The following is a 144,179-nucleotide window of genomic DNA, read 5'->3' as shown; positions in this document are numbered from 1 at the left end:
TGGTCATCGTGGTGTCTCCAGTGCCTGGCATACAGCAGGAGCTCAATAGTTACTTGTTTAATGGGTAAATGAAACAAGCTTAAGATCGTGGGGGTCCAAAGTCTTCATTTTGCAGAAGAGGAAAGCGTGAGGTTCAGGTTAAGATGCCCGATGTCAGTTCACTTGTGCCAGACACCACTGCCGTGAGCTTTCCCACCCTGGTAGCTTCTTCCTTAATTCTCAACGGTCTCTGAAACCAACATATGGAAATGGTCTGCCTTTCTATCTAGAAAGAAGGACTATTTCCTGTTTCTGAAGAGATACAACACCAAAAATATCTGATGTGCACTCCAATAAGCCAGAGGACAGTTTGCTCACTTGGGCTGAAAATGGAAAACACACAGATGCACTATGCGAACACCCTGAAAAGAAATTCAAATAGGCTAACATGGGGGTAAGGAATGATTATATAATATGATGTCATCCTGTTGGGTGTCAGCTAGCCAGGGAAACACCATAACTGCATCATATCTCGTGATGTCGGAGGAGAATTTCCCCTCTAGATTCTGGATGAAGAATAGGGGGCTCATGAAGAGTCATTGTGGATGTGTGGGTTGGTGGCTTTCTCAGAGAGTGACTTGAGGATGGGCTCTGAAGGGGCAAGTGAATGGTGCAGCACACCTGCTCGGTCAGGGCTTGTTCTTTTATCATCCCCAAAGATGGATTATTCTAGCTGAGGACTCACTTGCTTCCGTGTTTCACTGACTCCCACTGGTTTTCTCATACTTATCCCAGGGGAGATGACAGGAGATGACTCATACCACGTAGAAGAATGAGCTATAGCTCTGGTAAAAGGTTATGCAGAGCGGTAAGGAGCAATAATAATGATTATTATAACAGCCGCTACTTTATTTATTTTTAAAATTTATTTATTTAAATTTATTTTTGGCTGCGTTGGGTCTTCGTTGCTGCGCGCGGGATTTTCTCTAGTTGCTGCGAGCGGGGGCTACTCTTCGTTGTGATGCGCGGGCTTCTCACTGCGGTGGCTTCTCTTGTTGCGGAGCACGGGCTCTAGGCCCATGGGCTTCAGTAGTTGTGGCGCACGTACGGGCTTAGCTGCATGTGGGATCTTCCCGGACCGGGGCTCGAACCCATGTTCCCTGCATTGGCAGGCGGATTCTTAACCACTGCACCACCAAGTGTCATTTATGTGACACTTTCTGTGTCCCAGGCAATGTGCTAAGGGCTTAAGTATATTATCTCCTTCAATTGTATAAGGTTGGTACTATGTTTGTCCTGCTTAACACACAGGAAAGAACCACTCAGTCCTTTGAGGAAGGAGCTATTTTTATTCCTATTTTACAAATGAGAAGAAACAAATCTGAGGAGGTCAAGGGACTTGCCCAAGGTTACTCAGCTGGTAAGGGACACAGCCAGAATTCCAACTGTGGCACATGGTCTGAGTGCAAAAGTGATACAGCGGGGGAGGGGCCCCATGGGGTTTGGGGATTAAGAGGAACAAACTACTATGTATAAAATAAATAAGCTACAAGGATATATTGTACAACACAAGGAATATAGTCAACATTTTGTAACTATAAATGGAATATAACCTTCACAAATTGTGAATCACTTTGTTGTACACCCGAAACTTGTATACTGTACATCTGCTATACCTCAATTTAAAAAACAGTGATCTAATGATCTAGGAGGCTGGAGGTGATAGCTAAGGTAAATTAGAGGTGGTAGGGTTTTGGTAACTGGCAGTTGTCCACGCTGTCTCTAGCCTTTTGCTTTTGATATTTGATTGTAACATATATCTACCAAGAATTCACAGGGTGCATTGTTATAAATCAAAGGAAGTAGGTTTAAGACACTATCATGGTTATGTCATTACTGTCATAGTCATGAGGATCCAATGAAGTGAAGTTCCAAGCACCGAGCATTCTGTACTCTCAGCGTAGCTGCCTTGCCCCTAAAATACAGGGATTGCATTTCATTTGTCTTTGTAGTATACATGAAAGCACCTGGTTCAGACCTTGCTCAGTGCAGAATAGGCACTTGATTGACGGATACTGCCTTCTTAACTTTATTTCCCTAACGCCTATCACAGTGCTTAGCACATAGAAGGTGCTTAACACATATTGGTTGTTTGTTGTTGTTTTTGACTAGGACGCACTTATTGCTCAATAAAAATGAGTATGCTAAGCATTTCCAGGCACTATCACTTCTGGCCCTTAAACTCATTTAGTGAGGTCAGTGTGGTTAACCCCTCCATTTAACAATGGAGTTCCTTTAAAAGAAGAGAAAACAGGCTCCCAGAGGTTAAATACTTTGCCCCCAAATGTTGAGCTATCAAGCTGCTAAGTGGCAGAGCCAGGGATTTGAATGAATGGGGTATCAGGCTCTCCTCTCCTGGTTCCCATAGTGACCAAGGAGGATGAATGTCTGCCACTCTCTAAGTGATCCGTGGGCCAAGGCTCAAGAAGGCTGACATTCTTAGAAATCTTATTTCTTTCAAAAAATTCATACCATCTTTTCTTTCTAATACGCCCATGGTTAATTCAACCTAAATTAATGTTTTAAACCATTAACGAGTTTCATGTATTAACCTACCCTCTTTCCCAAACTTCATATGATCTGATGCTTCAGAAAGATGCATCATATTTATTTTGTGACTTCTCACTCTCCTGGCAGACCAGAGGGTGTCTCCAGGGGTGTACACGCTCCACGTTGAACGGAAAGCTGGAGGAACCTGGTAAACTTCCTGGGAGAAGTGAGTTGGGAAGTAGAATTTGACCGGCAGAGGAAAATCTTGTACCTGGATTTTACAGCTCTTCTTCCATTTGTCCCCGACCCCCTACCCCTAAATCCTTCTTCACTTTGTCCCCTGATAGAGCAGAGTGGAGGCCCAATGCAGAGCTCGGAATATACAGTAGGTCCAAAGTGGCAAATGAATGAATGAATGACTGGGCCGATGGGTGAGGTCTGGTCAGTGATGAACAATGTCATTCCTTTGGAAGGGCCAGTGGCCTGAGAGAGTTTAAGGGGGGTTTTCGTACTATAAAGGGGCTCCCCGGAGAAGGAGGCTACAGTCACAAAAGACACGACAGCCTTATCACCTTCATGAGCCCTTCCTAGCCGTTCATAGGCTACTTCGATGCTGCAGTGATCTCTGAATGTCAGTCAGTTTGGGAGCATCTTCTGCCACTAGCACTAGACACTCATCATCAGTTGGGAACATAACTTGGAGGGCTCTAGAACTCTAGTGCATTCTTCCCATTTTACAGATAAGGGAATTGAGGCACAGAGAGGGAAAATGAGTGACCCAAGTTTCCATGGTTTGGTAGAACTGTTCATTGCCTATCTAACGGCTATTTCCTGCTTCCTTCTTAGCTTGGAGTAATTGCAACCAAGAAGGGTCACAGTGAGGACAAATGCCAATGCGCTGTGGATGGATGGCAAGGTGGAATGATGTAAAGTACCTGAGCACAGGATGGTGTTGCTGAGCCACTGGATTAACAAGCCCCGAAACGGTTCTACTTCTGAACCTCTTGTCAAGGGAGACAACAAAATATCCTTATTGTTTAAAAGAGTTGACTTGGATTTTCTGTCATCTGTTGCCCAAACCATCCTTATTGATACACATGGCCAGGTAGGATCTGATTCCCAGTCCTGTGTTTATGTGGCCCCTTGGAGTGGCTGGAGTGATCCTGTGACTCCCAGGAGGCTGAAGGGGGAGTAACGTATTTGGGATTGTCAACTGGGTAGCAGCTGGATTTTGCTCCTGTAGAAAACTGGGGGCTCCCAGGAAGATCGCACTGGCAGATCTGGGATTTGCACTTGAGCCTGTAATCAGTATGATTAGGGTTGGCTTCATGAGACAGGAAACAGAAAAAAATGTTTCCCACCCCCAAGGTTTTATTCTCTCACATAATACTGGTTGTGGTAGTTCCATAAAGTCTTCGGGCACTCAGATTCCTTCCACATCTCTGATCTATCATTCCTAGCGTGTAGCCTTCACCCTGAAGTCCAAGATGGATGCTAGAGATCCATGGTCACATCTGTGTCCCAGACAGCCAAATAGAAACAGCAGGAAGTAGTGTTCCCTCCCCGCTTTAAAGGACGAAATAGGATTTTATTGTTCTTTGTACTGTTCCACCTCATCTCTTCTCTCCTCTTTTCTTTCTCTCTCTTCCCAAATATCAACACAGAGGCTCAGAGTAGATCTGAAAGACTACTATATTTCAAATTTAGTCTTCTGATATAAGTGCTCAATAGATGTTTGTTTCTGATGCTGGGAACACGTGACCCCCTTTGCATTCTAGCTTCTAGGTCAGGGATCACACCCCCCAATGCCCTACAGGGCCAGGTGGGAAATGATGGAATGCATAAAGTAGTTTGGTGTAAGGAAAAGTAGTTTGGTGAGTGGTGGCGATTGTCATAAACTGGAGAACACAACCCGGCAAATTGTTGTCAGGTGGGAGTATAGATTCCATGTTGCCGACTCTTCCGTAATTTGATAGAAGCTGAAAAAAATCTGTATTTTAATGTTGAACATAATTTTTAAATATTACGTCAGTATTATGTGTTTGTTGGGTTGGAAGCCTCTTGAGGTCAAATTTTGTATCTGATTAATTCAGCAGAATCTGGAATATAATGGGTACCCGATGTTTGTGGAATAAGTTAAGTTTTTCCAATGGCTTTCTTCCCCCCAGAAGACTGAATGAAACATCCAGAAGAACTGGTGAAAGACAAAGGCATGTATGTCTTTGTCATTTAAATATTAGTCCCAGTGTTTTGTTTCTCTTTCTGTCTCTGTCCTGAAGGCAGATACCGTGCTATCCATCACATCCGCCTCTTCCTTTTTAAGGAGAGTTCCCCGAAGTTCCACTTGATGCTGCCACTTACATCTCATTGGACAGAACACAGTTACATTGCTGGGAACCTGCAAAATCAAGTCTTTTAGCTGAGTGGCAATTGCTCAGCTGAAAACTGGGGCTCTCATACTAATGAAGAAGTGGGGAAAGGATACTGAGGAGTCACCAGCAGTCTCTTCCACATGCCCCTGAAGAGAAAATTAAGGGGCACTGTAGCTGGCAGTCACCGAATTCTGTGCTATAGTAAGTATCATGAATTATAGGATGTCAGAGTTAGAAGTGGTCATAAAGTCTTCTGGGCTAACTCACTCATTTTACAGGTAAGACATCTGAGGACTGGAGTAGCGAATGGATTTACCCAGGGTCACACGAGAAAAGAAACAGCCCTTCTAATCCTGTCTTGTACCTAGTGTCTTCAGCAGCTGGTATTAATGTCCAGCCTCATTAATTCCTCCCTACCCCTGTGATGCACCCAGGCTCTCATCCTACCACCACCCTCTGAACTCCGCAGCGTTTCACCCTCTTTCCTAATCAAGTCTCCACTGCTGTTTTTTCTTAGTCCCTCCAGCCCAAGGATGGTGCACGGTTTTCATCAGAGGGAAGAAGTGGTGTTGATTGGTAGAGGCTTCCAGGGATGGTCTCCCAAGGAAATTTTGGGGGCTCAGTGGAAAAGATCACTGGGATTGATTAATGAGGTCTGCTGTGATTATTGCTCAAGCAACGGAGACTTTTGTGATAAGAGTCTGTATCTAAGCCCTGGTCTCTTTCTCTTTAGGGGTGTGGAAGAAGCCTTCTTCATGGGCATTTTCATCAGGTGTCTGGCACTCATGAGTGACAGCCCTGTTTCTAAAGCTGGCTGAAACTCCTACCCCATTGCAGCCGTCAGGGAGGGAGGTAGATGGTCATATGACTTCTCACATATCAGAAGGTCAAGGCCATTCATCACCTGGTGCACAGACTCCAACAGGCCACTGGGGCAGGCCCATCTGATCCTGTCTTGCATCAGAAAGATAACACTTATCACTACTCCACAAACTGAGCTTATAAAAATAGATGGGATTAGGTTGTGACCAGTGCCCTGGAGTTACCAAGGCAGTGAGGTCCTACTGACAGCTCTGACACAGGTCAGATGCTAAATATATCTTGCCCGCAGTGACAAGGACAGTGGCAGGGAGCACACCGGCTGCACAATCCTTCCTTCCCAGTCACAAGAGTAGAAACCCCAAACACTCTGCTCTCAGAGTCTATTCCTGAAACATGTTCAGGCCCAGGCTGAGAATAGGTTCCCTGGCTCCTGGCCAACTGTCCCACTTGTGGTCTCCAGATAAGACATCACGTGTCACACACCCTGATGAGCACGTGGGCAGCTGTGGAGGAGGTGGCAGGACTTCTGGGCATGTCTTGGGAGAATTCTTTGGATCAGGGAGGGCACACCTTCTACCTGTCTCATGGACTGTGGGAAAAGGGGGAGGCCCTGGGCTGGAAGGGCTGGAGGGGAAGGGGAGCTGGGGGTGCCCCCGTCCCCCTGCAAATTCACAGCGAGTGCCAATCTGAGTCAGTCCTAAGCAGATCCATGGCTGATGACTTGTATTTGGTCACATGTGCCCATTCTTGCCCTAGCACTTCATTTCTCTGAACAGCATACATCTGTTAGCCAGCTCAGTTAAATTTTAAATTACACCAATACTTCATTATAACATTTTTATTGTAAAAAACTTCAAACAGTACAGAAGTTGGTTGAGAAAAAATGAGAATTTCCCTTTTTCCTTCTCTCTCTCCAATTCTACCTCTGTCCCTAGGAGTAACTGTGGTCAACAGTTTTATATGTATCTTCCATACTTTTTCTATGTGCATACCACACACCACACCAAAAGACCTGCAACACAACACACACACACATTATAGTACAGTATAGTGTAGTATAGTATAGTATATAAGGTTACAAGTAGTCACTCTAAGATTGCCTTTGTTCAGAGAGCTGTACATTATTGGGCAAATTACTTTGCTCTTCTGTGCCTTGGTTTCTTCTTCTTAAAAAAAAGGATAACATTGTTCTCTACTTTAGAGGGTTGTTGTGAGGATTAAATGTTGGTGCTTTTAAAATGGTGACTAACACAGAATAAGGACTTGTCTTATTATAACTTATGTAAATAAGGGGGTCATTATTAGTTATCTATCATGGCATAACAAATTACGCTAAAATTTAGTGGCTTGCAATAACAAACATTTATCATCTCACGGTATCTATGGGTCAGGGATTCAGGAGCAGCTTATCTGGGTGGTTCTAGCTCAGGTCTCTTGTGGGTTTGGATGTTGGCACGGGCTGCAATCATCTGAAGCCTAGACTGTGTGTGTAGGACCTTCTTCCAAGATGGCCCACGCATATGGCTATTGGCAGGAGGCTTCAGTTTCTTGTCACATGGATAACTCCATAGGCTGCTTGAGTGTCCTTATGACTGGCAACTAACTTCCCCCAGAGTGAGCAATCGAAGATAACCTGAGGAGGTGGAAGCCATGGTATTTTTTATAACTTCATCCCTGAAGTCATGTACTACTTCTTCTGCTTCATTCTATTCATTTGAAGTGAATCTTTAAATACAACCCACACTCAAGGGGAGAGGGATTGGAGGGAGTTGTATCACAGCATTTATGGACATATTTTACAGACACCATGGAAGTTATCTGAGATATACATGTTATCATGCTACAGGTGTTGTCTTACAATTTGCTTTTTTTCATCTAACAAAACACCTTGGAGATCTTTCCACATCAGCACATATAGAATTGCATCATTCTCTCTAACTGCCTATGGTATTTCATGGTAAAGATATATTAGTTTTTTTAACCATTCCCATTTGGTGTGAATTTAGGTTCATATTTCTTTCTTTGAAGAGAACAAGTGCCTAAGTAAAGAAAGGGGCACTTAGAGATCCATAGTCTAAGAAGAAGCTTCTAGGTATCTAATTCCAAGGAATTAGCAGTAATAGCAGAGAGAAAAGACACCTCTAGATCCAAGTAATCAGATAGGTTATAAGCCCAGGACACATGTAGACAGTAGTTCACACAAGAACACTAACATACAACATGGTCACCACTGATTCCACAGCAGCTGTTGCTGCTTCTGGCCCTGGTTCCATACTCCCTGCTGAGCAAAGTGTGCCTGGGATCCCAAGGTATGTCTTCAGCCTGATGTACAGCTTGGATGGCCAAGTATTTGTAGCTTTAGACATTAAACTCTGATGGGGTCTCCCCATGTTGGTTTGAGTTTTACTCACTGTGACAGTTTTAGTCAGCTACCTGCCATGCCTCCCCTCTCCCCATATGCCATGGTTTTGTTTAGTTCTTCTGATTACCCTGGTTGTGTTTAGGATGGCAATGGTCTAGTCTCAGAAGTTGAGTCATGATTAGTCAAAGTCCTTCACTGTAGTTCCATTCACCAGATACTCACATTTCCAGTCTCCCTTATAGCTAGGGCTGGTTCAATTAATCATTTTGGCCAATGGAATCTAAGCAAAGATCAGCTGAGGGACTTCCTGGAAAGCCTTTGCATTCTGAATAAAATAATCAGATATGGTTGACTCTACCCTCTCTTTTTGCCTTAAAAATAGGTATAATATCTAGAGTTGTGGCTGCCATCTTGAGACATGGTGATAAACAAAAAGCCACCATGCTGAACATTTGGGGTGGAAGGAAGGGAGCACACAGGGACTTTGATGGTATTGTTGAGCTGCTGAAGACTTTTTTTTGTTTTTTTGTTTTGTTTTTTGCAGTACGCAGCCATGGCTCACAGGCCCAGCCACTCCGCTGAATGTGGGATCTTCCCGGACCGGGGCGTGAACCCATGTCCCCTGCATCGGCAGGCAGACTCTCAACAACTGTGCCACCAGGGAAGCCCCTGAAGACTTTTTTATGGAGAAAAATTACTCTACTTTTTCTTTTTTTTTTTTAATGCGGTACGCGGGCCTCTCACTGTTGTGGCCTCTCTCGTTGCGGAGCACAGGTTCCGGATGTGCAGGCCCAGCAGCCGTGGCTCACGGACCCAGCCGCTCCGCGGCATGTGGGATCTTCCTGGACCGGGGCACGAACCCATGTCCCCTGCATCGGCAGGCGGACTCCCAGCCACTGAGCCACCAGGGAAGCCCAGATCCACTTTTTAAAAAGGTACTGCTTATTGGATTTTCTGTTACTTGTAGCTGAGAATATTCCTGATGCATTCCTCTTTCTCTCTAAGCTCCATAAGTGTATAGACTCTGTCTAATATGCTTCCTATTGAATTACCAGTGCCAAGAACCATGCCTGGAACACAGAAGGCACCTAATGGATAAATACACTGAGTTTATAAGTACCTTCTTAGATAATGGGAGTTTCTCTATAAGGACTTTAGATTTTGGGAGACACCTCTCTCCTAATCCCCTGACCATCCCCACATTTCTGGCTCAGCAGAGGTGGGAGTTTCCTGGACATGCAGTTTTATTCATGTTACTTAGGTCACTGCAGAATGTTTCTGCTATATAATGTCTTTCAACTTGCTTAGTCACAGTTTCATCCCTGGGAAAAAAAAGGACATCAGATCACTCGATAAAAGCTTAGAAATAAACTTTCTTTCCAGCCTTTTCTAACTCAATACTCTTGGATAGAGTTGGAGAGGACCAGTCATATCAAATTCTGCACATCAGCAAATAGTGTTCTATCAGGGGAGAGACCAGGGAAAACTTCCCACTCGGTGATAGCCAAATCAGGGAATGTTGGCTGGTACATTATCCAGGTGGAAGAATGATATCTCCTGGAAAGTGAAGTGGCTCTTTTGTGAAGTGGAGAGAAAATATTTTGAGTTTCATTAACTATTGACGTAAGAAAAGACTGAATTAAAAAAAAAAAAAAGAAAAGCATTCTGAGTTTGTTGAGTGTAATTGGACTCTTGCAGACAATTCTAGAACCAACTTAAATAAAACTGGGACTGGTAGCACTTTTACTTTTCTACTGTGTAATGTTAGAAAGAAGGATATCTGCAGTTCACAAACCTAGTTGGAATCCAGCTTCCAGCCCTTACTCACTGGGTGACTCTGGGCCAGTTACTTGCTCTGAGCCTTGGTTTCTTCCTTTGTATTGGGTTGGTCAAAAAGTTTGTTCAGGTTTTTTCCGTAAGATGTCATGAAAAACCCGAACGAAATTTTTGGCCAGCCCAATAATACTACCAACCTCACAGGGTTGTTATGAAGATTTAAATAAAATCATACATGCAAAATACCTGGCACGAATTATTGCTCTTACTGCCACCAGAACCACGGCTGCTACTATCACCGCCACCACTATTATTTATAACGGACAAGACAAAGCGGGCTCCCATCACTGTTAGTTCTCTTCTGTTCCAGATGGAGTGATTTTTTTTTTTTTTTTTTTTTTTTTTTTTTTGCGGTATGTGGGCCTCTCACTGTTGTGGCCTCTCCCGTTGCGGAGCACAGGCTCGGGACGCGCAGGCTCAGCAGCCATGACTCATGGGCCCAGCCGCTCCGCGGCATGTGGGATCTTCCTGGACCGGGGCATGAACCCGCGTCCCCAGCATCGGCAGGCGGACTCTCAACCAATGCGCCACCAGGAAAGCCCTGGAGTGATATTTTTTTTTAATTTTAACATCTTTATTGGACTATAATTACTTTACAAAGGTGTGTTAGTTTCTGCTTTATAACAAAGTGAATCGGCTACACATATACATATATCCCCATACCTCCTCCCTCTTGCGTCTCCCTCCCACCCCTCTAGGTGGTCACAATGGCTGCTTCCCACTGGCTATCTATTTTACATTTGGTAGTGTATATAAGTCCATGCCACTCTCTCACTTCATCCCAGCTTACCCTTCCCACGCTTGAGAATGTCCTCAAGTCCATTCTCTACGTCTTTATTCCTGTCCTGCCCCTAGGTTCTTCAGAACCTTTTCTTTTTTTTTAGTCTCCGTATATATGTGTTAGCATACTGTATTTGTTTTTCTCTTTCTGACTTCACTCTGTATGACAGACTGTAGGTCCATCCAGCTCACTACCTGATGGAGTGATTTTAAATGAGAAAGACAAACCTACTTTCAATGAACTCAAAGGGAAGAATCATAGAATCAAAGTCCTCTTTCCTCTTGAAAACAGATCACCTGGCAGGTGAATTGGCCCCCTGCTTCCAGCTGAAGGAGACAGGACAGACGCTGCCCGCACGCCCCTGGCCTGGCTCTAGAGTGGAGCTTTGGATTGCTGGCCCTGCAGGAGGCACACCATCTACCTCTGCTGTCCTTCTTTTGGCAGGGCTGCGAGTTTCCGTTTCTATCCTCCAGGAAGAATTTCTGATTTCCTCCCTACTTCCCCCTCCCCTCTGAGTCCCTGAATGCAAGAGGTAGCTCTCCTCACCCACTGCAGGTGCTTTGGGGGTGTCAAAGTCTGCTCACCTGGTGGGTGTGAGGACAGCAATGTGGCCAACGTGGAACCCTGTCCTTTGGGTCCCTCTCCCCCAGCCGCAGGGGGCTTCCTCCACTGATGAGTACAAATTAGAAGCTAATTTGTAAGGAATGCTCTGCCTTTCTTTCTAAAGAAACACTTTTTCCTTTTGTAATGCACCTTCACTATGGAAAATACAGATAAACAAAATGAGGAACGTAAACCTACCCATAATCAGAGTGTACCAGCTTTCACAGACAACGTGTGTGCTTTCAGTTGTTTATATTTTCATTCATCAGTGTGAAATCACCAACAGCTTTCCACACCTTTCAGTACTTGTCTTCAGCATGGTTTTTAATGGCTCACGGAATTCCGTTTTGGGCATACCACCATATACTAGTTTAACTAGTTCCCTGTCGTTGGGCATCTGGGTTATGTACAATTTTTCACTATTACTCACAATGCTGTGGTGATTAATAGCGTCTTCTCCTGAGGGTCGATGCCTAGCAGATGTACTGGGAGGTGTGTCCATATTTTAAAGGTTTAAAAAAATTCACATTACAAAAGGCCTTCCCAGGAAGGCTTTCCACTTGCATTGTGTGTTAGCCCGGCATACTTTTCAAGGTGCTTTCTCAGCAGATCCTCACTACAGTCCTATAGGATAGGCAGGGCAGGTATGATTTTTCCTATTTTGGAAGCTGGGAGAACTCAAGTGCAAAGAGGTTACAAAAGGGACCCCTCCTCCCCCATCCCCCCAAGTTAACTGAATGAAGTGAGTTGCCATAGACAGACACTGCATGGAATAAAACAATGAAATGCTGAGGGACAGTTAATAAAACAAAAAGGCAGTGATAGCTCTCTGAAGCTCCTCTTTTTGATAGTCCTTAGATCTTGGGTACAATGATCTGTTAAGTGTTTGGCAATAAAACCTCGTTATCGCAGCCAGGAGAGAGCTGCCTTTCTGTTTTCTGTCCTCAGAGCAGGCACTTGGAGTCAGGAGCCCAGTTCATCCAAAATCCCAGAGGGGATAAGTGACTTGGCCAAGGCCACTCAGCGAGGCAGTGGCCAAGGCAGACCTGGAAGCCAGGTCTCCGGACTCCCGGACCAGTGGTCTCGGTGACACACGGGGTGCCTCTCCGAGACAGCTGGGATGTCAGCATTGACCAAGTTGCTCGCACTCGTAGAGTTACCTAGACTAGATTAGTGATCTGGGGATCTTGTTAAAATGAGAGTTCTGATCCAGTTGGTCTGGAGTAGGGCCTGAGATTCTGAATTTCTAGCGAGTTCCCAGGCGATGCTTATGGATCCAGACCACTCTTTGAGGGGCAAGCGGCTAGAGAATGGCTCAGCTCAAGACAAAGCAAATGACCTAGATAAAGACAGGGTTTATTGGCAAACAGTACAACATTTCACAGACTGATGACTGGAAAGGGTGTTCTAGTTGTTACAAAAGTCTTAAAATGAGTCTGTCCTTCGTCCATCAGAAACACCCTGACAGGTGACCAACCAGTAGGTCAACGGAAGGCCTGGGGCTGTGGTGGCCAAGGGATGCTCAGACACACCCACCCACCCAAGGCAAGGCCAGCCCTTCTTTGTGCAGAACAAAAGCCTCTTCGTTTAATATTCCAAAGGCGTTCCCAGTGTCTCCGGGAGTCCTGTTAATGCCCTGGAGAACTACCAAGGGGTTCTTGGTGGCATGACAGCCTCCTTCCTCTGCAATTTGCCAACCCTTGTGGCACTGGGATGATGAAAAAGCCGCACTTGATGAGGAGAGAAGAGGAAACGGAGCCCGGGTAAGAAACAGAGGGCTTGGGCTTGTGAGATTTCTCACTCACGGGCACGACTTGCCCTCTCCCTAACAGAGGTAGAAGATGTCAGCGTTGTTGGCAGCTCTGGGCACAGAGCTTTGGAGCTGCAATAATAATGGTTGTCAAGGCCTGGGGAGTGGGCCGGGCCCAGGGACGGTGGCTGTGAGTGCTGGATGTTTCTTTAGATTCCAACCGGGAAGTGCTGGCATCAAAGCTAGATCAACAGAGTCGCAGGAAAGGATCTTAGAGGCTACGTAATCATGGCATTTTAACGTCATGTTCCCTGGAGCGCTAAAAGTTCTACATGAAGTTGGTTCAGGGACTGCCTTTTGCTGAGAGGTCTAAGGGGATGTGGGGCTGGTCCTTCACCCCTTCTTTAGCACCAGTTTGTATCTATTTTATACATTGGGATTCTGACTATGACATTTCTGGAAAGAGTTTTATACTAAAAAATGTTGTTTTCCAACCTCCTCATTTGACAGCTCAGAAAAGGAATGTGGCTTTTCGAGCATTAGAAACTGTTCATGACATAACATTGCGGTATTCACCTCCCCCAGCTGTTGGGGTACCTAGGGTGCTGTAGGTCAAACAGAACCCAAACACCGGGCTGGATTCTTTTCCCTCAGAGTGGCCTATTCATTTTGCTCCATTTCCCCAGTTCCATCCCCACCAAAACCCAAACTAGAGGCCAGATTTACAATATTCCACTTACACCAGGCTCTGGAAAGAGGACTGGCCTGAGGTTTGGTGGGCAAGGTTGCCTGTGGGATGTGACACATGTGGGCCTCAGTCAACCCCCAATAGCTTCCCATCTAACTGAAATTCCCACCATGGGTTAGGCCAGCAGCTTTTAAATAAACTCAGGTGCCAGTGTACCTGGGGAGCCCTGTGAAATATTGACTTAATTCCATCATACAAATGAAAAGCAACTTTACCAGCAGAACAGCTAGCCGTGTTACAAGCATACAGTATAAGATACAGAGACAAACTAGTGGTTGCCAGTGGGCAGGGGCAACATAGGGGTAGGGGAGTTGGAGGTACTAGGTACTGGGCAAAAGATAGACTCAAGGATGTATTGTACAATGTGGGGAATACAGCCTACGTTTTGTAATAATTGTAAGTGGAAAGTAACCTTTAAAAATTGTATAAAAGTTTTTTAAAAAGTTAAGAGTAAATCCAAAGAGTTCTCATCAAAAGGAAAAAAATTTTTTCTTCTTTTACTTTGTGTCTATATGAGATGATGGGTGTTCACTAAACTTGTGATATTCATTTCATGATGTATGTAAGTCAAATCATGATGTGTACACCTTCAACTTATACAGTGCTGTATTTCAATTATCTCTCAATAAACCTGAAAGAAAGAAAAGCACACAGTTTAACAATGTAATCCCACACATTGTGTTAGTTGTTAAGTCTAGTTGCACATATTCTGGTTCTCTTTCCAGGCCCACGGTGAGCTTTTACTTCTCCATTTCTTCTCATAGGCATGGCCGTGTACCGTATTTTGGCCAAATAAATGTGAATGGAAGCGTTTAAAATCAGTGTATGACTCTCCTTATTCCCTATTCTGTGGTGCAGTCTTTGTGGAAGTCCAAGCTAAGATGGAGCCTCTGTTCACCAGGGTCCTGGGGCTGCTATGAGTCGTATGCCTCTGTCAACCTACGGCCAAGGTGGTGTGAACAAGAAATAGATCTTTGTTTGTTTAAGCCATTAATATGTCGGAGTTTCGTTATCACAGCAAAACCTAGCCTATCGTAACTGATAGAGACACTTATCAAAAATAAACCAATAATCTGTTAAGTGAAACATTGCTGATTTCCTCATAACTTTGCTGTTAATCCAACAGTTCATCTCCAACTTTGGAGGTCTAGTACCAAATAGCCATGTGATTGGAGAATTCATATTAGAAGGATTTAGAACTGTACAGGAAAATTATACTAAATGGACAATGATTATAGATTAGCTGATGAGAGCTTATGAATCACCTTATGTTCATTAAAATAGATCATAAAGACAGCACAGCAAATGGCAGAATCATGATATTTGATATTTAATGATATCAAAAACCAAAATCAATGATATGTAATACATGTTAATTTAGCATCAGTGGGGTGTGAACCATTAATTTCCATTTATCATCCCTTATTCAAGAGGACCTTTTCAGTATCACTCTTTTTTTTTTTTTTTTTTTTTTTTCCTGCGGTACGCGGGCCTCTCACTGTTGTGGCCTCTCCTGCTGCAGAGCACAGGCCCCGGACTGCGCAGGCTCAGCGACCATGGCTCACGGGCCCAGCCACTCCGCGGCATGTGGGATCCTCCCAGACCGGGGCACGAACCCGTGTTCCCTGCATCGGCAGGCGGACTCTCAACCGCTGCGCCACCAGGGAAGCCCAGGATCACTCTTCTTAACATGCTAAGAGATTTTTTTCTTGAGTCTGGTTCTCTATTTCAGGCTCCATGCCTTTCTGATTTAATGATAAGTATTGGTTGACATCCGTCTCCCTTAATCCTGCCATGGTACCACAGAGCTAAAATAAATTGGATTTTTGTAATTGAAATTATTCTGTGCACCCGTATTGGATTTCCCTCTCACGCTCTCTTGTTGGTATAAACTCTTAAGTTCTGCTCATGCTAGTGTCACACCAGCTTTTATGTGGCTTTCAAGTAACTTGGTACCAACTTTGGTTTCAATTTCCCATAACTGTATGGCTGCAAATAACCAACTCATCCTTTAAGTCTTAATTCCTAATTCCTGAAAGAGAGAGTCTGATTGGCCCAACTGGAGTCAGGGGTTTACACTTGGTGCAGTTACTTGGAGTTGGGAGAGGATTATGCGGTACATGGGGTTGCATTTTCCTCTGTGAGGAAGACGGAATTCTAAAGAGGAGGGTGAAGAACATTAAGGGCTCTTTAGCACAGAGAAACTTGTACACTTAGCAGGAAATGCTTGTGGTTACCAAAAAAACTTTCAAATTACATATTACAGAATTCCATGTGAGGGATTGGAAGAGGTTATTGTTTCATTTCTTACTTGTTTATTTTGTTGATTGCTAGCATTCACTAGTGGGAAGCAGCATTGGGTACCAAAAATATAAGAAAAATTTACCGAAAAACTTAAATTTAAGTAAAGGTTTATCCACCAATTTGTTTTTTGTACAAATTAGGGAGAGCTTAAAAAAGTTTTTTTTTATTTTAGTGGCCTGGCCTGACATTTTAGGTTGGCTTGTAGAATATCATAGAAGCACTGAGTTAGATAATAAAAGCCCCAAGTGGTCATGAGGGTAGGGATAAAGCAGGGGTTCTGATCCTTTTCTGTCCTTTAGAATCACTGGGGGAACTTAAAAGAATGTAATACCCTCACACACCCAGCGGAATGACCACACAGTAAAACTGATGATACCAAGTATGGGTGAAGATGTGGAACAACTCATACAATTTAGGGAGGGGGGTGTATATTGATAAATCACTTTAGACAATTGTCTCACAGTAACTAAGCTGGACATAGGCATATCCAATGATCCAGCAATTCCATTCTTAAGTATATACTCAAAAGAAATGCACATTCATGTTCACCGAAAGATATGTGCTAGAATGTACATTATTTATAATAGCCCCAAACTGGAAACTACCCAAATGTCCATCAACAGTAGAACGGATCACCACCCGAAGTATATTCACACAATGTAATACTATATTGCATGAGAATGAACAAACTACAACCGTAGCAAGCAATATGGATGAATCTTATAAGCATAATTACGAGCAGAAGAAATCAGACACAAAAAAGAATATTCTGTATATTTCATTTACACAAAATACAAAAGCTGGCAGAAGTCATCTATGTGTTGGAAATCAGGATAGCAATTATCTTTGGTTGGAGTTTTATGTGCTAGAGAGCTTCTGTTTCTTGGTCTGGGGGTCTGGGTTCATGGGTGTTTGTGAAAATTCATTAACACATACATTTATAATTGATTCACTTTTCTTTATATATGTTATACTTTGATAAAAATCTTAAAAAAATTAGTGACTGCTGGACCTCACTCCAGACAAATTAAATCTGATTCCCTGGGGGTGGAGCCTGAGTACAGCCCTTTACACAGCCCTCCAGATGATCTCGTCACGTGGAGTCAGTGGTGAGATCTACTGTTTAGTGGGATGAGCCCTGGCCTGGGGACTGGGAAAGCTGAGTTTAGCTTCTGGTCTTTGGCAAATCATTCTCGCGCTCTGGGCCTTGGTTACCAAGTAGGCTAGTAGGTGACTGTACGGTCCCTTTCAGCCTGTTAATCCTAAGGCATTAGCGTAGCTCTGTAGCAGATGAGTCGACGACGATTTGAACAGAACAGTTTCTGTTCACTGGCTTAGCACAATAGTGTCCAAGGGCAGTGACATCAGAATGTGGCTGTGCTGAGGACATGGGAACCTACCTTCATCTCTCTCCCAATTTTATCTGGAGATGGAACTAAGAAGACACTGAATTTACTTTTTTCAGTTTGACTTCACCATGCCTTTGGAATAGGCAATGAATAATTCAGGAAATTAAGTTTCAAAAAATGTCAACACTTGATGGAATCCTTATAGATCGTCTGATTTGGTCGTTTGCAACCTTTTAAAAATAAGATCTACCCCCCTTTTTTTTTTCAAATAAATGTATGTAGAATCCAAATGTACACCCAGATAACAAAAGTGAATGGATCCCTAAGGCGTTGAGATGTTCATTTTTTAGTGAAAAGCTTTTCTTCAGAAACTCGCGGCACACAGAACAACTCATATGGTTTTATAATGGCCCGTGTTATAATTGGGCGAGTGAGGTCCAGCGAGGAGAAATGACTTGTCCTAAGTCACACATTCACTGGTGACACAGCCAGAGCAAATCCTAGTCTCCTGACTCAGGGTTTTTACTCCTCCGGCAAAGCATCTGCTGAGCGTCTACATGTCCCACCTCCTGCGCCAGGCTCTGGAGAGTTGATGCTGAGCATGCCGCCGTGAGTATGGGGTTGTGGGTCCTTCATCTGGGCCTTGTCATCTGGGGTCTGGGCTGGTGTCTGTCACCTTCATCTCTGGTTATTCCGTGGGCAGAGCCTGGCTCTCCTGTCACTCTTGTGATGGCATCTGTGGCACTTGGCACCATGGGACTCTGAAGAGGCACTCCTCTCTGAGGATGCTCTGGAGGTAGTTCAAAATGAGCTTGGCTGAGGAGGTGATAGTGGCGGGAGCCATGCCACCTTAGTTCGCCCATCACTGATGGGAGTTATGCAGCCCGGGAACCAATGCCAAGAAATGGCAGAGCCTTGGAACACTGGCATCAATTAACCCTTGTGGACGTGCTCATACGGACATTAGCAAGCGGCCTGAGAGGGGCACACAGGAGACTTGTGACCCATTACTCTAGTTGCGCCAGTGGTCTCAACCAAGGACAGGGACCCCCTCTTCTATTCTAGGGGTGGCTGTGGTCCAGGATCCTGTGTTAAAAGCCAAGATTCACAAGAAAGAGGGGACTTAGCCTTAGGGTCTATTTCACCAGACCACATCTCCTATCCTAGCCGTTTTTAAACTGTATGTTACACAGTCCTAGTTATTCCTAGGAGACCCCTCAGGACCAACATAGTGGGTGGGGGGGAAGTACAACACAAGGTCTTGTATTCAAGGCTCAGTGGATCTTGCTGCTGGTTCCCTCCAAACTGCTCATCTTTCTCTAGTCTAAATATTGAGGTTCTGTGTAAGCTTTTATTCTAATAAAGATTTCTGTGACTGAAAATGTTTGACAACCACTGCCCTACCCAGTACCTTTCTTGATGACCAGTGAGAATCAGTTCTTCTTATTATTATATCTTCATGGAATGCAATCTCACAACCTTTCTAGCTAATTTGTGTTAGGAGAGTCTGACTTATATAAAAATTATATTGCTTGTGTGGTAGTTTAGGTCTGCTCTAAGTATCTCTATGACCTTTGCAGTGGAAGATGGGGAGAAGCGGAGGCCAGGGCGAGCCCTGGATGTAGACAGAGTGTGTCTTCCGTGGCCCCAGGCTGCTTTCACGCTCCTTCCTGCTGTCCCCACACTGCCCCCCGCCCCTGACACCGGGGTCCCACCTGACGCAGCCTTTGCTGGGTGACCGTTCTCTCAGGGTCCTCCCTCTTCTCCCACATTGCATCACACCAGCCACCTGCCTCATTGCTGCCGAATGTTGCTGGGGGACACCTTTGCTCATTCCTGGAAAACTATAATCGTAAAAACTGTAATCACATCTCAACCTCTTTTTTTTCCAGTTAGCTGTTCTAGCTCCTCTGTTCTTAGTAGAAGAAAGTCTGATATCCTCCTTTGAAGCTTATCTCCTTCAAAATTAGCCCCAAATCACAGGTGACTATCAATACCGTTTCCAAATCAGGGCAGAGAGAGGCCTGGAGCTCCCTATCATGACATTAGAATCACCAATTTGTCTGTGGATTCCGTCCTTGCTCTCCGATGCTGCCCAGAGCTCCGATCATAGCAGGACAGTGCTCTGGACTCAAGGCCACAGTACTCAGTTCTCTCATGTGCTCAGTGGATGCTTCCAAAGCATAATACGGGTCAGGAAGGCTGGGGCCCGAGGGACCCTGTGTCCTCTGTCTTCATGTGCCACCCTAACTGCTTTAATTCTGTGTTAAACTCAGGACCCCAGCCCAGGGCCCCCTTTACCTTGTGGCAAGTTCCTTCTGGGGCCACCAGTGCCCTTCCCCGCTAGCTGGGCCATAGTCAGGTCTATCTACTTCTACCCTTCTGCTCTGGAAGCAGGGGTGTTGTTGTGGTCCCTTTCCTACCGGAAGGGTTCATTTGGGAATGGCCTCGCATTCTTTCCTGGCCCCAGTGCACCAGGGCTCTACAGACAAAGGGGCGGGGAGGAGAAGCCCTGGCTAGAGCACAGGAAAAACTCCCTCTTCCTCCCTTTCTCTGGACAAGGGCTCACTCAAGTGACTTTCACAAAGTCCGCTCCAAGGTGACTTGCCGGCTCCACGTCTGGATGCAGAAGAGGCAGGCATTGCACCAGCCCATCTAGCCAGCCACCGCCTTACAAATCTGCATTCACTCCGGCAGTGACTGGGCTAGCGCGACTCATGGGCCACTGCCCGTGGCGTTTCTGTCCTAGTCAGACAATTTGCTGTTTCTTAAACATACTCAGAACTTTCCTGTTTGCAGGGCTGTGCTCTATCTCCTTCGTTTTTTCTCTTTCATAAATGCTCTCTATTCAATTTCCACCCACACCTGCTGCCCATCCTTCAGAGGCCTGCTCAGAAGCCCCGCTTGCACCCAGCCTTTCATGGATACCTAAACTGAAGGTCACAAAACAACGAATTCTCCCTCTTCTTTGAGTGTCCATCATCCTCTGCTTTTCTCTTTCTCACTGCACTTTCCTCTTTGGTCTGAATCCTGGCTCACCCTTTTTGCCTGTGTGGCCTTAGGAAACGTACTTAACCTTCCTGGCTCTGGTCTATAAAATGAGGATGGTAAATGATTCTTCCCTCATGGAGTGACTGTGAAGCTTAAGTGGGATCAACCTGGCACATAGAAAGTTAGCTATTCATTCAATAAATATTCTTGTGAGCCTACTATGTGTCAGACCCTGAGGATGCCATGGTGAACAGACCAAGTCTCTGCCTTCATGGAGCTCACATTGTGGGGAAGAAACACAAGAAACAAATAAAAACAATAATAGCTGTCATGTATTAAGCAGTTTCTATGTGCTCTAATATTTTCATTAATTATTATTCCCTTTGGTCCTCACAAAAACCCTCTGTGCTATGTATAATTACTATCTGCTGACAGACAGGAAATAAAGGTCAGGGAGTTAGCAATTTGTCCCAAATCACACACCTAGAAGCCAGACAAGACTTCAAACCTGCACTTAAGTATTAGAAAGAAAATAAAGCCAGCAAAATAAAACAGAACGAGGAAGGGGACTGAGGGTGTGTGTGCGGAGGGGACAAGGGAGATCAGGGAAGCACTCTGAGAAAGTGACTTGGAGCTGGGGGAGGTCGGGATAGGCAGAAGGCAAGGCAAACACAGAGACTCTTGGGTGGAGCTGAGCTGGGCCTGTGCGGACCAGCAAGGCTAGTCTACTGAGCTCTAGTGACTGAGGGGAGGAGGGTGCAAGGTGAGATTGAGCTGCTAATATTGACTATTTTAACTGCTATTAGAATATTTTCAGCCATTATAATTACGGGTCTTGCGACTCACATTAGCCTGTGAGGCAGGGACTGTGTGTCTTGTTCACATTTGCACGTGCCCACAGGCCCAGCTCTATGCCTTATTAAATAGTAGGCACTGAACATTGTTGCTGTTGAATTAGATTTTTAGTCTAATTGGGAAAAACACAGGCTCTGCCAATAATAAGAGCCAGGTTTGCATTCTAACCCGGACACTTACTAGCATTCGTAGGCAGTTCACTCTCTTTCTCTCAATCTGTTCCTTCACTTAAGTGCAGAGAGGTCACATTTCCTTTATGGCATTTTTTCGGGATGAAGAGAGATACTGCATATAAAACAGCTGGTGCATAGCAGATATTTGATAATCGTTACTTCTTTTTTTTAAAAATAAATTTTATTTATTTACTTTTGGCTGCGTTGGGTCTTCATTGATGCACGCGGGCTTTCTCTAGTTGTGGAGAGCTGGGGCTACTCTTCGTTGTGGTGCGCGGGCTTCTCATTGCGGTGGCTTCTCTTGTTGCGGACCACGGGCTCTAGGTGCACGGGCTTCAGTAGTTGTGGCACACAGGCTTAGTTGCTCCGCAGCATGTGGGATCTTCCCAGGCCAGGGCTCGAACCCATGTCCCCTGCATTGGCAGGTGGATTCTTAACCACTGTGCCACCAGGGAAGCCCCTAATCGTTACTTCTTAACCCTTCCCTTCTAATTCTCTGATCGCTTGCTCTTGAAGCCATTCACCAATCACACGCCAAGAAATTTTTCTTTTAATTCTTCGAATGCTTTGGAAAGCTGCCCTATCCTATACCCCAGCCCTATGGTCTGGGCTCCTGGAAGATTGAGGCATCACCCTGGACAACACGTCCTGGCCAGTCCTTGTTCCACATGTCCTCTGTGGGCATCACCTTGACAATGAGCTAAGATTTCATGACTGTGCATTGCCTCGAAGCTCACCCAGGAAGTGGCCCACTCTCAGCTCACTGATGCTGGCCAGTTGGGGATGGCAAGGGCATCTCTGAGACCCACCACTCAGAGGAGAGCTGGGCTGCAGCTGGGACCCTGCCCAAGTGTGTACACTGTGATTGCCTTCTCCCTGTCAACTGGCCCTTTACGAGACTTCGTGGTCTCTCCAGTAGACAAATGGCGCTTGTAGCTTGTGGTGAGGTCCTGGATGGTCACATTACCCAGGACACCACCAAATGGGAGGCTACCCCTTTCACCATTGGTCACTCCTAGCCCTTCAAGGAGCTGAGTTCTTTTGCTTGACTCACCTGTGACCTGAGGCCTAAGACTCCACTCCTTCGTTCCTCCTTCCCCTTTCAACTTCTCTCGTGGTGAATCATCTTAAGAATATGATCCACCCAGAGATAAATTTGACTCCCCTGTGAGGAATTTCAGGGTATATGTGTTATGTAGGAAGGCAATTTACAGCTATGCTCTGAAGTCAAGAGTCCAGGTGGGCCCAGCCGTGTGCAGTCTACTCGCTGCCCTGTCTGGCCAGCATGTTCGCTCAGCCCAGCGCTTGATAAAGCCCGGTCCTTACCGGCTGGACCTCCAGTCCAGCCCTTTTACAGACACTAAGGGCTATTAGTTCTTTCTCCTGGAATCTACACTCACTTGGAAACCTGTAATATTTCTTCCACCTGGGCCCCCAAACTGGGGGAAAGTTTTATTAACATCCAGGATCTCAATCAAACAGTTATCTTTTTTGTAGGCAGGTACCCACTCACTCCCAGGCCTTCCTTTTTCTTTTACTTCCCCTTCACTCAAAGAGGAATTTACATTTACAAAGCAACTCTATGTATATTAGGATTATTATTTGTCTCAACAAAAACAGGGAAGGTCCAAAATGTTTATTGAACCCAACTATTCATCAGGCCATACATTTGTGGAACTGAATTAGTGTTTTGAGGAGCTATATCCTTTTCAGAAATCCAACCCAATCCTTAGTGGGTACGCTCAGCTAAGACGCTTTCAGCCTTACCACGTCTATACTCGTGTAGGATGGTAGGAGATCCTGTTTCATGGTCCTTTCAAATGGAGCAGGTGCTGAAGGGCTGGGGTAAGAAAGATGTTACAGTAATGATCACGGGAAGGCAGAAGCTGGGCTGCAATTTGATCGAAGCTGCAACCTTATCTGTCATCTACCAGATTAACTGTCGTAGAGCTAGCAGGCCTTCTGGCATTACAGCTGTGGGCACAGGTCCTTGGCAACTGTCACACTGACAGTGTGACACAGTACGGTATATTGATAAAATCCAATGGCTTGGTAGGTTCTGGAGGCAGAGGCTGTGGCCCATTTGATGTTGCATCCCTAGTGTCTGGGCCTGGTACATAGCTGGTGCTCAATATATGTTTGCTCGGTAAATGAGTAAATCAAGATATGGACTAAATATAAGCTCTATAGGAATTTTAGAAGAGAGACATTATTTTAGACTTTCTCAGGACCTTGAAAGATGAGATTTGATATGACTGTGTAATAAGTTACTGGGTAGGGGCAATCTAAAAAACAGCTTGGAGTGGGAGGCTGCCAGCATGCCTCCAAGAAGATGGACACGGCTGGCCGCCTTGGTTCACGGAGAGTCCTTCAAATGGCATCTCTCAGTTAAGCAAGTATAAGCAGACCCCTACTGGCCTGAGAGGAAGGTGAAATGGGGACTTGTTTTCTTTTGTGGCTTAATAGCAGCTGCTTCCCCCTTTGGTGTGCAGTGCTCTGAAGAAGGTTGGGTCAGTTGGCATCTGAGGCCCAGGAATCTTCTGGATGGGAAAGGACCAGAGCACCACCTCCTTTTGCAGAGCTTGGAAGTGAGGGGAATCTGATGGGGGTGGCCTGGGGTGGCCAGGACCTTTGACTGACTGGTAGAAAATCACTCCAAGGTCTACAGTGCCTGGCTTTGTGATGGGGGCTCAGCACAGGCGGCTGTGGAAAGCCACTGGTATCCAGCTCTGGGGACATAGCTCAGCAGAGAGGTGTGATCATAGGAGCTATAACCTGTGACCTGGGTTGGGACACACAAATGTTCTAAGATGGTTTAGGGGTGATCCTGCAACTGCATGAAGGGACAAGAAGCAAAGGCGGAAGTGAACAGATTCGATTTTCTAGTTGTTGTTTCATTTGTACTTAGAAAGCTCCTGGGGTTCTTAGACAAGTTTTAGGAGAGTATAAAGAGGGAACTGCAGTTCTAACAGGAACATACAGGACCTCCAGGGGCTTCACTGAACAAAGAAGTGACAACTCTAGGTTAATGAGGTAGATTACACCAGTTATAGGTTGAGAAGCAAAGGAAGTTTGTCAGGTGGGATGTACCCAATGAGCAAAGATGTGGAGATGGAAACAAGTCTGCTGCTGTGTGGTTTGTGGTGTGGTGAGAAGTCTTGTCCCAATAGTGAAAAGGGGTGGGATGCCCAGTGGTCAGATATGAGCCTGTGTGGATAAACGAAGTTAGACGCTGGTTGGGTTACCAGAGTGGCAGCCCAGGAGTGTACACGTTATTCCCACGAGGCCATGACTTTTGGAGCACTTAGGCTCGAGAAGCCATTCTGATGGTGTCTTGAAGGATGGATGGGAGGGGCAGATGCTGGGATGCAGGGAGGCCAGCAGAGGCTTTGGTCCGGGGGAAGGCTCTCTGATGTCTTGAGGGATTGTGTCTTCTGCATCATGGACGCCCAGCAGAGCATCTGGCACACAGGTATCCAGTAAAGATTTATTGAGTTGAATACAGGAATGCTGTCACACGGTGGGAAGCCGTCTCTAGGTGTCAGGCAGAGCTCCTGATTTCCGTAGTCAGGGGAGCCAGCTTCCAAGTTCTGGCACTTCAGGTCAGTGGGACGTGGTGCAACTCACTTCACCTTGTCGGAATTTCAGTTCCTCAGGTCTGATGACCACTCAGCCACTCATTCACCAAGCATTTGCTGAGCACTAGTCACGTACCACTTGTGTCAAGTCTCAAAGAGGAAAGACAGGCACTGTTCCACACCCTTGCGGGCATTGGCTCGTTTAATCCTGTGAGGTATCTACTTGTAGGATCCCCATTTTCTGGAAAGGGAACTGAGGCACAGAGGTTAAGTAACTTGCCCAAGTTTCCACTGTTAGTAAGCGGCAGAGCCAGGACCCAGTCTGATTGTGGGGTTGGAGGTTGAGGTTCATTGGAGGATTCACAGGGATGTGATGTTTGAACCATGCTTGAAAGCTGAGTAGGCACTTGAAAGATGGAAAGGGGCAACTAGCAGAGAGAATAGCACACGCAAAAGCACGGGAGCCTGAAAGACCAGTTGGTTTGCTAGAGAGGAGACTGGTACAGAGACTAGAAAACAGTATGGACCCACAGCATCATGGGCTTTGAATGCTATATGAGGGAATTTGAACTCTATCCAGGAAAGCTTTCCAGCATTTTCCAAAGTATACAAAGGAGTCTAAGTTCTAAGGGACATGTCGAAGTGTGTGTTAGGATTCTCCAGAGAAAAAGAGCTAGTAGTAAATGTTTGTGTATAAAGAGATTTATTATAAGGAATGGGAGGCTGAGAAGTCTCAAGATCTGCAGTCAGCAAGCTGGACACCCAAGAGACAGTATAATTTCCAGTCTGAGAGCCAGCAGGCTCGAGACGCAAGAAGAGATGATGTTTCAGTCTGAGTCCAAAGGAAGGAAAAGACCCACGTCTCAGCTCAGGAAGCCAGGCTGGAGGAGCTCACCTTTTACTCTGCCTTTTCATTCTATTCGGGTCTTCAACAGACTAGATGAGCTCACCTACACTGAGGGGGTGGAGGGAGCAGCCGCTTTACTCAGTCTACCAGCTCACCCAGAAACACCCTCCCAGACACACCCAGAGTAATGTTTGCCCAAACGTCTGGGCACCCTATGGCCCAGTCAAGTGACACAGAGAATGAACCATGACAGGTGTTGGGTGTAAAAGGGGGTCTGCACTTGGAGTAGATGCTGTGGGCGGCCCACCCCTTCTCCTCTGTCTCCTAACGGAGCTCCAGTTTTGTTTAGAGATGCCTTCCGGCTCCCTGCAGCCACCTGTTTCAGGGGAGCTGACCCGCCACCAGCCTGAGGGGGACTGATCAGATGGAAAGGCTGTTCCTTTTGCCAATGGTTGATTCAGGAGTGGACCTGTGACCTAATTCGGGCCAACGAGACCTGAATGGATGCCAGGGTCCTTGTGGGAAAGTTTCTGCTCATGAAGAGATGGTCGTTCTTCCTTCTCTGCCCTGTATCAGGCCTAAATGTGACTCCTGGGACAGCCGTCTCATGATTGCCTGAGGCGGAAGCTGACACACAGGATGCCAGGGTAGAAGAACAAGAGGAAAAGTCTCCAGAGCCTGCTCCACATTTCTAAACAGCTGCTCTGTGAGGCATCAACGTCCTTATTGTTTATCCCAGCTTTGAGTCAGCGTTTCTGTGACTTGCAGCTATGTCCTCCCATCACCAAATAAGACTAGGGATTTAAAGTGAATGAGGTTTTCTTGATTCCAGGACTTCTCAATGCAGCAGCATTCAGTATGCAGATGTGCACTGCAACTATCCCAGAGTAGCATTTCCCAAACATGTGTGACCAGGCAAATCTTTGCAGGGAGGAATCCCATGAGGTTGATGTTCATGGAAACGCTGCTATAGGCAGTGGGGAGACTTGTGAGACCTGAAAGCAGGAAGATGATAACTCAGTCATCACCCCACCCTTTCCTTTTCCAGCTATGTCTCTGGTGACCATGAAATTTAAGGAAACTCAGAAGTAGCTCCCCAGAAAAAAGTTACCAGCTCTGGCTTGCTCTACTGATTTCCTCATCTCCCTGCAGTTCTCAAACTCTGTGGGGCTTGTATAATTTGGTACATTCATCTCTGAGCATTGAACAAAGTTTCCCTTCTTTTTTTAGTCACTTGCCAACAACTGTGAATGAAGTTGAAGTTGGTTATATATATCTATCTATATCTATATCTATATCTATAGCTATGTATGTATATATATATATATATATATATATGCACACATTGTACTCAACCAGTCTTTTTCTGGAGTGAATTATTTAAAGTAACCAACTGAATGAATTCCTGCTCCACGGGTCTCTAAAATTCAGTTTCACTCAGGCTCTGACCACATTTTTCATTTCTCTGGTTTTCTATTTTTTTAGTTCAACAGCCCCAGGGAAACAGCTTGAGGCCACAAAGGACAGTGTTAGAATGTTTTCTCTGCAGTTAGTGACAGGGTAGACGAATGGCATAAAATTGAAGCATCTATTCCATCTCAGATGAGAAAAATTGCTTCTGTGGCTCTCCTTGATCTATGTTAAATTCATCATGGTTTTCAAACTGAAACCGATTTGGCCCCAAAAAGCAAAAGGAGAAAAGAAAAGGAACATCTCTGGCAGATGTCTGCACTAAATGACCGGACGCTGTAAGGATGTGAACTGTGGAACCCTGGGCAGGACAACTACCCTCAGTTTCCTTTTCCACACCATGGGGTGCTGGCCATGAGCTCCCGGGGGATGGCACGACGTCCATGTGAATAAGGGACGTAGCAAACAGCAGAGCCCCCGTGAGGATGAGGTGACGCCGTGTCCCTGCTGTTTTCTGGCCTCATGCGCTGTGATGAAATCACTGCTGAGAACAACCCCGCTCCAGGGTGCAAGCGTGTCTGTGGCAGGAGATGACTTATCATGAGCTGGGAGCCATGGGAAGAAACACTTTCTCTGTCACATCTCTCCTTGTCAGAGCAAAGGCCCTGTCCCTACCCAAAAGCCCAGGACTCAAAGAGCTGCACTGGAAATCCTCTTTAATCCTTAGAGGACCGTACCCCGCCGTGGGGGGGTCTCATGTTGATCCAGGGCTGCCCAACTCAGAAGAAGTCCCTTACTTCTCTGTTGATTAAGGTCAAATCAATATGGGAGCTGCTTTAAGAAGCCCAGCTAGGGCCAGGAAGGCCAGACAGGTGGGCTTTTATTGTGGGGCAAGGATTGCTTTCTTCTAGTGAGGTAATTATCGGTTACAGGACAAGGAGGAAGCCTGATCACCAGTCAACACAGTGAAATTAAAAATTAACATGCTGCTGTTTGCTGAATTGTAATCTTTGAATTAGTCAATAACCAGAGGCTGTGCCAGTTGCTTGATCTGAAGGTGGCCACAGATTCCGCTCACAGACCAGGCCAGGTAAACAGTTACGGCTGAGACCAATTGAGTAAGACCGGGAGTAAGTACTTCTGGGAGGGGGATTCTCACAAAGTGCTTAGGGATTTCTTGTAGGGAGCTGGCATTTGTGGGGCTGGGTATGGGGGGTGGGTATGAGAGGACCCAGAGCCCCTGGCTTTCCTGATGGCATTTATTCCAGCCGTCCCTTTCCAAGGAAAGCCAAGGTTACAGGCAACACCTTTCCCTTTTCTCTGCTCTTGTCTGCCCTTTTCTCACTTCCCAGCCCAATATGGCAGCCAGTCGGATGGAGGTGTGTGAGCAGCAGGCAGGGAGGGAGCTGGTCAGTGCTGGTGGGAGATTGAGGGGTAACTGTGTCCAACCTGGGGGTGACTCGCTCCCACTCCCTTCTTCATTATGGGGGTGAAAATATCTGTGAAGAAGGGGGTGATGGTGGAAAATTTAGTTATAGTTTAGTATTTTAAATATATCTCTGAGCACAGTTCCTAGAACATAGTAAGTAATCAATAAATGTTGGGTGAATGAAGGAAAGAATGAATGTGTGGACTAGCGCCACAGAAGACTGGGGGTCAGTCACAGGAATTGTAATTTACATTCAACCATTTATATATAGTTGTCTATACCGATGTCTGCCCGTCGCTATCCCTGCTCTCTTGCTCTCGCTATCCCTCTAGGTGTACAGAACAGTAGTTCTCAACTAGGGGTGATTTTGCCTCCTCCCTCCCATATTTGGCAATGTCTGGCAATATTATTTGGTCGTCACAACTGAGGGGATGCTACTGGCATCTTCTGGGTAGAGGCCAGATTCGCTGTTGATCACCCTGCAACAAAGAATTGTTTGGCCCCAAATGCCAATAATGCAAGGTTGAAAAGCCCTAGTATAAAAGAATGTTTGCTGCCAAACTGTTAGTAATGGTTACTGGTGGGGAAGGAGGATGGACTTGTGTTTGGGAAAACTTTCTGCTTACTAAGTTTAATCATTTGTGTGTTGTTGGGACTTTATAACAACATGAGTGCTATCACATTTGAAATCAGAATCAATTAGTAAGACATGGCAATATTTACTGTACACTTAGCATATCTCAGGAATTATCTAGACCCTGGGGATAACAGAGATGAGTAAGTAGTAGATGCTGCACTTAATGGGCCCACAGTTCAACAGGGATGATCAAAAAGTATCATTTAGCAAGGTAGAAAGTGCTCACAGCTTGCTGAAAATGACGTCTTTTTTTTTTTTGAAAATTAAGAAGAAAAAGTACTTGGGGTCACCAGGTGTAATGACCGTGCAGCTCGGTTCTCCAAAGCACCTCGAAGGCACTTCCTGCCTGAGGAGGAAGGTGGTGAGGCTTTGCCCAGGCCTGGAGTCCCTAGTCTGGTTCGGGCCTCCAGCGCAGCCTCTCTGATCAGGTTCAGACTCTGCCTCCTGGTATCACCAACTCCCTCCCAGTGCCTCTCAGCCCTGAGGGTGTAGGGAGCAGAGTCCCAGGGGAGTACTGATGTGTGAGGGAGCTCCCGGCACAGAGGGAGTGGCAGGGTTCTCTGACCGAGCCCAGTGTTTGTGCTGGAAGGGGCTGAGGAACATCAGTGCTAAGAGCTCCTCTCCTAACCACCTCAGGGTGCCAGTGTGAGGGTCACGCAGAGACGGAGTGACTGTGTGTGCTCAAGCGTGCACGAGGAACTCGCATCTCCCGGGCAGAAGACCCTGGTCTCTGCGTCTATTCCCTGTGCTTAATCCTGTAGCTCTGCCATTTCTGCCTTCACTTGGGCTTCTCCAATCTGTCCATTTTCTTAGTTCTGGCAGAATTCTCCTCCCTCGAGCCTCCAAACCCAGACCTCCGTTTCTGGGGCAGTGGGGGCGGGAGGCCAGGGTGGGCAGGTCTCCTAGTCATTCTCCTTGTCTCCAGTTTCCTCTGTGCGCCTCAGCTGGACCCCGGCCACACCACTGCCCAAGAGCCTGCATCAGCTGCCGATGGCTGGCGGCCCTCATCGGCCTCAAACTCTTTGCACTGTTCTGTTTTCAAGATCCCCTCCCCCTTCCCAGCCGCCGGGTTTCCTGCTTTTCTCCCGCCAAAGCCACTGGGCTCCCTGGTGAGCCCCCAATAGATTGACTTCATCGCTGTGCTGTACCTCAATTTGCTGCAGTTCTTACGCCTCCTATGTTAGTCTAAAGCCCGCTCTTCTCTCAAGACCTATTCACGCTCTGGAAGCCTCAGAGAGCCTCCCTGGTCACTTCAGCCCACAATGACAACCCCATTCCGCAAATCCTACTGCATATACGGTTCAGAGCACCCACAAGTCTGCTTCTCATTGTTCCTGTCCCCAGCTACATGCAGGCTCTTTTAGGGCATAAACCATGCCTTTCATTTTCTTCTCTCTCTGTCCCAACCCAAGACTGGAATCATTGATTGATTGAAATGGGAGAACGACGGCAAGAGGTCAGAGGAGTCAGAGTGCTTAGATAGCCCAGACTCTTCCACCAAGGTCTTCTTTAGCCATGGCTATGTTCACATGTCTGGATGTGAACCATTTCTACTTTCTCCTCCTCACATGGACATAGCCCAGAGGGATATACAGAGACAGAAAACACCAGAGTGAAAACAGACTTGGGAGCTATTTCCCCTGCTCATTCTGTGATGAGAGAATCGACCACTGATCTTGCTGCTGACCCAGGTTCTTTTTACCCCACGCACAGCAAGCCAAAACCCTGAGACACAGAGGTTGGCAGCAAAAAGTGGGGTTATTCGCAAGGCAGCCAGAGGAGACGACAGGAGAAAAAAAAATCTCAAATCCGCCTCCAGGAAGGCAAGGGGCTAGGGTACTTACAGGATAACGAATAAAGCAGCAGGGCGCTCTGAGGCTTGGGGAAAGCTGATTGGAAAAAGTTGTGGTAATCATTCTGCGTAGGCGTAACTAGGCTCCAGGTTTCACGTTCAGAAGGTCACCTAGCAGACACTCGTGCATGCCCAGTTGGAGGGTCCGTGGTCCCATCCAGTCTTAACCAGCTCAGCTCCAACTAGACACAGCTGATCCCAAGTTCCTGGAAAATAGCTCAGGCAAACATCTTATTGTTTAGGCTACGTCCAGCTTGGAGGACATGCAAGTATTAAAACAACCTTGATTAGTGAAGGCAGGTGAAATGGATTTGACTAATCATTACACGGGGTTTCAGACTGAACCACTGCATCCAATTACAGTGACCAGGAGCTCCCTGGATCTTAAGACCATCCGCTGAATCTCCAATATTTCCGACCGTGGGGACGTCCACCCTTATTCAGAGTGCAAAGCTGCCTGCGATGGGGCAATGTGCTGGTCGTCCTGTCCCTGGCATTTGGAATTTTCCCCTATACTTCCTCTCCATGATGTTGTGGCTTCTCTTTGACAGAATAAGAGGTCAAAGAGGAGGGTGGATTTGAATGAGATTATCAGTAAGGTTCCCTACAATTTAGATTTCTGTTCCAGTTATGATACATATCTTTATTACCTTTGTAATGAGTCAGGAAACTCTGGTTGCAAGTGACAAAAACCCTACAGATGTTTTCTGGTGTCCATGGCATTCCATTAAGTTAAGTTGGTATGATTAATTGATACTGTCAATGAAGTATCAATATGTCTGGTGGAGTTTTGACATTCCCCACAGCCATTCCACTCATCTTCTCCACTGACAAAGCCCCAGTGTGACCAGCCCCAGGGGATAAATCTAAGATCCTGGAAGGTATCTGTGTTGGGGGTCCCAAGACCACCCGCATTTCCTGTGATTTGCTAGGAGGACTCACAGGACTTAGCGCAGAGTTGTACTCACGACTGACGTTGATTACAGGGAAAGGATACAAAGCCAAATCACAAAGGGAAAAGGTACGTGGAGTAAAGTCCAGAGGAACCCAGGCACAAGCATCCAAGATCTTCTCCCAGTGGGGTCACATAGGACATGCTTAATTCATCCAGAAAGTTATGACAATACATGTGAAATGTTGTCTACCAGTGAGGCTCATTAGAGACTCAGTGCCCAGGTTTGTACAGGAGACTGGTCATATAGGCACTCTTTGCCTAGCAGGTACCAATATTCCAGACTCCCAGAAGGAAAGCAGGTGTTCAACATAAACCATATTATTTTCACACAGTGAGGGCAGGTCTCCATGGGGAGGTCCTGAAGCAGAGAGAAAAGAAAGATTCCTCTTGTGCCACTAGGTCTTGGACAGGCCGTAGCTGGTTATGGGCTTTGTCCAGAGACAAGGACCCTCAGGTGGGAATCGAGTGAAAGAAAGTAGTTACCTCTGTGTAGTCTCTGGCTTGTTACTAGGAGAGATGGTCAATTTAGTGAGGGATGCCTGGGGTAAGTTCTTCTAGTCAGAATTCATTTGATCCTACTGATGTGGGGCCTTCTGCGGATACCGTGTGGCCCAAGATTATTGCCTAAGGTATGAGTGAGTCAGAGTAACCACAAACCCAACTCAGAGTAACGTAAGCAAAAAAGAGGACTTTATTAGCTTATGTAACTGGAGGGTCCAGAGCTGCAAGTGGCTTCAGCTGGATCAAGGGGCTCATGAGGGTTTTCTTTCTCCATCTCCCTGTTCATCTAGTTTCTGTGAAGCTTCATTCCTCCGACTGGTTCTCTCTACATGACTGTCAAGGAAGCTGCTGGCACTCCTGCCAAAAGTGGATCCAATTATGAGGAGATAATCAGACAAACCGAAATTCAGGAACATTCTACAAAGCAACTAGCCTATATTTAAGAAAAATCCAACGTCATGAAAGACAAAGACAGGCTAAGGAGCTCTTCAAATTAAATGCAACGCACCAACCTGGATCCTGGATTGGATCTTGGAAAAAGTTGTTATAAAGAAATGTACTGTATATTAAGCAGCAGTATTGTTTCAATGTTAAATTTTCTGAATTTGATCTTTGTATTGTGATTATATAAAAGAATATCCTTGCTCTTAAGAGATAAATGCAAAGTATTTAGGGATAAAGGAGCACGACGTCTGCAACTTACTCTCAAATACTGTAATAATTACAGCGATAACAATATAATATCAGAATAAACTAGACTAGACTAGACTAGAATAGGATATGCAGGGAAGGGGAAGAGAGAAAGAGAATGATAAAACAATGTTGGCAAAATGTTAATCTAGGTGAAGGACAAAGTAAGTTCATTCTACCATTCTTGCTACTTTTCTGGAAGTTTGAATTTTTTGAAAATTTAAATTTAAAAATTAAAAAAAAATGTTGTTATGGCAGACCTCTGTCTCTCAAAGTCCATGTATCAATCTCATAAAAGAGTCTAACTGATTATTAGCCTGTGTCACGTACTCATTTCATGAGGGTCAGACACTGTGACTGACAGCCACGCCAGGGACCTTATGAAATGGGAAGAATTCCGCAAAGAATCCAAAGGAAAGAGCGTGGGAAGGAATGCCGGATGCACAAAAATGAAAACCATCATATCCATCACAGCTCTCTCTCAGTCTTCTCTCTTCTCACAGCTCCCAGTCTCCCAGATCCTCTTTTGTTGGTCTCCTGAGGTCCACATGTGCACATGGCTCCATCTTTCCAGACCATCCCGCCCGTCAAAATGGCAGATTCCTCTCAACAAAAAGGTCCACACTTAGGGCTTTTGGGGATTCCTCTCTCCTCTCATCACATCTATCTGGATCGCATTCCTCTTGGTGCTGCTTTCTCTTAGTTCGACGATAAAGGAGTCTGTGTTCATGTAAAAGTGTTACCAAGGATTAGCTGTGTGCTCTCACTCTCAGCTTACAGATTCACATTTTTGACTGGGCCTTACTTAATCCAGGCAAGAGAAGCCAATGGCAGGAGTTTCAATGAGCACAGAAGCAGTCCAGGGAAGATAAGTAATTTGGGGCAGGTGGGCCTCTGGCTTCTTTTGCACCCCACTGCGTGGGTGGCTTCTGCCTTCATCTCAGGCTAGGATTTCTGACAGGGGACTGACTGCTGTCCCTCGCAGTTGGAGGAAGCCAGGGTAGCCAAATGGAGCCAGGCCAACATCACTTCATCTCCCAACAGGCAATTTTGACAATTGATTTATTGCCAAGCAGGAAAGCCGAATTAGCAAAGAGGTTGCTGGAACTCCATCAGTGCAGTCTTGGCATGGATATCTCTGCGTTCAGCCTTCTTGAGAACAAGGCAGAATTTAGGGAACCCATCTGCTGAGGGTGAAACTAGTAGGAAGAAATGAAGAGAATTCATTCATTCATTTATCATGTATTTATTCACTCACATTCATTTATGAAAGGCTGAGTAGCATAGTGGTAAATGTAGCCCCACATGAACCTTCTTAAATGTTGTGCTATGTTCTGCACAGCTCCAGGGGGCACTGTTCACAAGGATCATATATGGCAACGCTAGGTTAGGGGCAGTTGCACTGGATTGCATCTCCAGGTTTCAAATCTGGCTACATCACCTCCAGCTGTGTCATCTTGGGTAGATTCTTCCCATCTCTGTGACTTAGTGACCTCATGTAAACTAAGGATACCATCTGCCTCAAGGGGTGTTGTGAGGATAAAATGCGTGAATACATTTTTAGTACTCTGAACAGTTTAGACAGCCTCGTAATGACATGTTCCTGAAGGGTTGGTAGAATTCTCTTGGAAAGTTGTCTGGGTCTGGGGCTTTTCTGTGTGTGTGTGTGTGTGTTTTCCCAGATATTTTGAAAGCAAATCCCAGACAGCATATTATTTCACCCATAAATATTGTATGCGTCTGTAACAGAAAAGGACTAAAGCAAAAAACAAACAACAATGACCACCCACCCATATACAATGCCATTATCACATAAACATAGTTAATAATTCCTAAGATCCAGTTCACATTAAAATTTCTCTGATTGTCTCAATTACTTTTTTTTTCTTTTTGTATTATCCAAAATGTGTTTATTAGGATGGTTTCCCCCTCATCCTGCTGCTTTTAGTGCTGCTTCCATCTGAGGGAGCATCCTTCTGTAAGCCTTGCTTCACCTCCTGCAGGCTGGCAGGGACAGTGCAGTAGCCAACACACAAAACTACCATCTGTGCTTGGCTACAGGCCATGGCGATTCGATAGCATCTGGGCATTTTGAATCCGTAAAGTAGGGTTTGAGGCTCTGAACCAGGCACTTCTTGTGTTTCCTCTCCACATCTGGAGAGGGATGAAGAGATGAAGGAGATCCTTTGAGAGGCATGTTCTTAGAGGATGGTTGTTCCTGCAGGAAAGCTCGTAGTTTTTGTAGATGGTTTTCAAATCAGAATCCAAACACAGTTCACAGACAGTATTCATTTGATATTTTACCTGACCTGTGGTATCTGGCTACAAATGCCTCAAACCCCTTGCACACACTGTGTCCTGCGCCTTTCCCTGGACAGTACTGCTGGGCGCCCCTTGTTCCAATTTTCCGTTTTGTGAAGGCTCTGTAGACACTTTTCAAGGTTTCTTGCTTTTCTCCTTCCAGCACCCACGCAGACATGGATGGTGGCCCATTTCCCTTCATTTTCTCAGAACACTACTTGCATATAGCTCTCAGGGGATTCGGAGGTGGGGGGGGCGGATTGGAAACAGCAGTGGTATGGGAGGAGAACTCATTCAATGGTAGCAACACACAGCACAAAACCCACATCCCGGTTCTTAAATGTCCCTGGTCTTTGCTTCTCTCCAGAACCCTGGCCTCTGCCCGTCTCGCTGGGTCCCCTCTCCATTGCGATTGCCACAATGTCTCTCCATCCCTGGGCTTCCTTTGGGATTGCCCATAGTGACCTCAGCTGCTTCTCACATTATCAGGCCCGGCACCAAGTTCCCTCGGTCTAACTCCTCTGCCTCCGCACAAGCCCTAGCGCTTTTTACTACAATGAAAAGGCCCATCAGAGTGTCGTGTTAAACAAAAGTCAGAGTTCTCAGCTTCCCAACTCCCGTCCCTACATCGTCTGAAGCCTCTGGCACTGAGCTAGTCCAGTTGTTCACGTGGACCATCGCGGTAGCCTTTTACCTGGCCTCTGTGACATCATTCTTGGCTCTCTCCGATGCGTACCTTATACTAAAGCTAGAGTGGTCGTTCCAAGACACTAATGTGCTCACATGGCTTAACATACACCAGTGGTGTCCCATTGTGCTTCAGACAACATCTAAATCCTCCGTGTGCTTGCGGTCTCTGCCTGAGTCCAGCCCTGCCCCCTCCCCACGCTCACCTCAGGCCACTCTTCCTCCCACTTTCTCCACCCACTGGTTTTCCTTCAGTTCCTCAAACACCTGCAGTTGTCTCTAGGGGCCAGACCTTGGTCATGCTTCTTTCCTCCACCAGCTCTGCTCTACTCCCTCTTTTCGTCTGGTACCTGCCACTACTCCTTTGAGTATCTGCTTGGAGAGAGAACTTCCCTGGCCTTGAGTTGCACCTGCAACTTACTCTCCCTTTGTCATACTTATACCCTTAGAATCTAACGCCTGCTGTCCCTCCTAGAGTGTGAGTTATGTAAAGGCAGGAGCTATAACTCTCTTGCTCATTACTCCACCAGCAACTCCTAACACAGTGTTAGGCACAGATACTCAACGAATAATTATAAATTCAACTGAACATCTACGAGGATACCACTGGTGCCACGGATGCTAGTGATGAGGGAAAACCCCAGTAACTCCGAAGTGGACTCATCACTCTTTTAAGGAAACCCACAGGGCTGCATTATGCTCATATGCAGGTGCCAAGATTCTGCCATTTCGAAAGGGAAAGAGAAAAAAAAGAAAGTGCATCCGAAGCTGCCTAGCTGGTGCTTACAGAAACGTTGCTCTGCAATTTTTCTTTCTTCACGCAGGGGAGAATATGTTTCAAGCCACGTTTCCAGAATTATACAGTTGCATGTGAAATGCCTCAGCTCCTGCTGATGAAGTGATTTCTGCAGAGAACTGGCTGCCTCCCAAGAGGAAGGACGGGCCCCTGAGATGTCTCTGAAAAAGATGAAAGACTATCCGAAAGAGCAGGTTAATGTTGTGCCACGCATGGGATTTTCAGAGTCACGGCTGGTTGGAAAACCATTTCCGGCTTCAAGCCGTTGACTTACTGTCTCCGTGGCTTGAAGCTCTCAGAGCTTCATTTATTTCCGGGTTACCCAGGGGCGTCTCTCTGCCTTTTTCCTCCCCTGGTCACTCCTTCTTGTTGAGTATTTCCAGTTGTGTGATACTAGCATTTGTCTAAGTGTCCACATAGAATAGAAACTCCATGCAGATGGTACCATATCAGTGCTTTGTCTCTTTGATCCGGCACATAGCTATATCTTAACATGTATTGTTGAGTAAATGAGTCCTCCATCAAAAGGCTGAGTGCCAAACAAAAAAGCATACAGAAGAGAATCCCCTCTCGATATAAAAGAGAACATTGATACCAATCTAAACCCTCAACTTAAACATGCTTACTCATGCCTGTGTCATGCACTGTCCACTTCCTATTGCTGTAAGCCAAATTATCGCAAAACTTACTGGCTCAAAACAGCAGCCATTTTTATTATGCCCACAGGTTCTTTGGGTCAAGAATTTAGACAGAGCACAAAGGGGATGGCTTGTCACTACTCCGTGACATCTGGGACCTCAGCTGGGAAGACTCAAAGCCTGGGGGTGACTCAACAGGGAGCTGTCGACTGAAAAAATGCACAACTTAAAAGCTGAGAATTATATTTTACTTGGTGGACATACTGAGGACTTAAGCCCAGAAGACAGCCTCTCAGATAACTATGAGGGACGGCTTTGAAGAGGTAAGGGAGGAGCCAGGATACATAGGAGTTTTTGCAACAAAACCCCAGGTAGTTGGAACATCAAAAGATTACTGTAAATTAAGGAAAAACAGATATTAATAAATTCATTAATTTAATAAAGTTAAATCAAGTTAATACATTTAGTGCTTTTCTATGTATGGGAAGATGCAATAGTCTGGGCTCATTGAAATCATTCCTTTGTTATGCACCTTAGCTATCTAGGGCCAGTATCCTGCTTTTCTCCATCCTGAATCCCCTGAGGGTGCACAGTCTGGGACAGCTATAGTGGCTGATGACTCGACGACGGCCACAACATCCTTTGTTTACTGAAAGGCAGGCGACATTCTTCGTCCACAGGGCTGGAATCATCTGCAGTTTCCTTCACTTACATGTCTGGTACTGGGCTGATTTGACTTCAAGGCCAGGACTACTGACTGAAGCACCTACATGTGGCATCTGCATGGGGCTTGGGCTTCCTCACAACATGGCCGCCTCAGGGTAGCTGGACTTCTTACATGACTATGAATTTCCAGTGAGCAAAAGGCAGAAGCTGCATCACTTCTTATGACTCAGCCCCAGAAGTCACAGCATTACTTTCCTGCCTCTCAAGGGGAAGGGAAACTGATTCTGCCTCCTAATAACATCTTAGCAAGTCTGCATTGTAGAAAAGAATGTGGGACAGGAGAGATTTTTGCAGCCATCTTTGAAAGATTCGATCTGGTACACTCCCCCAAGCTTCCCCTGCTGAGAGTTGGGGAACCAACTCCCAGGCATTGGGTACTGGCGGAAGAATCTGCAGCCAAGGTAATCTCATGTTCACACCAAATCTTTTCTTTTTTTTGCTGTACGCGGGCCTCTCACTGTTGTGGCCTCTCCCGCTGCGGAGCACAGGCTCCGGACGCGCAGGCTCAGCGGCCACGGCTCACGGGCCCAGCCGCTCCGCGGCACGTGGGATCTTCCCGCACCGGGGCACGAACCCGTGTCCCCCACATCGGCAGGCGGACTCTCAACCACTGCGCCACCGGGGAAGCCTGGGACTTTTTTTTTTTTTTTTTTCCCAAGAAGAGGTCCCTATCTTTGTCTTCTTAATCAGGATTGATTTTTGGCTTACAAAATGATTTTTGTTTAGATGTAAATAGACAGGCAAGATGAGACCAACCGTTCTCAACTGTGTTCTTTACCATGACGTTGATAAGTGTTTGTTGCGGAAAAAGGACTTAAAGTGTGGAAGAAGTTTAAAAATGATTTTACTCTTAGAAATTAATGCACATTAAAGACTGAGAAGCCCTGCCATAAAGAAACCTTTCAAATTTCAATTTGGGCACCTATTAGGTGAACAAGAAAATGTTAATTTGGGGAGACCAGAGTCTTATCCCAGGCTCTGCACTGACTGTCTCATGACCCTGGGGAACTTGCTTCCCTTTTTTTGGGCCTCAACTTATTCCATTTGTAGAATGAGAAAGTTAAATTACATGATAATGAAGGTCTGGTGGTCCCCAGGGGCAGCTATCCATTCCCCAAGCCACCCCCAAATCAACCCACAGCAGTGTGTTCCGTGCACACCAGATTTCAAGATAATCCCCTTTTCAGGTTGCTGACCCAAAGAAATGACAATTTAGAAAACCTAGAGCAGATGCCAAAGGTCCGTCTACTCTTAACCTGCTGGGACAGACTTGCCCCATCAGCCTCATGGGGCTGTTGTGAGATTTGAGTGATAGTGTGTAGCAAAGATGCTGCATATGGTGGACAGATGTTATTCACCATTGTAAATAACATTTATCATAACAGCTCAGAGGCGAGATCAGAGTCCGACCTGACTCGTCTTTAGAGTGACCAAATTGAGGAGCGGGTGGATGATACATACCATTGATTACTTGAAGCTGAACTTGTAAACCATTCGTCAGGAAGAAAGTTTCAGACGAACAGGTTAGAATTCATGGGATGGAGGTGGGGCGAACAGGAGGGGTGTCGAAACCAGTTGAGCAAACACAAGTTCCCACAAAGCCTTGGTGACTTTGGGCAGAAAGGACCCATTTTGGTGGAAAGACCCATCAGAAGGTTGTGGTTGTGGTTGCTCTCACTGTGGCCCCCGAGAGACCCTTGCCCTGTGTCATTACAGGCCATCTGGGATTTGGGTCGGGGAGTGACATGTACCAGTCAGCCTAGGCTGTATGAGCCCACAAGCTGTGACAGTAGCCAGCATTTATTAAGTGTTTAATAAATGCCAGGGCCTGAGCTAATCGTCTTACAAGCTTGTTGCATTTAGTCCTCCCAACAACCCTCTGAGTTGGGTCTTATTATCATTCCCATTTTATGGATGAGGAAACTGAAGTTTAGGAAGGCCACATCCTTTACCAGGATTCAAACCCAGGTCTTCTAATTCCACAGGCATGTCCAAATCCTGCTCTGGCCCTTGGCTTCACAGAGTTTACACTATTTGCTCCTTGAAGGGGAAAAAAAATTCCTATTGAACATCCACAAGGGGGGAAGCACCAAGTACGCAATCTTCAATAAGTCTTCAACAGCCCTGTAAGGGGGGTGTTATCCCCACTTTATAGATGAGACTGTGCAGAGATATTAACATGGACAAAGAGATACAGCAGTAAGTGGGAGGTTTACACCTGATCTGCCCAACTCAGGAGTCCTTGCTCTTCATCCTTCTATGCTCCTGACCCTCCCTGAGCCATCCCGGATCTGCTCACAGATATGATTGTTCCCTTCTTCGGATTCCATGGCTCTGTGATGATTCTCTCCCACAGTACACCCTGCCATGAGCTCTATGGGACCAGTGCATAGAGATCCCATCTCTACCAGGTGGAGAGCTCTGCCAGGGTGGGGCTAGGTCTTACTTCATCTCTGTTTTCTGTGCCCCGATGCCAAGGGAGCAGAGAAGGCGGTCCAGAGCAGGACTGTATAGAAGCTTGGTTGTAGAGTCCTTGGGCAGAGTTTTGGGGGCTGAGACTAGCAGGAAGGATCCTGAGATCTTATAGGCAGGGAGTAGTAAGTTGGGACAAAGGTCCCATTAATGGAGGGCAGAGGGGTGGAGATCCTAAGTTCTTTGGGGATTAAGCACCTGCACAAGGACTTAGGGAGGACTTAGGGAGGAGTAGTAAGTTGGGACAAAGGTCCCATTAATGGAGGGCAGAGGGGTGGAGATCCTAAGTTCTTTGGGGATTAAACACCTGCACAAGGACTTAGGGAGGAGTGGGGAGGTCAGCGAGGGGGTCAGAGATACAAGAGGCTCTGAGAGCTGATGCCAGCCAACAGGCCAGTCCCTAGGGCTTTATAGACACACGTCCCCCACCGCATCCTTGTTGTTTGGAATGCCCTTTAAAAGATGCCAGAGAGACCATTGTGTCGCCCCTGCTGTCACCGCTCTGTCCACACAGTGCTTCGTCCGTGTCCTACAGTCGCTCGTTTAGAGGCATCAGGCAGAGTGAGCAGAGGCGGACTGGGGACAGGGAGACGGTGAGGGCAGCCCCCAACCCCGCCATGTGTCTCAGCTCTGGGCCAACCAGCACTGAGGAACCAGGGTTACCAAACCCTCTTGCATACTGTCTGGGGCAAGGAATGATGCAACCGCGGGCCTTGCTGCAAGTTGACGTGGCTGCCAGAGCTCCAAGAAATCTTGAAAAGAGGAAGAGCGGCTCAGTAAAGGCCGAGCCACCAGGGGAGCAAGGGCAGAGCCCTGCCAGGACTGTGAGGCGATGGGGCAGCTTTCCCCTCCTGCAGCTGCACCCCGAGGGGCTGGATTGGATGGGTGACATTTTCTGCTTAGGATTTTGGAAGCCCTGAGGTTCTGCAAAGAGGCCTCGGGGGAGCTGCAAGACAGAGGCCAGGTGGCCGGAGGCCCGAGTCCCTCACCCCCATGTTACATGAAGCCGCTCTTCTCTTTGGTTTGAGTGCTTGGCTGCAAGCGTCTCTCCCTCCTCCAGCCTGTGCTCTCCAGTGCTCTGCCTTCCTCCCCCGCCTCTGCTGAAGAGCCCATGTGCACATACACATGCACAAGCCATGAAGAAATTCCACTCGGCTCCTTACTGCACGTTCAGAATCCAGAAGGGGGTGAGGAGGTGGCCTCCCCTTAGCGCTGCTCCATACATGCGGGGCCTCGCAGAGCAGGTCCCCGGGCTCCCTCATCTCTGCTCACCGCCCTTCTCTCCTCCTAACCTGGACCCTGGCTCCTTCTAGGGGAGTACAGCCCACTCCCCTAGACAGGGAAGTCTTGAAGCCTCAGGAAGGGAAGGCGATGCTGTGCGGAGTCATTCGACTCCTGGGAGTGGAGGAGGGAGGGAAGGCTGCCAAGGTGGTCGGGGGCCCAGTGGGGTGCGGGGGAAGCCACCTGCCCTTTCTTGCTTTCTGGCACAGCCTGGAGAGTGAAACTGAAAAGCTGACGTGCAAAGGGGGTTACTCTCCTGAGATGACGCACAGAGCTCTGGGGGCCGTATTTGCCGCAAGATCATTCATCTCCTTTCTGAACTTGTGTACAAAGTTCCCAATGCTGTGACTCCGTTCCCTCCTAGGTGGTCTCCGAGCTCTGACCCAGCTTAGGAGGTTTCTGGTCCTGTGGGCTCCGACCTCCCTTAAGGTCAGGCTGCCATACTGGCCACGGTAAGGAGGCAAGAAAGAGGCAGGCCTTTAACAAATCAACCCATAGTGATACAGAAAGGACTTCACCATGGTCCCCAGGCATTTGAACAGAGGAACTCAGAAGGAACGAAATGCCTCCATCGGGAGATAGAGCTCCCTGATGTCTCACATCTGCCCTACATGCCCAAGCCTGCTGTCCTGAGTAGGATTCTAGGTGGAAGACCTAGGCATGGGGTGCTTCCTGCTTATCGACACAGGCTTATAAGCTGTGTGTGTGTGTTGGGGGTGGCAGTGGGAGGGAGAATGGCTCCTTTTCCAGGGCCCTCTCTGTGCTCTTGGGTGGGATAGAAGGACCACCCCTCTGGCACAGAGAACAGCTGGTTGTCTTCCCCCACTGGTGAGTCCTTGAAAACTGGGATCAGTGAGAACAAAACTGTAGGCGGCTCTGGAGGAGACGCTTCAGTGGTAAAAGAATGCTGATCTGGGGTGGACGCTCCAGTTCTTATTCATCTCACCCCCACAGAACAAAGCACGTGTTTCCGGCTTTCAAGGGCCGGAGGAGGGCAGTAGCTGGACACATGTGGTGTGGCGCTGGGATCCAAGTTCCTTGGAGACAAAGCTTGGTGATTTCCTGGGGTCGGGCTTTGCTCACTGGTGGTGACACCCTGGGGGTGTCACACAGAAGCAGCTCTATCCTGCTCACCAACGTTATGTGTCCCCAGCATCCACCACTGCTTGCCCTGTCCTGGTTGGGGGAGGGGATGGTGGCCACATCAATACCAGCAAAGAGTCTGGGAAGAAAATGCCCGGCAGCATTCCCAAGCTGGTTACCAGCTGGGTACCTTTCTGTCTAGATTCCTGCCCCCTTGTGAGCCCTGGGGCAATTGCCGCTGTGTCCTGTGACCTCCTGTCCTGACCCTCTGGGTGGGTCTCAGGCTTTTCTGTGTGCGAGTCTTCCAGCTCACTTGATGTTTGGTAGGTGATAGAAACACCCCTCCCCCTCCACCCAGTGAGGTTTGGAAGCTGCTTCCACTTGTCTGTATTGATAGTCTCACTAGCCAGAACCATCCTGGGATCCGTGAGTCATATCATATTTAGGTCAGTCAAGAAAGTGGCCTGGTTGTAAAACTCCACATTTAAGGAGCCAAAATCTACCCAAGAGATCATCAAGACTGCAGTGTTAACCCAGATGGTGCTGGATTGCAGCAGGGGCAGCCCAGCCATTTGTGACATGTTCATCTCTGGGCTGTTTGAGTGACAAATGCTCCCAGTCACTCCCCATGGTCACCAGTGTCCCAGCCCAAGGTGAAGTGGGGCATGAGTGGGGCCATTACTGCACATCTGGGCTCTGCCAGTCTCTGGAGCCCCACGTTGGGATCCCAGGGAGGACCATGTTCAGTGGTGGACCAGGGGCAGTCAAGTGGCAAGGACATGGCTTCAGGAGTCCCATGGACCTGGCTTGCATCCCAGTACTAGTGCTTACTAGCTGGTGACCTAGCTGTGGGCCCCAGGGTACAATGGGGGGCCCTGGCTTTCAGTGACCTCAGCACTCCTCCCCTCGAGAAAGCTCTAGGATTCTGCCATCAAGAATGGGAACCGGCCTATTTTGCCCAAATGTACTGTTTTCCAAAGGAAATAAACCCTGGTTACTAATTACCTGACCTACATGCCCTGTGATTGCAATGGCTGGGGGCAGAGCTAAGATTTCTAAGGAAGAATTGGAAAGGAGGGAATGGACAGCACTCAGGTGAGGCTGAGGCTCACGTCAGTTGGGCAGAATACTGAAACTCAGGTTGATGCTCCAGAAAAAGCTGTATTTTAGAAGCGCCCGTTAGTCTTTAAACACAAATAAGCACTGTTCTATTTTTTCATAGTTACAAAGGGTAAGATGAGTTTATTATATCTATCATATTATGTAATTATATTATTTATGATATGCTATATGTATTATGTCATATTGTTATATTGATATAATATACAGTAACTATATATTATATACGTAAACTTACGATTTTAAGTACACTATAATATATATACTACATATAACTATAATTAAATGTTACAGACATGATGATTTAGAAAGTGAAAATCTCCTGGAGTTCTATGGCTGCCTCCTTCCTGCTGGCCCCAGTGCCCGGGCGAACACACACAGTTGACAGTTTGGTTTATATTCTTGTGGGTATTTTCTATGTGAAAACAAAACTAAATCTTATGACTTTTATGGAAATTGGATCACACTAAACATGCTGCTCTGAAGGCTGTTTTTCATACTTAACCACCTGTTTTAGATATCTGTCCACATTAACACATGTTGATTTGTTTCATTCCTTTTAACAGGAAGAGGTCTTCTTAATGCATTAGGGAATCTAGAAAAAGGAGGTAACCATGAAGTATATAAAGCTTGTTTTTTTGTTGTTGTTGTTTTTCTTTCATTTTCAGTATTGTTTCTGCTGTATTTAGGAAATGGAGAATATCTGAAATTAGTTTTTAAATACTTCAGTTATAGTTAAAAAAAAAGAACATAGGAACGATAGGGATTGCTGTAGGAAATCAGTGAATAAATGGAAGACGCACTTCCCTATTCTAACCGTTCCTTATTATTTTGTTTTTGTCCATTTTGCCTTCAACTGGACTATTTGGACAATGGAAAACTTCCTGTGGTAGGCAGAATAGTGGCTTCCAAACATGTCCATGTCTTAATCCCAGGAACCTGTGAATTTGTTACCTCACATAACGTAGCAAGTGGGACTTTGCAGATATGATTAAATTAGGGATCTTGAGATGGGCAGATTATCCTGGATTATCTGGGTGGGCCTAATGTAATCACAGGGGCTCTCATAAGTGAAAGAGGAAGCAGGAGGGTCGGAGTGCTACACTGCTGGCTTTGAGGATGAAGAAGGAAGGGGCCACGAGCCAAGGAATGCGGGCAGCCTCTAGCAGCTTAACAAGGTGAGGAAACAAATTCTGCCCTAGAGCCTCCGGAAGGAATGCAGCCCTTTTGACACCTCGGCTTTAGCCTAGTAAGATCCATTTCACACATCTGATCTCCAGAACTGTAAGATGATAAATATGTACTGTTTTGAGCCTCTAAGTTTGTGGTAATTTGTTACAGCAGCAATAGGAAATGAGGACACCTCCATTCATTTGTTTGTCTCTAGCATGCTGACACTGGGTCCTCCCTTGGATCCAAACACAAATGCTGTGTCTTACTTAAATCATGACGCATCTGTGGTTCCAGATGACCAGGAACTAGCCAGTCGGCTTGTGGGAATCATTTTAGGTTATCAAGATAAAAAAGAAAAATGACAGAGGAGAGCCCACTGGCCTCCAGAGAATGCACATGGACCTCCTGGTTTACAAGGCCACCAGAGAGGTAGGGGGACTTAGGATTCTGGCTCCATTTAATAGTTGGATCACGGAGGCTCTGTCACTTGCCCAAGGTCACGGAGTGGGCTAGGGCCTGAGCAGGGCTGAGATGGTCTCTTCCACCTGGTTCTGTGATGGTTCCTGGGCTCCCTAAGGGGAAGGCCAGCTTTGCGCACCACTGAAGGGCGGCAGGAGGAGGGGAGGGCCCACATTTGCCCAGCCAGCCAGGCCCTTCCTCACCCACCTCAGCTGGTAGCCAGCCAGGTTCCCTGCTTGGGGAGGTGCCGTGGTACCCAATCCTGATTCCAGATGACCAGGAGCTAACCCTCAGCCTCCTTGGATGGTCAGGACTTGTGTTTGGCTAGAATTTCCTAATGTTCTCATGTGAAGGGTCAAAGAGGAGTGCTTGGCATCTGTGACCTGCACAGAGAACTGCCCAACTTTTCCTCTGACCACGGGAACCTCAGAAGTGACAGTCAAAAGGGAAAAGTTAGTCACTTGGTACAAAGTGGGGGATTTATTTCTAGGTCTCCAGATTTTTCTCTCGGACCTGAAAGTGATTTGTAGGCCCTCGGTATCTCGGAGGTCAAGGCTGACAGGTCTACACATAAACAAGGGCAGTTGTGTAACCCAGAGGCCATTTTCATCTCCCCCTTTTACTTAATAAATCAGTCCGAGCGGTGATGAGCGGGGCTCCAGTGGGGCTGGTCGTGCTCTCGGAAGAAGCCCATCCAGCTGTGAAAGCTGGAGACGGAAGCCACATTGATCGGGCACCTCCTGTCCAGGCACTTTACAGACATTACTGCTAGGGTTAGGTCCCGTGCTTGCCACTCCGTTCCCTTTAGGGTCCTAGCAGGTGGCGTAAACCAGCGGCTAAATGGAGATCATACTGCCTGCTGTTATCAGGTAACTCCCAAGCACAGGCTCCTTTGGAAAGTCGGTTTGGAGAACGTGCTGAGATCTTGTCTGGTTGCCAGATGCCGCCACACTCGGCTCTCCCTCTTCTTAGGCAGCGGGACCACATTTCTCCGACTCGCTGGCAGTCAGGTGTGGCCATGAGAGGTAGACTGCAGGCCTCCAGAACCACGCCCCCAAGGAAGGCCTTGCTGCCCAGGGCCAGGAAGTATGGTCAGCAGAGAGTCCTGGCTGTCAGCTCCTTCGGGGTTGGCTTCAGCTGCGGAGAGCTGCCTTGCCCCATGTCAAACCCTTCCAAGGGGCTGCCTGATTTGCCTGAGGCCTGACAGAAAGGCTGGCCATTTCGGCCCAAGACGGGACAACTCTGACCAGCAGTATTGGCTCCACTGCTTTGTCAGGACTGTGTTACAGCTTGACCTCTCCCACTGCCCAATTCTGCTTCCTCTCCTTTTCCTTTCACAGGTATTGATTCCCAATAAGCTTCGTGTGCCCCCAAACTTCATGTCAGCACTTGCGTCTGGAGAATCCAGCCTGCGACTGTGTGTGACCGAGCATTCTCCAGGGTGGTGTGAGCAGAGTGGAGGTCAGAGGAGGGGGTGGGTCAGGGACAGAGCAGACCTGGAAGGAGAGCCTGAGTGGGGTGAATGTCTGCTGAGTAGGATCAACGCGCTCCATGGCACACCCCTGCTTATTTGCAACTGCTTACTGTTTCTAATCTAGTGTGTTTTTCCTTTTTACCTGATTAATATTTGCTAGAAGTTTACAGATTTTATCAGCTTTTTCAAGCTCAAATCTCCTTTTGAGTTTATGCCGCAATTATACTGTTTTTATGTTTTCTAATTGAATTATTTATTGATGCTTTTATCTTCTTCTCTTTGTTTTTCTTTGTTCCCTCTCCATTGCCCCTTTCCCTGAAAGTTTATTTGTTGAATTTATTAATTTTAGTAATAAAAATATTTAGAGCTATAAATTTCCTCACGAATACCCTTTGCCTATATCCCAGGTGATCAAATATATAGTGTTGTCACCGTCATGGTTTCCTAAGTAGTCCTTATTATAGACTTAATTTCTTCCTTGACCCAGAGCAAATTCTAATCTGTACTACATTTTAAAATTCTAAGGATATCTATCACTTTTTTGGAAGACAAAAAGGGAAGCAAAAAAATCATTTAAGGTTATACAGCCATTAAGTGTCAGACTCGGGACTAGAGTTCACATTGACTGACTCCTGGTCCGAACAGGGAGAACGTGTTTCATCCATACCTAGCAGAATAGTTCAAGCTTGGGAGTTTCTGGAAAGCCTCACTTAGCTGAGGGAGCCTATGGAATGGGAAATCGTGATGTTTAGAGTCAGAGAGACATGAGTTCAAATTCTGCCTTGGCTCCTTGACGCCTGTGTGACCTTGGGCAAGCTTCTAGGTCTCTCTGAGTTTCAATTCCTTGCCTACAGCATGGTGATGATAACATCAATTTTATGCTGTTGTAAAGATTAAATGAAACGTGAAAGAGTGTACCTCATACACCACAGGTTATCAATAAACATCCATCTCTGCTCCTTCAAGTAATATTCTATAGATGCTTGAGGTACTGGATAACTGTTTAAAAAATTAAACAAAATGGTTTCTTTCCTTATTACAAAGTGCTCATTGCAGAGAAATTAAAAAACACACAACAAACAAGGCAAAAAGACAAAAATAAAATCATGTATAATCCCAGTGATAGCGACTATTAACAAAGTGTGATATGACCTTTCAGAACACACACACATTCATATATATTCACCCTCAGTCACACACGCACCCTCAAAAGTTGGATGATCCCTCAGAGCTATTCTGCAACCACCTTTTTCCCCTTACACAGTTAATGCACGATGGCACCACTGCTCACTGGTTTTGTTTCGTCTGGTGAACGAGCACTTGGTAACTGGAGGTGGGCAGGCTGAGGCTCTGTGTGTTGGGAGTGGAAAGGCCGGCCTAGACTGATGGGAACATGGTCGTAGACGGGGGTTCAGAGGCGTTTCCCTGAGGCTGACACACTGAAGCCTGGACAACCAGGATGACGGCAGGTTTGTAAGAGTCAGGGCAAGAGGCTACAAATGAAAGATGAAACCCAGGCGGGTTTCTGGTTTGCTCCACTGATTTGATGAGTGTTTCACCTGCCCAGTCAAGTCAACAAGTCAGGTAGGATTTTATCTGAGTTGACTGACCCTGCTCCGTGCTAGGTGGGGACGCAGGAAATGCCTCTGTTCTCAAGTTGCTGATACGCACACAATGAACCACAGCAAGTCTGAAAATACTAAGAGCCACCTGAGCAATGAAGACGGGTAGGATGGGTGTGAAAAAGAGGGAGAGACGCCTTCCAGCTAGCTCTTTTGTTTGGGGGTTGGTGGTAGCTCAGGACAAGGTTTGGCAGGGGAGAGAAAATTCTATTCTGGGGACGTTTGGAGTGCAGGAGACCTGAGCACCTCAGAAGCGCGGGGCTGAGGAGTGATGTGACAGTGCAGACCGTGCTCGGGAAACAGTAAAGGAGCGATCCTTTTGGAAGTCAGTACTGGGGAATATGCAAAATGAAAGTGGAACACACGCTAGGCTTGGGAGTTGGGAGGTCAGATAAGCACTTGATACCAAGGTACGTGGTAAGAACAGAATTTTATAAAGATTAACAGTAGAGACCTTAGGATAAATGGGGAAGAGTAAGCCTATAGTCAGAGAAGCCAGTCAGCTATGAAGGATTGAGGGTCTAAACTAAGAAGGGGTCTGTAGGAATGTAGTAGAAAGAAGGGTCAAACCTGAGAAACAGCATAAAGATGAGCCTTGCAGACATGAGGTTAAAGAGAATGAAAAGTCAAAACGAGACCAATGTTTACAAGCCAAGCGAATCAGGAGAATAAGATTGCCAGTGACAGAAATAGACACCTAAGGAAGGCATATTGAAGGCCTCGTAAGCAGAGCTGGTCTATTTGCAGGTGGAAACACAGCACAAGATTACGCTCCTCGAGGAACCCTACTGAAATAAGTCTCTATTTTTTTCTATCACAACGTGTGTGTGTGTGCGCATGTGTGTGCGTACATAGAAAATGTCAAGTTGGGTTGCCAAAAAAATCTAGCAGCTTAACTCAGTGGTGACTAATGCTTCTATGGTATGTATATCAGAGTTGTAATATCTAAATGGCAGGAAAACATTGATTTGTATAATTGTCATGTAAGTCCTGGAGAAATTTTCTTGCTATGATACACATTTTAATGCTTTACAAGGTAAGTATTCAGAACTACATTCGCTTCTTATGTTTGTAAAGAATAAGCAAATGACGTATGGAGCTGAAGATCAGCCTCCAGCTGAAATATAATAGGCACTAAATACACAAATGTCAAATTAACAAATAAATAAACATTGGTGCAAATAATCTACAGAGAACAATGTATTTAAAAGTTGTATGCATTGGATAGGGTAAAAAAAAAAACCAAGGGGCAGGCCTTATAGGCTGAGATGAAAGGGAAGAGGCCATTTACTACTATAAACTTTTATAAATTTTGGGCAACATATAGCTACAAAAATCTTAAAATATAAATGTCCAAGATTAAAAGGAAGGGAAGAAGGGAAGTCATCAGTTATAGGAAATGAGGAAGAAATGAAAAGTCAGAAGAAGTAAGCAGGATTAGGTGACTCACGGGGGTCATGAACTCTCTAATGGATTTTAATGCCCACATGAATTCAACAGATATGCCTTAAGCCTATTCAAGGTAAGGAGCCATAGCTGATTCCACTTCATGAAGCCTAGAATTTAAAAGGGTTACTTCGTCTATGAAAAGGGGATAGAAAAACTTTACTCATAACCCCCAACCTGTACCACTTAGGTGAGGGGGTCCAAATTTACACAAGTGGGGAAGAAACCCTAATCCAAGGAAAAAAAATTGGTGTGGGAAACCCACAGGGCCTTGGTTGAGAACAACACGAAACTACTCTGCTAGGGGCACTTGCGCTATTCAGGGCACAAAATGAAATAAAAAATGCAAAAATAAAAAATTATAAATCACTCAAGGAACCAAATCACTATGAGAGCCAGTGTATGAACAAAACAAGAACTAGTACTTTGAGAACTGAGAAGAGTAAAACAATCTAAAAGAGAGTATCAAATAATTATGCTGAAAATTGTTTTTAAAAAAACACATGAAAGAAAGAACAGTATGTAAAAAGAGCAGGTGGACTTGGAAAGCAACAAAAAGAATTCCTAGAAATAAAAAATACAACCACTGAAATAAACATTGGTTAAACAACAGTTTAGGCACCGAGAGGGATTTAATGGTTGAGTGAGATGGTCCAACCTAGTTTAACAGGAGAGATTAGAGAGAAGAGGGAAGAGCAATATTCAAAGAGGAAATGGCTGAAGAGTTTTCTAAAATTGAAAGAAATTCCTAGTTTCAAGAATCATAACAAATCCTAAGAGGGATAAAAAAATACACAATATACACATTGTCTTTGATGTTTTGCAGTTTCAGGAAAAAAAAAATATCTTAAAAGTAGCCAGAGTAAAAGAGATTATCTACCAAGGAATGACAATTATACGGACAGCTAACTTCCTATCAACAATGAAACTCAAAGACAGTGGATTATACATTAAAAGTCCTAAGAGGGCTTCCCTGGTGGTGCAGTGGTTGAGAGTCCGCCTGCCGATGCAGGGGATGCAGGTTCGTGCCCCGGTCCGGGAAGATCCCACATGCCGCAGAGCGGCTGGGCCCGTGAGCCATGGCCGCCAAGCCTGCGTGTCCGGAGCCTGTGCTCCGCAACGGAAGAGGCCACAACAGTGAGAGGCCCGCTTACCACAAAAAGAAGAAGAAGAAAAAAAAAGGCCTAAGAAAACAATAAGCACCACAATAGAAATGCATGCTTGATGAATCTATCTTTCATGAATAAAGGTGAAATAAAGTCATTTTCAGACAAGTGGAAAAAGAATTTACTACCAACAAACTGTCATTAAAACAGCTTCTAATACATGTAATTTAGGAGGAAAAAAATTGATCCCAGAGGTGGCTGTGAAGAACAATAGAAGAGGGAATGGTGTGCAAAGAAGCTATAAATACGTGGTTAAATCTAAACAAACTATTAATATATAGAATAATATTTTATGGGGTGTATTAAAAATTCATATTATAAAAGATAAAAGTCTGGCCACAACTAGATCTCTGCAATGCATGAGCTATAATAATAAGGTAATAGTAATAATACCAAACGCATAATGCTTATTATAGGTTAGGCATGATATAAGCACTTCTTTATTTATATACATTTATATGTTAAATATGTCTCATATAAGTATATATATGTTTTATGTATAAGCATATATCTATACATCTAATTCATATATATGCACACATTACTTATATTTATATAAAAGATATATACATATATATACACACACATATATACTTCTGTTCTACCTAGGCTTATTTAACAATTCTATGAGCTATGTATTATTATTTTCTTTATTTTACAGACAGGTAAACTGAGGTCAAGAGATGTTAAGTAATTTGTCCAAAGTCACATAGTCATTGACAGATCTGGGATTCAAACTGAAGCAATGTAGCTCATAACCGTTAACAAAGGATCAATGTCCAGAATAAAGAAATAACTCCTGAAAATCAATGAGGAAAAGAATAGAAGTTAGGCAAAAAATATTGAACTGGCCATTCACAGAAGACATCTGAATGGCCTGTAAACATACAAAAATGTGCAACATCATTATCAATTTTGGAAAGACAAATTAAAACACATTGGTCAGATTAGCAAAAAAAAAAAAAAAATCTACTAAAACCTGGTGTTGGGAGAACGTGGAGAATTACAACGCCTATAATGTGGAAATTCATGCTGGAAGCACCACTCTGGAGAGCAGCTGGATGATACCTGGTAGAGCTGAAGATATGCAGCCTGTGATCCCGCCACTCCACACCTGGGCTGCAACCTTGGGGGACTGTGCATGCATACTTAGTATAGGCAAGGTGCTCATCACAGCCTGGGCCACAGTGGAGAAAACATGGAAACATTAATTCTTAGGAGGATGGATCAACAAACTGTGGTATATTCATTTAACAGGATTCTATTCTGCATTAAAATGGGTGAATTAATGTATAATCAGGGATAAATCTAGAAAAGACAATACTGAGTGTAAAAAGTTGTGTGAAGATAGGGAGAGTATGATATATGGTATATGCAACTATAACAATACTATATAGTTGACCCTTGAACAACATGGGTTTGAGCTGTGAGGGTCCACTTATACATGGAGTTTTTCAACAGTAAATACTACAGCACTACATGACCTGCAGTTGGTTGAATCTGAGGATGGCAAATTGTGGATACAGAGGAACCACGTAAGTTATATGCAGATTATGGATTTTTTGACTGCACGATGGTCGTGACCCCAACCCCTGCATTGTTCAAGGGTCAACTGTGTTTAGCGAGACACATGTATAGTACAAATGTAAGACAGTGTGGGAAGGATTCACACCAACTGCAGCTTAATGGGGAAAAGAGTGAGTATATTGGGTTTGGAGTGGAGCACAAAAAGGGGCTGCCACTGCATCTTTAATTTTTAATTTTTTAAAAAAAATCTGGCAGAATGTTAACATTTGTTAGATCTGAGTGTGGGGACGTGGTGTTTTATTAAGTTAATCTCTGAAATTTTTCTCTATATTTGAAATGTTTCATTAAAAATAAACTACTCAAAACTAACACAACATTGTAAAGCAATTATACTTAAAGATGCTAAAAAAATAAACTGCTCATTTAGTTTTGAATTTTAAAATGACATCTTGTTACACATCTGCAAAACAGTATTAAAAGCCCTTGCCTACTGAGACATCTATAAGGATAAATCCTAAAGCATTGTTTCTAGAATAAGAATATTCTCCTAACACAATTTTAATGCCTCAGAAACACTTTGTGTTCTTTAATCTGCGGTCGCGCCTGATGTCTGAGAGTCAAAAACCTCCAGAAGGCTTCAGAAGCAGTGGTTGTAAGATGCAATCCCATTGGCACCACGGTTCCTCTGGCACCACATTATCTGGTTTACTATATGCCAGGCACTGTGTAAGTGCTTTACCCATCTTAATTCATTTGTTCTTCCCTAGAACACTATCGGAGAGATAGATAGGTTTATTATTTCCATTTTATAAATTATTTTCACTTGATAATTGAGGCATGGGCAGATGCCCAAGGAAACACAACTATTGAACAGTAAACTCAAACCCAGGTAGTCTGGCTCCAAAGCACAGTTCTTAACCACTCACTGGACTAAAGGCTGTGTGTGGTCTGGGTGAATTGATCTTGTACCCTCCCCTGTGAAAACTCACCTTAGTCTTCCACCCAGCTACCTTCTTCTTCCATCCATCACCCATGACATTCTCTCCTACTTTCTCATAATCTCCTCTCTTCTTCCATTAAGCATAGAAAATGCGGGAAAAAAGGGCCAAATTAATGGTTTTGGAGGGGAATACTTAAGATCTGAAGTTGTCTGTCGGTGGCCAATGAAATGTCATACTTAGTTCATTTCTAGTGGCCTTGATGGTGGTATAACGTTCATTTGGTGGAATATCTGTGTGATCACGCAGCCATTGGCTATACACTGTTTTGTACTGAAAAATAATGCTAGAAGTTAGTTATATTTGGTGTCAACGACACATATCTTTTGAAGGTGTATGTATTAGCAATTTTCCTAAGCACCAGTTTAAGAGACAGTGTAACAAAGAGAGTAGTTTACATTTATATTTTAAACTTGTGGTTTTAACTCATTGCCTAATGTTCAAAAAATGAACTGAAGCCTGGCTGATTATATAACTTTAATATTTGAAAAAAATGTATCCAGAAATTAACAACGTAATACAATACACATTTGTACAAAAAAGAGGGACTGTTAAAACTTCTGATCGTACAGACAAAAATATGATTAATTAAGGAAAGATTAAAAAAGGACAGGACATTTTGTAAATACTGATAAATACTCTGCAATGCTTTAATTTACTGTGGCAGATACAAAAATCAAGAATTCATTAACGGATTATATATAAAAGAAAGCAACTATATGAATTTTCTAGCTGTTTAAATTAACGAAATGTAACAGTAGTGGTTCTTTTAAAAAATGAGGTATTAATTACACTGTAAACCAAAACCAGAGCATAAATAAATAAAGGCAATGTGTAATTTAGTGATAAATGATTATAAATTTCAACAACAGACAACAAACATTTTCCAGTTATTCATGGACTCTGTCATTTAAAAATTTGGCTTGCTTGTGTACTTCTTATTTAAAAATGACATAGCTATTGATATACAAAGCACATCATTAAACATGCAGACCAAACCAACACAATTTTTCCGTCTCTACCAAATAAAAACTTTGTTTACATTTTATTTAAAACACTTAAATCTGGTTTCTTACACATGATTCTTTTGTGCTTATTAGTTAGTAGTAACCTATGTTAAACATCTTACTTTCTAGTTCAAGCAGTGTAAGAGAGAAGCAGTTTTATTTGCATATGGATTAAAAACAGAGCAAACAAAACAAAACCAACATGCCTTTAAATCTTAGGTGTTCCAAAAATTGTAAGAAGAAAAATCCTTTAAATAGTATGTCCAAGTGGAAAAGCGGAGTCACTTCTGTCTCAAGAGAACAGTAAACTAACTAACTCCTTTTCCTCTAAGATTCACAAGTCGGCTTCAGAAAAGCAGAACAAGCTGATTAGTTCCTCCACCCTAAAAGAATTCTGCTGGTGGGGTGTAGGAAGCATAGCAGTAAGATAGTAGTGTAACTCAGAAAAAAATTTGGGGAAAGTATTATTTGCATGTGAACCATGTGCTGGTACTAAGTGCTGGCTTCATTATTATTGCAAATATATATTCAGAGTTTTCTGAAGAAAAGCTATCAAAGTATAATAGAGAATTCTTGATTTGGAAATATCTATAACATGCTAATAAAACTGCTTCATTTGCTGTAAATTAAAGAGAAAACCATTTACTGTCTGACTTAAAAAATGCAGTTTCCTTTTACATGCTACTTTATTAAGAAACTCCAAAAAGGGTACTTTTGAATTCGCTATATTCAGAATCCAGTGGAAAACAAACATGTCGGCCAAAATGTTGAACTTTATTTTTACACCAAGCTACGTCATTTGGACACAAATATTATTGTATTCACTTTTGTCAAATATCTTATCCTACTTTTTTCCAAAAATTAGTGTTTCAGTACAACTGGTGATCAAAAAATATTAGAAATAAGTCTTGTACATCAATCAAAGTATATATAAAAACAGTTCTCTTTTTTTGTGCTTGTAATTGACTTAGTTTATCAGTGACTAGTCAGTTCTACTTCCTTTCTATATAATATTCTGACCCTTAAGAAGAAATGATTATACAAATATTACAGAGTGCTCAAAGTAACTAGCTTACTGCGCATATGCATGCAGACTAACAATATGTAAAAGAATATAACCTTGAATCCAATTAGTCTGAAAATAGTTACACTCTTGTACAATCATCTTTATTGATTTGTAAAAGCTGTATACACATCTAAAACCCTGAATTTACTTTGTAAAAATAAATCTTTAGCAATAAATGGCACTATCAAAATCCCATTATTCTCAGGCTATTATGTAGTTATTTACACGCTTTTCAGCAATGGTTGAAAAGAATCTTAGAGGACCAAAGCCAGTATATCAAAAAACCCTGTAAATTGCATTTGCAATTATACTGTTGTTTAACCGCTATATGAAAATATGGCTACATGCCTTACATTAACGATAATGTAGCTATCTGTGTTGCTACTGTGTGCTAGCAGCGCACAAGGTGCCACTGGTCTCCACTCTGTCATCTGTGCATTCTCTACTGCACGATGCTTTCCCAGTGGAACACCTGTGACAACTACTTATGCAGAATGATAAAGTGCTATAAAAAAGAGGGACTGGACCCACACCTGTCTCTGCCATCTGGTCTTTTTCTCACTCAAGCAGTGTTGTGTTTTTAGAAAACCATGCCTCTACTGAACATACTTCATATTTGATTTTAAAAAAATCAGTATTTTAAAGTTGGTGAGCTTTGTCAAGGTGTTTTGAGACAGAAACATGAAAAGGTTAAAGGCACAGTAAGAGGGAAGTGAATGCTACATATAAAATATATTTCAAGTCTTCTAGGTTACTCAAGTCCAAAACCTTCTGAATTTGAAATTCCAATAATCAATTTCTGTTTCAGGTCCTTTTTGCTCTTGTAGGGGGGAAGGCAAAGTTGATTGAAGCAGGTGTGGGCCACAGGCAACCTAGAGAAAAAAATTTTTTTTAAAGATACCAAGTCCTAAAACAAACACAGAATGACTGGTAAGCAACTTTCAAAGTACCTGGATACACACATTCAAATTTATTTTACTATAATGAGATGACTCATCCACTCCTTTACTGAACAAATACTTTTGGAGTACCTGCTATGCATTAGGCACCATTCTAGACACCGGGGCTGGGTTTACCAACAAGACAATGTCCCTGCTCTCACAAAACTTATATTCTATAGGCATTATTTTTGGAGTCAGACAAATCTGAATTTGAATACCATCTCCTGCACTTTCTGGCTGGGAGACCTTGTTCAAGCGGCTTCACGTCTCCAAATCTCAGTTGCCTCATCACCAGCATAAGGCAAACTATTTGAATGGGTGGGAAGATGAAAAGAGCTATCTACATAAAACACCCAGCAGAATAGTAGATAATATAACTGTTACTACTTTTTTAGTCGTGACTGTCAAAAAATAATAAAAAGAACATTTCTGGGACACTTGATACCCATGCTTCTCATGTTGCTGCCCTCAAGGTACAAGCAACATTCATCCTCTGAATCTTTTTGTTCAGCTTTCCCAACCCTCTACCCGATGACACTGTTATCTTTATTCAAAATTCCTACAGATTTCTTAGACCCTTTTCCTCAGTCTTTAGGAACTCCACAGCATCAGAACAGCTGTCGGTGCTGGCGGTGAGAAAGGAAAGGACAGATTTCAGTTCTAATTTATGAAAGGAAGAACTGACAAAGCTCAGGGAATATATGGGGCAGGAGAAAAGAAATGATTATAAGCAAAGTAGTGTCTACTCAAATTAGCTTTAGAAATTACAAGGAGATTGGGAAAATAAGTAAGTAGATTAGCATTAACCCATCAACACTATAGAAAATAATTTAAAGCCATCATCGGCATCACTTTCATATGCAAAGAGCACTAGATAAAGAAAACAAGACTAGCACTAGAGGTATTCCAGCACAAGAACTAATTATAACAGCCAAAAAACCTCACCTTAGTATTTTAAATAAAAAACACCTTTAAGTAAAGATGAAGGTTAGATAATCTACTATGAAAAGCAAGCTAGGTTCTGGAAGCAACTACAAAGCAGTTGACTTATCAAAGTAAAAAGCTGGTGCACAGGAATTATTATCAGTTTGTACTGGTGGTTCTCAAAATTCATACAGAACCTTAAGCCATAGTCTCTCTTATTTCAAAGCCATGCTTACTCCCAAGATTTTCCTATGAAAACAACTTCAGAATCAAAGAATCCTCTAATTCCAAACATATTATTATTAGCCAAACCTACAGATTAAAAAAATTACAATTTGGAAATTTACCAGTTAGTAGAAGTTTCATTCTTTGAGATTTTAAAGTTCAAATCAGCCATTCCTCCTACAGGTACTCTGTCACTTCCTGTGGTAAAATGTAGCAACTTTTTTTGAAGATCAAGAGGAAATCCAAGCACAACATCCCAAAAGTATCTGGAGAACACCAAAGGATATTTATATAAAATGTCTTGACAAAAATCCTGAAGATCAGAATAAAGTAATATAAAGTGAGCTCTAGGGAAACAACTTCCCTTAAAGGTACATAATACCCTTAATGTGAAATTGAGGAATGACAGGCTTCTGATATAAATTAGATTTTTGACTAACATCATTATAAAAATAGTCCAACAGTAGAGAGTACAAAAGCCATTTTTCTCCTATATAATTTTCCTTATTTTTCAACACAGTGCTATTAAAAGGCTATTTATAAGCATGGCATCCCTGCAATTCTAGAACCAAAGTAATTAAAAAAAAACAGTCAGATCTCTATACTTTTGTAGAAACTTACTTATATTACTTTCTCCTAAGGGGACTGCTAAGTGATTTCGTATTTAATATTCTCACATTATTTTCAAGAGATAAAACAAAGCAGTGTGGGCTGTACAGTATTTCAGCTGACTTAACTCGATTCAAAGATTGTTAAGTTATGCAAATAAACGAACCACACTCTCTTTCATTCTCTCTTCAGCACCCTCACTCTCAGAAGTAAAAAAGCTCACCGTATAGTCAGGTCGGTTTTCGCATAGCCATCATACTGAGTACTTCTCTGCAGGGCGTGCATATCCAGTTCAGGACTTCCACATACCAGAATTTCAACCTCTTCTGGACGAAGCAGCTGCCAATAATTATTTATCAAAAATGATAAGAAAAAGTGATGATTAAAAAAAGTGAAATTGGAACTATTTTCACTGAACCAAATAACAAAAGTCATGACGTTCTTATGGTAAATCAAGCCATTTTTGCTAAAGAAAAACCTCCATTTATATTTTTCCTACTAAGGTGAGGTATTTTTGCTTCTGAAAGTTTATAAATCTTGTCAAACTGTTAGGTTCCCCCTTTTGCAAATAATAGCAATTAGCAGTTTGCCAGAAAAACAAGCAGATGACTATGCATAAATCCAAATTACAACTCTTCCCTGAAACTCAGCCTGAAACTCTTTCAGCTATCAATACTCTAGCATCTGTTGACATGCCTGGTTCCAATATCCATAAAGCCTCCTGTGTACACTGTAGAGTTTGAGTAGTAGGTTAGTCTGTCTTGTGTTGTTCACTTGATTTTTTTTCACTTACATAGGTTGTCTCCCACCTAAAGAGATTACAATTTAAAAACAGAGACCTGCTATGCTATTTATTTATTTTCCCTCCCTCCACCCCCATAACTATAGTGCGTCACAGACAAAACTCAATTCGAAATCAACAGGTGCTCCGTTTCCAAAGGTACTTTCAATAAACATGTGACAAAGATCACTCTAAAACAAGCTCTCTCCTATGCAAAATAATTCACATTGAAGACCTTGCTCCCAACCCCCCTTATAAAACTGCCTGGAGGTGCAAATGGCTTGATGGAGTGTGCCCAGGGGAGCAGCGGTGAAGAGAAACTACGCTTTTATCTTATGACATTTCCGACATAGTGTTCTCAACAGCAACTGACCCATACTCACAAGGCTAAGAAAAAGTCAAACCAACTGGAGTCCACCATGACTCTGGTGACAAACTACATCCTGTGGGTAAAAGGCAACTCAAGAGTTGCTGGGGGGACCCCTGAAGAGGCAGGAAGCAGTTATAAACCTGTTCCTTAAACAGTAAGAAGGTGTGCCTTTTGCCCTGGAGCTTATTGTTGACTAGTTTCTGTGCTTTGCCCCGCAGTATTAAAGACCTGGAGCCCTTGGGATCTCTTCATCCACTCTGCTTGAGGAAATTTTTTAAAGCCTTAAAAGCCATAGTATAAGACATAGTGTAAGGTGGAGTGGGGTGGGGAGGGAATGGAGTTGACTGGCCTTTTTTCCCTTTAGAAAATTAAGGCTGAAATGAGAGAACTATTTTTATTTCTAGCTCTGACTTTAAAAACTAGAAAACTGACTAGGGACTCTGTTGTGAAGTGCCTGGCGCGAGTCCTCCCCACGCGGCACCCTATGAGCAAGTGAAACAAGACTAAGCACAAAGGAAAAAGAAAAGAAGAAAAGAGTCTTCACAGGCTGGTAGCCGAAGAGGAAGCCAGAGAGTTTCCAAGTACATGTTGCTGCTGGCTTTGAAATGGAGGGGAGCATGTGAGAGAATCGGAGAGAGCTGGGAGTCACCCCATCCAAGTCTTCAAGGAAATGGGAATTTTAGTCCACAACCACAAGGGACTGAATTCTGCCATCAATCTAAATGAGCTTGGAGGTTTGTATCCAGGCTGTGAAGGAAGAAGACAATACAAGTTGATGATCAATGATTTGTCTATAGACTTCAAGCCATATCTGTGGAACTCTTTATATATATATATATATATATATATATATATATATATATATATATTTTTTTTTTTTTTTTTGGCGGTACACAGGCCTCTCACTGTTGTGGCCTCTCCCGTTGGGGAGCACAGGCTCCGGACGCGCAGGCTCAGCGGCCATGGCTCATGGGCCTAGCCACTCTGCAGCATGTGGGATCTTCCCGGACCGGGGCACGAACCCGCGTCCCCTGCATTGGCAGGTGGACTCTCAACCACTGCGCCACCAGGGAAGCCCTGTGGAACTCTTTATAACCATGTGGTTGACAGGGTCTTGGTGCTCCGGTCGGGTATCAGGTCTGAGTCTCTGAGGTGGGAGAGCTGAGCTCAGGACACTGGTCCACCAGAGACCTCCCGGCTCCATGTAATATCAAATGGCAAAAGCTCTCCCAGAGATCTCCATCTCAACGCGAAGACCCAGCTCCACTCAATGACCAGCAAGCTACAGTGCTGGACACCCTATGCCAAACAACTAGCAAGACAGGAACACAACCCCACCCATTAGCAGAGAGGCTGCCTAAAATCATAATAAAGTCACAGACACCCCAAAACACACCACCAGACGTGGTCCTGCCCACCAGAAAGAAGATCCAGCCTCATCCACCAGAACACAGGCACCAGTTCCCTCCACCAGGAAGCCTACACAACCCACTGAACCAAACTCAGCCACTGGGGGCAGACACCAAAAACAATGGGAACTACGAATGTGCAGCCTGAGAAAAGGAGACGCCAAACACAGGAAGTTAAGCAAAATGAGAAGACAAAGAAATACATAGCAGATGAAGGAGAAAGTTAAAAACCCACCAGAAGAGGGTTTAAATGAAGAGGAAATAGGCAGTCTACCTGAAAAAGAATTCAGAGTAATGATAGTAAAGATGATCCAAAATCTTGGAAACAGAATGGAGAAAATACAAGAAATGTTTAACAAGGACCTAGAAGAACTAAAGAGCAAACAAACGACGATGAACAACACAATAAATGAAATTACAAATTCTCTAGAAGGAAGCAACAGGAGAATAACTGAGGCAGAAGAATGGATAAGTGACCTGGAAGATAAAATAGTAGAAATAACTACTGCAGAGCAGAATACAGAAAAAAAGAATGAAAAGAATTGAGGACAGTCTCAGAGACCTCTGGGACAACATTAAATGCACCAACATTTGAATTACAGGGGCCCCAGAAGAGGAAGAGAAAAAGAAAGGATCTGAGAAACTATTTGAAGAGATTATAGTTGAAAACTTCCCTAACATGGGAAAGGAAATAGTCAATCAAATCCAGGAAGCACAAAAAGTCCCATACAGGATAAATCCAAGGAGAAACATGCCAACACACATATTAATCAAACTAACAAAAATTAAATACAAAGAAAAAATATTAAAAGAAGCAAGGGAAAAGCAACAAACAACATACAAGGGAATCCCAATAAGGTTAAGAGCTGATCTTTCAGCAGAAACTCTGCAAGCCAGAAGGGAGTGGCAGGGCATATTTAAAGTGATGAAAGGGAAAAACCTACAACCAAGATTACTCTCTCTACCCAGCAAGGATCTCATTCAGATTTGACAGAGAAATTAAAAGCTTTACAGACAAGCAAAAGCTAAGAGAATTCAGCACCACCAAACCAGCTCAACAACAAATGATAAAGGAACTTCTCTAAGTGGGAAACACAAGAGAAGGAAAAGACCTACAATAACAAACCCAAAACAAATAAGAAAATGGGAATAGGAACATACATATCGATAATTACCTTAAATGTAAATGGATTAAATGCTCCAACCTAAAGACATAGATTGGTTGAATGGATACAAAAACAAGACCTGTATATATGCTGTCTACAAGAGACCCACTTCAGACCTAGAGACACATACAGACTGAAAGTGAGGGGCTGGAAAAAGATATTCCATGCAAATGGAAATCAAATGAAAGCTGGAGTAGCAGTTTTCGTATCAGACAAAATAGACATTAAAATAAAGACTATTACAAGAGACAAAGAAGTACACTACATAACGATCAAGGGATGAATCCAAGGAGAAGATATAACACTTGTAAATATCTATGCACCCAACATAGGAGCACCTCAATACATAAGGCAAATGTTAACAGCCATAAAAGGGAAATCGACAGTAACACAATAATAGTAGGGAACTTTAACACCCCACTTTCACAATGGACAGATCATCCAAAATGAAAATAAATAAGGAAACACAAGCTTTAAATGATACATTAAACAAGATGGTCTTAATTGATATAGTACATTCCATCCAAAAACAACAGAATACACTTTCTTCTCAAGTGCTCATGGAACATTCTCCAGGATAGATCATATCTTGGGTCACAAATCAAGCTTTGGTAAATTTAAGAAAATTGAAATCGTATCAAGTATCTTTTCCGACCACAATGCTATTTATATCAATTACAGGAAAAAAACTGTAAAAAATACAAACACATGGAGGCTAAACAATACACTACTAAATAACCAAGAGATCACTGAAGAAATCAAGGAGGAAATACAAAAATACCTAGAACCAAATGACAATGAAAACACAATGACCCAAAACATATGGGATGCAGCAAAAGCAGTTCTAAGAAGGAAGTTTATAGCAATACAATCCTACGTCAAGAAACAAGAAACATCTCAAATAAACAACCTAACCTTACACCAAAGCAATTAGAGAAAGAAGAACAAAAAAACCCCAAAGTTAGCAGAAGGAAAGAAATCATAAAGATGAGATCAGAAATAAATGAAAAAGAAATGAAGGAAATGATAGCAAAGATCAATAAAACTAAAAGCTGGTTCTTTGAGAAGATAAACAAAATTGATAAACCATTAGCCAGACTAATCAAGAAAAAAGGGGAGAAGACTCAAATCAATAGAATTAGAAATGAAAAAGAAGAAGTAACAACTGACACTGCAGAAATAAAAGGATCATGAGAGATTACTACAAGCAACTATATGCCAATAAAATGGACAACCTGGAAGAAATGGACAAATTCTTAGAAAAGCACAACCTTCCGAGACTGAATGAGGAAGAAGTAGAAAATACAAACAGACCAATCACAAGCAGTGAAATTGAAACTGTGATTAAAAATCTTCCAACAAACAAAAGCCCAGGACCAGATGGCTTCACAGGCGAATTCTATCAAACATTTAGAGAAGAGCTAACACCTATCCCTCTCAAACTCTTCCGTAATACAGCAGAGGGAGGAACACTCCCAAACTCATACTACGAGGCCACCAACACCCTGATACCAAAACTAAACAAAGATATCACAAAAAAAGAAAACTACAGGCCAATATCACTGATGAACATAGATGCAAAAATCCTCAACAAAATACTAGCAAACAGAATCCAACAGCACATTGATAGGATCATACATCATGATCAAGTGGTGTTTATTCTAGGAATGCAAGGATTCCTCAATATATGCAAATCAATCAATGTGATAAACCGTATTAACAAACTGAAGGACAAAAACCATATGATCATCTCAATAGATGCAGAAAAAGCTTTCAACAAATTCAATACTTTTTTTTTTTTTACATTGCAAAATACTTCATGCATTGATTTATTTTAACAGCTTTATGGAGATATAATGCACATACTTTAGAAGGCATCCATTAAGTGTACATTTTAATGGTTTCAGTATATTTGCAGATACACACAATTATCACCACAATTTGTGATGATTTTTGTTACTTGAAAAAGAAACTCCTCTGCCCTTTAGCTATCATTGCTAATCTTCTTATCCTCCTCCAATGCCCCAGCCTAGAAAACCACTACTCTACTTTCTATTTCCATATTCTGCTCTTTCATATTAAAAGAATTATACATGGCCTCTTGAAGGACTTCATTCACTCAGCATAATTTCTTCAAGAGACAACTATGTGTGAATATTTCCTTTGTTTTATGTCAGAATAATATTCTACTGATTGGATAAAACATGTTTATCTATTCACCTGTTAATGGACATTTGGATGTTTCTCCCTTTTGCTTACTATGGATCACGTTATTATAAAATTCATATATAAGTTTTGATCAAACATGTGTTTTCATTTTCTTGAATGTGTACCTAGGTGTGATTGATGGGTCATATGATAATTCTAGGTTTAATATTTGAGGATCTCCCAGAGCTTTATCCAGAGCAGCTTTGCCATTTTATCTTCATTCCACCCCATATGAGAGATCAAATTTCTCCGTGTATCCTCAATAAAACTTATTGCCTCACTTTTTGATTTTAGCCATCCTAATTGTGGTCAAGTGGAATCTCACTGTGGTTTTGATTTCCATCTCCTTGGTGACTAATGATATCCAGAATCTTTTCATATGCCCTTGAACATTTGTGTATTTTACTTGGAAAAATGTGTATTCAGATCCTTTGTCATATTTAAATCGACACCTCTTTATGATAAAAACCCTCCAGAAAGTAGGCATAGAGGGAACTTACCTCAACATACTAAAGGCCATATATGACAAACCCATAGCCAACATCATTCTCAATGGTGAAAAACTGAAACCATTTCCACTAAGATCAGGAACAAGACAAGGTTGCCCACTCTCACCACTATTATTCAACATAGTTTTGGAAGTTTTAGCCACAGCAATCAGGGAAGAAAAAGAAATAAAAGGAACCCAAATCGGAAAAGAAGATGTAAAACTGTCACTGTTTGCAGATGACATGATACTATACATAGAGAATCCTAAAGACGCTACCAGAAAACTACTAGAGCTAATCAATGAATTTGGTAAAGTAGCAGGATACAAAATTAATGCACAGAAGTCTCTTGCATTCCTATACACTAATGATGAAAAAGTCTGAAAGAGAAATTAAGGAAACACTCCCATTTACCACTGCAACAAAAAGAATAAAATACCTAGGAATAAACCTACCTGAGGACACAAAAGACCTGTATGCAGAAAACTATAAGACACTGATGAAAGAAATTAAAGATGATACAAACAGATGGAGAGGTGGAGACATGTTCCTCCATGTTCTTGGATTGGAAGAATCAACATTGTGAAAATGACTATACTCTCCAAAGCAATCTACAGATTCAGTGGAATCCCTATCAAACTACCAATGGCATTTTTTCACAGAACTAGAACAAAAAATTTCACAGTTTGCATGGAAACACAAAAGACCCCGAATAGCCAAAGTAATCTTGAGAAAGAAAAATGGAGCTGGAGGAATCAGGCTCCCTGACTTCAGACTATACTACAAAGCTATAGTAATCAAGACAGTATGGTACTGGCACAAAAACAGAAACATAGATCAATGGACCAGGATAGAAAGACCAGAGATACACCCACGCACATATGGTTGCCTTATCTTTGATAAAGGAGGAAAGAATATATCATGGAGAAAAGACAGCCTCTTCAATAAGTCGTGCTGGGAAAACTGGACAGCTACATGTAAAAGAATGAAATTAGAACACTCCCTAACACCATACACAAAAATAAACTCAAAATGGATTAAAGGACTTCCCTGGTGGCGCAGTGGTTGAGAGTCCGCCTGCCAATGCAGGGGACACGGGTTCGTGCCCCGGTCTGGGAAGATCCCACATGCCGCGGAGCGGCTGGGCCTGTGAGCCATGGCCGCTGAGCCTGCGCGTCTGGAGCCTGTGCTCCCCAACGGGAGAGGCCACAACAGTGAGAGGCCCGCATACCGCAAAAAAAAAAAAAAAAAAAAAAAAAGGATTAAAGACCTAAATGTAAGGCCAGAAACTATCAAACTCTTAGAGGAAAACACAGACAGAACACTCTATGACAAATCACAGCAAGATCCTTTTTGAGCCACCTCCTACAGAAATGGAAATAAAAACAAAAATAAACAATTGGGACCTAATGAAACTTCAAAGCTTTTGCACAGCAAAGGAAACCATAAACAAGACCAAAAGACAACCCTCAGAATGGGAGAAAATATTTGCAAATGAAGCAACTGACAAAGGATTAATCTCCAAAATATACAAGCAGCTCATGCAGCTCAATACCAAAAAAACAAACAACCCCATCCAAAAATGGGCAGGAGAACTAAATAGACATTTCTCCCAAGAAGATATACAGATTGCCAACAAACACATGAAAGGATGCTGAACATCACTAAGCATTAGAGAAATGCAAATCAAAACTACAGTGAAGTATCACCTCACACCAGTCAGAATGGCCATCATCAAAAAATCTACAAACAATAAATGCTGGAGAGGGTGTGGAGAAAATGGAACCCTCTTGCACTGTTGGTGTGAATGTAAATTGATACAGCCACTATGGAGAACAGTATGGAGGGTCCTTAAAAAACTAAAAATAGAACTACCATTTGACCCAGGAATCCCACTACTGGGCATATACCCTGAGAAAACCGTAATTCAAAAAGAGTCATTTACCACAATGTTCATTGCAGCTCTATTTACAATAGTTAGGACATGGAAGCAACCTAAGTGTCCATCGACAGATGAATGGATAAAGAAGATGTGGCACATATATACAATGGAATGTTACTCAGCCATAAAAAGAAACGAAATTGTTATTTGTAGTGAGGTGGATGGACCTACAGACTGTCATACAGAGTGAAGTAAGTCAGAAAGAGAAAAACAAATACCGTATGCTAACACATATATATATGGAATCTAAAAAAAGAAAAGAAAATGGTTCTGAAGAACCTAGAGGCAGGGCAGGAATAAAGACGCAGACGTAGAGAATGGACTCGAGGACGTGGGGAGGGGGAAGGGTAAACTGGGACAAAGAGGGAGTGTGGCGTGGACATATATACACTACCAAACGTAAAATAGATAGCTAGTGGGAAGCAGCAGCATAGCACAGGATCAGCTCGTTGCTTTGTGACCACCTAGAGGGGTGGGATAGGGAGGGTGGGAGGGAGACGCAAGAGGGAGGAGATATGGGGATATATGTATATGTGTAGCTGATTCACTTTGTTATAAAGCAAAAACTAACACACCTTTGTAAAGTAATTATACTCCAATAAAGATGTTAAAAAAACTTTATTATTTTCCTCAAGACAAAAAAAAAACTAGAAACCTTTTTTTTTTTAATTTTAAAAGCCTATCTACTAAAATATTTAAGGAATTATTTGTCAATATCATACTATTACAAAACCTAACTGAAAGCATGAAGTTTTAAACTCACCATTAGGGCATTTGAAGCACACACACTATGAAATCCATAATAAAATGCAGCAAACTGCTTATAGATGGATTTGTTGAGAAGAAAGTCAATATAAAGCTGTACATATTCTGGAAAACAATTTTATATCTGTTAAGTAGTAAAAGTAAATGGCAAATACTAATGCGCTTTAATTAATAAATCGTGTTTTAACTTACCTTTCCTATTTTGATTGGTAACTGCAATTTTATCACCACCTGGCTTTAAATTATAGGACTTAATTATTCCGAATTCTTCTTGAAACACCTGATGGGAGATTCCAACACAGCGTATTTATTGGTATGGCTGATATATTAACAGACTTCAGTGAACAGGTTTGTAAAATTTAAAAAGAAAACTTTTCCCCCCTCTTCTAAATATACAAACTACAGAATGGCTAGGCTTTTGTGATATTTGTATTAAGAATAGAGTCGTGGAAGCATTTTGGGGTAAAAAAGTAGGGACTTAACCCTTTTGAATACAGTTAAATACTTTACTGATGTTAACAAAATTTGCGCGGGCATTTAGGGAAGCACTCAGGTCTTTGGAGCCATGTGGATTACTATAATTCCCACCTCCTGATTATTGTCAGGGGAGTGGAAGTGAGAGAGTTTTGGTCTGGTCGACTAGCTTCTGCTTCTAACTTCTTGCATTGAAGCGACAGAAGGGGCTTGTTGTTAGAAGCTGAAAAGCTCTGAGAAAGTAACTGAGTCAAGGGCATAGGCCAGGTGCCTGGCAGAGTGCCCTCACCCTTGCTGATGTTCTTTAAGCACTTTCCTTGACTGCTCACCTATATGTGTCTGCCTCTTTATCTCTACTTTATCAGGTTAAGATCCTTTAAGATAGGGGGTGGTATGTACTGATCAGTCCTTGTTCATCTTTTCTAATGGTGGGTGTATGGTAACAAAGGGTATTTTTCACATATGAAATACCTGGTTAACGGAAAGCTATTTGCCCTTAAGGATACCTGAAATGTTGAATAGAAATCTTCTTCAACATTGCCTTCATATGACAGGAGTTCACTTAATCCATGGGCCAACTCCTATAAAGAGAAATCCGTTATCTGTGTTTTTAAATCAAATAGTACTACCCAAAATAGTTAAGCAGATCTACTACAGTTCAGTTACATGTGAGATAGAGTAGATAAACGCAGACTTTGAAATAATGATAATATTTGATATATTTTTTTCCAGGGCACAAAATGCTGGTTAATGATTTCTACCATATAAAAGGCTTGGAAAAATTTATTGGAAAAGGTCACATAAAGGAACATACCCAATTATACCCACAGAGGCATAATTCTGGGGTCTATTCTTATTCAGTGAGCTAAGAGCACAGTTTCCATCATAATTCACTGCTATCTGTAACATCACTGTTTATGAATTTGCAGTATTTCTCACTTTCAGTTTATATTCTTAAAAAACTCTGTTAATGTTTTAGGATTCATCTTTTAAACATAAAAATACACAGTTCATACATGTTAAGTGGTTTTTACATTTCAGTTATGGTGCCTTCCTCTCCCAAGAACAACTTGAGAACACTGGAGGAAATATTTTCCTACATTGTAACTCATGATTTCCCTGAACAGAGATTGAAAAATAGAAAAACTAAGCCAGTATTTTTCAAAATTCCAGGTTTTATGAAAAAGTTTTAATTTATTTTAAATATTAGTAGAAAATATAAGGAACAGCATGATTAGAATGATCTTACACACTTTACATATTAAAATTTCCATTCCATTAAAATAAGAAAATTTTAAACAAATCTAGGCTGGCATAGGTTCCGATATGATTTTCATCATTTGTTTCAATTATTAATAAAATTATGGACGCTGAAAATTATAATTGGGAGATCTGCAGTTTTTTAAACAATTCAAGGGACTAGTAGATGAATCTAATGGAAAGTATTTACCATCTTCTTTCAAAGATTAAATTTTTAATGATAAAATACAAAGTCAATTAGGTAGTAAAATTATATACTCAGATCTGCTCTATTCAGGACTGTAGCGCCTTTTATTCCCAGCCTTTGTATTTTCAAAACCCAATTTCTGTTGATTTGTTGTTGTTGTTTATCTGTTCTTAGACTCTTAACTGTAATACGTTCTCTCTAAAATATTAATTACCCATATAGTTCAACATCTTTATAATTTTGTAAATGTAAAATTAAGAGTGTGTGAAGATACAGACTACTGGTTTTACACACTGTTTGAATACCCTGGTATTATTTAATAGAGCATATTTGAGAGTGACTTAAGCAAAATGAAAAGAGCTATTGCAGTTCCTGATTCAAGGTTACTCTTAGCCTCTCCTCCATTCTCAACTAAAACCCTCAAGGGTAATTTTCACAAGGCTGTGTGGGGAAGATTTCTTGCTGCTGCTGGACAGTTCTGATGCTTTGAGTCATGGATCCGTCTCTATAAAACCAATGGAGTTTTCATTAACACGGTCATCGAAAAGCACTGGCCTATTAACACTGTATTTATTGAAGGCTCCACCATTGAATATTTTGCTTACTTTCTGTATTTTTTGTCCTTATTCACAGATACTGTGTTTAAATTAAGAAATGTATCACTATAGGTTTCTCTTTGCTTTCCTGTTTACTCTTCTTAAAACACAGTGTACAAATACAAACGGTAAACAAAGTACTGAATAAAAAAGCACTTAAAACTTTTTTATCGATATATTTTACCATATATGAAATGGGAATTAGGTGTTAATTTTTAATAGATGCCATTAATAAATCGATAATCCATTTTTAAATTAAAAAAAAGTTCCCCACATTCCACTATCCTAACATGGCTGTTTTCTTGCTTCCTTTCAATCTTTATTCATGCATGCATAGAGACTCAGTTTTTTCTACAGTTGATCTCATAGCATATGCACAATCTTGATTCACTATTAAAGAGGCAATATAAGAACATGAAATTAACTCAGTATCACCTTCAGCTCCATGATATAAAACAACGTATTGGTATAGTCATTCATAAAATGTCCATTATTAACTAAAAACACCTGGATCTAAATGAGTCAAATTCAAATAGCTTTAATCATAAAATTAGACAATTTATTGGTAAAAACCAATAATAAAATTAGGAAATTTATTGGTAAAAGATCTGACAAAAACTGCATATATGGGACTAAAAAATCCCAGAAATCTAAATGAGAAGGTAGCTCATCCGTTAGTGTATATATATATATATAATATATATACTAACTAGTATATATATCAGTGTATAGATACAACAATAACTCCCACTGTTACACAAATAAGGAAATTAATTGAATCGTCCAGGGCTCATAGGTAGTGTGTGGCCAAAATACAAGACTATAAAGGGCAAATCTTTCAGTTTCTTAAGTAGTCTGCTCTATACCTTTTGCAATTTTTTCCAACTACTGAGTCTTATAAAAATATAGATTTAGGCTCTTAATCTGAAAGGATCCAGACCAACTTCCAAAAATGTACCTGATATCACATGAAGAATGGTTTTCTAATTAGTCACATGTTCTGGAGAGGTTTCTCAACTTTGATAGGAAGGTTCCAACCCTACACCAAACTCCTTTGACCATCCAGACACAGAGATATTTAAACAGGCCCTTAATCCACATCCAGGTACTTACTAAGAATATTATGGGGAATTCTCTGCTGACCAATGGCTACCAAAACCCAGCTGTAAAAAAGCATTACTGTAGGGGATTTTCAGGATGATGTGTATACTATCCATTCTTCTACTACGTTTTTGCACTGGATTAAACTTGATGATTGGAAATCTAATTTCTGAATTGAGGAATGTTATCAGAGACAGGCCTGTGAAATTCATTAATTTTATTCAGGGATGGTGTTGCAGATGTTGTTAACGATACTGCATAGCGACACGTTAATAAGAATCCACCGTGGCAATCAGGTACTAAGCACTTTATTATCTCATGTAATCTTCCCAGTATGGAAGTTTTACTATCCCATTGTTCACATAAGGAAATTAGAGCTCAGAAACATAAACAACTTATCCAGATTCACAGAGCTAATACGTGGCAGAGGCTGGATTCAAATCTCTGTCCCTGACTCAAAGCCTGTTCTACTAATGTTAGAGGAACTTAGAAGTGCTGCAAAGCGGGTTATGTGTCTCTATAAGGAAGGAGAAAATTAGACAAAAAAGGAGATGGGTTACAAAGGTAGAGGGAAACCATATTTAAACATAAGAATAGCGTTAGGAGGAGAGAGACTGCGGTAGAAGAGAGATGATCTAGAATTACGGGATAAGATGCTAAACGACTTTATACTTACAGGCATAATTTGACACAGGTCATCAGTGGTAACACTGCAGATGCCTACTGGCATGCTTTGGTCATTAGGAACGATGGGAGGGCTCAATAATTTCTTGTAGCAGCACGGGGGGAAACGAATATCCAAAGTAATGCTGTTATAAACAGCTAGTCCCATAAGCTATGCATACTAAATGTTAAGCATTAACATAAAATCCATGACAACAAATGAGTTTTGAATTATGCATCAGTCTATTTCTTGCATACTTCTTTCAGATCTAACACTGACTTTCTAATTAATCCCACATACTTCCTCTTTCCTTTCATTTAATTTCCCTTTATTTTACATAATCTATTGATAATTACCAAAAATCATGTAAAAAGGAGAGGATCAGGTGAGAGTATTTAATGATTTCCCTAGAAGAGTTTATCTAAGATCACAGTAGATAGCAATTTCATACATTTCTATAAAGTATTTAACATATAAGAAAACTTTCTAAAACAAACATGTAGGTGATTTCATAAGCAGCAACAATTTATTCAGAACTCACTGCAGAACACCACCATTGATTCTGGTGATCATTTTGGCTATTTTAAAACTAAATACAGGGCTTCCCTGGTGGCGCAGTGGTCGAGAGTCCGCCTGCCGATGCAGGGGACACGGGTTCGTGTCCCGGTCCGAGAATATCCCACATGCCGCGGAGTGGCTGGGCCCGTGAGCCATGGCCGCTGAGCCTGCGCGTCCGGAGCCTGTGCTCCGCAACGGGAGAGGCCACAGCAGTGAGAGGCCCTCGTACCGCAAGAAAAAAACAACCAAAAAAACCAAAAACCAAAACCAAAAAAAACCCAACTAAATACAGGCTATGCAGAGAGAGCTGTATTAAGTAGTCCTATGGATACACACACCCTGACATCTACATACACATGCACTACTGATATGTTAATAGGACAATTATTCTGCCACAGTAATACCTGAAAGACTTATTACTTGGAGTTTACTTAAAGTGTTAAAGTTAAAAAGCTACAGATGTTATATTTATAAACTTTGCCCGACTGTATTTTGTTTATCAGTTATACAGCAGAATGTAATTTATCCATTTTCTAAAAACGGTGTTTTAGATCAAATTTCATAATATTTCAACTGTCAAATAAACATTATAGTATCAAGTGCTTAAGGAGGTCAAGTTTTATTGACTTAAAAGGAAATCTAAATATATGGGCTGGATAAATCATTGAAAACAATTTAAAAGATTAGAAGACAGCCAATATTTCAATTTGCTAAGGCAGAATGAAGGCTAATAATAATTTAAGGAACAGATATGTGATTTTACAGGTAACCATATCAACAGAGACTGAGCAATGTGTTCTAGGGTAAAATACTGAAATTAAGTTCTAATATATGCCTGTAATTGTGATAATAGCAGTAACAGTAATAAGCATGATACTACTGTAGTTACCATTTATGATCATCTACTATAGTGACAAGTTCTAAGCATTTTTCATTAAAAATTACAAAAAAAAATTATAATCCCGAAGGAAGGTTTTTAACAGATGAGGAAGTAGGTTCATAGGATCTGCTTCAGGGCACTTCCATACCCAGAAGAATCATGCTGCATTTCGCACTAAATCAAGTTGCTCTGGTTGAAGCAGGGGTGGGGATGTGGGAATTCTGCTGGAGCCACTGAAGTGTCATGTGGTGCAAACAGAGCAGACTTTGAAAACCCTGCGCTATATTATGTCGCCCCCTACCCTTAGTTCCAGTGCCCCTTTGGTAATTCTACTCCTAAAAAACTGTTAGATTATGGCTCTTCATGCAATCTTCAAAACATTTTATAATTATTTCTATAGGTTTTACTATAACACTTCTTGTAAACTCCAAGGCCTTAATATTTAAAAATAACTATATTAGAAATACAATACTGTGAGAACTACTAGAACAATAAATCTTTGGTCCTGAAATTTAGAAACTGGAACTATGTATGGAACCAACTCTATTTTCTAAATCATCATACCTGTTACTTCTCAATTTTTTGTTCTCCTCATCTTTGACAGATCTCTCAGCCACTTACGTGATCACAATCCACTGTCATCCCACATGTTTGTATATATTATCATGCTGTCTAGGGCATCGATCTTACTTTCTGTAGTTTCTTTTGTGTGTGTGAGATAAATACACATAATAATGAGATAAGAGTGGCTATAATTTAATTTTAGATTAATTGTTTAACTTGTAATATACAACATGTAGATACACTTAATATGCTCTTTTGGGTAATGATTGAATAGAAACTAATGCCTACTGCAAAAAAAAAAACCACACACAAAAACCAAATTCACAATATTACATATACCACTCTAAAAACGTGGTATAAGAGCTGATACTTTATTACAAATATTAGAAAGTCAAAGTATCAGCCAAATCTAAGCCATGATAAGAATGTAAAGTAATGACAAACATATTTATCAGGAAATTCAAATAGCTCCTAGTGTGGTGAGAAGCATCAATGACTCAGGCCTTCAATGAAGTCGAAATATTCAACAAGTGACTACTGGAGATAAGAGAGTAAAAACAGGAGTCTAATCATTGTTAAACATTCCTTACTGTGGGCTTAGCACTTTGGACCTTTAGATACGACAACACATACAAAATTTCAGATTAAGTTTACCGTCACAAGGTGTGGTTTTCCTCACTACCTTTTCTTCCATCCAGCCTCTCAATTTTCATATACATTCTTCAGGATTTACTCCAACAAATGCAAGAAAGACAGACATTCAAAGCTCTCCATCAGATGGCTCTTAATTCTTATTTTGCCAGCACCTTCCATAACTCTCGGAGCACCCTCTGCTCCCATCAAGTGGACCTCCACATTGCTCTGTAACAGGGCCAGCACAACGCTGACTTGTCCCCAGCCTTTATCCCAGTCTATGTCCTACTCTCTCCAGTCCTGTGTTAATCAAATATATTGGTTCCATTTTAAAATTTGGGAGGAACACACTGAATCATTTCCTTCTCAGAACTCTTCAGCACTTAATGCCAAATGGTCATTTGACTCTGAGAACAGACTACCCTGAATTGGTGGTCATCTGTCTGTCTAGATGGTAAGCTTCTTAAAGGTAGTTTTCTTTTCCTTCTTTTAACCTATGTATCCCTAGTGTTTGCTTATTTATTTATTCTTCCCTCCTTTCTTCCACAATTACATTTTTTAGAATTTAAAAATGAATGCAGAAGTCATCCTGTCCAATCTCCCACCCAATGCAGGAATGCCCTCTCCAACACACCTGATAGGGATCAGAGGATGTCATAGAAATTTATATAATTTTAAAAAACACTATAAAATAATGCCGTATGCTTTAAATGTTCCCATTCCATTCAACTTTTAATTTTTTATGAATGTCCCAGGATTTGAGGCCACGTTAAGAGTTAGACTTAATTTCCGTACTTTCAATTTAGAAAACTGGGTGAAATAAACACAAAGTGAAAGAACTAACAGAAAAATAGTTCACTATGAATAGGAAAGACACTATGACTTTTAAAAAATGTCTTAAATTTCTGATAATTTAGGTTATATATGAAATAGGAAATAATATTTATTTTGAGATAAGGTTTTCAGAGAAAAGTGTGAATAATTCAGTCACTCCTTCCAATTAAGTAAATCTGCTGATATTACATAGCTGTGATATTACAAAATAATAAAGATTACTGAAAAATCTACTAGTAATTTGACAAGAATGTTTAATCTGAATAAAATGCTTATTAACAGTTTTCCAAAATTCAGATAAAATTCTTAAAACTCTCTAGTCTACTAGCACCTCCTAGTGGAAAGTTTAAAGGATACAATTCCAACCAATCGGAATTCAGAATAGTTATCACATTTAAAGCTGCTAAACCAATGGCAGTATGAATCCTTATGATACGTAAACATGCCTGGAAAATAGAAGCATAATTTCATCAATATGATTGATTAAAAAAACCCAGAGCAGTAAACATGTACATGGCATCTCTTCTATTAGAAGCAAAACATTTCAGCAACAGTTCTGTTAGAAACTACCTTTCATGTTAAAATGTATCAAATACACGTCCAACGAATTTGCAAGAGCACTTTATTGTTCACTGGTATCCTGAACCAAGGGTAGAAACAGGGTAAAAAGACAGAAACTAAATTAATCAGTTGATTTATAAAAACTATACTTTTATACTTTACAAGTTATGATCAAAATTAATTTTGAGGATTATCTGGAGATTTCAATTTACCTCTGTCTTCTCTATTTCCCATTACCAGAGAGATGCTGTATATACATATATACCAAATTAAAAAAAATAAAGAATAAGAAAAACACTTAAAACTCTCTTTTGAAGAAAAACATTTAATGATACTAAGGATTATATAGGTGTTTTCTCTAAATAAAATCTAATTAAATTTCAAATGTTTATTTAATGATTCTTATTTATTAAAATGGCTCATATTTTAATGAAAGAGACTTTGAATATTAGTGAAGAGCAAACTGTAGTTCTGTTTTTAAATTTCGAATGTTCTTTTTATCTCAGTGACAAATTTTCATGCATTTGGCTTAGTCAGAAAACATGTGGATGCTTCCTTGCAAAGACATCTTGTGTAGGATTCCCAGTAAGATAATGAATATTATGTTCATCAATTTGGTCAGTTTAAAAAATGTAACTAACAGTCTTTAAAAAATCATTCAACATTTATGGTTGACAAAAAAATCTGTAAAATCATAGGCTAAATTAAAAATAAGAGTGACTACTTGAATCTAATAATTAGGGAGAAAACACTTTCATAAAAATTAACTACTCACCATAATCTGGATGAAAAATTTGGCGAATTAAAAGAAGGAACCATTCTTTAGTCAAGCCGCCCATATCCAAACCAGCTTCCCCTACAAACGTAACTTTCAACTTCTTTTTCAAGTCTGCTCTTTTCCGGGTTAACTATTTGAAGAAATTATAAAGTAGAGGAGAACAAAGGGCAGTAAAAAGGAAATTAATTTTTTAAATTTTGGAATATGTATTATCTTATTTACAATGTCACAAAACTCCATCCATCCATCCGTCTCCCAACACTGTATTAGTCAGGTATGGTAATGTTTGTTGTAGAGATTAAGGAACAGAATTAGAGAGCTCAGGCAGCTTGCCCAAGGTTACTGTCTCCCAGCACCATATTGTCTCCAAGATTTTAATTTAGCAGAATACAGTACAAAGTAGTTCATTGCCTTTTAACTTGCCCTCAACGCTAAACTTTAAAAAAATCACATAACTAAATCAAATATTATCTTAGGGCTTCCCTGGTGGCGCAGTGGTTGAGAGTCCGCCTGCCGATGCAGGGGACACGGGTTCGTGCCCCGGTCCGGGAAGATCCCACATGCCGCGGAGCGGCTAGGCCTGTGAGCCATGGCCGCTGAGCCTGCGTGTCCGGAGCCTGTGCTCCGTAACAGGAGAGGCCACAACAGTGAGAGGCCCGTGTACCACACACACACAAAAGCAAGCACACTACTGGCATACAGAAACAAAAGATAGCTTACTAAGATTTTAGTAGTAAGCCATATTACCAAATTTATTTAAAGCTTTAATCAAATAATACTATTCTGGCATAAATGATCAATACCTCATCTAGAGAATCGCTGACCAGATGTGTCCGCCTTACTTTCATATTTAGAAATAACATATTCATATCAGGTCTCTGTCTTCGAGATACTTTATCCACCAGACTTTGCTAATTAAAAAAGAAAGCAAACATTTTCATTTATGCTTAAACTATAATCTCATTTAAAACATTTAAACACTTTAGTAAAAATCACTTATATTCTTCTCTTTGCCATCTCTCATAAGCAATTTCATAAACTCGATTATACAAATTTTGATTTATGAAAATGCCCTACAATTATTTCATTTGGGGACAATGATAACCAAAGGGGATCCAAAATGGAGGACCTAAAATAATTCATCTTCTTTAGTAAAATAATGTTGCATTACTGTTTCCGTATGTCTCATCTCTTAAATAGCAAAGTTTTCTGTTTAGTAAATACAAACAAAGTGGGAACATTGGAAACAAGGTATATACTTCTGACGATAAACTTGGCTTACGCTTTTTTAGATACTGGATTTACTCTAAAAGCACAACTAGTCTACTTTTAGAAAGTAATTTTCAACATATTTCAGAAACCATTAACAATGCTCATATCCTTTGTCCCAGTAATTCCACTTCTGGGAATTCTAAACACAGAAAATATTTTATACAGTGAGACGTTCATCACAGCATTATCTATAAGAGCAAAACTTTAGAAATATCTCAAGTATGTATCTCTCTAATAGAATATAATACAGCTATCAAAAATGATGTTCATAAAAACTATATAAATAACATGGAAAATGTTTAGGGAATATACAACTGAAAAAAAAGCGGAGAAACAAAATTGTATACACAATATTGTTTAAACCCTGCTGCCTTTTAAAGACAATATAGGTAAAAACTATCAAAAGAAAATTTCCTAAAATGTTAACAATAGTTATGCTTGAGTGATGGAAATATGATTTTAAAAATATAAGGAATATATAAATATCATGCTTGTATATTTACTTTATCTAAATCTTTTTCAGACTACCTCATCCTCTTTGGTAACAAAGAAAATGAATTATTGTACAGATTAAAGATGAACACTTCAGACATTTTAAATACATGCAGCAATTTGCTTACTAGGTAAAATTTTAATACCCCAAATCTATATAAGGCTACTTTCATGATTTTGTAGATTACTATAATAATACACTAATTCAGAGCCCTTCCTCATCTCTCCAATATTCAATTCTAAAGGCTTTTAGTAGTTTTTATTCTTTCTCTGTGTCCTCTCTTTTGTGCTCAAAGAGATCTATATTTCCGGGATAGTATGCTGTGTCATGGACCTGTTTTCCAACCCTTTACTATCTTCTGTTCCCAGTCTAGCTCCTGGGAAGCTGTCACATTGGAAATATCCAACACACAAATTTAAATTAGGATGCTAATAGAAGACAAGGCTTAGTGGCTACTCCTCCCATCAGGAATTCATGTTGAATAGAAAGTGTTTCAAATGAAAGAAAAAACTAACAATGGTAGAATTTTAGACATAGTCTGATGAGGAAGTTATTTTTAGGCTGGGGAATGTCTTTTGCAACTTTAAAGTATACTATATAAGCTCTTGCTTGCATTAACTACTTATAAGGCTGTCCTTGTGCCAAAATAGTTACCAGTCGTTAATTCCAAGTGGTATGGCAGTTTACAAGTTAAAATGCTGGGAAACACCCATAACCGACAATGCTACTTGACACTTCAATTGCTACTCATTTGTGCCCATGCCCTGTGGAAGATAGGCTGGGACACAGTCTACAGCTGTCACTCTCCTTTTAATTGGAAGAAAAATTAAAAGAAGATTATTTAATATTTTAAGTGTGAGTGACACAGCAGAAGACTGCTCAGAGGAACTTAGATAAACTTCTAGCTCTTTGGATTTTTCCCTTATAAATATAAAAAAATCATAACCCAAGGCTAAAAAAAAAAAGCACTAAAAAGGCACATGAAATTGCATAAATGCAACTAACCGAAAACGTCAAAATGACAAGCTATGTAGACTAATCTTTGAGCCAATATCTACCCAAGATTAGGTAATAATTCTGGTGCTAAATATACCTGTTGAAATCTACTTTTCAGCAGGGTAATGTGGCTACGTTACTCCTTTGGTACACACAGGCAATAACATTTCTTGTAATATTCCAATACTCAGTGTAAACTGACTCTGGGATGTCACTAGTCACTCGAATCTTTTGTCCCGCTCTGTGACAGGAAAAAATACTCACCTTCTGGTGAATTACTGAAGAATAAACAATTCTTATTTTTATGGTATTTTGAAGTATTACAAGTTATGCATTAGGATTCTTTTTATATTCTTGGACAAGACACAGAAATCATTTCCTTTTACTCTATGGGTCTGTCTTGGGTCTCTTTATTTTAAGAAGACTACAGCCAAACCTTCCCTCTAAGTTTTAAAGTTGCAAGTAATCATGTCACAAAAGCAGATACTCAAAATATATGAGCATTTAAATGTATAGTCTAGAGCTCTAACCTAAAACAAAAAAGCTCAGTCAATCTGATACATATTAAAGTACCTAACTTTACTGTGCTGTGCTGAAACCATGGTAGGCTGTGGACAGGACAGGCCCAGAGATGAACTTCATCCTACTCCATTAATTTGTCTAAAGCCAGCCTGACTGCTACCCCAGTTTCAATGGGCCTCCATGCATTTTGGTTCCCTAAGGATCATTAAACATCTTTCGCCTTCTTTGGACATATTTTCTCAGTTTTTCAAGACTATACTTTTTGTTACATTTTCTAATTTTTCAGTTGTTTCTATTTGACTGTCATAAAATCTAGAAAATGTGTCAGTGGTTTGAGTAGTTTGCTCTTAAGGACACTCCTTTCCTTGTCCTCACTGTAGTTCTTTCTCACCAGTGCTCTGCTAGTAACCCTGGAGGATGTTATCTACAAAATGATGTCCAACAAGTTCCGAGTACTTTGGATCTGTGAGAGGCATTTAATCTCCATGCTATATTTATAATATAATGAGAAGTTGATAAGGGGTATCTTTTCCCCATATCATGAACAGGTTTAAGTACTTTCTGAGGGAGTATGATATGAATTTTACTTTTAACATTTCCTGATTAATGCTAGAACAATTCACAAGACATTTGACTTATTTGTTAAATTATTTACTATATATTGATTATAGTCAGCATAAATGTTTTCATAGCTGGCTTACCCTTGCGATGCTTATCATCTGTTGCTCTGAGTCTCTTTGAATAATGATTTTTTTTGCAGCTATAGAAATAACGAATGGGTACTGACAGAAGGAAAACCTGCTCAACAAGTGAAAACAGAAAAAGCAAAATGGTGTATTTTTAGCAAAATTATACTAAGGGAATCTAAGGTACCCCTTCTAACAATATTAAACATTACTTTTGTATTGTGTTTTACCATTCACAGAATGATTTTATGTGCATCACTTCTTTGAATCCCCACAGCCCTGTGAAGTATGCTTCATTATTAGATGTTCAGTGCCTTTATTCTCTAGAGGAAGCTACATCTAATGTTCTGAAATATGTGCTAACTGCTTATATTGTTTGTACAAATAATTTCAGTTTAGATAGTCACTTGTATATCATTACCTGGGAAAAATATGGGCAACAGCAGAACCAGGAGGCAGAAGTGTTGATGAAGGATTTAGGACAGAAAATTCATGTGCAGAAATTAATATAAGAATCCATTACTATATGGATATTTCTGATGCGTGAGCTTCAGAAATGAGGAAATCTAGCAATAACTATGGTAGGAAAAGTAGTAAATTTAAGAGCAATAAAATAAAGGTTAGGAAAAGGTGTGTTGCTTTAGCACTGTATTTAATGATGTAGTAAGATGAAATGGTATGTATTTGTAAAAATATAACATATGATCAAAAGTTATGAAAATGACTTCTTTCCTGGGTCAGAGCTCATTCTATGTTATATAAAAGAGCCACAGGGCTTCCCTGGTGGCGCAGTGGTTGAGAGTCCGCCTGCCAATGCAGGGGACATGGGTTCGTGCCCCGGTCTGGGAAGATCCCACGTGCCGCGGAGCGGCTGGGCCCATGAGCCATGGCCGCTGAGCCTGCGCGTCCGGAGCCTGTGCTCCACAAAGGGAGCGGCCACAATAGTGAGAAGCCAGCGTACGCAAAAAAAAAAAAAAAAAAAAAAAAAAGAGCCACAAACCACACAGAGAAATGCACTTAGAGAGAACTAGTATCGTAGCAATGACACTTCAGGAGTTAGACTCCCACCAGAAGTGGCTGTAATGCATCCATCAGTCACAGGTGGAATGCACTGAGGACAGTCAAGCAGTGCATCTGTGACCACTGTGCGATACAGGGATTACGAGGAAAAAGGAGATAGCCCTAGTGTGGACTGAAAATGAAATGGCCTTCCCCTTGGGATGAAACTGTTCAGTATTAATGTGTAATAATTTTGAATCACTAAGTGCTAACTAGAAATTTGGAAATAAAAAGAAGTGCAACGAACTTAGTAGGATAACGTTGGTCTTATGTACTTTAAAACAGTGCATCTCAGCCTTTCCCTAGTCACGGCACGTAGACAAACCATACTATGTGTATGACACACTGAGATAAACAGATGAGGCTGCCCATGGCCAGACATGTGACTTGCCCTGGGGCTCCGGTCCCCCTCTAGGTCCAGGGTGGCTTCCCAAGGGCTGAAGGGATCATAGAATCAAACCTCTGTTAACTCCTTTTTGGTACAACAATGCTATGGCACAGTGTTTAGAGGAGCTCTGCATTAAAAGATGTCACTGAAATATGAAATAACTCTCGCAACTGTATTGTGGTTTTGTCTACAACATTACAATTACATTAAAGTGTAAAGTAAACTTTGTCAAGAAAATATCCATCAGACTGACCAAGGTCCCCACAAACGGAATTCTTAGGTCAGGTGTGGACTGAGATACGTCCAGAAAGCTAGTCTATGTTTTAGGCCAATTCTGGTAGAAAGGGTCCCTGGGAGCTCGAACCAATTTATGAAGTAACCTGACGTTTTAGATTACTTATATCCACATCCTATTTCTTAGTCAGTCTCCTTTAGAATAATGCATTCTGCAGGATATCTTGTGGTCTGGGAATAAATTAAGTCTGGGATAGTCTTGCTGGTTTAATCCAAAATGTAAGTGTGGATATAAGGTGCAGGGTAATAAAGAATTCGGCCAAGTGTTTCCAAAATCTATTATACTACTGTGAAAAATCATTTCTAGTAAAGCCATTTCTCTGTAACATCCATTCTTTTAATACTGTGTATAAAGGACAAACACTTCATCCACAGCAAAAGGGAGAAAAAGAGTGAATGTATGTGTGTATGTGCACACATGTGTGATCATTGTGTTACATCAGGCACCGGCACACTATGGCCCATGGGACGAATACAGCCTACAACCTAGGCTTGTGAATAAAGCTTTTGGGACACAGACATACCCCTTCAATTACATATTTTCTAAGGCTGTTTTTCGTGCTATAATGGTAGACCAGAGACTGTATAGCCCAAAGAGCCAGAAACAGTTATAATCCTGTACTTTGCAGAAAAAGTTTGTCGAACTCTGTGCTAGGTGATGGCACATAGAATAAGAAGATATAAGAAACTGCATACTAAGCTAGAACTTTTCCCTTCTTAAAAAGATGCTACTAATCAAGCCAAAACCATATTAACATAACTATAAATTCAAAATGTAATAGAAAAAGAAAATGCTTTAAGAAATATAATGATATTTCAAGGCTGGATATCTAAACTACATTTATAAGTTTATATGCAAAGGTATGTGTATATTTAAATTTATTTACACAAACTTAAAAGCCAGTCATTATTTTGAATAGCATTTTATTTAGGTGAGTAATCAGATGAGCTTTTGATCATACCTGTGAGAATTTCCAAAGCTCTGCCAGGTGTGGTATTCTTCCATGAGATCAATATGATCCAATGTAGAATTATAGAAATCAGTATAAGGAATAAGGGGAGGAAGAACCAAATTGTTTGCAGTATCTGTAAAGATAAATTCTAACACAATGATCTTTCCTAACATGTACATGATTCATTCTAATAATAAGAAGAACATTTTAATGCCCACCAGAAAGCTTTATCTAGAAATTCCTATTTTAAGCAACTGTAGTGCCAAACGAAAAGGTAGTTTTAAAATTGTGGTCAAAATGCAGCCAATAATTTCTTGCTTTAAAAAAAAAAACTTGAATCGTTGGGATTATAATCGTATAGTAAAGGGAGTACGCAGATGGCCAGCTATGCATCCTATTTCCCCATCAGGGTGTTCTCAGGGTCCGCAGAAATGAATGGAAGTTCTTGTATTCTTAGGAATCACTACTTAGCAGGTACTATGCAGCTGAGAGCCATAAAACAGAATATTGCCCAATAAAATGCATAAAGCTTTTTCATGCTTATACATTAATTGTGAAATCCATTAGCAAAATAGAAAATAAATCACTACAGCTCTTCTCCTCAAAGGAATGGTTTAAGATGTAAGAATGCCTCTATAGTATTTTGAGATCCTTATGGAAATGTCCTTATATTTAACAAAAGAAAAGTAAAGATGATTGAATAACAAAACCTACTAAGTAAAGCCAACACTTTAGATGCTGATGGGATCCACCAGGAACACTTTGATATAGGTGGAAATTCTTCAGGCTTTGCAGGAAACAGGCGTAAAGAAATAAACTGCAGCAATCTCTCTACCAATTGTTTGAACCTCTTCTGGGATAATCTGGTAAAGATTTTGAAATAATTCCAATCAAAATTCACATTTTCTACTTTGGCAATATATTTGTTAGAGATCAAAGTTCATCCTTTATACATAAAATTTTAGACTATTCCCCCAAATTCTATTTCTTAAATTGCCAAAATTTTGAAAAGATGCAAAATCTTACCTCGAATATCATTTCTTAAATAAGAAATAAACACCAAAATTACTATAAAGTTAGCATTAAACATTTCACTTTTAAAGGCTTTTAGTATTCAGTCAGTCCTCATTCGCAGACTTTGTATTTGCAAATTCACCCATTCCCTACAATTTAATTCTAATCCCCAAATCAATAATTGTGGCGCTTTCGTGGTCATTTCATGGCTGTGCAAAGAGTGGCAAAAAATGGGAGTTGCTTATGCCGAGGCTGAACAAGGCCACGCTCTGCCTTCTTGTTTTAGCTCTCATACTGCAAACAAGTGTCCTTTATGCAGTCTACTTAGGGTCATGTTTTTCAAATTCTTGTGCTTTCTGTTAGTGATTCTGCTGTTTTAAAACGGCCCTTAACTATAGTGCTAAAGTTCTGTCTAGTGTTCCTAAGTAAAGAAGGATGTGATGTGCCTTATGGAGAAGGTACTTATGTCAGATAAAATTTGCTCAGACATGAGCTATGGTGCTGTTGGCCGTGAGTTCAATGTTAATAAAACAAAAATTTATATCAAATAGGTGTCTTTAAATAGAAATACAGATAAAGCAAGGTTATGTACTGATTGGTTGATAAAAATGTTGTGACCAAAGGCTCGCAGGAAGCTAACCCTGTATTTCACTGTTCACCAATTCAGTGTTCCCAGTAGCTTTATAGAACATAACTGTTGTTAATAATAAGAATTAACCGTATTTAAAATTAATTTTGGGAATATTTAGCTTCTTTAGCTTTTATTAGTCATGGGGAAATGTAAATGTTAATGTAAGTATTGTTCTGTGGAAAAAAAGTACTGTACTTCTATAAATTGATATTGATGGCTAGTATGTTTTACAATGATGTTTTAGGTAAGGAAAAGGCATTGTGTAAATAATGGTAAAATTTATTGATAGGAAATAAAAAGACACAAATTAAAATAGTAATGTATGAGCAAATCCAGTCACCATCTTTGAGATATATGAAAAATCAACGATAGGAATGTGCTGTATAAAATGCAAAAGCAGTGGACAGAAATCTCAACAACAGCTGGCACAAGCAAAACGATTACTTACATACAAAACAGATCTTTAATGTATCCTCTATGTAGTACTAAAGAATATGCTTATAATTGGCTTCTGAAGCACTGTGAATTATAAGTATCATTTTTCAAGACCTGAAAACATTTAATATATTTTCTTATAAAGTTACTAACAAACTTAAAACTTTAAGATTATAAAAGTTCTTAATATCATAGAATAATTTACTTTTTAAACCAGTGAACTAGGAAATGATGGTCAGCTTCCACTAAGGTAGCTATCTGTCGTAGCAAGTGAGCATAGATGACATATGTAGATGTGTTATTAAATTGAGGATTCTGAAAAAGATATTAAAGATAATTGCGTTAAAATTTTGTTAACATGTAAAAGGAAAGACACTATGCTTAATGAGCTAAGTGGCGAATTCAGAAAACTAAATTTGAGATTATGAAATACTAGGTGAAATCCTTGAAAACAAGAATCTATTTGTTTAATTATTTAGTTAACAGAGACTTGGATTTCCACTACGGTCCAGTGGCTTTGGAATTAAGACAGATCTGGGTCTGAGGGCTAATTCTACCACTTACTACTCTATATGCCCTTAGGAATGTTCCTTAAACTTTGATTCTCAACTTCCTCATCTGAAAAATGGGAATGATAGCATCTGTCTTGGAGGTTGTTTTGCGTATTAAAAAAAACTGTATGTAAAGCACGTAGCTCACTGCCTGGTAAAAATGGTGGCAATCACTACTATCCAACTAAACAAAAACCTGGCTCTTCTTTGATTAAAAAAAAAAAGGGGAGAGAGAATGCTAGAAAAATAAAAGCTGGTAATGAAACGTTTGCCATTGTGAAATGAGTTATTTGCATATTTCACAAAGAACAAGCGGAGAACCACATAATAGCTTCAGAGAACTTTTAAGCGTTAGAGTAGAGCTTGTAAACCAAGCAAAACCTCTAGTTATATTTCCAAAATCTAAAACTCCATCACAGTGTACATTTCAGAGCTCCATGGGAAAAATGAGTATTAGTGAACAATAAACCAAAATTGTAAAAAATAAAAGAGCACCATGTGTTTTTCAAAATTGACTTATGGTCAGGATGGTTCAAAATGAGGGAGTGACCCCAGATGATAAACTCATCAAGTGATAGCTCATAAGAACAAGATGTCATGAGCAGAGCTTACTGTTGACCAATACACTCACTTAAAAATTTGAGCTTCATGTTGTCACTTTCTAGCTTTTACTATTCTCCAGGTATATTTCCTCTTTTTTCTAGTTTTGTCTTTCTCCTCTTACCTCTTTACTTCCCTTCCTCTCCTTACATCCCTCAACCACCTCTTATCTATTTCCCCTTTTTTTGTTTCCTCTCTCCTCCTTCTTCTACCCCTATCTTCCATATTTCCTTTTATTGGACATAATATTGAACTAAATATCCTATCTTATTTAATATAATTTTTTCTTATCTTTAAATGAGATAATAATTTATATGAACATCTTTGGTAAATTGTAAAGAATAATACAAACATAGTATGCTAGCTATGGGAATAACGTACTTCTCAAAAAATTATAAAAACTAAAATTGCTTTTCATTTGTTTGGACCTTATTTTTTTTTTGTATCAATGAATCTGTATTTCTCAAGAGGAAAAAATTCATCATATTTGCTTTAGCAAATATAAACAACCACTTCGATTTTTCCATTAGAATTCTAGTTTAAACATTTATTGAAAATACACAGAAAAGTTGGAAACCCACTAATTGGGAAATAAAAGAAAGTTTTGGAGTCCCTTAAAAAACTAGTTACAAGAAAGGAAGTTGAGTGGAGGAGGAAAAGTGCTTCCATTCTGTTTGTTCCAGAATCCCATAGCAGGAAGGCAAGTTAAAATATCAATCCTGGAGATAATTTAGCTTTCCACTGTTTATTTGTTATAGCTTTAATTCTCTGGTTACAAGTAATTATAATCTAAAAAAGTATCAAAAATGTTACTCAAAATAATACTTAGTATTTGATATCATTTCACTTACACATGCATAGATTGAGATATGAATTACACCCTTCAACTATGTTTTTGCTTTCTTACCTGTAAAAGTATAAAATATGCTCTAAGATCATCTTTTGTTCGTGGACTGAAACAGAAATAATTGTAATTGATTAGAGATGAATGTTTAATCTTACAGTATCTAATAAAAAATTATCAATGTTTCTGTGAGAATTGACTTGATAAAAGCCAAAAACTAGACTTAAACCTGAAAACATAAATCATTGCCCAAAGTGTACTAGATGATCTTTACAAGATATAAAGCCACATCATCTGAAATATAAATATATAACATATGTATCACATTTTGAAATTGATATATATACACATGTATATATATAATTTTTAAATTAGCAGTAATATTTCTCTGTGGAAGAATTATCTTGACTGAATAATGATTTAAATTATTTAGGTTTAAATAAAATCTAAACTATTTCTTTCTATACTATTCTACATAATTGTCAGATTACTTTCTCAATAGGACTACTGTTTTGTTTTAGAAATTATATTTGAAAACATTTTAAAAAGCTCAAAGCAATTCATAAATATTAAAATTCCTGGTGATAGGAGAGTCCGTTTTTTGTTTTCCCATTTTATAGCTGTACCATGAAAACTTCCATTTTCCTGTTCTATGCACTAGTATTTTAGTACAGTATACAGTTCTGGGTACAGAAATTGTAGTTAAGATCACAGGCTCTTTTTTTTTTTTTTTTTTTTTTTTTGCGGTATGCAGGCCTCTCACTGTTGTGGCCTCTCCCGTTGCGAAGCACAGGCTCCGGACGTGCAGGCTCAGCGGCCATGGCTCACGGGCCCAGCTGCTCTGCGGCATGTGGGATCTTCCCGGACTGGGGCACAAACTCGTGTCCCCTGCATCGGCAGGCGGACTCTCGACCACTGCGCCACCAGGGAAGCCCCACAGGCTCTTTTGCCAGACAGCCTGGGTTCTAATTCTGACTCAGGCACTCACTGTGTTAACTTGGGCAATTTACTTCTCTGTAAATCAGTTTCCTCAAGTGTGAAATGAAACTAATCATATTACCTATTTCACAGGATTGTAGTGAAGATTCAATGAGAAATACATGCAAAATCGTTTGAAAGGTGCCTAGCCCATAGTAAATAGTCAATAAACTGTAGATCTTGTTGTCATTATTATAAATCCAAAATAAAACAAGATTTTGGGGGTAAAGACCACATGATCCTTTGATAAGTAGGTTGCATCAAATTATTCTAATCTGTCTCCGGCACACATTTGAGGAGCAGGGGTTAGAAAGCTGTGTGAGCATGCTTGGAGGGGATTGAGGTCCCAGCAGTTTTGGACCACTGGACTTCCCCACTCTCCTAAGTGTTCACTTTACATTCCAAATTTTCCCCTTCATTATCAACGAAGCATTATATATTCAACCAGAAACATAAAATTCAAGGAAAATGCAAAAGTGTTACTAGAATGATAAACTAGGAAAATACTGTTAAGTTAAAAATCACATGAAAAATACAGTATGATTTCAATTGTTTTAAAAAGATAACTAGAAAAAAACTGCAAAATGTTACATTTTTACTTTTTTATACTACCTTGACTTTTCTCAATTTTCTATAAAAACCACAATTTTCTCTGAAAATTGGAACAATGTTATTAAAATATATAGGGTACATTTAACATTATAGTTAAGAACTCTAGTTTGGTATTTTCAAATTGGACTTAATATAAACATTTAAATTATAATTTAATGGTATTATTTGGCTTTAATAGAAGCTATCATTTAAATTATAATGTTAAGTAACACCAATTTAAATCATATGTACTTTTAAAAGTATATTTTTGTGTTCTGCATATTCACAGTTCAAAACATTATCAATTACACTGTCCATCATTCCTTACATAACAATTCAATATTTAGTTCCAGGAAAAAATATTTCAGTAGCTAAATTTACTTCTCTTATATTAGAAATAAGAAAAATTTTGCTCTGCTACCAGAAAGCCCAAGGCTAAATTTAACGCCCATATTATTTCATTCTAGGTGACTGATTTAAATACCCATCCTATTTTTGTAAAGCACATATATCTGTACATGACAGATCTTATATACAATTTTAAAGAATTCACAGATCCTCTGAAGCTCACCTGTGGACCATCCTGAGAAGTCATAAGTCTCAAGTTAAAAAGCTTTGTTATAAATGGTTTATAATTTCATTCTGATCTATGTTTTCATTGTAGCAACTAAAATCTTTTCTGAGAGTAAAACACATACGTATATATTAAAGATGGGTGAGCTGTGTATATTAACCATCTATACTGATTAGCCAAATATTAGTTTCAGTTACCCTTTCCATTCTCGTAACAGGCTGTTAATGATTCCCTTTAATACTGTCTTCTGAATGTCTTGAGGCTGTAGGCAAAAGAAAATCATGAAATAATCAGGATTAGCTATTTAGGTGACTTTTATATGTTAATTATATTTACAGATCTGTTTCAATAGTTAAAACCAGACTTGATGACCAAGGACTACCACTTAACGGTAGTCTCAATTTCACATCTGAGAGATTATAGTGAGAATGCTCCCTGGGATGTGCAATGTACAACCTGCACAAACATACATGGTGGCTGTTTGATGACTACCATCAGTTTTATATAACACTGAAAACAGAAAAAGAAAAACAATTTCACTTTCTCTGGATTGACAGGATAAAATCATGAACATAAGTCTAAGAATAGCATGTTTAACAATATAAAATGACTGCATACGTTTTGGACATATTTAGTCCTACCAATACCATGTTATAATTAGCAGTTAAGCCCACAATTCATTATTAAGTACAACCAAATTATGTTCAATAAAAAAATAACAAGATAAAGATTTTTTGTTATAGGATCCAAAAAAGGTACTAAATAACATTTTTTATAGTTTAATAATTCAAATACTAAAAAAAGTTAATTACTACCAAACATGTCCCATAAGAATGAATGAAAACACATCTAGATGGTGCTTTTAGTTTATAAGAAGTAACGACTAAAACCTTCATTAACTAGAAGCTCCAAACAGTCATTAAAATTTCTCTGTCATTGTTATATGAAAGGGGCAAACGTCAAGAAAACAAGCATATATCATGGCTTTATTTTAAAAAAAACCATAATCATCACTTCTAAGACATGTCTGTCAGCACTCATTCAGCCTAGCACCTTTCTTAATATACTTATTTAATACATCATTCCTTTCTCCTCCTCTGCTTGCAGTGACCCTTCACACCCAGCAGGCAAACAGCACCCCAGAGCAATGGAAGGCTGCAGGAGAAAAATCACACAAATGTGCTGACTAGACACACTGAGTTTATGTCACAAATCTCAAAAGGACACTCAACACCACTGACAGTCCTTCAACATTTCCCTAGTTCATCTACTTCCCTGCTCTCCAAGACAACTATTTCAAACCTTTTTCTCATTCCTCAAACCTCCAACACCTCCTTCCCATCATCACTCTCAGCTCTGATCTTGCCACACACTGTAGAGAGAAAACAGACGCACCCAAATGAGAACAGATTCATCTTGCCACTATTCTAATCATTTACCTGCACTACAACTGACAAAGCCCAACCCCCTCACTTGAGCCCTATGCTCCATCCTCTCTCACCTTGTCAAGGACCTGGTTATTCAGTTTTCTTCTATCTCCCCCATATCATCCATTTCTTCCACACTACTAGGTCGTTCCCATCAGTAGAACACTACATCCTAATACCATCTGCACGGATGTGTCTCTGCATTTTCACTCTTCTCCACCCTGATCTATGCCCTAAGGGGCTGACTACTAAGGACTGCATCAACCAGACTCCTTTGCCTTTTTTTGCCTTCTGGTTGGATTCAGCCATAGGGAACACTGACAGAAGAGTTGGGGAAAGTTGGGGTATTTATTCCCCCCACGCCCTCCCTTCAAGGTCACCATGGGCTGGCTATGCCACTCATCTCCTGTAAGGCAGCCCTCTCCCCGACAGCTCATCTCCATATTCACTCTACTGTACTACTCCTGAGGGCCTCCCTTGTTCTGCTAATACTTTTGTAAACAGTCCTCTCCAGGTTACCAGTTAGAGTGTGTCATCTGTTTCCTGCCAGGACCCTGGCTAATATATTGCTCACGCTAAAAACCTTTCATTTGGACCCACGTACTCTTTCAGCTAACCCTTAATTTCTCTGCTTCCCTTCACAGCAAAACTCTCCAAGAGCTGTCTGTATTCACTATCTCTACTTCCTCTCCTCTCATGGTCCCTTCAACCCATTCTAAGTAGGCTTTGTTTCCACAACTTCACGGAACGGCTCTTATTAAACTCAGTCATCAATTATTCACCTTATCAAAGACAGTGTTCAATTCTCTGTCCAAATCTTACTAAATCTCTCAGCAGCATTTGACAGGATTAATTATTACCTCTTTGAAACACCTTTTTTCTCTCTGCTGACGGCTGAGCCCTATCCATCTAATTAAATGGCAATACCATCCACTCAGTTTCTTTCTTCCCTCAAGTCCCACATCCAATCTACAGAAGTATGTTTAGCTCTGTTCCATAATATACTCAGAGTCTGAATATGTCTCACTAGTTGCACTGCCAAAACCCTAGTCCAAACACTGACCCTCGTTTAGGTTTCAGCAATGCCTTCCTAACTCCTTTCTCTTGCCCCACTATAGACCATCCTCCACATAACATCCAGAGAGATCTTTCTAAACTATAAATCATGTCCGTCATCCCTTTGTTCCCAGCTTAAAATCTTTCAATGACTTTCAATTATAATTACAATGAAATTCAAACTCACATGGCCACAGAGAGCCCCCCGGATCAGGAGAATCAACATATCCTGGAGCTTGTTAGAAACACAAATTTGGGGGCTCTATGCTAGACCTACTGAATACTGAGAAGTCTTTTCTGTGATTCTGATACATGCTCAAATTTGAGAACCACTGATCTACAGATTCAATGTAATTCCAATACAACCAAATAATTTACCTCCTTTTGCTGAGTCAGTAAAGCATGATTTTTATCTTAGCAAGCCTTTAAATAAGGACTGAACGTAAAAGTATTTTCTACTGGATTTTCATTTAATTAGAAAAATATAAGAATAAAATAATCTAACTCTCTGAGAATTTCAACTAAATTTACCAAAAATTATATCAGAGTTTCTCATGTAATTATGTTACAAGGTGAGTTTTACAATATTTGTCTGGCTGCTTTTAAAATACAGAAGAGTCAAACAATTATGCTATTTGCATGTGTTCATAAATAATACTTACAGTATTAAGTAAGGCATCATATACAGCATTCACAAATTTAGCATTAATCCCAGAGTCTTCGATAGTATTAAACGAGGCAGAGGCATCTTTCTGCAAATTCAATTAAAGAACCAAGTGTATATAACATTTTAAGAACTAATCTAAGTAATATCTGAACCATAACTATTCCTACATAATTTCTAATATGCCTAGTATGATGATAAAAAAGGACTGTCAGGGCAAGATTGCTAAAAATAAATATATAAGGGTTATTTTAATAACTTTCTTTTTTAAAACTGAAAGAATGGAGTCAAACATTAACATTAGTACAAATAAAAACAATCTTTAAGATATCACTTAAGTAATACTTATTTGTGATACATACAATTTCAGAATTAATACCTATTTATGTTTGCTTAAACAGCTGCTTAAGCCAATACTGGGTAGAAAAAGAAGTTAATTTATAGTACTTTTTTTGGAAAATTTAAAAGTGAAAAATGTGCTTTATGTATCATTACCTTAAATGCAGCATTTAGTTCCGGGAAAGAATCAAACATTGTGAGATAAAAATCATGTACTGTTTTCCAATCTCCTGATGACTTAGCTTTTTCTACATCTTCCCTAAAATAAAAACATTTATTAGCCATAACAGATAAAAATGTTATTCAGATAAAATAGCATTAATTCTTTATAGATAAATGTCACCCAACATGCAACTTGAAATAATGAAGCTGAATACAGACATATGTTCCAGTTAATGTAAAGGTAGCTTATGAATTTATAATTCTTAATTGCATTAAGATATTAATCCAGCTTCAACTTCCCCATTTATTTGCTTTTTAAAAAGTTAATTTTTGACATGCTCCTTACAGTTATCACTCTTCCGTTCCTTCACTTCATAGCCAAATTTCTTGACAGATTTTGTTTACATTCTGTCCCTACCTTCTCTTTCCCACTTAGTCCTTCAAGTGTCCGTTTGGGTTTTTTTAGTAGTTTTTACTACTAACATGGTTTTTATGATTTATATGTCACGTTCTATTATTTTATTACCACCTTTACCTCCTCTTGACTGTTTTTCTTTTTTAAAATTAATTAATTTATTTATTTTTGGCTGTGTTGGGTCTTCGTTGCTGCACGTGGGCCTTCTCTAGTTGCGGCGAGTGGGGGCTACTCTTCGTTGTGGTGTGCGGGCTTCTCACTGTGGTGGCTTCTCTTGTTGTGGAGCATGGGCTCTAGAAGCGTGGGGTTCAGTAGTTGTGGCATGTGGGCTCAGTAGTTGTGGCATGTGGGCTCTAAAGCACAGGCTCAGTAGCTGTGGCACACGGGCTTTGTTGCTCCACGGCATATGGGATCTTCCCGGACCAGGGCTCAAACCCGTGTCCCCTGCATTGGCAGGCAGATTCTTAACCAATGTGCCACCAGGGAAGTCTCTCTTGCCTGTTTTGACTCATTTTCTCTTATTTAGTGTCTTTTGCTATAACATTATCTATCTCTTACTGGTTAATTATACGTTTGTTTTCACCTTCAACTTGAGACATGTAGTCTTTTGTGTCTTCACTCTTGGCTAATACTTTATAATAAGCCACAAGTTCAATTAATTTCTCACACAAAAATATTAAATTATGTAAAGTGCTGACATGCAGATGACTATGTGTCTACACGTAACAGTGAGCCGAAACTTACAGAAAGTCTTTCATAGTTTTCGGCTGAACGGGAAGGATGGGTTCTGGAAGAACTGGGGTCTTCATTTCAGATGATAAAGCATCTATAGAGGTGCGCTGTTTCTGTCTAACATCAAGGCAAATTGGTGGTAGGTCTCTCACTGTGAAGGATAAAAAAGCTTTCAATGTAATTGATCATAAAATCTTTCCAAATTATAAAATGCCAGGCTAACTCAACATGAACAGAAAACAACGGATTATTTTGTATTGCATTCCCTTGGGATCATATAACAGAAAAACCCAGCACACTGAAGGGCACTTACTGGAGGGTCTGTTGCCACCTACCCAACTTCACCCATAGCAGATAAATTAGGCTGTATCTGACATTAAAAGTTATCTGTAGATACAATACAGAGTTTTTCTTTCATCGCCTCCCTTCCCATAAATTTTCTTTCAGGGATTATTTCAGTGAGACTAGATGTTTTTAGTGTTTATTAGCTTTTGAATACACTTGCCCCTTTAATGATGGGGAGTTTGGGCACCGATCCCCAATGTAACTTTACAGTTGGCCCTCCACATCTGTGGTTCAGCATCTGCGGATTCAACCAAACACAGATTCTGTAGTACTATACTATGTATTTATTGAAATTTATTGAAAAAGTCAGCACATTAAGTAGACCCACCCAATTCAAAACCATGTTGTTCAAGGGTCAATTGTGTATGTACATCATTTATTTACATCCTCTGCAATTCTTTATTGGAGTTTTAGCATTTTATCATCAATTTGCATGAACATTTTATGTATTTTTCTTTTTTTCCAAATATCCGCCAGTTCATCGTTTGCCTTTTTGTTGCATTTTATAACCTTATAATTGTAAAATAAAACAAACACAGAAAAATCTCACAAAACAAATGTATGGCTTAATGAATTACTATAAGGCAAACACCTCTGAAACCACTAACCAGTCAAGGAATAATGCTACCAACCCTTTCTTGTTCTGCCTATTCTAATTTTAATTTCTCTCAGTTTCTTTTTATCTCTTTCCTCATTTCTTTTTAAAATTTTAAATACTTCCTTCTTCTCATCTTCTAGTTCTCTTAAGGCATTATCTGTTACATTTGTCTGCTTTTGTGTTCCTTCCAGTTTATTTCTAAAATTTAAAAACAATCTAATTATTTCCTTTATTGCCACCTCACTTTTCATTTTTTGCAATTCTGATTTATGGCATTCTTTCAAGTGTCATATCATTTTCTTAATGAGCTTTAGCTCATTTTGAAATAGTATTTTATCTATTTTTGTGGGCATGTGTTTCTGATGTGCTCCCATTGTTCAAGTGGCTGTTATTCTGTTTCTTATTCTTTTTTATTATAATACAATTTTGTAATTAAAAATTATAGAATTTGACCTTGTTTCTTTTCTGTAGCCAATTTTATTTGAAATTAATCTTCCCAAACTTTCAGAAGGAGGTGTAGCACCCCCTTTTTTTGTTTTTATGTAGAACTCAAATACATGGTAGCTTCTTTCTGGGATTTCCAGGCCCTGTTTCCCTCTTCCACTTTTGTTCAGGTGATCTCTGTCTTTAATCTTTATTGTCCTAGTGATGCTCAAATTTGATTCTAATCTCAGAATGTGCCCCTCCGCCCCCCTTCCTGGAAGGGATCCCTAGTTTGGAGAATTCACAGGGGTTACCTGCTCCCTTCAGATCTCAGCATGGGCCCTCTGCATTCACCTGTTCTTGGCAAAACCCCTCCCAGTTTCAGCTTTTGTTCTCAAACTGGGCTCCTGAGCTTTCCAATGAATACCTGTTGCTTATTCATTTCTTTTCTTTCTTTTTAACATCTTTATTGGAGTGTAGTTGCTTTACAAAGGTGTGTTAGTTTCTGGTTTATAACAAAGTGAATCAGTTATACATATACATATGTTCCCATATCTCTTCCCTCTTGCGTCTCCCTCCCTCCCACCCTCCCTATCCCACCCCTCTAGGTGGTCACAAAGCACTGAGCTGATCTCCCTGTGCTATGCGGCTGCTTCCCACTAGCTATCTACTTTACGTTTGGTAGTGTATATATGTCCATGCCTCTCTCTCACTTTGTCACAGCTTACCCTTCCCCCTCCCCATATCCTCAAGTCCATTCTCTAGTAGGTCTGTGTCTTTATTCCTGTCTTACCACTAGGTTCTTCATGACCTTTTGTTTTTTTATTTCTTAGATTCCGTATATATGTGTTAGCATACGGTATTTGCTTTTCTCTTTCTGACTTACTTCACTCTGTATGACAGACTCTAGGTCCATCCCCCTCAGTACAAATAACTCAATTTCATTTCCTTTTATGGCTGAGTAATATTCCATTGTATATATGTGCCACATCTTCTTTATCCATTCATCTGTTGATGGACACTTAGATTGCTTCCATGTCCTGGCTATTGTAAATAGAGCTGCAATGAACATTTTGGTACATGACTCTTTTTGAATTATGGTTTTATCAGGGTATATGCCCAGTAGTGGGATTGCTGGGTCGTATGGTAGTTCTATTTGTATAGTTGTTTTTTTTTTTTTTTTTTGCGGTACGTGGGCCTCTCACTGTTGTGGCCTCTCCCCTTGCGGAGCACAGGCCCCGGACGCGCAGGCTCAGTGGCCATGGCTCACAGGCCCAGCCGCTCCATGGCATGTGGGATCTTCCCGGACCGGGGCACGAACCCGTGTCCCCTGCAGCGGCAGGCGGACTCTCAACCACTGCGCCACCAAGGAAGCCCTATTTGTAGTTTTTTAAGGGATCTCCATACTGTTCTCCATAGTGGATGTATCAATTTACATTCCCACCAGCAGTGCAAGAGTGTTCCCTTTTCTCCACACCCTCTCCAGCATTTATTGTTTCTAGATTTTTTGATGATGGCAATTCTGACCGGTGTGAGATGGTATCTCATTGTAGTTTTGATTTGCATTTCTCTAATGATTAATGATGTTGAGCATTCTTTCATGTGTTTCTTGGCAATCTGTATATCTTCTTTGGAGAAATGTCTATTTAGGTCTTCTGCCCATTTTTGGATTGGGTTGCTTGTTTTTTTGTTATTGAGCTGCATGAGCTGCTTGTAAATTTTGGAGATTAATCCTTTGTCAGTTGCTTCCTTTGCAAATATTTTCTCCCATTCTGAGGGTTGTCTTTTCATCTTATTTATGGTTTCCTTTGCTGTGCAAAAGCTTTTAAGTTTCATTAAGTCCCATTTGTTTATTTTTGTTTTATTTCCATTTCTCTAGGAGGTGGGTCAAAAAGGATCTTGCTGTGATTTATGTCATAGAGTGTTCTGCCTATGTTTTCCTCTAAGAGTTTGATAGTTTCTGGCTTACATTTAGGTCTTTAATCCATTTTGAGCTTATTTTTGTGTATGGTGTTAGGGAGTGTTTTAATCTCATACTTTTAAATGTACCTGTCCGGTTTTCCCAGCACCACTTACTGAAGAGGCTGTCGCAGATGACATGATACTCTACATAGAGAATCCTAAAGATGCTACCAGAAAACTACTAGAGCTAATCAATGAATTTGGTAAAGTAGCAGGATACAAAATTAATGCACAGAAATCTCTGGCATTCCTATACACTAAGGATGAAAAATCTGACAGTGAAATTAAGAAAACACTCCCATTTACCATTGCAACAAAAAGAATAAAATATCTAGGAATAAACCTACCTAAGGAGACAAAAGACCTGTATGCAGAAAACTATAAGACACTGATGAAAGAAATTAAAGACGATACAAATAGATGGAGAGATATACCAGGTTCTTGGATTGGAAGAATCAACATTGTGAAAATGACTCTACTACCCAAAGCAATCTACAGATTCAGTGCAATCCCTATCAAACTACCACTGGCATTTTTCATAGAACTAGAACAAAAAATTTCACAATTTGTATGGAAACACAAAAGACCCCGAAGAGCCAAAGCAATCTTGAGAACAATAAATGGAGCTGGAGGAAGCAGGCTCCCTGACTTCAGACTATACTACAAAGCTACAGTAATCAAGACAGTATGGTACTGGTATAAAAACAGAAATATAGATCAATGGAGCAGGATAGAAAGCCCAGAGATAAACCCACGCACATATGGTCACCTTATCTTTGATAAAGGAGGCAAGAATATACAGTGGAGAAAAGACAGCCTCTTCAATAAGTGGTGCTGGGAAAACTGGACAGGTACATGTTGCTTATTCTTAAGCTCTCTTGTTCTCGGGTCCATCAAACAGCCCAGATGCTTTCTTCTGCTTACACCATAGAGATCTTCTGATTTTGGGGATCTGTCCTGCTATCTTTTGGGGCTTATGGGAATATCTTATGAGCTAATTTTCTGGTAAATGATGTCCATGATGTTTAATTCTGCTATATAAGTGGTGTGCATGTTTCTTTGGGGATTCAGGGAGATTAAAAAACAATGCTGCTTCTGCTGCTACCTTCACAGAATCTTTTTGCCTTTTAATTTTATTTCTGAAAACAGAAAAGTATTTAAATAATACTTGTATTAGTTTAATTTTATCAACCTATTCCTTTAGTATTTTTTATGATTAGTAAGCCAAGCCTTCCCTCTCTAGAGATCAGATAACCTTGTATCTATTTTAATTTGTTTTCTTCATTATAGTACTTGTGAAGGATACACTTACCACATTGCCTGGCAAAGAGTAAATGCTCAATAAATGTTCTCTATCATTTCTAGAATTTATTTTATTATATAAGAGGTAATACAATATAAAATATAAGTATTTTTTCCTAAATGGCCCATTTCAGAATATCGTTTACGAAAGTATGTCATTACACAATGTTTTTTGATACTCTTATCATATATTAAGTTCTTTTATATATGGGGCTCTATTATTGGGCTATGCATATGATTCCACTGACCTGTTTATTATTATACCAAACAATTTCAATTACTATAGTTTAATAATATCTATCAATACCTGGTAAGGCAGTAGGCTTGGTGAGAGATGGTTGGTGGCTGGGGCCAGAGCGGTGGTAGTAGAACTGATGAGAAATGGTTGGATTTGTGACATATTCTGCATATAGAATTAATAGGATATGCTGTTGGAAGGTATATTGGCAGAAAGGTAGAAATGCCAGAATCTGTTAAAAGAAAGATGAGCCAAAGATGACTGATAATTTAGCCTCACCAACTGGGTGAACGGTGAGACCATTTACTGAAATGGAGAACACTAGAACACTAGAGGAAGTTTTTTGGCATGGGGGAGTGGGGCTGGGGGAGGAGTCAAAAGTTTTCTTTTGGCCCCATTAAAGGTAAGATGCTCATGAGACATCTAAATGCAGATGCTGAGTAGATATGAGTCTTGAGTTCAGGGAAGTGTGAAGGTTTATAGCTCAGTTAAAATGCTCGATTAATGAGATTCCTAAGGAGAGTGTAAATAGAGAAGAAGCCAGAGAACTGAGTTCTGAGGACTGAGCCCTGGAGCAATCCAACACTGGAAGCTAATTAATTCTCCCTCTTTTATTTCAGAGTGAAAATCTTAAAGGCTTGACTTTTATTTTGAATATAGCTCTAGTCTTATCTCATAATTCATCATGCAGTATTCTCATAGTTGCTATTTTCTAAACCTATAAGTTCAGTTTTAATGTCGAAATTAAAGAATCTATTAAAATTTTTTTTCAGTCAGTATGCTTAAATTTCTATTATTAATTCTAGTTTTGTGCCATTGCGGTCAAGGAATATAAACTTAACAATTCCTCATATGAATAATTTACTGAAAACAACTCTGTCTATATATTATGAAATTTTGTTTTTTAAAAGATTTATATTCTATTTGAAGGGGACAAAATGAGTTAACTACAGCAAACATCATAATTAATGGAGAAATATTACAAACATTCTCTTTTAAATAAGGACTGGAATAACATGGGAACAAAGGTACTATCAGCACATTTATTCAACACTGTGCTGGAGGTCCTAGCATGTATAAAGACAGAAAAGAGATTTTAAAGACTCAGGATTAGAAAGGAAGATAAAACACTGTTGTTTTCAAATGATTTGATTATAAACACAGACAAATCCAAAAGAATCTACAATTAGAAATAATAGAGGAGTTGAGCAAGGTGGATGGATTAAAAAAAATCAATATATAACAGTCAACTGCATTTGTAAACACCAGCAACAAACAACTAGAAAATACAATTTTTAAAAATTTGTAGAACTATTAAAAATTAAGTACTAATAAATAAATTATAAATCTCTGTAGAGAAAATACTAAAACTTTGTTGAGAGATTAAAAAAACATCTAAACAAATAGAAAGCAATACCATGTTATGGCTAGAAATGCTGACGATCATAAAGAAGACAATTTTTCTGAACTGTTCTTCAGATTCAATGCAATTCAATAAAAATCCCAGCAATATTTTGGAACTTGCTGATTCTAAAAGTCATAGAACTGATTCTAAAAGTCATATGGAAGACAAAGTGCACAAGAATAGCTAAAGCATTTCTAAAGCAACACGAGTAAGAAGTGGGGACCTTGCTCTACCAGATATCAAAAATTTTGAGCTTAGAGTAACTAAAGCAGTGTTTTACTGACACAGGATTAGATAAGTTGACCAGTGGACAAGAGAACCCAGAATCATATCCATCCACACATGAAAGTTCAACATATGAAATATATGGCAGATCATTGGAAGAAAGAAAGGATTTGAAAATATGGTTAACCACATGGGGAAAAAATGAAGTTGGATTCCTATCTCATACCTTAAAAACTAGGAATAGGAAAATCTTTCTGATTTGGGGACAGAGAAATGTTTCTTTAAGAGAAACTAAAAAGTGCAACTATAAAAAACAGACATTTTTGACTATGTTAAAATTAAAAACGTCTGATCATCAAAGATATCTTGAATTAAAAATATAAGTTACAAGTTGGAGGGAAAATCTGGAACACATACAACAAAGGATGAGCACCAAGAATAGAGAGATATTTCCTAAAAATCATCGAGAAAAAGAGAAATAATCCAATAGAATAATGTGCAGAAGAATCAAACAGGCATTCTAGAGAAAGAAACACATATACCATACACACATCAAAAGACATTCAGTCTCATTAGTGATTAAGAAAATGCAAATAAAGAACATGAGACACAATCTTATATCCACTCAACTGGCAAGAATTAAAAAGTATGATAATGTTAGAGAGGATGTAGATTAATTTGATATTTCACGTATTGTTGGTAGGTGTATTAACTTCCACAAACACTTTAAAAAACTGAAAAGCAGGGCTTCTCTGGTCGCGCAGTGGTTGAGAGTCCGCCTGCCGATGCAGGGGACGCGGGTCCGTGCCCCGGTCCGGGAAGATCCCACATGCCGCGGAGCGGCTGGGCCCGTGAGCCATGGCCGCTGAGCCTGCGCGTCCGGAGCCTGTGCTCCGCAACGGGAGAGGCCACAACAGTGAGAGGCCCGCGTACCGCAAAAAAAAAAAAGTAATCATTTCCAGCAATTCACTCCTAAACACATGTCCAAGAGAAATTTTGCATAAGTACATCAGAAGACATATACAAGAATATTCACAAAAGTATTGTTTCAGGAAAAAAAATCTGAAAATAATCCAGTTATCCATTACTCAGAGAACTGAATACATTGTGGTATATTTAGACAACACAGTATTTACACAGCATGCAGTGGAAATAAACTATGACACTGTAATATGTTATATTATACTATATTATACTATTTCATATCCCTATTATTAAAATAAAGCAACCAATAGAACTCTGCATGGACCAAGGTCAGTGTCATGAACCAGAATTGTGATTAATCAAATTCTGTACATCTGAGGATCAAAAAACTGTTTTTCCCTAAACTTCTAGAGTTGCCATACTTAATTTTATAATTAAACTTTTTAAATTTTGAAATAACCGTAGAATCCCATGTAGTTGTAAGAAATAATACAGAGACATCCCATGTACCCCTGACACAGTCAGATATAGAACATTTCATCACCGTGTTGCCCTCATGGTGCCCTTTATAGCCACACCTACTTCCCCCTGTCTCCACCTTGCTTAATCCCTGGCAACCACTAATCTGTTCTTTCATGACTATAATGTTGTCATTTCAAAAGTGCTATATAAATAGAATCACATATATGTAACCTTTTGGGATTGGCTTTCTTTTACTCAGCATAATTCTCCAGAGATTCATCCAGGTTGTTGCATGTATGAACAGTTTATTCCTTTTCATTGCTGAGCAGTAATCCATGGTTGTACTACAGTTTATTTAACCATTCACCCACTGAAGGACATCTGTTTGGAGTTACTATGAGTAAAGCTGCTATAAACATTCGCGTATAGGTTCTTGGGTGAACTTTCATTTCTCTGAGATAAATGCCCAGGAGGGCAATTGCTGGGTTAAATGGTCATTGCATGTTTAGTTTTTTAAGAAGAGCTGGAGGAATCATGTTCCCTGACTTCAGACTATACTACAAAGTTACAGTAATAACAGTATGGTACTGGCACAAAAACAGACACACAGATCAATGGAACAGGATAGAAAGCCCAGAAATAAACCCACACACTTACGGTCAATTAATCTACAACAAAGGAGGTAAGAATATACAATGGAGAAAAGACAGTCTCTTCACTAAGTGGTGCTGGGAAAACTGGGAAAGCTAAATGTAGAAGAATGAAATTGGAACATTCTCTAACACCATATACAAAAATAAACTCAAAATGGATTAAAGGCCTAAGTATAAGACTGGATACTGTAAAACTCCTAGAGGAGAACATAGGCAGAACACTCTGACATAAATCACAGCAATATTTCTTTGGGTCTGTCTCCTAGAGTAATGGAAATAAAAACAAAAATAAACAAACGGGACCTAAAAGCTTAAACACTTTTGCACAGCAAAGGAAACCATAATATGAAAAGACAACCTATGAAATGGGAGAAAATATTTGCAAGCAATGCGACTGACAAGGGATTAATTTCCAAAACATACAAATAGCTCACACAGTTTAATATCAAAAAAAAAACAAACAACCCAATGAAAAAAATGGGCAGAAGACCTAAATAGACATTTCTCCGAAGAAGCCATACAGATGGGGGCAGCAGGCACATGAAAAGATGCTCAGTATCACTAATTACTAGAGAAACGTAAATCAAAACCACAATGAGGTATCACCTCACACCACTCAGAATGGCCATCACCAAAAAGTCAGATTTTACAATTTTTTCCTTTTATGAATTGTGCTTTTGGTGTCAAGACTAAGAACTCTTTTCTAGCCCTAGATCCTGAAGATTGTCTCCTATTGTTGTTTTTTTTCCCTAAGTGTTTTACAGTTTTACATTTAAGTCAGTTATCCATTTTCAGTTAATATTTGTATAAGGTGTGAGATCTGGGTCGATATTTATACATGTTCAATTACTCCAGTACCAACTGTTGAAAAGGCTATCTTTCTTCTATTGAATTGCTTTTGCTCCTTTGTCAAATTGTAACTGGGCATATTTACATGGGTCTATTTCTGGGCTCTCTATTCTATCCCACTGATCCCTGTATTTATCTCTCCACTAATACCTCACAGTTTTGATTACTTGTAGCTATATGGTAAATCTTGAAATCAGGTAGACTGATTTCTCCCACTTTATTCTTTCTCAAAATTGTTTTTCTAGTTCCTCTGCCCTTCCACATAAATTTGAGAATAATTTTGTCTATAGCTGCTAAAAAAAAAAAAGGTTCATGGGATTTTGATACAAATTATACTAAATTTGTATATCAATTTGGGGAGAATTGGCATCTTTACTACATCGATTCTTCCCATCCCTGAACACAGTATGTCTCTCCACTTATTTAAGTCTTTTAAAATGTCTTTCATTAGCAATGTGTAATTCTTAGCATATAAGTCTTGTAATGCTTGCTAGATTTATACTTAAGTATTTTATTTTTAAATGTGATTATAAATGATATATATTTTAAATTTCAGTGTACACGTATTTATTGCTAACATAAACACAATTGGTTTTTGTATGTTATATCCTTCAACTTACTAAACTCGTCTATTAGTCCTAGGAGTTTTGTTGTTGATTTCTGGGGATTTTTTTATGTAGATAATTATGTCATCTGCAAATAGGGACAGTTTTATTTCTTACTTTCTGATCTGGATGGCTCTTCTTTTTCTTGCCTTATTTTGCTGACTAGAACTTCCAATGCTATGTTGAATAAGGGTGGTGAGAACAGACATCTTTTTGCATTGTTCCCAATCTTAAAAGGAGAAAGTATTTAGTCTTTCACCATTAAGTAAAATGTTAGCTGTACATTTTTCATAGATGCTCTTTACCAAGTTAAGGAAGATCTCCTCTATTCCTATTTTTTGAGACTTTCTTTTTGTTTTATGTTTTGTTTATTTTATTTTTTTTTTACCATGAATGGGTGTTGAATTTTGTCAAATGCTTTTGATATAATCACATGATTTGTATTATTAGACTGCTAATATAGTAAATTACATTGATTGATTTTCAAATATGGAAACAGTTTGCATTTCTGGAATAAACTCCACTTGATTATGGTGTATAATTGTTTTTATATATTGCTGAATTCTATTTGCTAATATTTTGTTACAGATTGGTCTATAATTTTTTTTTACTATACTTGCTTGGTTTTGGTGTTGGAGTAACATTAGTTTCATAAAATGAAATGGGAAATGTTCTCTCCTTACCTACTTTGGGAAGAGACTGGATAAAACTGGTGTTAATTCTTTTCTGAACATTTGGTAGAATTCTCCAGTAAAACTGTCTGGACCTGATTTCTTTTTTAAGAGTTTTAAAATTATGAATTCAATTTCTTTAATATTTATAGGGCTATTCAAACTATATACTTCATACTGGATGAGCTGTGGTAGTTTGTATTTTTTTGAGGAATTGGTCAATTTCACGTAGGTTGTCAAATTTATGCAGAGTTGTTTGTGGCATCCCCCGCCCACCCTTTTTACTGCCTGTAGGGTCTGTTGTGATATCCCATTTCATTTGTGATATTGATGAGCTACGTCTTCTTTTTGTCAATTTTATGACAGAAGTTTGTCAATTTTATTCATTTGTTTAAAAAAAGCCCAGCTCTTTGCTTCACTGATTTTTCTCTTTTCTCTTTGTTACTGATTTTTTGTTCTTATCTTTATATTTCCTCCCTTCTATTTGCTTTGGGTTTCTTTTGATCTTCTTTTTCTAGGTTCTTAAAGTGGGAGCTTAGATGTTGGTTTTGAAACTTTCCCTTTTACCTAATGCATGCATTGATTGCTATACATTTCCCCTTTCCAAACTGCTTTAGAAGTATTTTGATATGCTGTATTTTAATCTTCATTCAGTTCCATTCATTTTTTAAAATTTTCCTAGAGACTTCCTCTTTAACCCATGGGTTATTTAGAAGTATGTTGTTTGGTTTCCAGGTGTTTGGAGATTTTCCTTTTATTTTCTGTTGTTGATTTCTAATTTGATGCAACTGTGGTCAGGGAACATATTCTGCATTATTTCAATTTTTAAAAATTACTGAGATTTGTTTTATGGTCCAGGATGTGGTCAGTGTTGGTACACATTCTGTGGGCACTTGAAAGGCATGTGTATTCTACTGTTGTTGGGTGGAACACAAATGTCTATTAGATCTTGTTGGTTGATGATGTTGTTGAGTTCTTCTATATTCTATATCTTTGCTGATTTTTCTGTCTAGGTCTATCAAACCCACAGTTACAGTTAGAGATTTCAACACCCAACTGTGGATTTTTCTGTTTCTCCTTTCACTTCTACCAGTTTTTGCTCTACATATTTTATAACTCTATTGTTTGGTATGTACACATTTATGATTGCTATATCTTCTTGACGATCATCCTTTTTATCACTACATAATATCCCTCTCTGCCTCCAGTAATTTTCTTTGTTCTAAGTCTACTTTATCTGATATTAATATAGCCATTACTGTATACCTTTTTCCATCCTTTCACTTTCAACCTGCCTATATTGCTACATTTGAATTGAGTTTCTTGTAGACAGCATATAGTTGGGGCATGTTTTTAACCTACTCTGCCAATCTCTGTCTTTTAATTGATGTATTTAGACCATTTACATTTAATATAATTATTGATATGTTAGGGCTTAAGTTCTACCATTTAATATTTTTGTTTTCTATTTGGTCGTTCTTATTTTTCCTGCCTCCCTGTGAGTTACTTGAACATTTTTTAGAATTCCATTTTGATTTATCTGTAGCATTACCGAAAGGTTGCTCTAGATGTTACATTACATACACATAACTTATTTTAGTCTACGGTGTCATTGTTTTACCAGCTGGAGTAAAGTGTAGAAATTGTATCTGCTTTTACATCTCTTTACACCTCTCTGTTTATAATTATATTAAGTATTTACTTACATACATTTAGAACCATACCAGTGTTATAATGTTTGTTTCCAGTGTCAACCATAATTTACAAAACGCAAAAGGAAAAGAAAAGTCTGTTGTACTACCTAGTTTTTGCTTATCATGTTATTTCTTTTTCTTGATGTTCAAGGTTCCTTCTTTTATTGTTTCTTTTCTGTTTAGGGAACCTCTTAATGCACTCTTTTAGACCATCTACTGGCAACAAATTCTGTTTGTTTTCTTCCATCTGAGAATGTCTTGATATCCTCTCCATTCCTGAAAAACATTTTCACCAGGTGTAGGATTCTGTGCCGGGAGTTCTCCCAGCAACTCCATTCTGGCCTCCATGGTTACTGATAAGAAATCTGCTGTTATTTGAAAGGTTTTCCCCTAGCAGTAAAGGCATCCTGTTTCTCTGGCTGCTTTTAAACATTTTGTTGCTGCTGTTTTTAGTTTTCAGAGGTCTAATTATGATATGAGTTGATGAGGATTTCTTTAGGCTTACCCTGTATGGGATTTGCTCAGCTTCTTGAACCTATAGGTTTATGTCTCTTGCCAAGTATGGGAAGCTTTCAATTACTTTTTGAGTACTTTTTCAGCCTACCCTCTTCTTCCTCTCCTTCTAAGACTCCAATGACAAGAATGTAATGTCTTTTATATATACTACCAAATGTAAAATAGATAGCTAGTGGGAAGCAGCCGCATAGCACAGGGAGATCAGCTCGGTGCTTTGTGACCACCTAGAGGGGTGGGATACGGAGGGTGGGAGGGAGATACAAGAGGGAGGCGATATGGGGATATATGTATATGTATAGCTGATTCACTTTGTTATAAACCAGAAACTAACACACCATTGTAAAGCAATTATACTCCAATAAAGATGTTAAAAAAAAAAGAATGTAATGTCTTTTGTTATAGTCCCACAGGTCTCTGAGATGATTCTCTTTTTCTTTCCAGTCTATTTTCTCTTTATTGTTCAGACTGGGTAATTTCCATTGTTTTATATTCCAGCTCTTTAATTCCTGTCTCTTCCATTCTGCTGCTGAGTCTATCCACTAAGCATTTTACTTTGGTTACTGTATTTTGTCAAGTATTAATACTTCCAAACCAATAGAATAGACAAATATTCTATAGATTCTAAATTCTACAATAATGAAATGTAATTCCATTCTAATGTAATCAGAATATATTTTCTACTAAGCAAACAGAATCATCAATCATCACAGCAGTAACACAGCTATAAGGTCCTCCTTCCTTCCTTATTCACTCTCCCAATTAAGCAGCTTACTTTGGATCTATCACTGACTTCAAATTTTATTAGTGTTAAGATATCTTTTTTTTTAATTTAATTTAATTTCTGGCTGCATTGGGTCTTTGTTGCTGTGTGCAGGCTTTCTCTAGTTGTGGCGAGCCGGGGCTACTCTTTTGTTGCGGTGCACAGGCCTCTCATTATGGTGGCTTCTCTTGTTGTGGAGCACGGGCTCTAGGTGCACGGGTTTCAGTAATTGTGGCATGCAGGCTCAGTAGTTGTGGTGCATGGGCTTAGTTCCTCCGTGGCATGTGGGTTCTTCCTGGACCAGGGATCAAATCCGTGTCCCCTGCATTGGCAGGCGGATTCTTAACCACTGTGCCACCAGGGAAGTCCCAAGAGTATCTTTTAAAATAACTTTTCACATCAGAAGATAGTACAGAGATGCCAATTTCTTATACTCAACAGCAACGGTTTTCAAACTTTACTGTTTATCAGAATCACCTGAAGACCTTGTTGAACTAAAACAAAGACTACTAGGCCCTCTCAGAGTTTGTGATTCAGTAGGTCTGGGGTGGGGCCCAAGAATCTGCATTTCTAACATGCAAGTCTGAGGATCACACTGAGAAATGTTGTTCAGTGGTTTAAGGAGAGAACAATGATGTCGACAACATAAAACAGATGATTAAATTTCTTTAATTTAGTTCTATAACTGAGTTTTAAACCCTTTATTAAATGTGGAAATAACTAATTTCTAGCAATTTGTACTTTAAGCACAAATTGGACAGAAGTTCAATTTATTAGTGAGTAAAATTTGGTATCTCTGTAAATTATTTGTTATGGGTTATGTTTGGCAATCATTATTAAAGGGAAAGAATGTTGCAGAAAAGAACCTCTCTCCAACACCAGTCTTTTATTATTATATTTTGAGGCTCCTCTACAGTTTCTCTTCCTCTTCACCAGGCTTACCCTTTCCTATCTCTTCCTGCACACCTTTCTCAACCTGGCTATAAACACTCACTATTAGAAACAAACAAACTCATTCATATATAAATTAACTTATTCACTCATAGAGCATATATGCACAGTTTTATACCCACGCATTTTTATTAATACCATACTGAGGTGGAAGAGTGAAATTTTATTTAGTAAGAGAACTGGATTTTGGCAAAGACTGAGAGTGGGGAGATTCTTACATAAGAGAAATCGCAATGCCAAAGCCGAGAGGATTGTAGGGTGAGGTTAGAATTAGAGGCCTAGATGGAATTTATTTTTAGTTTGGAAGGTAACTTGGACTGAAGAGTAATGCAGAATGCTAACGTACGATGTTAATGGGACTTGAGTCAGAAAGAAAGGCAGAATCCTTTGCTCACATTAGTGAATGAAAGCCAATCTACAGGATGTGACATTCAGCTATTAAGAAAGGAAGAATAACAGCTCACAGCTGCTCTCACGTCCCCGAATATCAAGGCATTGTTTCCAGAGACAGGCTTTCAGCCTGTTCTTGCAGATGGTTATTAAAATCTAATTCAAAAGAGAAAATCAATAACTGTGGTGATGAAGGATTAATTAAATCTCAAATCGATATTATAAATAGAACAGGCAAATCTTTGTTCTATCATATGCAGCTTTCTTTGCAATACAGAATATCGTAATACACTGAGAAAAGTCAAAATATATTTACCAGTGAACCTGTCATTTAGGTTTCATTCAGCCAATACTTGGGACTACTCTGAGGTAAATTGATAAACGGTAATCATTCTCCCTTTCTTTTAATATAGTGTTGCCAATTTTACTTGGTTGCTTAGAAACATTAAGTAAAACACTTAATGCCATGCAAGAAGAATAAAGGTTACGGTGGGGGCTGGTAGTGTATTTTTAAAAATGTGAAGATCATAATATAAGGATATATATGGGTGTGAGATTATTAGCCAAATTTTACCAGCTCACTGTTTTCAAGAAGCTAGTGCAGGTTGACTCTGGTTGGAGACAAGTAATATGTAGCTTTCCACAGCTGCACCACCAGGATGAAGACTGACACTGTAAACTGGTCATATGATTAGGAGACTGAAGACAGTTCCCGGTCAGCCAGCACAGGTAGCAAGAGCAGCATCAAAGGTCACAAGAGTCTCTATGTAGGTTAGGTGTCCAATAGGAGGAAACTGGGTCTCTGTTCCTTAACCCCCTACTGCTGGAGAGGAAACACTGATATAAAGGTTTGCTGCTGGTGGCACACTGTTGCAAAATGCTATACCCTAAATGTCATCCCAAATAATTTGTAATTAAATAAGTAATAAGTAATGGAGAAAGCACCAGCCTTGGAAGTAAAACCCTAGGTCCTGTTGCTGGCTAGGTTACTAACTTTCAGAACCGTGGACAAGTCAATGAAACTCCTTGGGCCTCAGCTGTGGCATTATAAAATGAAACAGATGGCCTAAGTCTGTTGTTCCCAAGGCTCCTAAGAAGAACTTCAAGGGCCACCTCAGGGGAATGGTGCTGTGTCGACGTGTCTACTCAGGGAAGCTCAGCTTTTCTCTGCTTAATATACTGATGGTCTGAGAAAAACTGTTTTTCAAAAAGTATTTTGCTCCGAAAATAAAAGTAACAAAAATATGTTTGAAAACCACTGGTTCAATAATTTCTAACTTCCATCTCTAAAACTTTTAAGAACAAAATGGACAGGACTTATAAACCGACCAAAAAAGGTAAAAATTCTCTATTATACAATATAATATAATGACCTATAATAGAAAAATTGAAGGAGCCAGGAAACTTAACATGAATATGTCATTTGAACACCTGATTTTAGTTACAACCTCTTGCCCTATAACAGGGTAAAGGAAAAAGTTCTGAAATAAGCCTCAGAAGACCTGGCTTCTCTTTCTGGATCTGCATCTTACAATTCACATGATGTGGCACTTTTAAAATATGTCCATAAATTCTTTGATATTCCTCCCATCAAAAGATTGAGTCTAATTCTTTTCCCTTTGAACCTGGGCCAGCTTTAGTGGCTCTCTACGGATGAAAAATGTGGCAGAATGCTGTATGACTAGATTACAGAATAAAGCTGAACTTTCTATCATGTATAAAAACAAGTAGCAAAACTGAATCCTAAATTTACATGGAAGTAGGTGCTAGTAAACTATGAAATGTCAAATAAAACTCAACAAGGATCAAACAAAATCCGTATGTTGGAAAATTAACCCTTTAAATCAAAAAACTCAGGTGTAGAAGATATTTTACAACTCATAATTCTCCATTTTCTCAGTCTATATATGAGTAAACGAAGGGTCTCGAGGGCTAGGTTTAACGTCTAAGGTCCCAATGACAGCTACTAGTAGTAGTAAACTCAAAGACGCAGTTCTTATTTAGTATCATAATTGACAACCTGCGAGTGCTGGGCAGGCAATAAGCGAGCTACAATCTGAAGGATCCCTCTAGCAGTTCAGTACTCTGTACTGCTTCTGACTACTTCAGTAGTGGCAAGCCGTGGAAACAGGGAGAGACCAGAGTGGATTACTCATAACAGGTGGTGTTTACATCCTTGTCTATAGGATGACTTTTCTGAACATTTGGCAAAAAATAAAATTGAAGGTGGGAGAGAGAAAGGAAGAAAGAAGGGGAAAAAAAACCCCACTCTGACTCACAGGACTTTAGCCATCAGAGCCAAATAAAGTGACACATTCATTAGTGTTTGGAGATGTACTTTTTACTAAGTTCAATGGTATGTGTGTTTGTAAAACTACAATGAAAGCATACATAAAATGTTCTTTTATGGGTCTAGTTATAAAAATATTCAAAAGTCCTTTTTATACAAGGTTATCTCTAATAGAATAGATGCCCTATACTGGACGTATCTTAGAGAACTTATTGTAGCCTTGAGATAGGTTACAGGGTGAACTGGCCAGAAACCCAGAAAAAGTACCTCCCATATATTTCCTCATTCAGTAAATTATTTACTGAGTAAAGACTCTGTGTACCATGGACACTGGATCCTGGAGATACACAGAAATTGCAAAGGCACTTACTGTTGGACTCAACAATTCCACTTCTAAGAAATCCTACAGATAAACCTGCACAGGAACAAAATGACATATGTACAGAGCCATTCATTGTGGCATTGTTTTCAATAGCAAAAGACAAAAAAACAACTAAGTTATTTTAATAGGATCTTAGTAAGCACAACACAATGGAATATAACTATAAAAAAAGAGTAAGGAAGCTCTTTATGTACTGACATAGAAAGATATCCAGGGTAAATTAAGAAAAAAACCCAATGTGCTGGATAATGTGTAGGTAGTTACTTTATTTTAAGATAAAGTGGAAAATCAGAATGAATATTTATATTTGTTTTCATTTACATAATGAAACACAGGAAAGGATACAGAAGACAGCAGGGAAGAGTGTGAAAGTGAGACATCTGAAACATACCTAATTTTATAGTTTTGATTTTTGAAACACAGAAGTGTGCTATCCATTCAAAAAATTAACTTTAATATTAAAAAAATTAGACTAGGCTTTTCCCTCTCCAAAAAGAAGCTTAAGGAGTTTATAGACTAGTCAAGAGACAGACGAATCAACAAATCAATGCAGCAAGGTACTCTAAGTTCTTGACAGATATATCGCTCCCATAGGCATGGTTAAGAAAAGCTAAGTCCAAGATTACTGACGGACCTACAAAAGAATCTTGGAGATTTAGTCCAAAATCAATTCATTCTCCCAGGAATCCTGGAAATGGGGTCATTTGAGGCCTTGGAGATACTTTTTCTAAGATGGAAATCCTATAGCAGTTATTGTGAGTACTTTTCTCTCCCCAGATGGCAAGTCCTGTGCTGGGTTTCTTCTCACAGTTTGTTTCCCTGTCTGCCTCTAAAGCTGCTTTTGGAGAAACTGTGAAAACTCTGTGGCACTTCACCTGCGAATAGATCACAGCATCCCACCACACACAGATCCAGCACCATCTGAGCTGAAGACCACTCTGTTCTCTTGGCTCTTTCAGAGCAGCAAAGAGCATGGGATGCAATTCTCCAGAGCGTGTAAAAATTGCACAGTTCATTATGTCACCTCAGGGCTCTTCTAGAGTAAACTCATAAAACAGACTGAGCTGGGAGAGGAACAGTGCCCCGGAACACTGTCAGAGTTAACGTCAACTCTTTCTGAATTACCAAGAGCGCAAAGATATTTTAAAAGGTTTGGAGAGGAATTATTTCCTTTCTTTTAAAGATGGTCTGTGCTGTTTAAAGATGTTTTAAATAATCTGACAGGAGCACAATCACTGTAGAAAGGAAGGTACAAAAGAGTAAGAGAGGATGTAGTGCTTACCACCCCACACCATTACTTACCATTTACATTGTTTTTCTGAAGATGTATCATCTCCAGCAGCTGTTATAGTAGGTAAAACTCCCACACTTGTCTGATCTTTAAAAGGACAGCCAACTCGAGAGGCATACCTAGTCATGTGATCTACAGGGAGGAAAGGCATCCCTCAGCTGTTAGGTAAACCCACGCTGGGCTTTTGCAGCTTCTCTAATACCATTTGAAGATCAGACGGGGAGACAAGCTGTTAGAGAATACCCAGCACAGGTCCCGCTAGAGGGAGGGAAATTGTAATAAATGCCAAGAATGAGGCATCTTTGAGGAAACAAACTTATTGGCAAGAGAGGCTTCGCAAAAGATCATGGAATTATAAACACGCTTACATTTGGAAGACTTTGTCTAACTTCCCACTCAATAAAAGACTTCTTTTGCAGCAGTCTTGACATATGAACTCCATGCCGAATTCAACCAGCATCCAGACAGAACAGCTAGGAGAAGTCAGCACTAGGAGTTCCAACATGGTAAAGGAAGTCTGCTAACAGGCCTATTCCTATAGAGTGACATATATACAAATACTCCAAGTTTAGGGTCGGGCTGACTGCAGATTCCACAATAAGGGAACAGATGAGAGGGAAGCAGACAAGTGGCGGGAGCCCAAGTAGGTGGACCACATTCTGAATCAATACATGCACCCAGGGAGGAGACAGGCAGGTGTGGGCAACATGCTGGTGAGCTGGGCTCAGAGATTAAGATAGTAGCAGTGTAGAAAGAATGGAGTATAGTGTCAGTGGGAATCAAAAGCTAAGGAATTTGAACAAACAGCCCAAACGAAGAAGGTTATGGCTATGCATCCTTTCCTTTTGATTCCCTATCATTCTCCTTAGCAGACAATTCAGTGTTCATAAGGTTTCTAACCCTCTGCTGTGGGCTGAACTGTGTCAGCCAGAAAGATATGTTGAAGTCCTAAACCCCCAGGACCTGTTAATGTGACTTTATTTGGAAATAAGGTCTTTGTAGTTGTAACTAAATTAAGATGAGGTCATACTGGATCGGGATGGGCCCTAATCCAGTGACTGGTGTCCTTACAAGAAGAGAGAAATTTGGGCACAGAAAGACATACAGGAGAGAAGGCCATGTAAAGATAGGGGCAGAGATTGCAGTGAGGCATCTACAAGCCAAGGGACACCAAGAATTGCTGGCAACCAGCAGAAGCTAGGACAGAGGCATGGAACAGATTCTCCCTCAGAAGCTTCAAAAGGAACCAACCCGGCCAATACCTGCAGTTTAGACTTATAGCCTCCAGAACCAGGAGAGAACAAATTTCTATTGTTTTAAGCCACCAAGTCTGTGGTGCTTTATTGCAGAAGCCCTAGGAAACTAACACATTCTCCAAGTAGATGACTAAATTCATGGCAAGAAAAACTTCCATTTCCTTCTCCTACTCCCTCTCTTCCCTCAAGTCCATAGTCTGAGCAAGAAGTGCCCTTCTTTCCTTGCTGGAGCCAACACCTCAACCCCTGTGCTTGTCTTCATCCTGGATCCTATTCTCTCTGTCCATTTTATTATTTTACGTTCCTACTGCAACTTTAACCTCTCCCTGTGCCAGATCTTTTTGCTTGACCACACTACCCTGCAAGATTCCACTGTTCTAGTTTCTGCTTTATAACACACCATTGTAAAGCAATTATACTCCAATAAAGATGTTAAAAAAATATTTTTTTGACTTGGCTTTAAAAAAAAAAAAATTCCACTGTTCTTTCTTTCTTCCTTCCAGTTCAAGCTACTCTAAAGGCTGTCTACACTGCCCCTAGATTCTTACCAGATTAGTGGTAACACCATTTATCAGCTCACAGCTCTTTAAGTCAGAGGTCTTGGTGGGTGTGGCTGGGTTTTCTACTTGGGGGTCTCTCAAGGTGGAAGCTAGGCTGGACTCTGGGGAAGAATCCTCCTCCAAGGTCCTCAGGTTGCTGGCGGAACTCACTGTTTGCAGTTGAGGCTGAGGTCCCGTCTCCTTGCTGACTGTCAGCCAGGGCTGTTCTCAGCTTCCAGGGACCCTCACAGGTTGCCACGGGCTGCCCCCAGGCCCTTTGGCGGTATCCCAGCCTACTGTTTCAGGGCTGGCAGCAGGATCCCTTGTGTCAAATCCCCTTAGTGCTTCCAGTGCCTCTGCCTTTGTCTTCTGCAACCAGTGGGAGAAAGCTCTCTGCTTGTAAAGGCCTCATGTTACAAGGTTTTGCCTACCTGGATAATCTCCCTATTTTAAGGTCAACCAATTAGTAGCCTTAATTAGCTCTACCGTTAACTTTTTACAATTTGAATTCTCCTCATCCCATCCTACTGAAACTGTTCTCAAAGTCACCAAAACACATTAACCAACAAATCCTTGGCTCTGCCGCAGTGCTTACTCATCTTGTCCTCTCTTACCAATGGCGTTATTGACTAAATCCTCTTCTTTAAATTTTCTTTTCCCTTGAATTTCCAAGTCATAGCACAACCTGGGTCTCTTAGCTCCTTCAGGGCTCATTTCCTTTTCTTTTTACCAACTCTCCTTCTTTTAAACTACCTTTGACTCTCTTTTCCTTTTTCTGTCTCTGCCATTCATTAGCTACATAAATTCATGCAGGGCAAGCACTTACAACTCTCTGTGGCTTAAGTTTCCTTACCCTTGGACTAGGAAACTAATTCCTATCTCAGGCTGCTGTAGGGACTCCTGGAGTCTATATCTGTACAGTGCTTGGAATTGTGCCCGACACGCAGTGGGCACTATATGAAGTCGCTGGTGTGGCTGCTGGTGTTACTGCTCTGGTGCGCCCACTTGCACAGCTCCTTCCAGTCCCGAGTTCTCTCTTGTTTCATCCTATGCGATAAATACTTGCTAAGATCCCCTGATGAATAAGGGGACTGTCCTAGGCTCTGCAGGGGTTACAAAGGTATTTATTCCCTCATGAAACATACAGTCTAGGAGATTAAAGTACACAAGTGATACTACACAAGGTTGAGAGACTAAAAGAGGTGAGAAAAAAAACCCTAAATTGTAAGAAGGGAAGAATTACATCTGGTTAGGGAGAATCAGTAAAGGTTTAGTAAAAAGGTAGCTTTGAAGAACAGACAGGATCTGACAGGTAGAGAAGAGGGGACAGAGTGTTCCAGGCAGTGGGAAAAAATTGCAAAAACTCTGTGGTAAAAAGGTGTGAGGCATCCCAGAGAATAGTTGAAATGTAAGTATGTAGGAGAAAGACGGGAGATGAAGTTGAAAAGCTGTCATATTACGAATATCCTTGCGTGTCAAGGTAAAAAATTTTTATTTAATTTTGGAAGCTAGGGAGTATGGAGATGATGTAATTAGAGTTGTGTGATTAATGTGATATGATTAATCAGCCAAGAGAAACAAGTCAATCAGGAGTTTCCTCTGTCTCTCAGAACAAGAGTTCTGTTGTCAGAAAATGTGGGATTGAATTGTGTTTCTGTCACTTAGCAGCATGACTGTGGCCAAGTCACTTACCCTGTCTGAGCCAATTCTCTTATGGGTGTGAGAAGCAGAATTTTAAGATGGCTGGACGATTCTCAGCCTCCTGGTGTTCCATCCTGATCACCTTGCATAACATGACAAAAGGGGTTGTGCAGATCTAATTAAGGCTACTAACTGCTTGACCTTAAAATAGGGAGATTATCCAGGTAGGCAAAACCTTGTAACGTGAGGCCTTTACAAGTAGAGAGCTTTCTCCCACTGGTTGCAGAAGGCAAAGGCAGAGGCACTGGAAGCACTAAGGGGATTCGACACAAGGGATCCTGCTGCCAGCCCTGAAACAGTAGGCTGGGATACCGCCAAAGGGCCTGGGGGCAGCCCGTGGCAACCTGTGAGGGTCCCTGGAAGCTGAGAGCAGCCCTGACTGACAGTCAGCGAGGAGACGGGACCTCAGTCTCAACTGCATACAGTGAGTTCTGCCAGCAACCTGAGGACCTTGGAGGAGGATTCTTCCCCAGAGTCCAGCCCAGCTTCCACCTTGAGAGACTCCCAAGTAGAAAACCCAGCCACACCCACCAAGACCTCTGACTTAAAGAGCTGTGAGCTAATAAATGGTGTTGTTTTTAAGATATTACGTTTGTGATAATTCGTTAAGCAGCAACAGAAAACTATATGGCAATGATTCTAATACCTATTCTATTTTATGTGATTGCTCAAAGAAAATTACATGAAAGGTTTCCCTAAATTGTAAATATTATACAAATAAAGGTTACAGTTAGTATCTAGTTCATGTCTAAAATAGAAATCATCCCTCTGAACTCCTCTCCCCCATCAAATAGGCTCACTTTATTTACTTATGGTATAATGGTATCACAATTATAAGTTTGTTTTGTTGTGGGTTGCAGGACTGTGACATACGGGCACTGGTGACGCCTTAGAATAAGACTGAGGTAATGAAATATGCTTGTGTGTGTGTATGTAAATAAAAGAAGAAAGACCCCGAATAGCCAAAGCAATCTTGAGGGAAAAAAATGGGCCTGGAGGAATCAGACTCCCTGACTTCAGACTATACTACAAAGCTACAGTAATCAAGACAATATGGTACTGGCACAAAAACAGAAATGTTGATCAATGGAACAGGATAGAAAGCCCAGAGATAAACCTACACACCTATGGCCAACTAATCTATGACAAAGGAGGCAAGGCTATACAATGGAGAAAAGACAGTCTCTTCAATAAGTGGTGCTGGAAAACTGGACAGCTACATGTAAAAGAATGAAATTAGGACACTCCCTAACACCGTACACAAGAATAAACTCAAAACAGATTAGAGACCTAAATGTAAGGCCAGACACTATAAAACTCTTAGAGGAAAACATAGGCAGAACACTCCATGACATAAATCACAGCAAGGTCATCTTTGACCCACCTCCTAGAGTAATGGAAATAAAAACAAAAATAAACAAATGGGATCTAAAGAAATTTAAAAGCTTTTGCACAGCAAAGGAAACTATAAACAAGACAAAAAGTCAACCCTCAGAATGGGAGAAAATATTTGCAAACGAATCAATGGACAAAATATTAATCTCCAAAATATACAAACAGCTCATGCAGCTCAGTATTAAAAAAACCAACAACCCAGTCAAAAAATGGGCAGAAGACCTAAATAGACTTTTCTCCAAAGAAGACTACAGATGGCCAAGAGGCACATGAAAAGATGCTCAACATCACTAATTATTAGAGAAATGCAAATCAAAACTACAATGAGGTATCACCTCACACAGGTTAGAATGGGCATCATCAGAAAATCTAGGAGCAACAAATGCTGGAGAGGGTGTGGAGAAAAGAGAACCCTCTTGCACTGCTGGTGGGAATGTAAATTGATAGAGCCATTATGGAGAACAGTATGGAGGTTCCTCAAAAACTAAAAATAGAATCACCATATGACCCAGCAATCCCACTACTGGGCATATACCCTGAGAAAACCATAATTCAAAAAGACACATGCACTCCAAATTCACTGCAGCACTATTTACAATAGCCAGGTCATGGAAGCAACCTAAATGCCCACTGATAGACGAATGGATAAAGAAGATGTGGTACATATATACAATGGAATATTACTCAGCCATTAAAAGAAACAAAATTGGGTCATTTGTAGAGACGTGGATGGACCAAGAGACTGTCATACAGGGTGAAGTAAGTCCGAAAGAGAAAAACAAATATCGTACATTAACGCATATATGTGGAATCTAGAAAAATGGTACGGATGAACTGGTTTGCAAGGCAGAAATAGAGACACAGATGTAGAGAACAAATGTATGGACACCAAGGGGGGAAAGTGGGGCAGGGGTGGTGGTGGTGGTGGTGGTGGGATGAATTGGGAGATTGGGGTTGACATATATACACTAATATGTATAAAACAGATAACTAATAAGAACCTGCTGTATAAAAAAATAAATTAAATTAAATCTAAAAAAATAAAAGAAGAAAGAAATTATCAAAGGCAAAGGTTGATAAATGAGACAATATAAATACTAACTTGCAAGAGTGTAGAATAGGTCTAGCAATCCTTTGGAGTGTCAACAGAAAATATGTGCAAGAATAATTTATGCCATGTGCAGCTTATGGACACAGCAATTTACCAGGGACAAGGTCCTTAAACATTCTGAGGTTTGTTGTTTTTTGTCCAGGTGTGAGGGACATCTAAACCTTTGCAGATTTGTTTTGTTTCATTACAGGGTAAGGGGCACTTAAAATTATGCAAGTAGTATATGTTCCCTGTGATAAAACAATATAGAGTTGTATAAAGAAATCGAGCATATTAATAATATCCACCCAATCCTACTTTCCTGAGGAAACCATTAACAGGCTCGTGGGCATCCTTCCATACTTCTTTATTCTGCTCAAAGAAGTATAAAAGGTTTCCCCACACTTAAAAAAATTGGAGTCATATTCTACCTATTACTGTGTAACTTGCATTTTTCATCTTACAATGTATTATAAGTATTTCTCCTAGAAAATTTATATACCTGTCATCTCTTAATAAAAGCATGGTATTTACAATATGGATTACCATAATTTAGTCAACCAATTCATTTAGATTGCTTCAAATACCACTATTATAAACAATGTACATTCTTTCCATAGGTCTTTCAACATACGTTATTTCCTTAGAATAAATTCCTAGAAATGTAACACTGGATCAGCAAGTACATGAACATTTAAAAAATTGAATGTATGTCAAATAATTTGCTCTCCAGAAAAGTTGTATCAATTTCCAAGCCCTCTACTCATAAAAGTGCCCATTTTCACACTCCCTAGACAACCCCACAGATACACGTCTTCATTCTCTGCCACTGAGTAGGGAAATGTTAACTATTTGTTTTAATCTGTACTTCCTTTAATACTAGTGAGACTGAGCATCCTTTCACGTGTATTTATTATTCATATTTCCTTTTTTGATGGGTCTGTTCATACACTTTGTCTTTTTTTCCTAATGAAATCTTCATTTTACTGATTTATTAATGATCTCTATGATTCAAGGATTTGTTTTCACTGACTATGACATCTTACTTTAACTTTATTTATGACATTCTAAAATTCCTATAGAACTTTTAAATTTTCTTATGTCTTCAAACTTTTCAATTTTTTTGTTTTATGGCTGTTCACATTGCTATCATTCCAAGAATTTTATTATAAAAACAATTTCCTGTGTTTTCTTCTAGTACTTTTGTAGTTTTTAAAAATCTAAAGTTACCATTTTCAAAAAGTTGGCTAGTTGGCCTAATTTCATCTTTTGAATAATTTAATATCATTTATATACGTTATGTTTTACTGATCCATCTCCATGTATTTGGTTACCTTGGTGGTAGTCCTACCATTGGTACAGCTTTATAATATATAGTAATACGAAGGAATGGGTTCCCCCATTACTTTTCCTTGCATTCTCTCATTTATTCTTATAAATCAAATAGAGCATCATTTTCTTAAGTTTCCCCCAAAAAAACTGTTGAAAAATTCATTAAATGTTAGAGAATAAATCGGGTGTATCTGAGATCTCTATGATATTTAAGTTTTTCCATTCAAACCATCTTTTAGTCTCTTGATAAAGTTTCATAGTTTTTCTTCGTATAGGTTTTGCTCACTTTCTCCTTGGTTTATTTCTAAATATTTCATATATTTCCCATCAACTCTTCTGATTGATTACTGCTCAAATAATGGAAATCTACTGAATTTTTGTATGTTTATATTGTGTCAGGCTCCCTAACCAAACTTTCTTATTCATGAGCTTTGTATGTGATTCTCTTACTCTAGGTAACAGTTACCTAAAAATAATGATTTTGCTCCTTTTTGTAAATATTTATAGCTTATTTTTTATTGTATTAACTAACTAGACCTAGTAGAACAACACTGAATAATTAAAATCTACTTTTTAATAGTTCAATAATATACTTGCGCCAAGATACACATACTACATATACTTTTAATAATTGTAACTACATTAATTTTTAAAATTCAATTTTTTTTACCATTCTTGATGTTAGGGAAAACAAGATGTGTAGGTGAACTTCTGTTTTCAGCGGCTTCTTTCTTCTGGTTAACAGTTGAAATAAAACTGCTGGAAGTAGAAATCTGGCCTTTGGATCCCCTGTCCAAACCCTAAAAACAGAAAAGTTAACATTGCAGCATAATTCCTAGTCACTCTATTTAAATTATTTTACTGCAAAAATCATAAACATTTAAAAGAGAGATTTTAATCTGATGATAGATGCACGATAGATAGATAGATAAAACCTGTATATATTATTGACTTACCTTTTCCAGGACCAAATTGTTTTAAGTATAAAAGGAAAACAGTCATGCCATCTAACTGCTTACAGGTTGATAAAGTTTGGAAATGGGGATAATAACAGTACCTCACACGGTTACTGTGAGGTTTAACTGAGATAATGCATGTAAAACAATGAGCAGAGTTCCTTGCCCACAGTACACGTTTCATTCATGTTATCTGCTATTTTAACTTGGTATTTAGGTAACACTGTTTTTGTGACCTCCACAAATATTTTTTCAGTAGTTAACATGCATATGATACTTCGCAGGTTGATTGATTAAAAAGGTTTTCTAGTCTTGATGCAACTTCAAAAGCTCAGGTCAAAAGATAAATCTTTTAGAGCTCATTTATTTCTCTAAACACGCGATTGGACTTTGGGTGTAAGGAGACTTAAGAAAAATATGGCTAGGCATTCTTTGCTTTCAGAGTAGAGAGTTTTTCATTTCCTCCTTCCTCATTTACCAGACTGATTTCCACTTAGCTTTTTAGAATCAACTCAGATACCATGTTGCAAAAACATTTACACTCACCAAATATTCACTTTCCCACATCGCCCACTCTCTTACAGCTAAATGGAGCCATCTGATTAATTCTAACAGGCCAGAAGCAGAAGTGATGTCTGCCATTTTGGGACCAGAAAGTACTGATGCATTTAAGGCTGGTGGGAGAATCTCCAGTTCCTCTCTCTTTTCTTCCACTGTAATAATCCCAGAGGCTACAAGCTGAGATGCTAGAGCACTCGTTGGCTTGGGTCCCCGAATCACTATGTGAGGCAGAGCCACTGCTGACCAACATTAGATTATACCATCAGCAATAAATGCACCTTTACAATTTTCAAACACTGAAACTTGGGACTACCTTGTAAATGCAGCCTAACCCATTCTATCATAACTTCTGTGCAAAGCTTTTTCTGGTGGTCACCATTTCCACAAAAATCAATCACTCTTATTTATACTTGTGATTTACTTAAATTATTCCACTGCAATTATAATTGGTGTCATACTGGTCCTTCATGCTGGACTAGAAATTCCTTATTAATCACAGAGCTTGACGTCCAGGGAATCCTGTGCATAGATCCTACACTTCAGAGTAAATTTATTGTTTTTTCTTTTTAAGAGATTAGTATAGAAAAATAACCCCAAAAAATTCAGATGCTATACACAAAGAATTTAAAAGTTTCTGGACTTGAGATTTCTAGAAATTAGTTATTTAACTCCTCTATTTCATAGATGAGGAAAATGGAATTGAGACTCACCTAAAGTCATTCAGCTAACAAAGCAACAGAGATGTGAGGGGCACTAAATGAGAACTTGAGGAATGCTTCCATAAGGAAAGTACATATGCGATTTTGTGTGTGTGACATATTTGGCTGCTCAAAGAATTTGGGTTTGTTTGTTTGTTCGTTTGTTTGTTTGCTTTATTTGTTTTTGCTTGCTTTTTGGCTAGATTTAGGCTCAGTGAAGTCTGAATCAATATTTCTGTGTTAGGATTAGGCTACATGATCCAGCCTAAAAAAAGTTAAACATATTGCCCAACTGAAATAAAGTCATCTTCTAACAGATGTAGGATATGAATCTGAAGTTCCAGAATCACAGACAACGTCATCTAGGGTCTTGTACAGAACATATGACACGCTGAGTGTTTCACAAATGGTTACTCCTATGATAATAACACACTAAAACAAGTCATGTATTGAGTACTAGGTATATGCCTACTATTATATTAGGTGCTTTAATACAACATTCCTATGAGTTGCATATTTACACTTCATTTTACAAACGAGGAAACTGAAGTACCATGCCAAAGTTCACAGAGCTGGGAAGTGGGAATTCAAACTCTAGTCTGAATAACCTTAATGTCTGTATTCTTAAACCACTATAGCTCAGAGTTTCTCACTACAGTAGCTATCACTTATTAAGGATTTATCATGCGATAGGAAGTATGTTACATATATCAGCCTGCTTTCACAACTCTTGTGGTTGATGTTATCTTCTCTACTTTTATAGATATATGCTGAATGAAATAAAATAGCTTCAGGAGCAACTCACCTAACCAGAGGAAATTAACATAAGCAGAAAAACTAACTGTACTTTAGGAAAATCTTTGACATTCTAGCAATCTGGGAAAGACTCAATATTTTATTTTATTTTTCTCCCCCTTCCTCTGCTCCTTCTTAATAAAAGGAGATTCCAAAGAACATTGCTTGGTTCACTTGTGGAATCTTCAAATAATTAAAAAAAAAACCCACAAGTAACTGATTCAATCAATAAAGCCATTTAACAACTATCAGTTCTAATCTCTAACAGATTTATAATGTAGATTCCCAAGGAGGACAGAGAAAATTGGAGAAAGAGATTAATAAAATAGTGATATGCAATACTTTTCTATAAAAGTCTTGGTAAATTACATAATTTGCATAATCTTGGTAAATTAAAACAATATGCTCAAGTTCACAGACCTAGCTAATTAGAAAAATAAAATTAAAATAGACTATACATTTGAAAAAGTATATCATTCCTTGTTATAACTGCCCCCTGCAGTGGAAGCCGTGGAGTCCTAACCAATGCACGCCAGGGAAGTCTCTAAACCAATCTTTGATAAAAGAATAATTGCTGGGCTTCCCTGGTGGCACAGTGGTTGAGAGTCTGCCTGCCGATGCAGGGGACACGGGTTCGTGCCCCGGTCTGGGAGGATCCCACATGCCGCGGAGCGGCTGAGCCTGCGCGTCCGGAGCCTGTGCTCCGCAACAGTGAGAGGCCCGCGTACCACAAAAAAAAAAAAAAAAAAAAAAAAGAATAATTGCTGGCTCTGTTCCATCATGAAACACTTTTTAAAGTCATAATATCTCACTATATTAGAGTATCTGAAGTAAAATTTTTTTAACTGTTTACAAAATTCATTATTTTGTAATGTTTACAAAATTCATTATTCACAACATATTTTAAACTACTAGCTTTGCAACCAGCTGGAAATGCTAGCATTTTAAATCATATCAAGTAAAAATTAATGTTGCATTCTAGCTATTAGATAAGTGAGACTGGCAGAAGTTTTATTTACTATAGAGACAACACACACAAATGCACAGGTAGATGGATTCTCCATAGAGCCCTTTGGTTTAGTTGGCTGTGCAAAGTTGTCATAGGGGATCCAGTCACCAGGATATGTTAAATTATGTTCAGTATCTTCTATTTGAGAAGAGATGTACATAATGTTATTTCAGAAAATGTTCCATACAATAAATGACTGGGTATTCTAAAATGTCGAACAACACTTGGCTAGTTGGAAAATTCACTTATGTAGAATATCTGTTATTAGTAATACCAAATAAAAAGCATTAATGGTAATAATACAAAGGAAATTCTACATACACTAGCATAGTGGTTCTCAAACTTTCTAGTTTCAGGACCTCTCTGAATTCTTAAAAATTATTGTATGTATGTACAATTCCTTTTAAAATAAAATAAACCCACTTATGGACAATTAACTATTTTCCCAAACAAAAATCAGTGAGAAGAGTGGCATGGTTTACATTTTGCAAATCTATTTTTATATCTGTTTCTGCATTCAATTTGTTGCAATATCATGTGTCACACAGAAAACTACACCGTACACTTGAGAGAATCAGAGAGAACAAGGCAATGCAAAAAACATCCCAGTATCGTTACAAAGGTAGTTTTGACCTCATGGACATCTAAAAGGATGTTGAGGACCACATGTTGAGGACTGCTGCAGTAGGAATAAACAGTAATTAGAACGAAGAATGAATCTAAGAAATCTTGGGAGAACAAGAAGACAACATTTAAATCTGCACTAATATAACCATTTGCTACTGAGCACTTGAAATGTGCTAGTAAGTGTAAAATACACAGTGTTCAAAGGCTTAGTATGAAGAAGAGATAAAATATCTCATTAAGCGTCTATATTAATTAAATGCTGAAATGGTAAATTTCTTGATATACTGTATTAAATAAAATACATTATTAAAATTTATTTTACATCTTTATTTTTATTCTTTTTAATGTGGCTATTAGAAAACTTTAAATTATGTATGTGGTTCACATTCTATTTCTATTGGACAGAGCTGATATAGATGAAAGAATACTTTCTTAAACTAGATCCAATCCAACATACAATCTTAGGAATTAGGACAGAATTATTATAATGATTTCATCATTTCCCTGCATCATTCTGGAAGAAAAGATTTGCTGGACAGGTAGCAAATTTAAATACGGTATAAAATATAGCCGAAGAATCAAAGATATCTGAAGTAATAAAAACTGAGTTTCTTGCTTTGGTCATTTCAGATATGTATATAGGGACAATGGCAATCTGCACACTTTGGTCACACCTCAATGGAATTTATTTTTCAAACCCAAAGATGAATAGTTCAGCAATACATTAAGTGCTCTTAATATAAAGCAGGGATCCTTCAGTCTCAATGAGTCCAGGGAATACCTATGGTGCATAGAAAAACTACTTTACAAAAGACTTGAGTGGCTTCCTGAGATACTGAGCAAATGTTACTATGTCAAAAGATTGGTGAACAAATGTACATTTATATGTTTTAAGTTAAAATAAAAAGCACTGAATATACTTTGCTTTACCAACTTTTAAAATAAATTGACCTAAACTACCAGTTAGGGCCATACCAGATGAGAGGCCTTAACTGTATTTAGAGTCTACAAAGGAGACTATTTTAGGCCCTGCTCCTGGGTAAAGGTATTTTGTTCTTCTTTTTTGTATGTTTTTTCACAGTTCCTTATTAGGATACTAGGTTATAAAATCAGTGCTCTATAACCTTCTACTAAGATGTGAAAAGTTGGCTACCTTCAAGGTGTGAAGAATCTCCCTCCCCAACTAAATAGCACCGGCCCAAGTGAAATTGCTTTCTTTAAGTGATATAAACCACATCTTTCAAAGGAGTCTAGGAAGGATGTGGATTCTGAAACAAAACTTTAACACTCAAAAAAAAAAAAATCACAATGCGATTGACCTTATAGATAACTGAAAACTAACTCTACTTAATACAAAGGAAATGTTAGTCCTGATGCTCAGAAATTTCAGTGTTTGCTTATCAGAAAGGCAAACTGGCTTGGGTGATTTTATTCACTTATTTCACAAGATGGGAAAAAAAGAAATTGCATCAACAGATTACCCTTATAGGATAAAATACTACTTTTAAAATGTGTGATTTGAGGTAGTCACAATTCTCAACCAATTTACTGTTCTTTAATAAAAATGTCTGGATCAAAACCAAGTTAATTTGAAACACAGCTTTCTTTAATGACTACGTTCAAACTTCACAATGACTTTTCAATTAACATGAATTAGTAAAATTTTAATAGTTTCTATTTTTAAAAGGCACAGACATTTATTATAATTATTCCCTGCAAAATGTTTTTTGACTGCTTACTAAACTGTCACCAAGTTATAAATATCAACTTAAGAACAACTAGTTATTCATATAAGGCTTAGCAGTCTAACATTTTTATAGTGCAAGAAGGGATCCTTATCACAGGAGAAAAAGTAGAAAAATCCAAACTTTCCAGAGCTTTCTCAGCTCCACCTCCTTCTTCATTCATCTTCTGTTGATCTTTCGCTACTCTCTCTTCCTCAATTCAAGTAAATATAAGCAAGTTAATTTCCGTACACTATGCCAGACTAAGCTGCTACACTGGAACAGTGAGCAGTACCCCTTTCTGAAGCCATTACTTTTCCCTTTCAGAAAAATTCATATGTACCATACCCCAGCCCTGAAGAGTTCAGAGAGCGCATGACATCCCTTAATTCAGAGAGGGCCCGTGTGTGTGTGTGTGTGTGTGTGTGTGTGTGTGTGTGTGTGTGTGTGTGGAGGGGGGTGGTGCAGGTAGGTTGATAAAGGTAGTATCTGTCGAGCTTGAGGCTTGATATAGAAGGTTGTAAAGCAGTTCCCTAGTGGTCTAGTGGTTAGGATTCGGGGCTTTCACTGCTGTGGCCCGGGTCCGACCCCTAGTCAGGGAACCAAGATCCTGCAAGATGCGTACAAGTTGCAGCCGAAAAAAAAAAAACCAAGAAAGCTTGTAAAGGAAAGTACTGAAGCCACAGGACAGGATGGGAAAGGGCTGGCTGGCTTACGTGAATGCTTACTTTGTCAAGGCTCTTTCTTAAATACTTTATGTGTATTAACTAAGTTAGTCTTCTTATCTACCCTGTGAGGTAAGTTCTACTACTATTTTCCCCATTTTATAGAAAGGGAGCTACAAATAGCAAGGCAGTATCATACTGGACACTTCTAGAGGTTCTGTGGTTCATAAGTTATGTTTTTTTTAAAATAAATAAATAAACAAATTTATTTATTTTTGGCTGTGTTGGGTCTTCATTGCTGTGCGCGGGCTTCTCATTACGGTGGCTTCTCTTGTTGAGGAGCACGGGCTCTAGGCGCGCGGGCTTCAGTAGTTGTGGCTCGCGGGCTCAGTAGTTGTGGCTTGCGGGCTCTAGAGCGCAGGCTCAGTAGCTGTGGTGCACGGGCTTAGTGGCTCCACAGCATGTGGGATCTTCCCAGACCAGGGCTCAAACCCGTGTCCCCTGCATTGGCAGGCGGATTCTTTTTTTTAAATTTATTTATTTATTTATTTATTTATGGCTGTGTTGGGTCTTCGTTTCTGTGCGAGGTCTTTTTCTAGTTGCGGCGAGCGGGGGCCACTCTTCATGGCAGTGCGCAGGCCTCTCACTGTCGCGGCCTCTCTTGTTGCGGAACACAAGCTCCAGATGCGCAGGCTCAGTAGTTGTGGCTCACGGGCCTAGATGCTCCGCGGCATGTGGGATTTTCCCAGACCAGGGCTCAAACCTATGTCTCCCGCATTGGCAGGCATATTCTCAACCACTGCACCACCAGGGAAGCCCCTGGTTTGTAACTTATAATGACCATTTTTCTTCAACTGTAAATATAGTCAAATTACTCATGTCCTAACATCCTGAGTTAATTTTGAATGGGAGGATAAGTAGGCAACTACAATATGGCTTTGCAATTTAAAGAAAAGTTGGCAGACGACTTTACAACCCACTCAAAATTAGACACACCTTGGTTATGTATTTATGTAGCGACAGCCTTCCCTTTTTGCGTCTTATGAATCTCTGATCACTCTTCTTTAATGAGATTGCTTTATTTTACATAGAATTAAATGATACGTTCATACCATAATTAAAACTGATATTATCAGATATTCTAGAATACATATTTCTCTCCCGTAACAGTTCTATCTCTAGTAACGAAGTTGTGAACAAATTTGTCCCTGGGCCACATCCTTTCTTCTAAACTAGGAAATACGGCTATAGATACGGGTTCTTTGAACCCCATGGTCTCTGACCACAGATACAGAGTACATGGAATAAGGCAAAGAGCGTGGCATTTTTTTGAGCTAGAAAAGTCTCAATTGAAACCGAGCTCTGCCCCTTACTAGCCATTTTACCCTCTGGCAAGGTATACTACACATAACCTGACTCTCAGATTCCTGTCTGTTAAGTGGGAAGAGTATCTTCCTCACGGTCACAGCAGTTAGGTGATTGGCTTTAGTTGCACTAACTGACTAGATGAAAGATACATGGAAAATGCCTGGCACAGAGTAGGTACTGAAGTAAATGGTGAAATCACTTGTATTATTTATATGTATTACACATATGCATAAATGATGCATTTTTGTAATATCTGTGGTTTATTAAATTGCTTAAGACCCTTTTACCACCATAGCCTTCATTCTTTCCCATCTCATCTCGTTTGAAAAGGGTACAAAATTTTCCAAAAATAAGTTTGTTCCAAACACCTAGATGGGCAAGTTTTATCGAAGTTCACACATACACATTTATTTGGAATGCTGTTGGCTGGATTGCCTTTTTATGTAAATGTTTTCCTCTGACAGAACTCATCTGCAAACTTTAGAATCCTTTTTCTTTATTAATCTTCTTCTCTTTCATCCCTGTTATCTAGGTTCCACTAGATTCCACTTCGTGTGGATTCTTCCAGCCCTTATACCTTACCACATGGCCACAACTCTAGCGGATGCCCCATGATCTCCAGTATGAACTGCAGAGCTCCTTCCTTGCCCTCTTTCTCCTTCCTCCTCCAGTCTAACTACCTCTAATTACTACCACTAATTTCATTATGTTGTTCCTCTATTTAAGAAACTCCAATGGTTTCCTGCTAAGAACAGGAAAAAAAAAGTCCCAACTTCCCCACCTGCTGATTTGTCCAGCCCCCATGCAATCTACTTACCTCCCACAAGTTGCCAGCATGCTCCCATTGGGCTTACTTTATTACTCCCTAATTCTTCCCTTTAAGCCTCGTTCACATTGTTTTCCCCACTGGATTACTTTTCCCACTTGCTTTTGCCCATCCAAATCCTATCATCCTTCAATGGCCAGCCAGCCTAAATAATTACCTTTACTTTAAGCCCTTTCTTTACAATTCTGCACCCACTGATATCCTTTCTCTGATCTCCTATAGAGCAAATTGTTTCTATGGCACATGGTGGCTTTTACACATTGCTTTGCTTTGCTGTGTTTTCATGTGTCAGCCCTGCCTACCCTGAGGCAGGAATCTTTTTTTTTTTTTTTTTTAAACTTTGTGTTTTCTGTAGCATCTAGCCCAAAGCTCAACATAATAGATGTTCAATAATCGGTAGTTACATTTTGGCCCAGAGGTTCCATCAAGCCCATTTACACACTCCTGACACAACATGTACAAACTTCTCACTCTTGTTACCGACTTCCTACCAAATCCTCTCCACATACCTTAAGCTTTGCTCTCACCTTCCCCCTGCTTGACAAGTCTCCTGACCTTCATTGTGGGCAAACTTCCCTTTACCATCCTAAAATGATTTCCTCCGTTTCCTTTCACCTCTCTGACCTAAGTAAAGTCTAGCTCTTTCTTGAACCCTATGCCATGGAGAATCTCCCTTTCTCTTCTCACCTGATTTAAATGATGAAGTAGACAAACTCATCCTCACTCATCACTATTATCTGCTCCTCCTTTGACCCTTTTCTTCTTCCCCATTCACCAATTTTTTCTAACTTCTGTATTACAGCAGCAACTACTTTATAATATTCTTCTCCACTCTAATCTGTCAACTTCAGTAAATATTCACATCGTTAGCCCTTCATATTCCTTATTCCCCTTAGCTCTGTAGGCCTACATCACCTCTCCACAGCAGCAAGGCCAAACCCCGAACACTGAGAGGCCTCTGAGGGCTCTATCTTGGACCTGTGAGCATCTCTAACTAGAACCACCTTTACTGCCATTTCTCTCAATTCCCCACTAAATCTGATTTCTGCTGTGCCTCATTCACTTAATCCACACCTTTCACTACGCCATTTCAAATGCTGCTCCATTAACTAAGCAGACTCGGGGCAGTGTACTTAAAATACAGACTCCAAGGAGCTTTTAATTCACTACATAGAGCGTCAATTTTCAATCTTAGCTACACCTGAGAATTTAAAAAAAGAAGATGCCTGAGCCCCACTCCCAGAAATTGATTTAACTGGCCTGCATTTGGGCCTGGGCAATGATGGCCAGGTTTGAGACCACCGTGTTAGGCACTTGCTGGCTAGAATGGACTTCCTGCACACTTAGGCAGTCTTAGGATCAATCATGTTAGGCCTGTTCTTTCCTGCACCCTCAATCCCACCCCTGCACCTTTTTAAAAAATTTTGGGATACAATCCCAACTCTTTAAGCTTAATTGGGGTCATCATAACCTGACCTTCTACTTATTTCAGGGAACCGTCACTCTAAACTATTTCCAAACTCTCACAGAAACGTGATACAATGATTATTGGAAAAAGCTAGTACTGTAGGGCTACAGTAATTGAGTCATAAACTCAATCTACATAGAAAGAAAGAGCTGTTAACCTGGGGCAAAAAGGAAGAATCACTAAAATGGTTCAAAGAGATAAGTTATTGATGGCAGTCAGGTTCCTAAGCAAACCTCCAGAAGCTCTATATGATCCACACGGAGGCTGGAAAACAACCAAGCAGGCCACAAGCTGTCTTTCCCTGCCCCCCACAGCAAGGCATTCTCCACCTACAGATGAATTCGGACATTGTGCCAGCTCCCTGCTTTTCTCGCCCTCTGGAGGACCAAGCACAGATTTTCTTGACTAAGGCTTTACATTGCTATAGCTCAGAATTCCAGCTCTAGAAATCTCTGACAAATACATAGCACATATCATCATCGATAAGTTGCTCATCTCTCCCTTGCTCTCCTAACTCTTGCTGCAAAACCTAAGTCCTTTTCTCTCCTGATGTGACTCAGAACATCAGTGCTAATGATAAACCTCTGTCATTTCTAAGAGGCTTAAATTCTGAATGTCACTTAGAAAAACAAAAAAACAATGCTACCAACCCTGCTTGTAAGGCACCAGAAACTGCCTTCAGAAATCTCAAGTGTTGCTATTCATTCGTATCCTCTTCTGATTTAACCTGTCTTTTCAAGGTTTTATTCAAGATCTTAAAAAACTTCTTGCACTCTATTCTTCTGTTTGTCTAGTAGTACAAGTCCATATTCCTTTATTACACTTCCAAAATCCTCTAAGCTCTTAAAACTGAAAGAGCTTATTTGGTGATAAAACATGTACCTGATCTGAACTCTCCGACAATCCAACCTGAGCTGAACTGACAGGAAGCTGCTTATAGACCTTACCTCATTTGGTGTGAACAACACATACATTTCACTGCAGAGCTGTTAATATGCTTGATTATGGGGAAATGGCCAGGACCCCACTGTGGATATTATACATGATATATGTACTGAATTACCTTTCTAAAATCCGAAGAACTCTGAATTTCAAAGCCCCAAGGTTTCAGATAACAGTCTGTAGACCTGTATCCACACTGTATCAATTTCTCCAAGTTTTTATTTCAAGCCTTCAGTTTTTCAATTACACAGAAATAAATAAGTTTGGGGGAGCGTGCTTACTTGAGGACTTAAATTCATTCACATAACTGTTCCTATAAGCATGTATGCATTCACTGTTTTAAACTGACTTAGAAATGAACTGTTGAAACACTGCCTATTTGCCAGTTAAGAACTTCCCAGATAAGCTCTGAAAGCCCAGGAAACCAACAGCAAGAACTGGGTCTACAAGCAGTTGGGTGACAAATTCCTTCAAAGCATTTCCCAAGGTCATTTCTACCCGCAACTCCACCTTATCAATCAACTGTACTAATTTTTTAAAGTGTCATTTTATCACTGTCTACACTCTGCTGTGCTCATTTAACGTAAAGAGCTTGTTCTAACAATTTCCAGTTCACAGTCCTTAGACATTTTCGAAAAACCTACCAAATCAAAACATTATTCCTATAATACTTTAGAGTGAGCTATTTTAGTAAGTTCTTAGTCATTTAAGAGGGAGGTTTTAAGAAATGAATTGCAAGCAGGAATAAACAAAATGTACCATGGTCTCTAAACTTTTACCATTTTGTCACGCACGGCTGCATGACAAGTCATGCACTTTAAATGTACTAAAGTTTCAAGAAGTATTTAAATATGATGTCAAATAAAAATCTCAAAAATCAGAGGTTAATTTTGTGTGTGTGCTCCAAAGTAAACAGTCAAAACCACCAGTAGAAACGGGGAAGAGGGGCTGTCCCATTACATCATCTGGCAATATGTAGTTTGAAGCCTGAGAGCGCTCTCCAAATAATCCTTAAAAAAATCCATCTGGGAAATCATCCCCGTGAAGCTCAGATCACTTGAGTATAAATAAAAGGTTAAAAAAGCTTCCCCACCTTACGTCACACGCCTGTATCATATGAAAAATAAAACCACCATCGAGGCTGACAGTAACGGAAAGGTCACAATTAGGTGGAAACTCGCCGCAGACTGTTCAATCTGAAGGGGGAACGGAAAGAAAAGCGAGGAAAAGGGGGAAATATTCGCTCTCCCAAGACAGGCAGATAGCTCAGCGGAAAACCCACTCCCGCCTGCCTGACACCTTATCCTTATCCAACAGATGATGCCGACTCCAAGATGCTGGTCATTTCCTTAGAGAAAGTAGGAACCCCCCAAGCCAGAAAATAACCGAAAACAGCCAGCGTATCCGGCCACCCCGACACTTCCCGAGGGTGGAAGGTGCAGATCGCGAAGTGATCACGGCTGCCCACGAGGCACAACTCTTTGATTTCGGCCCGAGAAAGGGGAGCCTGAGCGCTTCTCCCCGGGCGGGTCCGGGGCTCCCCGGAGGATACGCGGGTCCCCGGGCACCCCTCTCCCCCCGTCCCGACCTGCCGTCGGGGCGCCCCGCGGCCCCCGCCCGGCACCTACCGCAGTCGCACCGGCGCCAGCCGACACGATGGGCGGCAGCTTCTCGCGCTCCGGTTCCTTCCCTTTCTTCTCCTCGGGCGCAGTCGCCGCCACAGCCGGCGGCGCGGCGGGCGAGGGCACCCGATCCACCTCACTCATGTCAGGCAGAGCAGCGGGAGCGCTAGGCGGCGGCGGCAGCGGCGGCGGCGGCGGCGGCCAGGCTGCTGCTGGGGCTGGCGCTGCTGCCGCCGCGGCCGCGAGAGGGCTCTGCGCCGTCGCGTCCAACCTCAGCCGCCGCTCCGCCCCCGCCCGCGCCCGCGCCCGCGCCCGCGCACCCGCCGCGCACCCGCACCGCGCGCGCGCCCGGATGCCCCGCCCCCGCCCCCGCTCGCTCCACCCGCCAGCCGCTCCCGCCTGCTGCTCTCCTCAATCGCCCCCGCCCCGCCCCCGGCTGGGCTCGCGGGTCGCGCGTCCTGGGAGCTGGCCGCGGTCGCCCTTGCTAACCCCTTGGGCCAGGAGACGAGGCGCCGCCGCCGCTGCGCCGCCATGTTGTTTGCGGACTGTCGCCCCAGATGGCAAGGAGGGGTTTCGGACTAGAGGCTCGGGACTGGGGGGCGGGGGGAAAGGCGAGGCCTGCAAAGGGTCGCGCAGGGATAGAGCGTTCCCGAGTGGCGCCTGTGGGGCGGGGCGAGCGCGGCAGCCTCCTCTGCACGGACGGCCCTGACTTGGGGCGCGTAGACCCGCGGGATCTAGGCTGGTGGCCTTTTCCTCCCCAGCGCCCGCAAAGCCGTCGCCTTGGGGCCAATGCTTGTCCCTGCCACCCCTACCCGCCCACACGCCCGCTTGCCCCAGGAGAGAGGTCTCGAGCCTGCGCGTCCTTTTTTAGTCGGCCGACCCTTTCTAGATGCCCAGAGATCCCCTACCTACAAAGGAAAAGCCTAGGGTGGGGGGAAGGGAAGTGAGACGTCGTGGGCCCCACCTTCCGCACCGCAGGGTGGGACGGCCAGGCCACACTTTCCATTCCTGTTCCTCTCGTCCCCACTTGGACTGCCAAATCCGCCTCTCCCTTCCCGTCCCCACGCGCCTACATCTCTCTCTCTCCCTGCATCCTTTTGCTGCCTCCGATCCCTTCCTTTTATAAGTTACAGATGGACAGACCCAAGCTCTGCCGCATTAATGTCATCATTAATATGGGAACGAACTTTAAAACCGAGGAGGAAAGCTTTTAATCATGATACTAAACCACCCCCAGCCCCGCCTCCATCCCCACCCCCACGATGAAGCCACATAGACATTTCCTTTCCTTTCCGCCCCTCCTTTTGCTTTTCTCAGTCTGCTGGAGCTGCGGAGACACCTGCTGATTTAAGGGAAGGGAGAGAGCAAGAATGCGCTGCATCGCCTATTAAAAATAGGGAATTTCTTGACATTCACATCTTCAGATTTTTCGGTTGCGGCTTTGTTATTTTACTTGAGATTGAGTGAATTTTCAGATCAAGGATACCGAGATCCAAATAACCAAAAATATCTCTGAAACATGTTTGGGACGATGTTTGGGTTATCTATTATTTTACATAATTCAGAGTTATTAGCATAACTAAGTACTAGTTACAGTGCATCGTGAAATGAGGTTGCATGTTTTTCAAACCCAGACTTTGTAACAAGCAGATCTGAAGCAAACCATGTAATGAATATAATAATTAGTATTCCAGATTACCTTCTAAACTGTAAATTCTGACGTTCATTTGTAGAAAGGCATTCTAGTTTTACTATAGTTGCTGTCATCACCTATTTAAATGTTAGTTAGGAAAAGGTTTGAAGTGCCATATAGTCGGCAAAAAGTATTTCATTGCTAATTAGCCTTGGAGGGAAATGATGTGGACACATTACTTTGAAGCATTCTCCTTTCTATTTTTCTTGAATTCTTTTTCAGAATTTTCTTTCCTTCTTAGACCTCTGAAATACTCATTCTATAGGGAGGAACATACAGTTATTTCCTACTTTTAGCAGGTCAGTGTGCTGATCTTTTGATACAGCAACAACTGAAATGTTATTTTATAAACGGAAGACTTTACAGTTCAAGATAGTCTATACTGCGAAGCTAGGTTAATAGAACAAATAGTAGGGAAAATAGCACAATCAGCCCTCCACACCCCCAGGCTCTGCCTCCACCGATCGAAAATATTAGAAAAAAAATTCCAGAAGTTCCATAAAGCAAAACTTGAATTTGCCACCATTTGTATAGCATTTACATTGTATTAGGAATTATAAGTAATCTAGAGATGATTTAAAGTATGTGGGGGGCTTCCCTGGTGGCACAGTGGTTAAGAATCCGCCTGCCAATGCAGGGGTCACGGGTTCGAACCCTGGTCTGGGAAGATCCCACATGCCGCGGAGCAGCTAACCCCGGGCGCCACAACTACTGAGCCTGCATTCTACAGCCTGCGAGCCACAACTACTGAGACTGTGCTCCAAAACTACTGAAGCCCGCGCGCCTAAATCCTGTGCTCCACAACAAGAGAAGCCACCGCAATGAGAAGCCCACGCACTGCAAAGAAGAGTAGCCCCCGCTCGCCACAACTAAAGGAAAGCCCTCATGCAGCAATGAAGACCCAATGCCGCCAAAGATAAATTTATAAAAAATAAATGAATAAAGTATGTGGGACCATATGTGTAGGTTATACGCAAAGACTATAACATTTTATAAGGGACTTGAGCATCCTTGGATTTTGGTATCCACAGGGGCCCTGGAAACAATCCCCCTTGGTTGGAGGGACAACTGTATCCTTTTTCCTAGTGTTTTCAACTAGATTTAGTAATCGGTGATTAAAATGATTGGATGAGAAACCACGTGAATTACATGCCTTATGCCTTCTCTTTTCATGTGTGAGACTAAATAAAAGTTTGTACATGTCACATTCAATAGAACAAAATGCTTTAATACTGGCAAAACAAGGCAAGTCGGAAATTTTAATTTCTGCTACTGCACCAGAATAGATAATCCACTTCTACACAAGTCCACTGATTAATTCATCTGTGAGTTACGTACAAAAAAATGATAATTCGTTGATGTTCTCTTTTACTTCCTGTTAAATACCTTGCTCTCAATGCACCACCGCATCCCTTCTTCATCCTCATGGGCTCCAGGATGGAGGCTGGAGAGTGGGAAAGGGGCTGCTGGAAAGCTGCGGAGTGATGGCTCCAGTGGGCTTGAGAAACATACCCCTACCTGCCACCAACATGCTTCTGAAGGCCCAGGTAGGAGTGAGAGGGTTGTGGTACAGGACATACAGAGAGCTGTGGTCATTCTGTACAGAGGTGTGCAGAAGATGCCTTTCAGCTCTGCCAAGTGTCAGCAAAAAGTGCAACAGTGATGGCATCTAAGTACAAACCCGTTAGCCCAGGAAAACGTGGGAGTGAGGCAGAAGAAACATTTCACCGTCCTAAGTCCAGGAGGAAAACGTGAGCTCATTCATATACCTATGGGGTATAGGAGTTTGGGGGCAGGGTGGGGAAGTTACAGGTCTGGTTATTTCCGTGAAAGAAAAGCAAAGACCAAATTACAAGGTAATGAAAGGTATAAATTATAGATAACATTCTACTGTAATTATATACAGTGATACTACAGTGAACAGTAGCAAAGTACGTTCTGACAGTTTGGTTAAAAGTGGTTTATAAATAACACCTTAATTATATAAGGTAAAGCTATGAATTAGTGAACTTTTTTTTTATACAGCAGGTTCTTATTAGTCATCCATTTTATACACATCAGTGTATACACGTCAATCCCAATGGCTCAATTCATCGCACCACCACCACCACCACCGCCATGGCTTTCCCCCGTTGGTGTCCATACATTTGTTCTCTACATCTGTGTCTCATTTTCTGCCCTGCAAACTGGTTCATCTGTACCATTTTTCTAGGTTCCACGTATATGCATTAATATACGATATTTGTTCTCTTTCTGACTTACTTCACTCTGTATGACAGTCTCTAGATCCATCCACGTCTCAACAAATGACCCAATTTCATTCCTTTTTATGGCTGAGTAATATTCCATTGTAGAAATGTACCATGTCTTCTTTATCCATTCGTCTGTCATTGGGTTTCTGTGGGTATATGCCCAGTAGTGGGATTGCTAGGTCGTATGGTAATTCTATTTTTAGTTTTTTAAGGAACCTCCATACTGTTCTCCATAGTGGTTGTATCAATTTACATTCCCACCAACAGTGCAAGAGGTTTCCCTTTTCTCCACACTCTCTCCACCATTTGTTTGTAGATTTTCTGATGATGCCCATTCTAACTGGTGTGAGGTGATACCTAATTGTACTTTTGATTTGCATTTCTCTAATTATTAGTGATGTTGAGCAGCTTTTCATGTGCTTCTTGGCCATCTGTATGTCTTCTTCGGAGAAATGCCTATTTAGGTCTTCTGTCCATTTTTGTATGGGGTTGTTTGTTTTTTGAATATTGAGCTGTATGAGCTGTTTATATATTTTGGAGATTAATCCTTTGTCCATCGATTCGTTTGCAAATATTTTCTCCCATTCTGAGGGTTGTCTTTTCATCTTGTTTATGGTTTCCTTTGCTGTGCAAAAGCTTTGAAGTTCATTAGGTCCCATTTGTTTATTTTTGTTTTTATTTCCATTACTGTAGGAGATGGATCAAAAACGATCTTGCTGTGATTTATGTCAAAGAGTGTTCTGCCTATGTTTTCCTCTAAGAGTTTTATAGTGTCCGGTCTTACATTCAGGTCTTGAATCCATTTTGAGTTTATTTTTGTGTATGGTTTTAGGGAATGTTCTAATTTCATTCTTTTACATGTAGATGTCCAGTTTTCCCAGCACAACTTATTGAAGAGACTGTCTTTTCTCCATTGTATATCCTTGCCTCCTTTGTCATAGATTAGTTGACCATAGGTGTGTGGGTTTATCTCTGGGCTTTCTATCTTGTTACATTGATCTATATTTCTGCTTTTGTGCCAGTACCATATTGTCTTGATTACTGTAGCTTTGTAGTATAGTCTGAAGTCAGGGAGTCACATTCCTCCAGCTCCACTTTTTACCCTCAAGACTGCTTTGGCTATTTGGAGTTTTTTGTGTCTCCATACAAATTTTAAGATTTTTTGTTCTAGTTCTGTAAAAGAGTGCCATTGGTAATTTGACACAGATTGCATTGAATCTGTAGATTGCTTTGGGTAGTATAGTCATTTTCACAATATTGATTCTTCCAATCCAAGAACATGGTATATCTCTCCATCTGTTGGCCTCATCTTTAATTTCTTTCATCAGTGTCTTATAGTTTTCTACATACAGGTCTTTTGTCTCCCTAAGTAGGTTTATTCCTAGGTATTTTATTCATTCTATTGCAATGGTAAATGGGAGTGTTTCCTTCATTTCTCTTTCGGGTTTTTCATCATTAGTATATAAGAATGCAAGAGATTTCTGTGCATTAATTTTGTATCCTGCAACTTTACCAAATTCATTGATTAGCTCTAGTAGTTTTCTGGTGGCATCTTTAAGATTCTCTATGTATAGTATCATGTCATCTGCAAACAGTGACAGTTTTACTTCTTCTTTTCCAATTTGTATTCCTTTTATTTCTTTTTCTTCTCTGATTGCCATGGCTAGGACTTCCAAAACTATGTTGAATAATAGTGGTGAGAGTAGACATGCTTGTCTTGTTCCTGATCTTAGAGGAAATGCTTTCAATTTTTCACCATTGAGAATGGTGTTTCTGTGGGTTTGTCTTATACGGCCTTTATTATGTTGAGGTAGGTTCCTTCTATGCCCACTTCCTGGAAAGTTTTTATCATAAATGGGGGTTGAATTTTGTTGAAAGTCTTTTCTGCATCTATTGAGATGATCATATGGTTTTTATTCTTCATTTTGTTAGTATGGTATATCACATTGATTGATTTGCATATATTGAAGAATCCTTGCATCCCTGGGATAAATCCCACTTGATCATGGTGTATGATCCTTTTAATGTGTTGCTGCATTCTGTTTGCTAGTATTTTGTTGAGGAATTTTGCATCTATATTCATCAGTGATATTGGTCTGTAATTTTCTTTTTGTGTAGTATCTTTGTCTGGTTTTGGTATCAGGGTGATGGTGGCCTCATAGAATGAGTATGGGAGTGTTCCTTCCTCTGCAATTTTTTGGAAGAGTTTGAGAGGGATGGGTGTTTGCTCTTCTCTAAATGTTTGATAGAATTCACCTGTGAAGCCATCTGGTCCCAGGCTTTTGTTTGTTGGAAGATTTTTAAACACAGTTTCAATTTCATTACTTGTTATTGTCTGTTCATATTTTCTATTTCTTCCTGGTTCAGTCTTGGAAGGTAATACCTTTTTAAGAATTTGTCCATTTCTTCCAGGTTGTCAATTTATTGGCATAGAGTTGCTTGTAGTAGTCTCTTAGGATGCTTTGTATTTCTGCAGTGTCTGTCATAACTTCTCCTTTTTCATTTCTAATTTTATTGATTTGAGTCCTCTCCCTCTTTTATCTTGATGAGTCTGGCTAATAGTTTATCAATCTTGTTTATCTTCTCAAAGAACCAGCTTTTAGTTTTACTGACCTTTGCAATTGTTTTCTTTGTTTCTATTTCATTTATTTCTGCTCTGATCTTTATGTTTGCTTTCCTTCTGCTAACGTTGGGTTTTGTTTGTTCTTTCTCTAGTTCCTTTAGTTGTAAGGTTAGATTGTTTATTTGAGATTTTTCTTGTTTCTTGAGGTAGGCTGGTATAGCTATAAACTTCCCTCTTAGAACTGCTTTTGCTGCATCCCATAGGTTTTGGATCATCGTGTTTTCATTGTCATTTTTCTTTAGGTACTTTTTGATTTCCTCTTTGATTTCTTCAGTGATCTCTTGGTTACTTAGTAACATATTGTTTAGCCTCCATGTGTTTGTGTTTTTTACGTTTTTTTCCCTGTAATTAATTTCTAATCTCATAGTGTTGTGGTCAGAAAAGATGCTTGATATGATTTCAATTTTCCTAAATTTACTGAGGCTTGATTTGTGACCCAAGATGTGATCTATCCTGGAGAATGTTCCATGCGCACTTGAGAGGAAAGTGTAATCTGCTGTTTTTGGATGGAATGTCCTATAAATATCAATTAAATCTATCTGGTCTATTGTGTCATTTAAAGCTTCTCTTTCATTATTTATTTTCACTTTGGATGATCTGTCCATTGGTGTAAGTGAGGTGTTAAAATCCCCCACTATTATTGTGTTACTGTCGATTTCCTCTTTTAGAGCTGTTAGCAGTTGCCTTATGTATTGAGGTGCTCCTATGTTGGGTGCATATATATTTATAATTGTTATATCTTCTTCTTGGATTGATCCCTTGATCATTATGTAGTGTCCTTCCTTGTCTCTTGTAACATTCTTTATTTTAAAGTCTATTTTATCTGATATGAGTATTGCTACTCCAGCTTTCTTTTGATTTCCATTTGCATGGAATATCTTTTCCATCCCCTCACTTTCAGTCTGTATGTGCCCCTAAGTCTGAAATGGGTCTCTTGTAGACAGCATATATATAGGTCTTGTTTTTGTATCCATTCAGCAAGCCTGTGTCTTTTGGTTGGAACATTGAATCCATTCACGTTTAAAGTATTTATCGATATGTATTTTCCTCTGACCATTTTCTTAATTGCTTTGGGTTTGTTTTTGTAGGTCCTTTTCTTCTCTTGTGTTTCCCGCTGAGAGAAGTTCCTTTATCATTTGCTGTAGAGCTGGTTTGGTGGTGCTGAATTCTCTTAGCTTTTGCTTGTCTGTAAAGATTTTGATTTCTCCATCGAATCTGAATGAGATCCTTACCGGGTATAGTAATCTTGGTTGTAATTTCTCCCCTTTCATCACTTTAAGTATATCATGCTACTCCCTTCTGGCTTGTAGAGTTTCTGCTGAGAAATCAGCTGTTAACCTTATGGGAGTTCCCTTGTATGTTTTTTTGTCGTTTTTCCCTTGCTGCTTTCAATAATTTTTCTTTGTCTTTAATTTTTGCCAATTTGATTACTATGTGTCTGGGCGTGTTTCTCCTTGGGTTTATCCTGTATAGGACTCACTAAGCTTCCTGGACTTGGGTCGCTATTTCCTTTCCCATGTTAGGGAAGTTTTCGACTATAATCTCTTCAAATATTTTCTCTGGTCCTTTCTCTCTCTCTTCTCCTTCTGGGACCCCTATAATGTGAATGTTTTTCCATTTAATGTTGTCGAGAGATCTCTTAGGCTGTCTTCATTTCTTTTCATTCTCTTTTCTTTATTCTGTTCCACAGCAGTGAATTCCACCATTCTGTTTTCCAGGTCACTTATCCGTTCTTCTGCCTCACTTATTCTGCCATTGATTCCTTCTAGTGTAGTTTTCATTTCAGTTATTGTATTGTTCATCTCTGTTTGTTTGTTCTTTAATTCTTCTAGGTCTTTGTTAAACATTTCTTGCATCTTCTCGATCTTTGCCTCCATTGTTTTTCCGAGGTCCTGGATCATCTTCACTATCATTATTCTGAATTCTTTTTCTGGAAGGTTGCCTATCTCCACTTCATTTAGTTGTTTTTCTGGGGTTTTGTCTTGTTCATTCATGTGGTACATAGCCCTCTGCCTTTTCATCTTGTCTATCTTTCTGTGAATGAGGTTTTTGTTCCACAGGCTGCAGAATTGTAGTTCTTCTTGCTTCTGCTGTCTGCCCTCTGGTGGATGAGGCTATCTAAGAGGCTTGTGCAAGTTTCCTGATGGGAGGGACTGGTGGTGGGTAGAGCTGGGTGTTGCTCTGGTGGGCAGAGCTCAGTAAAACTTTAATCTGCTTGACTGCTGATGGGTGGGGCTAGATTCCCTCCCTACTGGTTGTTTGGCCTGAGGCAACCCAACACTGGAGGCTGCCCGGGCTCTTTGATGGGGCTAATGTTGGACTCTGGGAGGTCTCACACCAAGGAGTGCTTCCCATAACTTCTGCTGCCAGTGTCCTTGTCCTCACGGTGAGCCACCGCTGCCCCCCACCTCTGCAGGAGAACCTCCAACACTAGCAGGTAGGTCTCTTTCAGTCTCCCTTGGGGTCACTGCTCCTTCCCCTGGGTCCCAATTTGCACACTACTTTGTCTGTGCCCTCCAAGAGTGGATTCTCTTTTTCCCCCAGTCCCGTCAGAGTCCTGCAATCAAATCCCGCTAGCCTTCAAAGTCTGATTCTCTAGGAATTCCTTCTCCCATTCCTGGACCCCCAGGTTGGGAAGCCTGACGTGGGGCTCAGAACCTTCACTCCAGTGCGTGGACTTATGTGGTATAACTGTTCTCCAGTCTGTGAGTCACCCACCCAGCAGTTTTCGGATTTGATTTTATTGTGATTGCACCCCCCTACCGTCTCATTGTGGCTTCTCCTTTGTCTTTGGATGTGGGGTATCTTTTTTGGTGAGTTCCAGTGTCTTCCTGTCGATGATTGTCCAGCATTTAGTTGTGATTCTGGTGTTCTCGCAAGAGGGAGTGAGAGCACGTCCTTCTACTATGCCATCTTGGTTCAGGGCCGTGAACTTTTTTTTTTAAAGAAAACATCTTTTTCACATTTCAACTGAGTGTTGTTCTAAAGTAGTAAACTTGGAGAAATGAACTTTAGCCATGTTGACACTGTTGAAAAACATCGTTAGAACTCTTCCTTAGATTTAATTGCTGTGGCTTTTAAAAACTACTGTT

At 40.4% G+C, this 144,179-nt stretch overlaps 1 protein-coding gene across 4 annotated transcripts; it reads right to left on the bottom strand.

Moving 5' to 3' along the window:
• Positions 1-54,744: 54,744 nt before the first annotated feature.
• On the bottom strand, positions 54,745-134,820 carry HECTD2 (HECT domain E3 ubiquitin protein ligase 2). 4 transcript variants are annotated; one of them, XR_004346219.1, is made up of 21 exons: positions 134,526-134,820; positions 121,929-122,058; positions 95,022-95,160; positions 93,857-93,959; positions 93,360-93,449; positions 90,412-90,476; positions 88,135-88,180; positions 86,282-86,391; positions 84,711-84,859; positions 84,006-84,129; positions 81,318-81,414; positions 78,137-78,244; positions 77,331-77,463; positions 76,352-76,440; positions 72,538-72,705; positions 69,224-69,298; positions 68,436-68,523; positions 68,242-68,348; positions 59,338-59,453; positions 58,628-58,771; positions 54,745-57,287 (listed from the first exon to the last, which is right to left on the bottom strand). XR_004346219.1 is itself a non-coding variant. In XM_032608469.1 (21 exons), the coding sequence occupies exons 1-21, from the start codon at positions 134,661-134,663 to the stop codon at positions 57,167-57,169; spliced, it is 2,331 nt and encodes a 776-aa protein (XP_032464360.1). In that variant the 5' UTR covers positions 134,664-134,820; the 3' UTR covers positions 54,745-57,166. The 4 variants fall into 4 exon arrangements, 1 of the variants encoding a protein (XP_032464360.1); XM_032608469.1 differs by having other exon boundaries at positions 72,538-72,696; XR_004346220.1 differs by lacking the exons at positions 54,745-57,287; positions 58,628-58,771; positions 59,338-59,453; ... (2 more) ...; positions 69,224-69,298; positions 72,538-72,705 and adding an exon at positions 76,565-76,634 and having other exon boundaries at positions 76,358-76,440; positions 134,526-134,729.
• Between the last annotated feature and the right edge of the window lie 9,359 nt (positions 134,821-144,179).

The sequence above is a fragment of the Phocoena sinus genome, chromosome 16 (genome assembly GCF_008692025.1).
Source record: "Phocoena sinus isolate mPhoSin1 chromosome 16, mPhoSin1.pri, whole genome shotgun sequence".
NCBI lineage: Eukaryota > Metazoa > Chordata > Mammalia > Artiodactyla > Phocoenidae > Phocoena > Phocoena sinus.
Note: the sequence above shows the minus strand (reverse complement) of the source record. Positions and strands in the feature narration are given on the sequence as shown.

Excerpts from the sequence above, each read along its gene's own strand:
- HECTD2 (XM_032608469.1), bottom strand. The coding sequence starts at position 134,663 with ATGAGTGAGGTGGATCGGGTGCCCTCGCCCGCCGCGCCGCCGGCTGTG. Across the intron at positions 93,450-93,856 it reads AACTAAATGCTGCATTTAAG|AAAGATGCCTCTGCCTCGTT; the intron begins GTAATGATACAT and ends TTGAATTTGCAG. Across the intron at positions 77,464-78,136 it reads TCAGCGATTCTCTAGATGAG|TTAACCCGGAAAAGAGCAGA; the intron begins GTATTGATCATT and ends TTCTTCAAATAG.